Here is a 144,179-nt window from a genome sequence, read left to right as displayed (position 1 = left end):
ATTTGAAGGAGGCTATCGCAGATATTTTGGTCGTTTTTACTCTTACAGTTTGAAACATGACTTATGAATGCGGGTTTATCTGCTTTAATAAGATGATTCAAAAGCCAAAATATGTGTTTCGCCCAATGAGAAAACCAGAGGATCGAGCAAGGCAAACAGGGAAAGGTCGTTACTCACAGCTGAAAGACTAAATTTACTGTCAGAAAATGAAAAAGGACAAAAACTGGGAGTCAGTGACTATTTCTAATCTGTCGACTGGCTGCGGAAACAAAACAAAACATCGAGCAGAGGAGGAACCTCAATCAATCAAACTTTATTTATAGAGCAGTTTTCACACAGATAAGCGCAACACAAGGTGGAGGTTAAAAAGAGACACATCAGAAATGATCAAACGAAGTAAACAAACAAAAATACACACACAACAAAAGCTAAAACGGATAAAAATGCTGAGAATTTAAGAAACCAAGATCTGAGGAGAGCTACTACCATGTAGTTAAGAGATGAAACACTGTAGATTAATACAGAATCAAACAGATGATATAACGCTTGTTGTTGTAATAATTGTTAATGGTAAAACTCCAATAAATTTAAACAGTTGGAAACTTCAGCTTTTAAAACCAACGAAGCTCTCAGCAGGAAGTCGTGGTGTTTCTCTTTAAGGCTCAGAGAAACACAATGGTACCAGAACCACTGTTGGTCTTCTCTACCATCCAAATCTAATGTTCCATCTGATGAAGGTGCATAAAGAGGACTTCAGCTTTTATCACAGCATCATCCTCTATGCGGGGATATGAAAATTTGTTTATAACAACAATTATTGACAACCTTAAAAATCTTTATGGAGAATGAAAATAAAACAGTTCTCAATTTAGTGTTTGGAAATGTTCATTAGGAGTTAATGGCTTCTTTCAGTCCTTCTTCAAAACAGGAAAAACAATAGAACATGACATTAAAGTAAGGCAGATCTGTGTTGTGTTGGGAATTGGTTACAGGATAATATGGACTGGCCTAAACTGGCCAAGATCTACAGTCAGAGAAATACGGAAACAGTGTAAAACAACTCAAACGTCTATCTTCCACCGTGCACAGTGAGGAAGATGGTAGGTGAAACATCTCCAGAGTTCACTGTTCCACCAACGAGTGGCATCCTGGGGTTCACCTAGTCTCCATGACCATCGTTTTCACCAGGAAAAAAGCTTTTCTGTCCCACCATCCCTTTCGGAGTTTGCAAAACTACTGAGACTTTAATCGGCACCTTGGTTCTGACCGGCACTTTTGGCTCAGATCTCTGGCTCACATCTTTACAGGGGTGCCACCAGGAGTGGTAGGCTCTGTACCTCCACCTCCACTCATAAACTGGATTCGGCACTAAACGGATCAACAGTTTCTGATCATCATGGCTTTTTAAATAACTTCATCACTTTATTGTTTATCCAAAAACACGGAGATAAATCCTGGTTGCTGCAGGATTCTCTAGAAGCTTTGGTCTGTAATCTGTTGCTTAGTTTTTGAGATACAACCACTGATGGATGGATGTGTGTCCTGCAAACAAGAAATAAACTATTGAGGAGCAGCAGCTTAAATGAAGATTAGGATCTGTTTCTGACTCACCTGGGCTGGGGTCTGCCTTGTGCTATTGTTGTTCTGCTTCCTCCAGCTAAACCATTGACTCCTGCTGTAAAATTGCTTCCATCTCAGCACCAACCCTTATAGGGTCATAGGAAGGAATCGCTGGAGCTGGATGTTAGGTGATAAATCCAAACCAACCCTGGTAAGAGGAGATGTTTTCAGTGATGTAAAGATGCGGCTCCATGCCGACTCGCTGGCCAGTTAAAATTAATCCGGGGGAGATCTGATAGTTAGGTAGTTAGTTTGGAAATAAAAAATAACAGCTGAATTATAATGGTTTAGGTCGGTCTCTCTGCACTCTGGGCTCAATCTGGTACAAAACTGTAAGCTCTGCAGCAGAGGGAGACACACCGCAGGAAGGAGACAAAAATAGCTATGTTTCGATGTAAAACTGTAGGTGTGAAAGTTTATTAAACTAAACTGTTTCTGAGAATTACTCAGTATTATAATCTGTAATGTGTGACATCATCACACTTTAATCTAAAAACATCATAAACCTTCAGCTGTGACTGGCAAAAAGTTAGTTAGATGATTTTAATGTATGTGTCTCTAGTGATTTTATGTCTGCCCTGATTTTATTCTCTGTAGAGAGCTGTATGGAAAGTGCTCTATAAATAAAGTTTGATCGATTGATCGATAAACATCCCCTGTGGCGCTGAAACATGACCTACATTAGAGCCTGCAGAGACTCAGCTTTCAGTCTCAGTATCAGATGATGACCCTCTGTGGAGATTCAACCACCAAACAATTCCCTGAAAACTGAGAAAAGCCAAAGGAAGTTCACACATTTTCTGTCAGATGCTAAAATGATCCACATGGGCAAGGTTGGCACTTTAATGTTTAACTCTCAGCTGAAGATCAATAAGGCAAATCAGGTTAAACAACCTTCTCGGTTAATATGTGGAGGCCAAAACAGCAGTAAACTCCAGCACTGAGATGAGACTTTTCTGTTTTATTTAAATTAGTTTCACAGTAAAAGCTACAGTGATGTGTTTGTTTCCATATCAGATCTGATGAGTCCCATTTGGGCTGGAAGGTCAAATCAGGCGTATCAGTAATGATTAGGTGATACTGAAAGGACTCTAAAAACAAGGACTGAGCTGCTCCCAAGACCTTCCATCCACTCAGATTATTTCATTGGTCTTTGCTGGATTAAAATATTTGAATGCAAGGATTTATACATGAATAATGCCATTTTGTGAATCTTAGTCATGTTCAGGAAGAACCAGAGCTCTCAGCAGTCAGTAATCTGAGGAGCATCTCCAGCAGCGCCAGCAGGGGTCCATCATGCTTCTCTAAGAGCCACTGAGGCCACAGTGAGAGGAATTTAAACCATGAGGTGTCACTCCCCCTATCAGCTGGCCCGCAGCCATGTCAGCTCGCAGCCGATTGGCCAGTGAGGAATTCCTCTGGTTTTTCCATTGGCTGTCTAAGGAACCAGATGACTGCATATGCAAATCGCCTCTCTGTGGCAGTTGAAATCCCAGAGTGCTGAGCAAAGCCCTGCACTGAGAGGGGAGTGAAGAGAAGGGGGAGTGACTGCAGCATGTGCTTTTAGAAAAAGCTTCTCTGCAGACCTTAAACAGCAAAGGGACTGAAAAGTTTCTACCGTTTTCTCTTTGGGCTGGCTGGTTCTGTGTTCTATGAGTGCTGCAAGGTAAGTAACATTCAAAGAGTTTGGTCAACCTCTTTTAGAAGTAACTTAGATGAAAAGTTAAAAGTTGTGTGAATGACTTTGTAGAAACAGTTTTCATTTGATCTTGTTGTAAAATGGGAAGGTTTTACTCTCTTTCCTCCCTGTTCCCCACCGGGTCCGTTTCTCTCCAGTTCCGAGACCCAACCAGTAAAACCAGCAAAGTATTTACCTTGTGAAATAATGAGAAATGGTTAAATATAAAATCAAGATTTGATCCCAAAATGATCAGTGTACAGAGTACACAACAGATACAGAGTGACATTCACCTTCGGTACCGGGCCCCCCTCAGCCCATCTTAGGGATGAACTGAGAGGAGCCCGGTACCGAAAGTTTTACTGGTTGGGTCTCGGAACTGGAGAGAAATAGACCCGGTGATGCACAGGGAGGAAAGAGAGTAAAACCTTCCCATTTTACAACAGTGGGGGCTTGTTTGGGATTTTATTGCTTTTAATTCCATTAATTAAATCAACTGTGTCATTTAATGCAACTACCACTTTTGGTGAAAACCAAGGTTTAAATGTAGGACATTCATTTTAATCTTGTCAGAAGGCAATGGTAGGTTTATTCTTTTTAAATTATAGAGTTAACAGCATTTTTCCTCCTGCTGTAAGTCTTAAATGAGTGAAAGTTTTTCCAAGTTTAATCACTGCAATTATTTGTTTTGAAGGTTTTTAAAAAATGATCTTTTGGAGTCGGATAAAATCTAACTGGTCGAGCTAAAATCCTAAATTTATTATTGTTTGGAAGCCTGTTGCCTCAAAATTGTCATATTATCGTTCTGTGGAACGTTTTTCCCTTCCAGCTCGTGAAAGAGTTTTCACACAACTGGTGCTGCCAATCCTAGAACACGCAGATGTTATTTATGGCCATGCCACAGAAACTAATCTTCATCACCTCAAACTTTGAAATATTCAATATTTAGAAATACTTAATCCAATTTAATTCACAATCTAAAGGTTCTTTTTCATTTGTATTAAACTTCTCATCATGTTGAATTTGAATAAGTTTAAGAACTAAAGAAGTGAAGTTTGATTCTCTCTAGGTTCTAATCCTTCTCGAACTTTCTGTTTCCTGCCTCTTTTGATTCCTCCCTCAGCGTGCTCACGTCCTTCAGTGCATCTGCGATGCCTGGCCCAGTAATGACAGACGTGGCAATGAGGTTCTACATCAGCCACTCTCCACCTCCCCTCCAAAGCTTCATCAGCTCCTACGGGGACCTGCAGAGGGCCAAGAATAGGGTCAACCAGTCCAGCACCCGCAGCCGCAGCAGCAACCAGCAGCTCTATGAACCCCTCCGGCCCTGCCTCAGCAGCCAGCACAGATCGGCGGGTGATGGCAGCCATGTGGGCTGGTCCAAAAAGAAGCCCACCAAGAAGAGAGTGGTGTTCGCTGACACCAAGGGTCTGTCACTTACCGCCATCCATGTCTTCTCCAAGTTTGACGACGAGCCGTACCAGAACAAGTCGGTCGATGGAATCATGGAGGAGCTGCAGTTTGAGATGGCGGACCTGGAAACCGCCACAATGGATCTAAAGATCAGCTCGGTGCGCAGCCTGGCGCTTGACTTCAAACAGCCCTCAACTGACTACCTGGACTTCCGGAACCGCCTGATTCAGAACTGTGTCTCCTTGGAGAACTGCTCGCTGCAGGAGCACTCGCTGACCGGCACCATCAAGGTCAGAAACGTTGGTTACGAGAAGTCAGTGCAAGTGCGTGTCACCTATGACTCATGGGCCACCTTCACTGATGTAGACTGCACCTTCCTGAACAATGTCTACAGCTGCCAGGACACTGACACCTTTGCCTTTGAGCTGGATCTTCCAGCATACACCCCACCACAGAACCGAATTGAGTTCTGCATCTGCTTCAAGATCCAGGGCCAGACCTACTGGGACAACAATGAGGGCAAGAACTACCCTCTGAAACATGTCAGTTGGAACGGGGTGGCCCACAAAACGTCTACTCCACAGGAGAATGCCTCAGAGCACAAAACTGAGGGTGGGAAGGTCCATGAGCTCGAGTTCGATCAGTTTGGCAGCCCACGCATGTCCAGTGGACTGTTTCCCGGCTGGCAGAGCTGGGGTCCGATTGACAACATGGTGCCTTATTGGTAAAAGCATCAGGATGTTTGCTGAGCTGACCCTGGCAGATGATTACAGACTTTCTCTCCAAAGCCAGCTGCAGGTCTGAGCTGGACTGACTCAAAGTAAACTGAAGCGATCAGCCCATACTCTTTTTTTAGCACAGAAGATATACAAACCAGACAAAAACCCGAGTGTAATTGGCTCAACTGACCTGCTTTCTGCTGTAACTGGTCACTGGGCCTAATAAATTATTAAACTGGAGGTGGCTGGAGGAGCAGGAGGGAAGAATAGATCATTTTGTAAAATATTAATGTGCCTTCTCTTTGTGCCTGCCCACTAAAATAAAGACTAATAGTGCATAATAATATGAGGACGGTTGGCCCCCTTTTGAGGGCTGGATGCATTAGCTAAACATGCACTGATTGAGATGTCCTTCTCAATGTGACATCTGTAAGCTGAGCGACACTAAATCTGAATTAATCCTTCATATTGAAGGGAAAGCTTTGGGAGTGCATGACCACAGGATGCTTCTCTACTACATAAAACAAAGCACACTGAACCTTCTGCACCTCTCTGTATAAAGTAGAAAGTATGTGCACATGATTCAGAATGAAACAGGAGTCATGCAGCCCTTTCTTTCCCTCCATGTAAATTGCACATGTTTGAGTGGTAAATATTTCTGAGTGATGTAATTCTGAGGAGAGGAACTGAGCTGGTGTTAAGATGATCTGTCACAATGAATGACAATGAATGTGATTGGTTCACTATGAGTGAGGAAGTTTGGAAATGTGTGAGGTTCTGGTATGTGCAGAAAGAAGTGATGTAAAGTCTGAATGTGCTGTTTCTTTTTGTTGTTTTAAGTACACTTGTTGATCACATGTGTACAGAACATATGGATGCAATGGAAATGTTTGTTCACTGAAGCTTTTTCTGTTTCTTCTCAGTTTGAAGAAAGGTCTAAGCCATGTAATTTTGAGTCTCACTTGAAGGTGTGTGTTGCTGATGCGCGCCATGTTGGTTATTTGTTTCCTTTTTCAAAATAAATTTCTATTTTTGTGCTAACAAATCAATGCCATCAGCGTCTTTATTAAAATAAATATCAAGGTATTTTTCCACACTTTGTTTATAAGTAAACCTAATAAATAATGTGATAAAAACCAGATAAAAGCCTTTTTTTCTTCCTCACTTTAGTTTTCAGTCTTGACTCTTCTGTCCCTAAACAGTTAAAACGTTCTGAATTAAGGTAAAATCAAGTTTTTTTAACAGGTATAATATTCCATAGCAGAAGTTCAACCAGTTTTAGGCTCTTTGTTGGCAGCACAGATGATTCAGTTTTAGTTTCTGATGCTCTGAAGCTTGATTACATAATTAATGTTTGTAAACATTGGAGTAAACTCTTGTGTTTACAAACATAAAGACATTAATGGATGATTTATGACAGAACCCAAATATCCACCAGCCTCGGTCATGTATGTACCGTGTACCACACGGAGTCTCTGAGAAAATAACTAATTTACTCCAAAATTAATCCAGATCCATTTCCAGAAAGTCCAAGACCATTTTCCATCGGCTCCTGGACACGAGCCAATGCGTTGGTGGCAGGTTGATGTCGTTTCCTGCGTGGGACCACAGCAAGGCCCGTTTGAGATCCAGGCTCGGTTACACTCAAGTGGCAGCCATGGTGGTCAGAGTGGAAAAAAGCTGCAGTGAAGACAAGACAACCCATCACAGCTCTTCAATCAGGCTGGGGTCTGGACTATGACTAGGCCATTGTAGCACCTTGTTTCTATTCCTTTTCAGCCGTTCTGTTGTAAATTTGGGATCGTTCTCCTGCTGATAGCCCATTTTGAAACAAGCTTCAGCTGCCGGACAAATTGACTCTCCTTTGACTCTAGATGATTGATTGCAAGTTGATCCGTCTCTAAAACAAGCCCAAATCATCATCCCTCCACCGCCGTGGAGCTGCCAGCTTGTATGATATGTTTTATCTGGTTTCTTCCTGTACATAACAGACAAACATCTCCACTTTGGTCTCATCTGTCTAAAGGACAGGAAGCCCTGTGGTTCAGTCAGATTCAGATGCTTCTTCTATCCTGATTCCTGCTGCCAGATTGTTTTTAGAAAGAAGAGCCTTTCATCCTTCATCCCTACCTGACAACTAATACTTGTTCGGTGTTTTCCTAATTGTCCTGGCATGACCTTTAACCTTTAACCTGCTAACTGAGGCCTGTAGAGTCTGAGATGGAGCTGGTGGGTCTTTCGTCATTTCTCTGAGATTCACGCTCTGACCTTGGGCTGAACCTGCTGTGACGTCCACTCCTCGTGACTGGAAGCGCTCTGAATTGTTTTCCACTTAGGGATAATCTTCCTTTCTGCAGAATGATGGACTTCAAATAGTTTGGAAATGATCTGATCTGACTCTTCCCAACATCTGCTTCTGTAAAATTATTGCTGGTGTCTTTCCACCTTGACATTGTGCTCCAGAGCAGTAAACTGCAGACATTCTTGGTCTTGAGGAGGAGATGGTGATCAGTTTATCAGGTCATTAAACCATTTTGTTACATGAAAGCCTTATCTTTGTTTAATAACTGATGGAATTGTCTGATCTGTTGTGTTTTGTGGACTTGAGGTTAGCTTTAAATAATTGTAGAAGCTGGTAAAGACCAGATGATTTTAACAATGACCTGTGTTAGCAGAAGTAGGGTGTACTTTCATTTTGCATCCAACATTAACCACTTTATTCAGGAGAGATGCAACACTGTGAAGCTTTGTGTCAATTTTCACTGAATTACATTTTTTATTGACTCTGTGGAGAAATGAGCATTATTACCACATTTGAACGCCTACCATTCAAAGCAGGTCTCTCTCAGAAGACAGAGCTGTTGTTGTAGAGGAACTGCTGCTGTCTTATCAGATTATGATCCTCTCGGTGTCTGTGATGTCAGAGCAAATCCCCATCAAGTCAGATAGAGAGATTACTTTCATTGCATGTTGATCACTTGTGACTGGATCAGCAGAGAAGTGAACGCATGTCGACTTTAAAATATTACAACCTACCTGCAAATGATATCTTGAGTAGGTTTGTGTTTAAAAAGGTGATAAAATGTGCATATTGTTCTAATTTCCTGCAGCAGGTTCCCTTAATTTTGTCAAATCACTTTAAAAATTCATATAATTAAAGATGCCAATGAAAAGCCTTGGTGTAGCAGACTTTATTTCTCAGCATTGGTCTGTTTATGTTGGCCCGTATGCAGCTCACTCATATATGTAAAGATCAGTTTCAAATACTATCTATCTCTCTCATGCATCAAGACCTTATGACTGATCTTGCTGAATTTGCAAGACTCTTATATAAATAATTAAAAGTTGAGCCCCACCAGCTCCAGATCTCATTTAACGTCTACTAGGACTCTGGATTAAAAACCATAAAAGCCTCGGTTGCCTGCAGGACTTGTCTCTCGGCCGCTGTTCTAGTGGATTCATATTGAGCAGGAGGAATGCTGACTGCCTCTGTTTGGCATGCACAAAGGAAAGGCTTCAGGCTGGACCAGAATGACCATATGAAGCCTGAAAATTCCTGCTTTATCATAGCTTGAAGTCCTTAATGCAGCCTTTCTTTGCTTTCATGGGTATTTCTCTTGAATAGGAAAAAAAAACCTCTACATCTCTTGGCTCTTGAGGTATTTTAACCTGTACCCAAATCAGCATCTTATCTACCCAGTTTTAATAAATAGATCAATTAAATGTGGATTTAATTTTTCTACCAGCTTCTATAAGTTTCTTTTAATTCACAGAAATGTCAACTACAAGAAGAAAGGACCCCTGAGGGGACATTTTTGGCTTTATTTAGTAGTGAAAGAGGAGAGGCTAGTCGTGTTTGGGAGAGTTTCCCAAAGATTCATGAAAGGAGGGGGACGGGGCATTCCTGCTTTGATAGCAGTTGGTGGCCCAATCAACCGTTGTGTAACCATAATGGCAATGTCTTCAGGCTTACATTAACAACATTGTACACATGTGCTATAGGATGTAAAGAGTTGACATTGTGGGTCATTCTGGTTTATTGTAGTGTTACTAGTGTCCCAGGTGGAGGCTGGTGGCTGTGTATCGATGCCATGGGGTCATCTTGGTCCAGTGTGGCATTGTCATAGAAAATCTGCAGCAGGGGTGATCATGCTGTCCTCATTCCTAAGCCAAATCAATTATGTGGTGGTAGTTTTATGCTAGTGTTGCATCGTCTGCTTGCATAAATAGTGGCAACCAAATGCTTACTGAGAAAGTAATGCTAGCCCGGCGGGATCATGGATGGTCTCTGCAGGGTCTTGCTAACGTCCTCAGGGTTGTATTAGGAATCTATCACATGTGTGATACGTTGTGAAGGGCTTGGAGTATGCACAAACATTTGCAGCAAGGTGGTGGTGGATTATCAAGGTCATGGAGCAGTGGCAGCATATATATGACGGGGGCCTGTTTGCACTGGTGTGGTTTAGTCATTGAGGAGGCTGAGTTGGTCATTCTGGCCTCATGCTTGGGATACATGACAAACAGGGCAGTAATGTTGGCCCTCTGGTGTGCATGGGGGTTGAGAACTGGAAGACCAAGCCACAATAGCCCTATGTCAACAACATACCTGTGATGGTGGTGTGGTCCGGTCATTATGCGATCTTCTAGCATGTGGTGCATTTATGGTGCGATTGTTGGTTATGTGGTAGGATCACCATGGGATGGTGCTGTGGACATAAAGAGTACTGTGAGGTTGCAGAAGAACATCTTAGGGAGATGGAAAATGGACAGGACTACTGTTACTAACACTGAGAGTGACAATCACTACTAACTTTGGTGCAAGATCCTTTAGAGGTTTCTCCTCTAAAGGATCTTGAAACCTTATTAAAATTCTTGGATTTAGAGCCCATTGTGAGAAAACTGACAATGTGTTGTCTTTGGGTTTTTAACAGGATAATGTTTCAAAATATATAACTACTGTATCTCAACACACATGGTTCACCAGACACATGATCTACTGGTAGGGTTTAAGTCCATTTAGTGGCTAGTCAAGGTAAGACATTACTCCACCCTACAGGAGGAACAGAGGCATGCTGGGTACAAGGCAGATACCTTGCTGCTGTAAAGGGCATTAAAGTGTGATCAAGACACAGATGCTTCTGTCAGAGAAGGTGAACAATCATAGATTTTTGGTAAATGAGTTCATGGTAACTTTTTCATTACCTGCAGAAAATAAACATTTCTATTTTACATAATAGAAGACATAAAACACCAGAGCTTTGAACCAGTCAAGTCCAGTTTTATTCGGTAAGACCCCACACAGGACAATAAAAAGACATAAACATTAAATAAATACAGGTTTAAATTAGACAAAGCATAAAACCAAGAAGAATATGTAATATAACAATAAACACATGATATAAAAATTGCCACATTCTGAAAGGAGGCTGACCTACAGTAGAAGTTGAACTACTGCAAACACTGTAAATGCTACTGTAAGATACTCAGGATCATTTGACTCAGCAGCAGGTTGTGGACTCTGTTCAGAGGAGGTTCTGAACGGGATAACTCCTTAAATATTCCCATCCAGATCCTGCAGCTCGCTGGGAGGATTTATGTTGTGAAATTGAAAAGCTTCTTCCACATCAGGTGGAAAAACACAGTTTGATCCTAAACTCAACTTCTAGTTTCAGGTTTTCTCCACCTGCTAGCTGATGGAGCCACATTCCTTGAAAACCTGTAATTTCCTGATGGATCATTATGAACAACATCCCTAGATGTCCGTTGTTCTGCTCTTTATTCCATCTGCGAACGTCGGCCATTCACTGCCTTCCCATATGTTGCACAGTCTCCTCTCATTTCCTTTTCTGCATTTGGTTTCCTGTTTACATGTTTCTCTCTCCTCTCTGTCTCCTTCTCAGTGGTAAAACCAAGAGTTATGTGAAGAAAGAATGAGGAAACATGTCTGCACTCTAATATTTCTCCACTTGTAACGCTAAACCAGCCCAATGTCACGGCATCAGGAAACAACGCTGAAAAAAAGAACCTTTACTTTTGTGCAGCCAGACGTTTTCCTCCTTGCTGACAACCATAGATTTTAAACGGAGGTTGTTGTTTTATGATGATTTGACCTTTTTTATGAGAAGACAGATCGCAATTTGTAGACATAAAAACCGGCTCAAGCACTGGCACTGCTGCAGCACCAGAGCATCACTCAAAAAAGAAACATTAAAAGGAAATGTAAAGCAAAAATCAAGTTAAGACATGAGAAACTGATACAATAATCCAGTTGTGTCTGAAAATTTTGCCACCTGGGCCAAAATCATAAAGGTTAAAGTATGTGAGCCACAAGAATGATTCTTTAACAAGTAAAAACATGCATAAATGTCTTGCACATTTATTTTATTCAAAGAAATGCATACAAATCTTTTTGGGTCAATTGTTTTTCAATTTTCTTGGTCTACAGAGTATTTTCTCCAATCTCAGCAACAGGAATGCGATATGGGTCGCTCTTTCTTTAGAAACACCTGATGCATTTAGCAAAATGGTTGCTCTCAAGTCTGGTTTGGAGTAATATAGGAGTCAATAAAAAAATGAATAATAATAATTTGGTTGATAAATGATAAGTACTTTGTGTTTTACCAAGGCCTATAAGGTCTTACATCAAGGAAAATCTCACCTTAATATTTGTATAAAAGTGTTGATCTGCATCAGCCACTCAGACTGGGTTTGGGCAATTCTTATAATTTGATTATGGACCCAACCAAATCCCAACGAGGGCCACAAATGGCCTGCAGGCCACACTTTGGACAAATAAATACAACAGAAATAAAATCCTTTTTGAAGTTAAAGTTTCTTGTACACAGTTTTATTATCTGTTGATGTCTGTCTCAACATCCTTCACAAACAAACTTCTTGATTGAATGAAAATCATTTTCAAAGTAAATCTTCAAGAGGTATGAACAGTTTTGGGCTTTACTGTAAGCCTGGATATGGACGTGTTGCCCGTTGAGTTGAGTTGAGTTGAGTAAGGAACTCTAGAGAAGAGGTTGAGTTCGACTCACCATTGTCAGGACTCGGTTTGGGCTCTCTGTGAATAGGTGTGAGGTGGGGGGAGGCTCAGGAACGGCCTCCAACTCCAATTTATATCATGACTACTTTACCATCCTGGCTGGGATACAATGGTACTTAATAAGAAAATACACAAAAAATTCCTTTCACAACATAATCTTACTAACAAAGCTTATTTCCTTGAAGGAATATGATTTTATATCTAGAAATGTCTCACAAACTTGTTTCTTTAGATAATTCTGCTTGGGTTATCAGAATGATCATGACCACTGATCCTGAGAGTATCACTTCAAACTAAACAACAGTGACATGGATTCCTTGGAAAAGACTTGGAGGAAAAACCAAGGCTTACGTGTTGTCGCTTGGAAGCAACATTCTTACTGCCTCAGTGTGATTTGTTTAAAGACCACAGCAGCATGGTGGGTGGAAGTCATCAAGCAGCTCCTAAACCTTTGAAAGCAGAGTTGGGAAGTAGGTGTAAAATGGAGGTACATCCTTGAATCCTCTCTGACAACAGAGATGTTGTCATACGGTGATCCCATGGACCTAGCTCTCTCAGTGATAGCACCCAGGCTCGTGTAGTCGACCAGACAGAAGCTACTGGAGCCATGAAGGTCTCTGGCATGAGTGACCTGGTGCAGTAATGATTGTTAAATTAATGCACCAGAATGTGGGAAATGAATTAGTCTGTTTATTAAGACTAAACAAGAGAAATCTGGTAGGTAAAGAAACAATATAAATGGTTCTGAATGAAACCACTTAGGGCGAACTAAAGGTCGTTGATCAAAACCACCTGATCAAGTCCAACATAAGTCCACTACAAACAGAAAAAGAGGAAAATCCAAAGGGGATAATAGGGGCAAAGCAGAGGGTGGAGCAAGAAGAACAACTCTACTGAGCATTCAGGTGAGCCTGGGCTTTAGCCTCAGGTAAAATAAACAAGGAAGGGTAATCAGGAAACTGCATGGTGGTCAAAGTGGGGGCAGGGAAGGAGATGACCATCTCTTCTAGAGGTAAGGGTGAAGTGGCTAGAGAAGATTGAGTATATGCTGGTCAACCAAAGCACCAGCAAACCCCTAAACAGACACAGGCCTCCAGTAACGTTAATAAAGTCATCAGCAAAGTTTAGACATTACATCAATTCTTAGAAGGTGTGGCAATAAACTAGACTCACCCAGGACGAGAAAAGCCAATCCACTTTGACTCAGATGGACAGATTGTCTCCAAACCAAAAGAGAACGACATAAATCCTTCCGTGTGCTGAACATCTGCAGTGAGGCAGATGTCTGCTCAGACCACTTTTTCTTCGATAGGACACCCTAGATATTAACATTTGATGAAGGATCTGAGGGAGAACTGGCTGGAAGGTTTGACTCTTTGGCCAACTCTAAAACCAGTTAAGCAGAAGCAAAGGAAAGGAGCTGAATCATATGTGTTGCACGGAGCTGTAGGATGCATCAAGTAGCATGAAGTTTCTTAGGGATGGGTCAGGACTCTTGGGGTGTTAGCTTGCTTCCCACTGTGCACCTTAGATATTTACTTATAATAGACTCTTCTGCATAGCAACACAAATGTTAGAAAAGGTAGAAGCCTATGTGCCTAAACCTGGATATAAACCTACACAAGACACACAAGAGAACAACCAAATGATTAGATAAAGGAAATCTTTATACAGTTAACACGCGACAGCAGTGATACACCCCAGATAACTAAGTAGACTCAGTTAGGAGCATTAAACAAGGATTTGGAAAGCAATAACCCATCTGGAGTTCATTTTATTTTAAAACCTCATCAGATTAAGTACAAAAATGCGTTTTCTTTCAGATCTTTGGTTTAATTTTTTTAAACTATTGTTGCAGGTTTTCTCACCAAATTCTTTCTAATATCTGCCTGTATGACATTTTGACCTTAGCAACACTTAACTTTGACACAAATACATGACTTCAATCTGGGAATAATTATAATAATGAAGAACATTATGGAGAACCCTGAGCATCCTCTTCATGAGACTGTCCTACAACAACAGAGTGTCTTCAGTCAGAGGCTTCTTCAGATCTGCTGTAAGACGGAGCGCTACAGGAGATCCTTCTTGCTCACAGCCATCAGCATCTATAACGGCTCTTTGAGGAACCCTTCAGAATGAGCTACAACAACATTTAATTTCCATTTGGGATTAATAAAGTATTTTTGAATTTGTATTGAATTGAACTGAAGATGGATTCTAGGCTTGATTTTACAAATCCCTTGAAAATCCATCTGGTTTGTAAGCTCATGGTTCTCGCTACCAGCCCTCAGTGCAGTTACTCTTTGCTGCTTTCATTTAAAGCATTAATATTAGCCGTGATTTCTTGTCTCATCTTGCTAGCTGCTGCATCAAATGTCACATTGTTTTCATTCTGTAGCCCATCAAACATCAGTGTTGCTGGGGCAACCATGTTTGCATTAAATGGACCTATAGTTTCATGGTCAGCCTAAAATGTGCAGCTGAAGTCACGTTTCGCTTACAGTTCAGAAGTGGTCAAACATTAACAGAGGTTGCATCGTATCGAGGGGTTGACTGGACCAAAGTGGTGCAATGAAGATACAAAGACAGAAACCTCCCATCTGGTAACAGAACGGACGGAAAAACAAGCCAAATTCTGTGAGATCCAACAAGTCATGACAGTCTTTCTTTTTCTGGAAAATCCTGGTGTTTGTTGAAAACACTCAAAGGGTTAAATATAAGGTCAAAAATACATTTTTGCAGTAACTGCAACAGGAATACCCCTCAAGATACAAAACTCATTTCTTCTTGAAATAAAGGTAAAAAAAAGACATTTATGTGACTTTGAAGTGTTAATTTATCACGATAGTTTGTAATGAAATGGGAAAAACTTTCATACAGGAGTCAGGCTAATGGACAATCAGACTGTTGAACAAGAGAGTAGACATTTCAAGACTCAAGTCTTTGAGGGGCAAGTCCAAATCAAGTCTCAAGTCTTCAATGATTGAAATTAATATTTTACATGTAATGCCTGCTGTATAGTGTATCTATAACATTGTGTTGGTTTAGTTTAGGAATTTAAATCCTTATCCTTAATCCTAATTTACCACAAGAACTTTCAACATCTTTTCTTTCACAACATTTAATTCAACATCAGTTAATAAGTATGCTGAATAATATTTACACCTGTACAAGTATAAACATGTATTTATGTCCAAAGACAAATAGTAGAAATAGGATTTCTACTTTCTGAATGAATCAAACAGGAAGTGCTTTTATTTTGTTGAAGCAGAAGGCTCTTTGCAATTTTATCATTGACAGATTAAGTAGAAGGAGGTAAGTTCAGTTTCAGAGACTGTGGGGTCATTATGTTACAACTAATAAGAACAGGTTTTACAAGGCTTGCAATTAAAATGAAATCATCCATAGAAACTTGGTTCAAAACGTCAGGCGTTATTTGAAATAATGCTACAAGACATCAGCTTAGTTTAGGCGATGATGGACACTGAAGCTTTGCACTCTTTCCCATGTAGCACATTCCTCTTTGAAGGCGGATTGGAGGCGAACATCTCACCCTGAAGAAGCTGGGAAAACTCGAAGCTCAGAACTTGAGATGAGAACCAGTCATGGCCACCCTGCTCATCCGTACATGAAAGAAAATTAGCGTTGGAGACATTCACGTACATCACTATCTGAGAAAGATTGTATTCAGCATTTAGAGGTTTCACTGTACATTGTTGAGGGTATTTTCAAAATGCATTTGCTATGACAAAGTGAGCAGGCACACACCCCAGCCTCATAATTAGCTCTGCTCTGATGGGAGTTTGTCCATATCTCATTCAAAGACGTCCACATGGGGCTGGAGAAGAGATTTTTATCCAACCACGTTGACCCAAAGCTTCCAGATGCTTTTGATAACTTCTTCAGGAAAACAAACTCTGAACTCTGGTTATGCATTTAACTGCAGTATGACCGTTCACAAATAATAAGCTAAATCTTTCTCCTGAATTTGGCATATTCATACGTTAGCGCCGATGAACTGGAAAACAACAAGCCCACAAAAATAGATTAACATAAAATATATAATAATAAAAGAGAGAGAGGGAAAACAACTTTAAATGCACAGAGTCTGAAACTACTGAGGAAGCAGCAGCACGTGAGCTCTCAGAGCAGAAACAATCTATAAACAATAAAAATAAAATGTGTTATTGTTTGGTTCTTTTTACCACTAAGACTGTTTTTATCAGCAGAACCTAAAGCCCTTAATGATCTAGCTCCATCATACATCAGAGATCTGATTGTTCCATATGTTCCTAACAGAGCACTTCATTCTCAGACTGCAGGTTTACTGGTGGTTCCTAGAGTCTCTAGAAGTAGAATGGGGGGGGGGTACGCTGCTGACCTCAACACGGGACGTTGCGGATCGGTGGGCAGAGTACTTCGAAGACCTCCTCAAACCCGCCAGCACATCTTCCACTGAAGAAGCCGAGTCTGGGGACCTTGGGACGGGCTCTCCAATCTCTGATGCTGAGGTCACCGAGGTGATTAAAAAGCTCCTCAGTGGTAAGGCCCCAGGGGTGGATGAGATTCGCCTGGAGTTCCTTAAGGCTCTGGATGTTGCAGGGTTGTGTTGGTTAATGCGACTCTGCAGCATCACATGGACATCGGGGGCAGTTCCACTGGATTGGCAGAGAGGGGTGGTGGTCCCCCTATTCAAAAAGGGTTAGTAGAGTGTGTTATAGGGGTGTGACATTCTTAAGCCTCCCCAGTAAGGTCTCTTCGGGGGTTCTGGAGAGGAGGGTCCTTTGGATAGTTGAACCTCGGATTCAGGAAGAGCAGTGTGGTTTTTGTCCTGGCTGTGGAACACCGGACCAACTCCAAACCCTCAGCAGGGTCCCGGAGGGTTCATGGGAGTTCGCTCAACCAGTCTACATGTGCTTTGTGGACTTGGAGAAGACGTTCGACCTTGTCCCTCAAGGAGTCCTGTGGCGGGTGCTCCGGGAGTATAGGGTACCAGGCTCTTTGATACGGGCTGTTAGGTCCCTTTACGACCAATATCAGAGCTTGGTCCGCAGTGCCGGCAGTAAGTTGGACTCATTTCCGATGAGGGTTGGACTCCACCAAAGTTGCCCTTTGTCACCGATTCTGTTCATAACTTTTATGGACAAAATTTCTAGCCGCAGCCAAGGTGTTGAATGGATCTGTTTTGGTGGCCGTAGGATTGCGTCTCTGCTTTTTGCGGATGATGTGGTCCTACTGGCTTCATCAGCTCCAGCTCTCACTGGAGCAGTTTGCAGCCGAGTGTGAAGCGGCCAGGATGAGAATCAGTGCCTCCAAGTCTGAGGCCATCTTGGGGTCTTGTTTACAAATAAGGGAAAAATGGAGCGGGAGATTGATAAAGCTGAGTCAAAAAGCGAAGCTCTTGATTTACCAGTCGATCTACGTTCCTACCCTCATCTATGCTCATGAGCTTTGGGTCATGACCGAAAGAACGAGATCCCGGATACAAAAGTTTCCTCTGCAGGGTGTCTGGGCTCTCCCTTAGAGATAGGGTGAGAAGCACGGTCATCCAGGAGGGACACAGAGTAGAGCCGTTGCTTCTCCACGTTGAGAGAAGCCAGTTGAGGTGGCTGGGGCATCTGGTAAGGATGCCTCCTGGACGCCTCCCTGGTGAGGTGTTCTGGGGAAGGCCCAGAGGAAGACCAAGGACATGCTGGAGGGACTATGTTTCTCGACTGGCCTGGTAACGCCTTGGGATTCCCCCATAAGAGCTGGGTGGGGAGAGGGAAGTATGGGTCTCTCTGCTTAGGCTGCTCCCCCTGTGACCCGACCCTGGATAAGTAGAAGACAGTGGATGGATGGATGGATGGATGGATGGATGGATGGATGGATGGATGGATGGATAAATGGATGGATGGATGGATGGATGGATGGATGGATGGATGGATGGAACTCTCATACATTTAATAAAACCCAATAAACAATCCTTTATTTATTGCTTTATTTAACTTTAATTATTTAATTTTGTAAAGGCTGGATAATTATTGATTAATAGGTTTTTAGTTGGGTAGAGATTTGAATTCATCAACTGGAAGCTGGGTTCTCTTCTTTTTCTCAGGTATTTATGAGGACATAAACATTGATGTGCATATAACAGGGAAGATAAGACCTCCCTCTTACTGAATATTTCCATTAACAGCTTGTACCTGATAACCTGCCATAAATAGATTTCCTGCCACTTTAACAGATAAAAAAACTTCAGGTTAAAGTTTAGGTTGTTGTAACTAATACACAGTGATAAGGCCAAGGACCCTGCAGCCTGCTGAATGACATACAGCAGATATGATGTCTGAAAACCCACCAGCATGTTGGAAATGACCTGAAGAGCAACTCTAACAGCAGCATGGAGATTACCTGCTGGATTCCAAGCAATGTACTGGAGAAGAAACAAGTAAAGATGACTGAACTCTGGTCTAGAGATGCTTTTGATACTACGTGTGTTTTAGAGCATCAGCAGGTCTGGCAGCAGCTGAATGAACAAGTCGATGCCTGTAATAAAGCATCTCTATGTCTGTAATTATAGCTTAGTTCTGTGAAAACATGCAGGCTGGGATAAAAACCTGACTTTATAATGTCTGGATAAACCCAAAGAAACAGCTGAGTCATGCCTCTACAGAAAGACATCACAATAAACTGTGGAACCGTTCTTTAGGCAAATTCAGCGTAATGAAATCAAGATATCTATCTGACTTTGAACTGTTTGAGCTTTCCACAGAGCTAATACAATCAACTGACTATTCCAGCTCACGGAAAAAAACTCACATGTTTCCTCAGCCATCAACAGTACAGAAAATTATTAAACCTTTTGAGGAATCTAATTTCAGTTCGCAAGCCCAAAGTGATGAGCTTGGAAACCGTCAGACGGCTCTGGGATGTTACGTGATGGTTTCTAGAGTTTAGAGCAACATCTGCTCCCTTAAAGATTTTCCATCAGTTTCTGCTGTTGTGATGTAGATGGAAACACATTTTAATATTTTGCGTTTCACTGTTGAGCCAAGAAAAGTCATTCAATTAAAGCAGCTATTATTTTTAATAAAAACTACATGACAAACAATAATACTGACATTAAATATAAACTGAATTTATTTTAATGTTTATATGTTTAGGACCTGTCTTTTATCTTCACATTTATTCATTTTTTTAAATTATCTTTATATTTCCAGGTGCACTTATTTATGTCCTATTTGTGGGCATAAATAAGTGTTCAGACGGTTGCTGTTTTATCAGAGCTGTTTGACCCAGATGGAGTCTGAACAAGATAACCTGCTGTCCTTGCACATGTACCCCTCGTCCACGTGTTCTACGGTACATCTTGCTACAACAGAACCACTCGACCCGCTGTCCTCATATGAACTTTCAAACTTAAAAAAACAAAACAAAAGAGAATCTAAAGAAAAAAATGATTCCACAAAATCTGAAACCAGGGATCAAAACAGACATGAAGTCTCTGCGTTTAGAGATTTTTACGCTTCTTAGTAGAAACGTAAAAGTTGCAGAAGTTGATCAGGTGAAATTTTACTTGGAGTAAAAAGTTTTTATCCTCTTAAACCTGTTTCAACACAAAGAGTTAGAACCCTAACCCCCCAAAGTAAAGGAGCTAAATGCTAAAATAAAAAGACTTGGAGGAATGAAGACCAGATTGGTACATTTAACCTAACTTTGAAAGGATTTTAAATTTGATGTTTTGAGCTTAAAAAAGCCTTATTAAAAGCCCGACTTAGACGTCATTTAAATCTAAGCTCCTCCTTCCTCACAGTAAAGACCCCTCAACTCTTTCCATAACCTGTTAGAACCTGTTAGAACCTGAACCCGGAACACTGTCTGCAGTCTAACTAAAAACATAGCAAGTAAACCTCGGGGCTTGAAGAGGGACACCTCCACATCCACTGATGCTCTAAACTAATTTAGAGTTGCAGTGGCAGCAGAGTCAGGAGGAAACGTTACTGATGACAGAGGATTCTCCAACCATTACCATCAGCATCATCTAAAGCTTCCACATCATCTGAGAAGATAATCCCTTAAGACTGAGATTATCTCCTTCTGAGGTGACCTTGGAGCCTTCATCCAGTGACCTGCTCTGATTATCTCTGTTGGGACTGGATCTCCATACCTCACCTCACTGTGAGAAAGCTCCTGGTGACTTCAGGTTCCTGCTGAAGTTTCAGGTCTTAAAGAAATCTCAGAGAAAATTACTTGTTCTTCTTTAGCTTCATTTGCTTAATCGCCAACAGAAGATAAAGTGAGGACCCCCAACTAATCAGCTACCTTCCAGTCAGTGTAGTCCTGTCATCAGCACAGGTGAAGCTGAGAGAGTCCAGCTAAAATCACTCCATCAACGTGATGAGGAGACTGATTGCTATGAAAGAGGAGCAGATGTGTTGAAATTGTTGTTGCTTTGCATCAGAACGTCCTCATGTACAGAAACCTGCTGTTGAGAATATTACACCTGACAGGCCAGTGTTCAGCTTCATCAACAACTTCAAACTGAGAGGTTCAACTACAGAGAAGAAGGCTTCTGGAGCTCCAAGACGATCCAGTCAGGTTCATGAGGAATGCACCAGTGCAGAGCTTGCTCAGCATTGGCAGCAGGTAGGTGTGAGGAGAAGACCGCAAAGAAGCCACATCTGTACAAGCATGAAGGACGAATAACAGAGGACTGGAACTAACTTCTGATTGTTTGGCTTGAAGATCAGAACTCTTGAACTTTGGGCCTTTGGTTAGAAAACTCACCAGATCTTGAACCCAATTAAGAATCTTTGGTCAGTTATCAAAACGCAGCTGAAGAAACAGAGTGAGATAAACTTCAAGCCCTCAGACAACATGGATGGGTCACCATCAGTCAGGATCTGGTACACAAGTTTATGTTCACCATGTCAGGCAAAATTACAGAAGTTAAGGAGAAAACACCAGATGGTCACATCTGCTACTACAATCTTTCTTCATCTTACAGTAGAAACGTGTTAAAGAACTAAAGCTGTAAAAGTCACCAAACACAACAAATCACGTCACGTCTTTCCAACTGGGCTGACTGATCCAGACGGTTCAGTCATCCAGGATGTGACCAAAAACAAACAATCTTGTATTTCTGCAGCTTCTCGTACTCATACTCGTCGTCTTCCACTTATCCGGGACCGGGTCGCAGGGGCAGCAGACTCAGCAGAGACACCCAGACGTCCCTCTCCCCAGACACCTCCTCCAGCTCTTCCGGGGGGAGCCCAAGGCGTTCCCAGGCCAGCCGAGAGACATAGTCCCTCCAGTGTGTCCTGGGCCGTCCCCTGGGCCTCCTCCCGGTGGGATGTGCCTGGAACACCTCCCGAGGAAGGCGTCCAGGAGCGCCTGCAGCTTATTAAACGTAAACTGACTCTAAAAGTATGGAGACTCATGTGTGTTTCTAGGTTTAGGTGAGTGTGAGGAGAAAAAATGAACAAAGACCTGGTTGTTTCCATTCTCTGGCTGGTAACTGAAGCAAACAGCTTGTAGGAGTGTTTCTGGAGTGATTGGTCATAACATGAGCCCAATGTCTGCAGGGACCGGGCAATAAAATAACCTTTAAAGTTCTGAGAAGGCGTGAGGCCAAATCAGAAGACCAAGTGACTTGTCTTGTGGTCCACTTCACCAAATATGGAAACAAAGTGTTGTTTTGTCAACTCTGCAGCTGAAGTCAAAGATAGAATAGTGTAAAATTAACTGGTCCACTGCTGCCTTTTACAAGAACTAGAGACAACCCACTTTAATGCCTTTATTTCCTTTTGTGGAAACTGAAAACAGAGGCTGATTTATGATGAGAAGAGCATGAAAACGTTCTTACTTTAGCTTCTCAAGCTTCAGTCAGACCTAAAAGCGGAGCTCAGGGTTGCTGCCAGCAGCTAACTACACCTCAAAGAGCTTTTTTTATATAAATGCTGTTGCATAATGCAGTAAAAAGAATGTGCCGTGGCATCCCGCGTTTAATAAATGTGCAGACGTCAGCAGGAGTTTTCAGAGCGAATAAACACACAAAAGCGGTTTGGAAGACTGGAGGCTTCTGCGTCTCCAGAGAGAAGAAATATGCACACAGTTGTTACTTTGTTCACATGAGCAGGCAGTTTGCTTCATAAGGTCTGAGGTCAACACAAGTATCTTAAACTGTGTTTGAACACACTCTACATGCCAGCATTCATGGTTGGTACCAAAACAAGCTTCGCGTCATCCTTCACCACCAATAAAAGATCTTTGTTTGGTTGGTCCAGGTTTTTATTCTGACGGGGATTAATATCCATGTCTGCTGTTCCATCATCATGTTTACAATCTGACCCATAACTATTTAACTCCATAAACAAGTTTTTATCTCCATCTTTAAGATAATGAACATTCATCTGGTGCTCTGTATGCAGATCTTTTCTCCACAAACGCTCACTCTTCTCTGATTGGTCAGCTCCTTCAGAGGATGTAAATGTGTGCAGATGAAACCAGATATTTACATACACTGTATAAAATCACTCATACCTATCACTGTCTGACATAAAACTAGACTAAACTTTTAGATTTTACTAGATGTCAGAATAATGAATGATTTTTTAACAACTTTTAACTTCAAATGTAGAGGTTTACACACACTTCCTGTTTGGTCAAACATTTTGGGTTTTCTTCCACAAGCATCTCATAATAGTTTGCTGGAATTTTGGCCCATTCATCCTGACAGAACTGGGTCACGTTTGCAGGTCGCCTTGCTCAAACCCACCTTTTCAGCTCTGAACACAAGCTCTCTCTGGGACTGAGATCAGGGATTAGTGATGGTCACCCTAAAACAACAACTTTATTGTCTTTTAGCCACTTTGTAACCAATGGGGCGGTATGCTGAGGGACATTGTCCACCTGGAAGACCCATTTATGTCCAAGCCTCACCTTCCTGGCTGATGCGTTGAGATGTTGGTTCAATATTTCCTCATAATGTTCTTTCCTCATGATGCTATCCACTTTTTGAAGTGCACCAATCTCTCCCACAGAAAAGTCCCCCCACAGCATGACACTGCCACCACCTTACTTCACAGTTGGGATTTGTGTTCTCAGGTTTACACCCTTCCTTCTCTTTCCTCCAGAAGTAACAACAATTTAATTATAGTTTCAGAAGACCACAGTACTTTTGTCCATAGCTGAAGCTATCTGAGTGCTTTTGTAAACTGTAATATATCTGTTGCTTTCGGAAGTAAGGACTTCTTCCTCCTTCCTCAGATATAGTGAATTAACCACAACCTTTTTAATCAGAGGTTTAAAAAGCCATGACATCATCATTTTGTCATAATGTTAAGCAGTTTTTTGACGCACAAGCAGAATCAGGGCAGGACTCAAAATAGTAGTTTAAAGGTTTATTCACAAAATGTACAAAAGATGTGAGAGATGGGCTTCATGGGAACTCGTTCATTAGCGTCAGAGAAAAGGAGAGGATTAGTGAAGGTGGTTGAATCTTGCCAGTATTGTGAATCAGCAGGTTGCCCACCGAGCTCAGCTGGCAGGCTAGTGCAGAAAGAGGGGTTTGATCCTGGTGGCAGACGGTGATTTATATGGTCTGGAAGTGTGCGGTCCAGGTTGGTCCGAGTTTTGGAGGAAATTCTAGGAGGAAATTCCACAGAGTTGGTGTTGAGAGTGGAGAGGCAGGTTTCGGCTGGAGTAAAAAGCGATTTGTTTGGTGAGGTAGATTCCTGACAGATCCATGTTTCTTGCAGAAGGGGGGTTATGGCAGGCAAGGCAGCAACCAAAACTTCAACCAGCAGGGTTGACCATCAAGTTTAATTTAACCGAGTACTCTACACCTGAAAGAAAATTACAGTATAGTAGATCTTTATCAGACGATGCTGTAACAACCTTTAAAGAATTTGTTCCACTTTTAATTTCCTCATTATCACAGAAAAACACAGTGGAGGGCAATCATTTTGTTTCTTCCCCTTCACAAATTGATTCTCTTGTTCATAGTGTTACTTCATCATTGTGTGATGCATTAGACAATGCAGCCCCCTTGAAAAAGAAGGTAATCATTCATAGGAGGCAGGCTCCCTGGTTTAACTTAGAGCTACGTACAGGGGTTGGACAATGAAACTGAAACACCTGCCATTTTAGTGTGGGAGGTTTCATGGCTAAATTGGACCAGCCTGGTAGCCAGTCTTCATTGATTGCACATTGCACCAGTAAGAGCAGAGTGTGAAGGTTCAATTAGCAGGGTAAGAGCACAGTTTTGCTCAAAATATTGAAATACACACAACCTTATGGGTGACATACCAGAGTTCAAAAGAGGACAAATTGTTGGTGCACGTCTTGCTGGCGCATCTGTGACCAAGACAGCAAGTCTTTGTGATGTATCAAGAGCCACGGTATCCAGGGTAATGTCAGCATACCACCAAGAAGGACGAACCACATCCAACAGGATTAACTGTGGACGCAAGAGGAAGCTGTCTGAAAGGGATGTTCGGGTGCTAACCCGGATTGGATCCAAAAAACATAAAACCACGGCTACCCAAATCACGGCAGAATTAAATGTGCACCTCGACTCTCCTGTTTCCACCAGAACTGTCCATCGGGAGCTCCACAGGGTCAATATACACGGCCGGGCTGCTATAGCCAAACCTTTGGTCACTCATGCCAATGTCAAACGTCGGTTTCAATGGTACAAGGAGCGCAAATCTTGGGCTGTGGACAATGTGAAACATGTATTGTTCTCTGATGACTCCACCTTTACTGTTTTCCCCACATCCGGGAGAGTTACGGTGTGGAGAAGCCCCAAAGAAGCATACCACCCAGACTGTTGCATGCCCAGAGTGAAGCATGGGGGTGGATCAGTGATGGTTTGGGCTGCCATATCATGGCATTACCTTGGCCCAATACTTGTGCTAGATGGGCGCGTCACTGCCAAGGACTACCGAACCATTCTTGAGGACCATGTGCATCCAATGGTTCAAACATTGTATCCTGAAGGCGGTGCTGTGTATCAGGATGACAATGCACCAATACACACAGCAAGACTGGTGAAAGATTGGTTTGATAAACATGAAAGTGAAGTTGAACATCTCCCATGGCCTGCACAGTCACCAGATCTAAATATTATTGAGCCACTTTGGGGTCTTTTGGAGGAGCGGGTCAGGAAACGTTTTCCTCCACCAGTATCACGTAGTGACCTGGCCACTATCCTGCAAGAAGAATGGCTTAAAATCCCTCTGACCACTGTGTAGGACCTGTATATGTCATTCCCAAGACGAATTGATGCTGTATTGGCCGCAAAAGGAGGCCCTACACCATACTAATAAATTATTGTGGTCCAAAACCAGGTGTTTCAGTTTCATTGTCCAACCCCTGTACTTTAAAGCACAATGTTAGAAAATCGGAGAGAAAATGGCGCTCTACAAACCTAGAGGATTCCTACTTAATCTGGAAAAATACCCTACTGTTTTATAAAAAGACATTTCACAAGCTAGAACAACTTATTTCTCATCATTAATAGAAGAGAACAAGAATAATCCAAGGTTTCTCTTTAGTACAGTTGCTAAACTTACACAGAGTCATAGCTCTGTTGAGCCATCCATTCCCTTAGCTCTTAGCAGTCATGACTTTATGGGATTCTTCTTAAATAAAATTGATTCTATTAAAAATAAAATCTTTGACATACTCCCGAAGATGATTACTTCATCCTCAGCAAGTGAGACAACATTGGAAGTAACTGTAGAACCTGATCTGTGTTTGGACTGTTTTGATCCTGTGGAGCTTCCTGAGTTATCAGAAATATTAGCTTCATCTAAACCTTCAACTTGTATGTTAGACCCAATCCCAACCAAAATATTTAAGGAAGTGTTCCCTCTGATTACCAGACCCATTTTAGATATGATTAACCTATTCTTAGTAAATGGATCAGAACCACAGGCTTTTAAGGTAGCTGTAATTAAACCTTTACTTAAGAAACCTTCGCTTGATCGAGAAGACTTAATAAATTACAGACCTATATCCAATCTACCATTCTTATCTAAAATTCTTGAGAAAATAGTTGCTAATCAAATGTGTGAACATTTATACAGCAATGACCTGTTTGAAGAGTTTCAGTAAGGTTTCAGAGCTCATCATAGCACTGAAACAGCTCTGCTGAAAGTCACTAATGATATTCTTATGGCCTCAGATAATGGACTTGTGTCTGTTCTGGTTCTGTTAGATCTCAGTGCTGCATTTGATCCAGTCGACCATAATATTCTCTTAAAAAGGCTGGAATATGCTGTAGGGATCAGGGGAACAGCGCTAGGCTGGTTTAAATCTTATTTGTCTGACAGATTCCAGTTTGTTCGTGTAAATGATAAATCATCTTTAAACTCCAGGGTTAATTGTGGAGTACCACAGGGTTCAGTACTTGGGCCAATTCTCTTTACTATATATATGCTTCCAATAGGTCAAATTATCAAGCAGCATAGGATAAATTTTCACTGTTACGCTGATGATACTCAGCTTTACTTATCCATAAATCCTGATGAACCCAACCAGTTAGACAGACTACAAGCATGTCTTGAAGACATAAAAACTTGGATGACTTTAAATTTCCTGCTTCTAAATTCAGACAAGACAGAAGTTGTCGTCTTTGGACCGGAGTCTTTAAAAAAGAAACTGCTTAGTCAATCACTTAACCTGGATGGCATTAAATCGACCTCCAATAATAAAGTAAAAAACCTTGGTGTTACTTTTGACCAGGACATGTCATTTAAATCCCATATTAAACAGGTTTCTAGGATTTCCTTCTTTCATCTCCAGAACATTGCCAAAATTAGAAATATCCTGTCCAGGAGTGACGTTGAAAAACTAGTCCATGCATTTGTTACTTCAAGGCTGGACTATTGTAATTCTTTACTATCAGGATGTCCACAAAATGCAGTTAAAAGCCTTCAGCTGATTCAAAATGCTGCAGCAAGAGTTCTGATGAAAATTAAAAAGAGAGATCATATTTCTCATACTTTAGCTTCCCTTCATTGGCTCCCTGTTAAATCCAGAATAGAATTAAAAATTCTCCTCCTCACATATAAAGCCCTTAATGATCTAGCTCCATCATACATCAGAGATCTGATTGGTCCATATGTTCCTAACAGAGCACTTCGTTCTCAGACTGCAGGTTTACTGGTGGTTCCTTTTTGTAGCTTTGGAGGCGAGGGTGTCAGAATTGGAGGCCCGGCTCCGCGCTGTTGGAAAACCAGCAGATAGCCGAGGCACCTTAGGCAGCGCAGAGCCACCGAGGGTAGCTCCCCGTAGCAGTCCACCAGCAGAGCCCGCGCAGCCGGGGCCTCAGGCCGGCTGGGTGACGGTACGTAGAAAGCATAGTCCTAGATCCCAGCCCACAGGTCACCACCAACCCATATGAGTTTCTAACAGATTTTCCCCGCTCAGTGACACACCCGCTGAGAAGCCAACTCTGGTAATTGGCAGCTCCATAGTCAGACAGTAGAGACACCAGCGACCATAGTCAAATGTCTGCCAGGGGCCAGAACGGGCGACATCAAATCATACCTGAAACTGCTGGCTAAGGATCAGCGTAAATACAGTAAGATTGTTATTCACGCTGGTGGTAATGACACCCAGTTACGTCAAGCGGAGGTCACCAAAGTTAGTGCTGCTTCGGTGTGTAAGTTTGCCCAAACAATGTCGGACTCCGTAATTTTCTCTGGTCCCCTCCCCGATCTGACCAGTGACGACATGTTTAGCCGCATGCTGTCATTCAACCGCTGGCTGTCTAGGTGGTATCCAGAAAACAATGTGGGTTACATTGATAACTGGCGAACATTTTGGGGAAAACCTGGTCTGATCCGGAGAGACGGCACCCATCCCACTTTGGATGGAGCAGCTCTTCTTTCTAGGAATCTGGACGAATTTATTAGTTCTCCAAACCTCTGACAACCCAGGGTACAGACCAGGAAGCAGGGTTGTAACACTCCTCTCTGCAGCTTCTGTACTGCTACCCACCCATTACCCTATTAAGACTGTTGGGACCCACAGCCATGGGTTACAACAGGAAATGCGGTACGGATTTTTCTGGAACTTTCAAATTAAATTGCATTAACCTACTTCCGGCACAACTCAGGAATTGGGTTGTAATGGCGTACTTCCCGTGATGCCACTGGCCGTATAAAACTCCCACCTCTCCAATGGTCCGATCTCTCCCACTGCTCCTCTGCGGAACCGGGATACGGGAGGAACAGCGCTCTAATGTCTCTTTGCTGGCAAAAAGACATATGATCACGTGATCATATGCACAAGTTAAGTACGAGTGAATCACCGTTTGTGTACCCGGTATTCATTCATAAAAAGGGGAAATTAAGGTACAAGCATTGCTTTACTTTCTCTCTGAGGCCAGCAGAAGCAAACTGTGTTCCAGAGAATTCCCTGCAGAGACGCTGTCTCTACAAGCCGAGTCTGAAGGAAGGACAACGGCCCCACATCACCATGGTTACGGTGATGTGCAGTTGCGAGCCGTCTTTCATTCACAGCTACGGAGGTTGGAAGCTGGAAGCTAACACTTTGTTCATGAAGCTTTCTTCAAACTTCGTCGTCGCCCGGACAATTCCTCCTCAACACAATTCAAACTAGGATAGAGTTTGGGCATAGAGATACTTAGGATGAAATGATCTAAACGTTTTTCATTTCATGAAGTTTGATTTTGTTTGTGTTGAACTGAGCTATCTTGGTGCTAGCAGAATATCTGCAGCACACGTGCTCAGCTTTGTGTTCTGTGTTTGTGTGTTTTTGAAAGTTAAGACAAACTTTACTTGAAGGGTGATTTTAACACAGAAGAATGATCATAACGCGCCGTCTGCACTTATGCATTTTAACCATTTTATTAACCCTGGTATTTTAAAGGTGTGTGTTTGATTCTGGTGCGAAGCTATCAGCCTCTTTTGTTAGCCCTAAACTGCTAACAGCTTAGGACACGTGATAGCTGCTAATGAATATTTACCCAGAAAGGTTGTTAGTTTTCAATCCATTAAATAATAGTTCCCTAAACATTATTTTACGAAACCTGATAACTAAATCAACACCATTAAACCCCATTTTTCCAGAAAGGTTTGGCTCTTTTCCAAAATATTTCTTTAAATATTTTACTATTTCCTTTAATAATATTTCTTTAAATATTATGTTAATAAATAAAGGCAGCTAATTAAACAATGTTGAGAATTAGTCATCCAGAAGGTTGGTTCTATTCAGCAGATCATTATTTAAAACATTATTTAAATAAAATAATACTTTATCTGATCTTGCATTGTGAATGGTTGTCTAAACGTTGCTGATTATTGTCTAAGTTGGTTCCAAGACTAACTTAACTTCATTTCCAGATTCTTCAAGATAATCCTTGGTTCTCAAACATAAACATTGCATGGTAATGTTGCATCACTCTTTTGGTCATGATTTTCAATCATCTTTAATCAACTTGTTTATATTGTACACAGTCCATTAGTTGTCATTATTCTTTAATTCTGCTTGGTAGTTTAGTTGGATTGTTTTAGCAAAGTAAAGAGTTTGTTAATTGAAATACGTTTGACTTTGAGTTGACTTATTTTTGTTAATAAATTCTTGTATTTTAAGAAATTGTGTGAATTCATTCCATATATGTGCAGAGTTTATGCTGTTCAATAATGTCAGAGCTCGTCTCACACCTTTCTATTCTGTCCTAATACCATCGCCTTACTGGGCTGGTATCCACAGGACAACCCTTAACAGACCGAAATATTATTTGATAAAATATTAATATTAAATATTAAATAATATTCTCAGATTAATAATCACAACAATACAGTGTTCACAAAGTCTGCAAAAATGGGAAATATTCTATTGTTTATGTTAGGTTATTTTAGTAAAAGCGGTAAGAAAACCCAGTCCTCTTTAGAGATCCACAGCTCAGCCGTAATTTCATGCAGAAACAGCTGCGGACGAAATTGGCTTTTTCATACCTTGTCCAGGTTTTATACAATCACAGTGAAAATGTTAGGATTTAATTAAACCAGAAAACAAAATCTGGTTTAATTAAAGCAGAGAGGAGGATTCTAGGTCCAGACTAGGACTCGAGTCATGTTGCAACAGCAAAGACTCCAGACTAGATTTAGACTTGTGAAATGAGACCACCTCAGAGTGGAGCGAGTGCACCCCAGACTCTAATACAATATCATATTTTAGCTCAGTTCTTTGTCTTTTAAACCTAAACCTCAAATCTTTTACATAAAAAACTTAGATTCCTGTTTGCATTTCTACCTGCTTGGAAGTTTCTACTGTAAATTATTCCTCAAAAGTCAGTAAAACTGAAAAATTGGAAAATTTAAGGAATATGTCCAAACTAGTCATGACAACTTAACTATTAAACACCTTTCAGTGTTGCATAAAAATCAATACAAATACCAAATGAAACAGAATTTCAGCCTTTAAATGTGAAATCCTAAAACTATTAATAATAAGGGACAATAAAGGATTTATTCCTCTTTTCTTTTTGGTGCCAGGTTACCTAAACTTTGCCTTCCTTTGTGGGGTTACTTTGCTTTTCCCCCTTTGCTTTGTTTGCATTCGACCTGTGCACGGACCATTGTGTGATTTTAAAGTCCATGTCAGAGCCGTGCACTGTGCTGTTCACACACAAACACAACACTCGCAACCCTTTTCTCACTGCCAGTTCAGTTTTGCAACATGCTGATTTGTGCAACTCTGCCTTATTATTGCAAAAATAAACAGAACCTGGCAGGATATGATCATGTCAAATCTTGACCCTGCACAGGGTTACCACACACCTAATTCAGTTTATTTAGGTTATATTAGGTTTAGATTTATTTAGGTTAGAAACTACCTTTATTCTATCTGTATGCATGTGCATGTATTATATTTGTTCAGTTTAATCATTGTTAAGATATATTTTATTTAGCTAATTTTGACGTAGTTAAACCAACCTTAGCTTGGCTCATTTAGCTTAGTTTAGCTAATCTACCTCATTTTATTTCATGTTAGTTTCAAAAAATCCTACATGACCTTAATTTAGCCTCCATTAGCCTAGTTTTCTTTGTCCTAGTTTAGCCAACTTAGCAAACTTTAGTTTAGCTCAACATAAAACCAGAAAAATGTGAATCTTTAGTAACTCTTTCTGAAGATAATCTTTTCCTTCTATTGTTTTTATCTGTAGAACTATTTTTACCAGTTTTTGTGTTAAATTAGTTTGAGATTTTAAATATGAATGCAACATGAGACATTTTATGTTCAAGATTTACAATTGACAATTGATCGGACTGCAGTTGGTAGCAAGAGGTCCTGGGTTCGACTCCTGGCTCCATCTTTCTGCATGGAGTTTTAAACATCAATTAAAACTATGTCATGATGCATAGATGCTTCAGACATAAAGACAGAGCTGACCCGTTTGCAGAAAGATTGGAAATGTTCTGTTTGACACACGTAGTACCGTCTGTTGTTTATCTTCAGAGTGATTATATGCTACATGTTTCAGTGCTGCAGCCATGTAATGATATGTTCACTGAGACATTTAAACTGGCATGGCATCATTCTTGAATGAGGCAAGACTAAGAAAAGTTAGGATTGTTTTAGTATAGTAAAGAGTTTGTTGATTGAAATATGTTTGACTTTGTGTTGACTTAATTTTGTTAATAAATTCTTGTATTTTAAGAAATTGTGTGAATTCATTCCATATACAGTATAGACCAAAGGTTTGAACACACCTTCTCATTCAAAGAGTTTTCTTTATTTTCATGACTATGAATATTGTAGCTTCACATTGAAGGCATCAAAACTATGAATTAACACATGTGGAATTATATACTGAACAAAAAAGTGTGAAACAACTGAAAATATGTCTTATATTCTAGGTTCTTCAAAGTAGACACCTTTTGCTTTGATTACTGCTCCACACACTCTTGGTATTCTGTTGATGAGCTTCAAGAGGTAGTCACCTGAAATGGTTTTCATTTCACAGGTGTGCCCTGTCAGGTTTAATAAGTGGGATTTCAAGCCTTATAAATGGGGTTGGCACCATCAGTTGTGTTGTGCAGGAGGTGGATACAGTACACAGCTGATAGTCCTACTGAATAGACTGTTAGAATTTGTATTATGGCAAGAAAAAAGCAGCTAAGTAAAGAAAAACGATTGGCCATCATTACTTTAAGAAATGAAGGTCAGTCAGTCCGAACAATTGGGAAAACTTTGAAAGTGTCCTCAAGTGCAGTCGCAAAAACCATCAAGCGCTACAATAAACTGGCTCACATGAGGACCGCCCCAGGAAAGGAAGACCAAGAGTCACCTCTGCTGCGGACGATAAGTTCATCCGAGTCACCAGCCTCAGAAATCGCAGGTTAACAGCAGCTCAGATTAGAGAACAGGTCAATGCCACACAGAGTTCTAGCAGCAGACACATCTCTAGAACAACTGTTAAGAGGAGACTGTGTGAATCAGGCCTTCATGGTAAAATTGCTGCTAGGAAACCACTGCTGAGGACAGGCAACAAGCAGAAGAGACTTGTTTGGGCTAAAGAACACAAGGAATGGACATTAGACCAGTGGAAATCTGTGCTTTGGTCTGATGAGTCTAAGTTTGAGATCTTTGGTTCCAACCACCGTGTGTTTGTGCGGCACAGAAGAGGTGAACAGATGGACTCTACATGCCTGGTTCCCACCGTGAAGCATGGAGGAGGAGGTGTGATGGTGTGGGGGTGCTTTGCTGGTGACACTGTTGGGGATTTATTCAAAATTGAAGGCATACTGAACCAGCATGGCTACCACAGCATCTTGCAGCGGCATGCTATTCCATCCGGTTTGCATTTAGTTGGACCATCATTTATTTTTCAACAGGACAATGACCCCAAACACACCTCCAGGCTGTGTAAGGACTATTTAACCAAGAAGGAGAGTGATGGGGTGCTGCGCCAGATGACCTGGCCTCCACAGTCACCGGACCTGAATCCAATCGAGATGGTTTGGGGTGAGCTGGACCGCAGAGTGAAGGCAAAAGGGCCAACAAGTGCTAAGCATCTCTGGGAACTCCTTCAAGACTGTTGGAAAACCATTTCAGGTGACTACCTCTTGAAGCTCATCAACAGAATAACAAGAGTGTGTGGAGCAGTAATCAAAGCAAAAGGTGGCTACTTTGAACAACCTAGAATATAAGACATATTTTCAGTTGTTTCATACTTTTTTGTTCAGTATATAATTCCACATGTGTTAATTCATAGTTTTGATGCCTTCAGTGTGAAGCTACAATATTCATAGTCATGAAAATAAAGAAAACTCTTTGAATGAGAAGGTGTCCAAACCTTTGGTCTGTACTGTATGTGCAGAGTTTATGCTGTTCAATAATGTCAGAGCTCGTCTCACACCTTTCTATTTTGTCCTAAAACCATCGCCTTACTGGGCTGGTATTCACAGGACAACCCTTAACAGACCCAAATATTTTTTGATAAAATATTAAAATATTAATATTAAATAATATTCTCAGATTCCTAATCACAACAAGACAGTGTCTCGCCCACGGCCAAAACTGAATAGATTAAAAAATAATCTAAAAGGAGGAAATCAGGAAAATCTCATAAAGATAAACACAACTCAGACTAAAAAGAAAAATAAAACTATTAAATGTGTCTTACTGAACATAAGATCTCTCTCTTCAAAGACATTGTTAGTTAGTGACCTGATTTGTGACAATCAGATTGATTTATTTTGCCTCACAGAAACCTGGCTGCAGCAAGAGGATTATGTTACTATAAATGAGTCAACTCCTACTAATTATTTAAATTTTCACATTCCTGGAAATACTGGGAGAGGAGGAGGAGTAGCAACCATCTTTCAGTCCGATTTATTGATTAGTCCCAAACCAATCAATAGCTACAACTCTTTTGAATATTTAATCCTTAGTTTTCCTCATCCAAATTGCAAAGCACTAAAACCTTTGTTGTTTTGTACCGTCCATCAGGCCCTTATTCTCAATTTTTAGATCAGTTTTCAGAACTTCTATCTGATTTAGTGTTAAATACAGATAAGGTTATTATAGTGGGGGATTTTAACATTCATGTTGACACTGAAAGTGATAGCCTAAATATAGCGTTTAATGCTATCTTAGACTCAATTGGCTTTGCTCAAAAAATTAACAAACCTACCCACCTTTGTCTTCATTCTCTGGATCTTGTGCTGACATACGGCATTGAGTGTAAAGACATGACAATATTTTCTCTGTTTGAAGAGTTTCAGTCAGGCTTCCGAGCTCAGGGGTCAGCAACTGTAGTCTTTGAGGGCCAGTGTCTTGCAGGTTTGAGATGGTTCCTTGTTGAAATGAGAGGATTATTAGCAGAACCTGCAGAACTTGGTGACTGGTTGAGACGGTAATTCAATCCATTGATTCAGATGTTGCGTCAGAACCATCTAAGACTTGCAGGACACTTAAGGACCAGTTGCCCACCTCTGATACGGACCATTTATTTCTTCTCCTGGTTCCAGCTGGAAACAGTCCTTGTCCTGCTGCTACAATCTGACATCCCTGTTCTTGTTATATCGAACTTGACATGAGTAACAACCTCTGCTCTTTGGGGTTAGAAAATGTCAAAGACTCTGCTGGAGTTAAAAAGAGTTGAAGAAGCTGGGGCTTGAGTGGTGATGATGAAATTCTGAGATAACTTATCAGCCACACTGGATTATCTGAATCTTTTCAAGAAGTTTGTGCTGTGGCTTTATCTACATTTAAACCAGTTCAGAGCTGCAGCGGGTCATATTCCATGCAGTGTTTTATACACCACCTCATCCTGGTGCATCTCACAGATACAAGGCAGGAGCGATTTCTGTGACCTTTCACAGAGAAATGCTCAATGGTTCAAGGACATTCATTCATCGATGGATCCTAGTCAGCACTTTGCTGCACCTCCTCCGGTGTTTCTGAGGGCTTGAAAGAACGTCATCAACGAAAATCTCTCTCTCATCTCTCTCTTTATTATTTATATATATATTATATATATACATATATATATATATATATATATATATATATATATATATACATATATATATATATATATAATATTATATATATTACATATATATATACATATATACATATATATGTATATATATATATACATTATATATACATATATTATATATGTATATAATGTAGATATATTGTAGATTATATAACTATATTTACATATATAAATAATATACTATATATAAATAATAAATAAAGAATATACATATATACTATATATATATAATATATATATATTATATATATCTGTATAATCTGATAATATATAATAATATATACTATATACATATATATATATATATTATATATAGTTATAATATATTACTCTTTATTTATTTATTTATTATATTTATATATACTGTATATATATATACATATATATACTATATATATATATATATATATATATGTATATATATATATATATATGTATATATGTATGTACCTCAGGTTTTAGGCTGCAGCAGTCTAACCATGAGCTGACTCCCCCCCCCATCCTGCGTTATCTGTTACCTAATTATAGATCTAAACCGTGAAGCGAGCATTCTCTTGTCATAATAAACCATAATCAACACCAGCTGCTGCCTCCAAGTGTTTTCCATTTCCCCACGTGTCGAAACCATTAAGCGGTTTTTGGCATGTTTGAGGGACTGCCCTCACAGCTCGCCACGCAGAGCTGCTGTTCCCGTCATTCCTGTATCCCTGCTGCAGCAGGGAGGATCCTTCTGCAGCTGTAATGTGACGCCGCTTGTTCCGTCATGCCTGGTCCACGCTGTGGCAGCGTGATCAGCTGGAGAAGTTCCAGCAGAGTGGTGAAAGATGGTGGAGAGACGACAGGCTGATAGTGAGATGGTGCGGCAGTGTTGCAGAGATATTCAGAGCTCTGGCCTCAGCACGACCTTGCTCACATCCAGCCGTGCATACCAGCATGTTCAACTAGGCCTCACAGCTTATTTATACCACTGACCAACCTAAATGTAAGCGGAGAAACACTCAGAGCTTTTGTTTTCTGCCCCTACTCATGTCATTTTAAATCTGTCGACACCAAATGAAGAACAAAATGATTACAATCAAACCAGATAAAAGAGAAATCACATTAAAAATTAGATTTAAATTGATTCCAATAGACTGCTTCAATATATTACATAACATCCAAACACAGCTACCAGATGGACAAATAATCTGCATTTTCCTCCTATTTTCCCATCAAGATGTTGGCTGATAGGTTCTATAGCCTTCATTTAAACACCCAGAACATGCAAACTTTTGAAAGGCCAAACCTGTATGAACTGGTCCTGAGATGCTGGTTTTCTTTCTGACTGTGGTTCTAGTTACTGGGATGATGGTGCTGCCATTATGAATCTGCCAACAGTCAGGTTGTTTCTCTGATTCTGAGCAGAGCCTGCTGCTAAGCTAAATGTCTGAAGGTCAGCTGAACTCTGGGGTCAAGTTTCTATTGTCCATATGGATAAAAACAGCAGCAACAACAAACTCCTGCTGAAACAAAACTGAAGGTCAAAAACCAGAGAGCAGATCTAAGTAGAGGCAAAAGTAAAATTCAAGTCAAAATTTAAAGCTGAAATTTGAAGACTTTTGCTTTAATTTTTTATTTATTTATTGTTTTTTATTTTTTATTTGCACAATTTAAAATGTAGTTTAAATTGTTTTTAATGTTTTCTCATTTATATATATTATTATTTTCTGACTTTTTAGATTTAATTAATTAATTAAGTGCTATATTTATTTATTTATTTGCATTTATAGTTATTAATTTATGCATTCACTCAGTTTGCATCATTTTTTATCTTTCTTCTTGTTTATGAACTATTTTTAAAATATTGCATGGTGGCACAGTTGGTAGCACTGTTGCCTTGCAGCAAGAAGGTCCTAGGTTCAATTCCCAGCTGAATGTTCTCCCCGTGCATGCGTGGGTTCTCACCGGGTACTCCGGCTTCCTCCCACAGTCCAAAAACATGCCTGTTAGGTTAATTGGTCTCTCTAAATTGCCCTTAGGTGTATGAATGAGTGTGTGCTTGGTTGTTTGTGTGTTGCCCTGCGATGGACTGGTGACCTGTCCAGGGTGTACTCTGCCTCTCGCCCATAGACTGCTGGAGATAGGCACCAGTTCCCCTGCGACCCACTATGGAATAAGCGGTAGAAAATGACTGACTATTTTTAGTTGGTTTATTTTTATTCAAGTTATTTTAATTTGTAATTATTTATTATTATGTTCTATGTATTTTCCTTTATTTATAGTTATCCTTTTAACTTTTTTACTACTCATGTTCAGGTTTTAATTTTTTATTTAATTATTTAGCATCAGGCACCATTACAACAATATTTAAATTCATTTTATATGCCGTGTTTTATATTTTAAAATTCAATAATGGATTTCTTTAACCACAGGAGAAACAAAATGTGAAATTCTGCAGTTTGCTTCACAAACAGAATGGAAATCATTGCTGGTGTGATGCAGTAAATAGAAAACGTAAAATGCTCCCAGACTGGAGAGCCTCTAGTTCATTCATGCCTGAACAGCGCTGCTGTTTTTCTGCTTATTTCTCTGGCAGGAAAAATAAACGAGGCCTTGTTGTGTCGACTGTGACGCAAACTAACTGTCTGCAAATGATCCACGTGAGTCGGACCGACACAGGTCGTCTTTCTGAAGAGACATAGAGGAGAAACAGGTCACCTGCAGCCAAATTCAAACATGAATTATGAATTCTTTCAGTGTGAATTAAAACTTTCTTTCATTTCAGACACACAGGGAACAGTTTTTTTTTCCAGGGAAGTTTATCCATAACAGAAACGTAAATGTTCCTGAAACACAGACATGTGAAGAAATCTTCTCCCTTTGCAGGCACAGCTCAGTATCCATGATCTGGAGGAATGCTGCTGAAACAGTGTTCCTGTCCACACAGCTCTAGTCCCTGCAGCATCAGCAGCAGCTCCATCATCATCATCATCAGCATCAGCAGTTACCCAGCCCTCAGTCCTCTCAGAAACACAACGCAACCAAAGATCAACACCTTTACCCGATTAACTGCTGTGACACTGAAGGTGTGTTCGCTCACAGGCCTGACCCTCTGCAGGTTTCGCAATCAAATGGAGATCTTTTAGAAGCTAAGCTACTTCCCTGAGGTGATCTGTCTGAACTTGTGACAAAATAATGTGAAGGAAGAGTTCCCAGCAGCACTCATTTCATCAGACAGAAACACAGAGAAGACTTTAAGCCTCAGCGAAAATGACATGAGTAATCAAAAAGTCATGTACATTTTATGTGTCTGCAGGTTTTTCTGTAGAAGATCTGACGGGTTAAACAGATACTTCAGGTCCAGTTTGGAAAGAAAAATTCAGACCTGAAATATAATGGGAGTCTGGGTGTCTGTCTGCACGCTGGACTGATTTAACTGAACAATGTAGGTCTTACAGCAGTAAGAGACACACCGGATGAAAAAATACATTTTAATGTATAAACTGTAGATGTGGAGATAAAACTGTGGGGATGAAAGGAGTTGAATTCCAAAGGGTATTTCACAGGGTCAGGATCTGTCGTGGTACATCAGACTCTGAGCTGAACGGTCTGTGGGAAACATTAAACTGTTATTGTATTAAAACATTGCACTGGAGGCCTGATAATCAGCCTCTGGGGTCCTTGAGTCTAAAATATTCCAGATTAGTGACGTCCAAAGTCAGTCCTCATGGGCTGATGTCCAGCATGTTTTAGATGTCCAGCAGCATGCTCTTCAGAGCATGGTGACATGATATTACATCACATCTAGAACCTGTTGGACACGTGTCTTTGAACTGGAGCTGGACACCCTTGTACTAGATGTTTTGCCCTGATTGTGTCATTTAGATGTTTCGTTATTTTGTTCTTGTAAAAAAAATCACACTGTCCTGTTATGTTTGGCTCTCCAGCTTTATTCCGTGTCCTATTTAAGTGTCTCCTCATTGTGTCAGGGTCCCACATGTGCTGGTTTTCCTTTTCTATTTTTGGTTCAGCTGACTTGTTCAGGTTGTGTGTTTCCTGCAGAAAATCAGCATGGACTGCAGCAGACGTGGGGCACTGTCCTTATTATACCTGCTATGCTGCTGCTGGGTTGTTTCCTATCCCAGTCGTTGCTTGACTCGTCTGCCGCTTCGCAGTTGAAGATACAGGATCCAACATCTTTTTCCTACACTGTTCTAGATAAAGTGATCCTCACATAGTACTGGGAAGAAAACTGAAGGACTTTCTCTTCTATCCTGAGGAGGACATGTCTGAGGCGTATGAAGGATGCTCGGATGAGAAAATGTCTCCTTGAACACGTAAGATATATCTCGGTCATATCAGAGATTCTGTCTCAAGGTCAAATACTTGGTCTGAGCTCGGGGTTAACTGGTGGGATCCTCAGGCCTTGTCTGACTGAAGCAGCTCACGAATAGAAAGTAATACAATGAGAATTATTTTTTAAAATACGCATGCAGTTACTCACTGAATTTGGAATTAAAATGGGAGCACTGTCATTCCTAATTAGTTTGAATAATAAATGAAAACAGCAAGAAGTGTTTTTGCATGAGCTCTCTGTGCATCTGAACACCTCAACAAGTCCCTGATCCAGTGGGTGGAAATGAGTCTGAACTGTTTTCTGCTGGTTGATGTAGTTTGGAGTGAAACTTTCTGACTTGATAACTGAGTTCTCTGGCCAGATGTAGATCAAATCTACATGTCAGTAAATCAAGAAGCGTTGTTCAAATGTAATGCTGCGTTCCATTTGCACTTGGAATTTGGAATTTCCGAGGAACGCCCCCGAATTACAGAATTATAAGTTAGAAAGTCGGGGCAACATGACCATACCCGACGTCTCTATTCAATAGCATCTCGCATCAATAGCAGTAAAACCTTCTTATTTTGACTGTTTTTACCAGTTCTTTATTACTGATGTAACACTCGTACACGTTCTACTTTTCAGTGTTTATTAGACGAAATGTTTCAACATTATTTATATGCATGAAATACTGCATAGTTGAGTGTTTATTGTCATTGTTATAGTTGTGACACTGCTGTTACAGCTGCTAGCAATATGAACGAAAACAAGCAGGAAACTGGAACGCTGCAACTAGCAGACGACGTCAAAAATTTTTTTGTGAAATCTTTATTTGTTTCTTTGAAGAATTACATTTCGTTAGCCTGATAGCAAAATTGCCTAAATCATATTTTGGCTTATATGACTGAATAATGCCATGAGGCTAACGATTAGTTGTGTTGGTCATGCTTTTATTTGTGAGGCTTCACCTGTGAAGAGGTGCACCTGAGGCAAACCTGCTGAAGTTTATGGTTATTTTATCCAAATAACATATTTATTAAATGACCGACCAATTTATATACGGTCTCCTGTACAGCTGGTTGTAGCTGCAGCTCTTTGAAAGCTTAATGTAAATGTAGCCCTGGAACGAAGCACACAGACCACTTTGTGGCTGCAGGAGGGTTTTATTGTTCAGGCCCAGCAGCTGCAGAATGAGGTGGACCTGATTACACGCTGCTGAAAGTCACACAACAGGTTGATGACATACAAGTCATAGACAAAATGTGACAGGAAGCCAAACACACTGGAGCTGTTCTAGAACCCAAACCTCAGATGAAACGAGATCTGATTGTTTTAATGAGGCTCGTCCAATAAAAATAATTCGGCTGATTTAAAGATGTCAGTTATGCTTCTAGTTTAATCTGCAACATCTTACAGGGAATCCTCATGTTTACAAACATCATGTTCTGAAATCTTTCTGTTTCTTTCTTGTGAAACAGTAAATATTCATGTGCTTTCAGGAATATGCATGCTGGTGCTGTGAAGAGCTGATAAATTTGGCAGCCTTTGGGAGAGCCTCAGACAGATGAATGATAGAAACTTCGAGCATGTGAGCAGGTGGTAAAGGTCAGCTTCTGGATTTAGAGGGGCTGACAACGAACGAGGCGAAAGAGCAGAGAGGGGGAGCGCAACTGGAGGCACTGCCATTAAAAGACAGTGAATAAAAGAGAAAATATGAAAAAAAAAAATTACAAATTAAAACGAATTGGAAAGAGGTGTCCAAGATGATCAATATACAAGAAACTGAATTAGTATTCGTGTTTATTAAGCTAACATTAATTCCTCACTCAAACTTCCAGATTCCATTTATATCTACGGATGGATGGATGGATGGATGGATGGATGGATGGATAGAAGATATCAGTGTATCAGTTCTGACTGGTCAGATACAAAGTTATTTCAATTAAAGCTTTAAACTAACCTTTCAATCGCGTTCTTTATCTTTTTATTGTAAAAAATTCCTTCAGAAACCATGGGAAGAGATGATAAATGGAGCAAAATAAAGCAGAATGACTCAGAAAATCCACATTTGGCTTCTTCAGCTCGCTTGTACCTTTAATTTGGTGTTTAGATGCCATCTCTCATCACAATAGCAGGATTTTCGCAGGAAGAGTTCCCACAGCCAATATTCTCATGTGAAGTGTCAAATTCTGACAGCTAGTAAAAGTGGTTCTGCAGCACAGAAACCCTTGATTGATGGGCTGCATTCAACACGCTAAGATAACTGCCTACAGGCCTGATTTTTGCTGCAGATCCAACATGTCCAGGGTTTCTCTAGGTGAACTTGTTTCTCCAATCCTAACATCGATGGTTCTTTGTGTTGCTACAGTCATGGTAAAATGCTGTTTCCCAAACCTTGCAGTTTTTATGCTGGTAGTTCGGCTCAATCATCAAGAAACTTTAAGCTGAGCGGATCAGTTGGAGTAAAGAAAGCTCCAGCACAACCAAGAGCTTCCATAAAGCAATGGGGTTGTCACCTCCTGAGGAGAAACATGGCGGGTGTGAGTTGATGATGGAAGAGCAACAAAAAAAGACACTTCTGTCCATGAAACCCACCAAGGACAGACTGAAGCTCTCCGGGAAGAACAAGGATGGACAGCAGATGACTGATGCAAAGTAATTTTCTCTGAATAATCGTCCTTGTTGGTGACATCCAGAGAACAGAAGATGTACCACAAGCCCAAAGGTAAATGATCCTGATCCAAACCATGTATTTAGAGTTGCTTCTACTCCAAGGAAGTGGGTGTCCTCTTATTTCTGCTCGGGAACACCTGCCATGGATAAAGAGTGGCCAAAATGTCCTCCAAGAGCAACTTCTTCCAACAATCCAGGAACAGTTGGGTGATGATCTTCTAACATGAAGGAGAACTGTGTGAAAAGTGTGAAGTGATGAAGATGATGAAGATGATGATATCTTGGACCTGTGGTCAGGAAACGCCTTAGATCTGAACTCCAAAGAGAAACCTTTGTTCATTTCTCAAAAAGCAGCTGGAGAAGCAGAAGCCAACAAACTGTGATCAGTTCTCAGCACCAAGAAGACAAGAATGTGTCATCGTCAGTCAGGATTTATGCCAAAAATTATATATAAATCAAAACGTTGATGTCAGAGAAAATTACAGAAATTAGGAAGAATATGACTCAACACTGGAATCATTCATTCTTCATATTAATTTGATGGATCTGCTAATGAAAACCTGTGAAGCTCATAAAACGTATGTTTATGTTCCTCAGTCCACTGTAAAATGTATGAAAGGAGGCAGCCTCAGAGAGGCAAACCAAGTCTTTGATTGTGACTAGTTTGATGCCCTGTGAATGTAACTTGTAACTGGACCTCCTCCACATTAATCAGGACTCACTGTGACAACATCAAACTGAGACATCTAACTCTCTGTGATACATCCAGGTCAGGCCCAGGCTTTTATCAAACTCTCCGTTGCCCAACACAGAGATGTACTCACCTCCCTTGTGGCCACACACAGATTACCTGACTGATGGGAAGCGGGAGGGAATCCGGTTTACTCACCTCAACCAACCTGCAACAACGTAAACCCCAGAAGGAGTGGGAGATTAACCATCTGTTTCTGTTCTTAGTCTTGCCTCATTCAAGAATGATGCCATGCCAGTTTAAATGTCTCAGTGAACATATCATTACATGGCTGCAGCACTGAAACATGTAGCATATAATCACTCTGAAGATAAACAACAGATGGTACTACGTGTGTCAAACAGAACATTTCCAATCTTTCTGCAAACGGGTCAGCTCTGTCTTTATGTCTGAAGCATCTATGCATCATGACATAGTTTTAATTGATGTTTAAAACTCCATGCAGAAAGATGGAGCCAGGAGTCGAACCCAGGACCTCTTGCTACCAACTGCAGTCCGATCAATTGTCAATTGTAAATCTTGAACATAAAATGTCTCATGTTGCATTCATATTTAAAATCTCAAACTAATTTAACACAAAAACTGGTAAAAATAGTTCTACAGATAAAAACAATAGAAGGAAAAGATTATCTTCAGAAAGAGTTACTAAAGATTCACAGTTTTCTGGTTTTATGTTGAGCTAAACTAAAGTTTGCTAAGTTGGCTAAACTAGGACAAAGAAAACTAGGCTAATGGAGGCTAAATTAAGGTCATGTAGGATTTTTTGAAACTAACATGAAATAAAATGAGGTAGATTAGCTAAACTAAGCTAAATGAGCCAAGCTAAGGTTGGTTTAACTACATCAAAATTAGCTAAATAAAATATATCTTAACAATGATTAAACTGAACAAATATAATACATGCACATGCATACAGATAGAATAAAGGTAGTTTCTAACCTAAATAAATCTAAACCTAATATAACCTAAATAAACTGAATTAGGTGTGTGGTAACCCTGTGCAGGGTCAAGATTTGACATGATCATATCCTGCCAGGTTCTGTTTATCTTTGCAATAATAAGGCAGAGTTGCACAAATCAGCATGTTGCAAAACTGAACTGGCAGTGAGAAAAGGGTTGCGAGTGTTGTGTTTGTGTGTGAACAGCACAGTGCACGGCTCTGTCATGGACTTTAAAATCACAGAATGGTCCGTGCACAGGTCGAATGCAAACAAAGCAAAGGGGGAAAAGCAAAGTAACCCCACAAAGGAAGGCAAAGTTTAGGTAACCTGGCACCAAAAAGAAAAGAGGAATAAATCTTTTATTGTCCCTTATTATTAATAGTTTTAGGATTTCACATTTAAAGGCTGAAATTCTGTTTCAGTTGGTATTTGTATTGATTTTTATGCAACACTGAAAGGTGTTTAATAGTTAAGTTGTCATGACTTGTTTGGATATATTCCTTAAATTTTCCAATTTTTCAGTTTTACTGACTTTTAAGGAATAATTTACAGTAGAAACTTCCAAGCAGGTAGAAATGCAAACAGGAATCTAAGTTTTTTATGTAAAAGATTTGAGGTTTAGGTTTAAAAGACAAAGAACTGAGCTAAAATATGATATTGTATTAGAGTCTGGGGTGCACTCGCTCCACTCTGAGGTGGTCTCATTTCACAAGTCTAAATCTAGTCTGGAGTCTTTGCTGTTGCAACATGACTCGAGTCCTAGTCTGGACCTAGAATCCTCCTCTCTGCTTTAATTAAACCAGATTTTGTTTTCTGGTTTAATTAAATCCTAACATTTTCACTGTGATTGTATAAAACCTGGACAAGGTATGAAAAAGCCAATTTCGTCCGCTGAAATCAACTTCCTGTGAGCTGTTTCTGCATGAAATTACGGCTGAGCTGTGGATCTCTAAAGAGGACTGGGTTTTCTTACCGCTTTTACTAAAATAACCTAACATAAACAATAGAATATTTCCCAGTTTTGCAGACTTTGTGAACACTGTATTGTTGTGATTATTAATCTGAGAATATTATTTAATATTAATATTCTAATATTTTATCAAATAATATTTGGGTCTGTTAAGGGTTGTCCTGTGAATACCAGCCCAGTAAGGTGATGGTATTAGGACAGAATAGAAAGGTGTGAGACGAGCTCTGACATTATTGAACAGCATAAACTCTGCACATATATGGAATGAATTCACACAATTTCTTAAAATACAAGAATTTATTAAGAAAAATAAGTCAACTCAAAGTCAAACATATTTCAATTAACAAACTCTTTACTTTGCTAAAACAATCCAACTAAACTACCAAGCAGAATTAAAGAATAATGAAGACTAATGGACTATGTACAATATAAACAAGTTGATTAAAGATGATTGAAAATCATGACCAAAAGAGTGATGCAACATTACCATGCAATGTTTATGTTTGAGAACCAAGGATTATCTTGAAGAATCTGGAAGTGAAGTTGTTGGGACCACACAGCCATGGGTGTTCAACACTAAAACTCCGGTACATACTTTCCTGGAACCTTTCAAAATAAAGTGCATTAACCTTCTTCCAGCACAGCCAGGAAATGGGGTAACTGCGGACTTCCTGTGGCGCCAATACCCAAATAAAAGCCCCACCTTTCCACAAGTCTTTCTCTTCCACACCGATGACCATCGGGTCAGGAGGGAACACAGCGCGCTGAATGTCTTTTGCTGGCAAAAGGACATAAATTCAACTGGATCCAAGGACCGATCATTTGCAAAAGTTAAGTAGAATGAAATACTGTCTGTGTATCCGGTATTTTCATTCATGAACGGAGAAATTAAGGTGTAAGAGTTGCTTACATTTTCTCTTCGAGGCCCCACAGAAGCAAACGGTGTTCCGAGAGAAGCTGTTTCGACAAGCCGAGTCTGGAGGAAAGACGACGGCCGCAACCGTGTTTACGGTAACGAACAGCTGGTCACCTTCTGATCGGGAGAAACGGAGGAAGTTAGCGGGAAGCCAACCTTTGTTCACAGAACGAACGCACCTTTTGATCGGAGGAAACTGAAGCAGTTAGCGGGAAGCTAACTCTTTGTTCACGACGGATATCTTCTTCAAACTTCGCCTTGGGACGACATTCCCTTAACAGCTTCAGAGGTTGGGTTTTGGGCAGATTAACAGATTGGTTTAGGATGAAATGATCTAAACGTTTTCATGTTATGAAGTTTGTTTTGTGGAACTCGGCTATCTTGGTGCTAGCATGCTACCTGTAGCACCCAGGCCGGTTCGGGTTCTTTGTATGTTTTAAAGCTAAGATAAACTTTATTTAAAGGGTGGTTTTAACCAGAACATTGCTCATAACGCGCCGTCAGCGCTTATGCATTTTAACCCTGGTATTTTAAAGGTATGTGTTGATTCTGGCGCTAAGCTATCTCTAGCTTAGCACTTTAGCTAGCTTCTTATTGTATTGTTTTAGCTTAGTAAAGAGTTTGTTGATTGAAATATGTTTGACTTTGAGTTGACTTATTTTTGTTAATAAATTCTTGTATTTTAAGAAATTGTGTGAATTCATTCCATATGTGTGCAGAGTTTATGCTGTTCAATAATGCCTGAGCTCGTCTCACACCTTTCTATTCTGTTCTAATACCATCGCCTTGATGGGGCTGGTATTCACAGGACAATCCTTAACAGACCGGAATATTATTTTGTAAAATATTAATATTAAAATATTAAATAATATTCTCAGATTCATATTTACAACAAAGTTAAGTTAGTTTTGGAACCAACTTAGGAAATAATCAGCAAACGTTTAGACAACTATTCACAATGCAAGATCAGATAAAATATTATTTTAATAAAATAATATTTTAAAGAATGATCTGCTGGATAAAACCAACCTTCTGGATGACTAATTCTCAACAATGTCTAATTAGCTGCCTTTAGTTATTGAAATAATATTTGAAGAAATATTAAGGAAATATTTTGGAAAAGAGCCAAATCTTTCTGGAGAAATGGGGCTTAATGGTGTTTACTTAGTTATCAAATCCAGTAAATGATGTTCAGGGACTATTATTTACTGGATTGAAACTAACAACCTTTCTGTTAAATACTCTTTAGTAGCAAGCACGTGTTCTTACCAGTTAGCTGTTGAGCTAACAAAGAAGCTAATAGCTTAGCACCAGAATCAAACACATACCTTTAAAATACCAGGTTAATAAAACGGTTAAAATGCATAACTGCAGTCGGCACGTTATGATCAATGTTCTGTTTAAAATCACCCTTTAAATAAAGTTTGTCTTAACCTTAAAACATACAAAGAACACAAACCAGCACGTGTGCTGCAGATAGCCTGCTAGCACTAAGGTAGCCGAGTTTCACACAAACAAAACTTTATAAATGAAAACGTTCAGATCATTTCATCCTAACTGTTGTTCTGCCCAAACCTAACCTCATGAACTGTGGTGAGGAATGTTGTCTAAAAAACGATGAAGTTTGAAGAAGGTATCCACAGTGAACAAAGGGTTAGCTTTCCGCTAACCTCCAGCTATGGATGAAGAATGGCTCATTGTCCGCCAACGCCACTGCACGGTGATGGGGTCTCTGTTGTCTTCCTTCCAGACTGGGAGACCGCTCTGGTAGGGAACTTCTCTGGGACAATTTGCTTCTGCAGGCCTCAGAGGAAAAAGTAAGCAACTCTTACACCTTAATTCCCCCGTTCATGAATGAAAATACCCGATACACAGACATAATTTCATTCGTACTTAACTTTGCATATGATCGATGATCGTATGACATCCTTGGATCCAGTTGAAGAGTTTATGTCTGTTTGCCAGCAAAGAGACATCAGCGCGCTTGTCTCCCCTATCCCGATGATCACCGGTGGAAGAGGGCAGATGTAGCAACGCTGTGTTTTTAATTTGGGTAGTGGCGTCACAAGAAGTCTGCAGTTATCCGGTTTCCTGGCTGTGCCGGAAGAAGGTTAATGCACTTTATTTTGAAAGTTCCAGAAAAGTCCGTACCAGAGTTTAATGTTGAAATCCATGGCTGTGGGTCCCAACAGTATGATAAACCAAAGGTCACAGTATAGCTTTGTTTTCATGGGTTTTTGTACGGGTTTTTCTCCAACACTGTGGGAGGAGTGTTGAACTAAAAAGGCACAAATGGAAGAAAAATGTTAAAACCAAAGTAAAAAAAAGAGTTACGTTTAATCTTACTTCAGACCAGAATATCGGTGTGTCGGAGGGTGGGGAGGTTGGGTAGGGCGACCAACCTTTGAAACCTATGAACATACCTGTTCACTTAACGTCAGCGGTACTGAAGGTTTTGACCCTGATGGTGGCGTAACCTTCACCTGTTTCATGACAACCTTAACAGCAGAAAACATTTGGGAACAAGCTAAGATTTTAATCTAATGACACATGTGCTACATAGGCTCTTTCTTGTCAAACGTGTTCAGTAAGTTTTTTTTTTCCCCTTTTCAAGGTGACCCAACCTGGCTGTGATGTAATGTAGAGAATGCAAGAACCTGCTGACCCCTGAGAAACACATTCCAACGGGTGACCAATAAAATAAGTGAGAATTGTCACCATGACTCACGTCCATGTGCCATTTCTTACATGAGTAGCTTCAAAGTAGCAGGAAGACCATTATGCAATCAAAACAATCTTCATTGTTGGATTATTTTTTACTCTCTAAATGATTCATGAGGCAAGAGAGATACATATGATCAGAACTTTAAATATTCTGATTCCTATCACTCATCTCATTCTGTTTTCTACTTTTTAAACGTTATATTATTAAACATAAAACTAAATAAAAACTAGAGTAAACTCGAACCAAGAAATATGCATATATACGTAGATCCAGAACTACGGTGTTACAATCATTTAAATTAAATCTCCTGTTCTGCCCACATGACCACATGGTCCACAATATACATGCTATGTGTATCTGCAGGTTCAGTGAGTTATTTTAGCTCACAGCTCACTGCTTAAGAGGTTGTCCAAAAATGGTTGAGGTCAAAAGGTTTAAATGCTGCAAGTGACTCATCTGCCGTCTAGTTCAGGCACAAGACTAAAGCAGGAGGATTTTCATATACACATTCTTGAAATGGTTTCTAATGGCGTTTTTATCTATTTTGGTCCAACTTAGTGGATGAGTTTAACTTGTAACTTTTTTCAGTTTTTTCGGTTTCTTTTCACTCAGAGAAAACTCCAAACAAACCAGAACTTGTGTATAAAAACCACTCTAGAAAGTTTAGTCTGTTTATGGTCTGATGCGTCAGGAGTGGGAGAACCAAATGTAAATACAGGAAGCAGATGCTGTGTTCTGAGCTTGTAGAAAACATGGAGAATTTAATCATATATCTTTTTGTTTCTGGGTTATATTAAATTATCTGATTAGTATACTGAATGACTTTGAGAAGATGTCTTCAAAGTAGCATATGGCTTTATGCCTTATGAAAAGGGGGGGATCCGATAATGCAATGCAAACCTGGCTTCAGGAAGGAGTTTGGTCCAAGCTTGCAGCAAACACATGGTAGCTGTGTCGAAAGGAGGTCAGATTACATTCACACCATAAACGACCCACTCTAGAGTTCTTTTGGTTGTGTGGGTCCGTATCCAAGAGCGAAACCTGTGTTCACATTTCCATAAACGAACCGTACTGAGAGGGTAAGGGGGGGAGAAACCAGAGTCCCAGAGGTTCTGAGGTCTCAGTGAACCCCGTCATAACTGCAGAACGTCCGGGGAAATGAAGGAGATTTGTAATGTTTTATTTCTCTGCAATTTCACATGCTGATGGGAAATGATACAACTCTAAAAGGAACTCCTTTTCTGGCTTTGGCAAAACAAAGACTAAACAAAACAGAATAAACTTAACAACATTAGCAGATTTAGATTAGTATTTAATCCCAGAACCATAACACCAGGGATTGGCTCTGTGTCAGGTTCTTACCTCACATTTTTGCAGATGATGTGGTTCTGTTACTGGGTTCGAGTCCTAAACTTTAGAATGCACCAAAGCAGTTTGTAGCTACAAGTGAAGCAGCCTGGGTCAGAGTCAGCTGACCCAGAGTCTGTGTCGCATGTTTTTACTGTGGTTAGAAAATCAGCACTGACTCCACACAACCTGTAGAAAGTATTGGTATCTCAGCCAAACTGGAAAAGCTCCAAGTTTGAAGGCAAACATGAACACTGCAGCATTCTCAGTCCTCCCAGTGAGACTTTTCTTGCACAACACTTTGCTTTTTATCCCAACAGGAAATAAAGTTCTAAAGGCATAAATGGGTCTGATTTCTGCCGTTGTCTCTGCAGTACCTGGATACAGAATAAAACATGTGAGGAAAACATGCATAACCATTTGCTCCAGTAAATTAATAAAAAGAGGCAGACGTTTCACAAAGTATAAACCTCTGAAAGATCTAATGGCTGATTTTGGTCTTACTGGTCACAAGGAATAAAATTAACATGAGCAGATATCAGTGAGGAACATGGCGTCCCTGTGGGAGAACAAAAAGTCTGTTCGATCTGCATAACCCTGGAAAGAAAATCCAATCACAGCCTGATCTGGGGTCAGTCACCAGGGTATGAAAATAGATCAGTGTCAAGGTGCAAGGTGCAACTATCTATGATACAGTAAATATCTTACAGTGTGAAACTTGCATGATGGTTTGACACGAGAACAGGCCAGAGATGTTTACAAGTCATTTTTTGAAGTCCAAGTCAAGTCTCTCCATCGCTGTAGGTTAGGAATCCAGACTGGGACTGTTAGTCCTGGGGCCTAAATTACAACATGAACATTTAATGATTTTCTTTCAATCTTTTAATATTTATTAACAATTATCATTTTAGCATTTAACATTTATTTACTATTCAAAACTCTGCTATTTATATAAATAAAAAATAAAAAAAGTGTAGCAAGTAAATAAATGCGTGTTAAACGTGCTGAGTTCATCTCGATGAATGTCACAAAGCTGTTTCTGAAGCCAGCAGAGAGGAGGGCTTGCTTCAGAGGTTGCCTGAGGACAGCAGCCTGCTAACCACAGGGGGAATATACAGGATCAGGAAGCGCTTTTATTGTGATATTCTCAACCTCAAGTTGCCAGCTGTCGCTAAACCACTAAAACCATGAAAAATTAATTAGTGGCTCATTCTACACTAGAACTGTTGCAGAAGGGGAAAAGGATAACATCCAGCCAGGGTGGTCCAGTTTTTAAGGGTCAACGTGGTCCTTTAGCACACTGTGGGACTGACAAAACCCAACATGCAATAATGGGAAGGCTGCATAGATAAGCCTCTACTACGACTCTTTGATGGAGCCTGATATCTCCAGATGAATATATATATATATATATATATATATATATAAGTCTATCAAGGATCTGCTTGTTATTATCTTGAACCCTTTGAGCTTGTTGAGGAGGACCTGATGAAGCGTGCTCCAACTGAAGGTGGTAATCAGTACATACAGGGGTTGGACAATGAAACTGAAACACCTGTCATTTTAGTGTGGGAGGTTTCATGGTTAAATTGGACCAGCCTGGTAACCAGTCTTCATTGATTGCACATTGCACCAGTAAGAGCAGAGTGTGAAGGTTCAATTAGCAGGGTAAGAGCACAGTTTTGCTCAAAATATTGAAATGCACACAACATTATGGGTGACATATCAGAGTTCAAAAGAGGACAAATTGTTGGTGCACGTCTTGCTGGCGCATCTGTGACCAAGACAGCAAGTCTTTGTGATGTATCAAGTGCCACGGTATCCAGGGTAATGTCAGCATACCACCAAGAAGGACGAACCACATCCAACAGGATTAACTGTGGACGCAAGAGGAAGCTGTCTGAAAGGGATGTTCAGGTACTAACCTGGATTGTATCCAAAAAAACATAAAACCACGGCTGCCCAAATCACAGCAGAATTAAATGTGCACCTCGACTCTCCTGTTTCCACCAGAACTGTCCGTCAGGAGCTCCACAGGGTCAATATACACGGCCGGGCTGCTATAGCCAAACCTTTGGTCACTCATGCCAATGCCAAACGTCGGTTTCAATGGTGCAAGGAGCGCACATTTTGGGCTGTGGACAATGTGAAACATGTATTGTTCTCTGATGAGTCCACCTTTACTGTTTTCCCCACATCCGGGAGAGTTACGGTGTGGAGAAGCCCCAAAGAAGCGTACCACCCAGACTGTTGCATGCCCAGAGTGAAGCATGGGGGTGGATCAGTGATGGTTTGGGCTGCCATATCATGGCATTCCCTTGGCCCAATACTTGTGCTAGATGGGCGTGTCACTGCCAAGGACTACCGAACCATTCTTGAGGACCATGTGCATCCAATGGTTCAAACATTGTATCCTGAAGGTGGTGCCGTGTATCAGGATGACAATGCACCAATACACACAGCAAGAGTGGTGAAAGATTGGTTTGATGAACATGAAAGTGAAGTTGAACATCTCCCATGGCCTGCACAGTCACCAGATCTAAATATTATTGAGCCACTTTGGGGTGTTTTGGAGGAGCGAGTCAGGAAACGTTTTCCTCCACCAGTATCACGTAGTGACCTGGCCACTATCCTGCAAGAAGAATGGCTTAAAATCCCTCTGACCACTGTGCAGGACTTGTATATGTCATTCCCAAGATGAATTGATGCTGTATTGGCCGCAAAAGGACGCCCTACACCATACTAATAAATTATTGTGGTCTAAAACCAGGTGTTTCACTTTCATTCTCCAACCCCTGTAGGTTTGTTAAGTTGCATCTGAGTTAGGGGTGGTTAATTATTGTACTGTTTATAGGAATTGTAGAAAACTTATTGTGACAAGAAGTAGTTACCCTATGATAATGAAGATCATATCATATTAGACTAAGAAACAAAACAGAGTTTAGGAGGACGGCCGGGAGGGAACCCTGGAGAACAGAGGTGCAAGAAGCTTGGCCAAGAACCTGTGGCAGAGACAGTCTTGGGGTCGACAGCACGGAGAATGTGGATTTTAGCCTGGGAACTTAGAACCCACAAAGAACCCTTTCTGGAAGTTGACCAGGAGGCATAGAGGACCCTTGGAGAACCCTGTCAGGTGGTCAACTACAGTGACCCTTAGGTGGAGACTTGAACCCATGGAGGAGCTCTGGCCACTCGAACCAATGAAGAAGCTTTTGAGACTTGGAAACACGGTGGAGCTCTGAAGATTTGGGATCATGGTGGAGCTCTCCAGGGTTCCTCCCACAATTATTGTGATCTAAAACCAGGTGTTTCAGTTTCATTGTCCAAACCCTGTACAGGTCCTTCTCAAAATATTAGCATATTGTGATAAAGTTCATTATTTTCCATAATGTCGTGATGAAAATTTAACATTCATATAATTTAGATTCATTGCACACTAACTGAAATATTTCAGGTCTTTTATTGTCTTAATATGGATGATTTTGGCATACAGCTCATGAAAACCCAAAATTCCTATCTCACAAAATTAGCATATTTCATCCGACCAATAAAAGAAAAGTGTTTTTAATACAAAAAACGTCAACCTTCAAATAATCATGTACAGTTATGCACTCAATACTTGGTCGGGAATCCTTTTGCAGAAATGACTGCTTCTAATGCGGCGTGGCATGGAGGCAATCAGCCTGTGGCACTGCTGAGGTCTTATGGAGGCCCAGGATGCTTCGATAGCGGCCTTTAGCTCATCCAGAGTGTTGGGTCTTGAGTCTCTCAACGTTCTCTTCACAATATCCCACAGATTCTCTATGGGGTTCAAGTCAGGAGAGTTGGCAGGTCAATTGAGCACAGTGATACCATGGTCAGTAAACCATTTACCAGTGGTTTTGGCGCTGTGAGCAGGTGCCAGGTCGTGCTGAAAAATGAAATCTTCATCTCCATAAAGCTTTTCAGCAGATGGAAGCATGAAGTGCTCCAAAATCTCCTGGTAGCTAGCTGCATCGACCCTGCCCTTGATAAAACACAGTGGACCAACACCAGCAGCTGACACAGCACCCCAGACCATCACTGACTGTGGGTACTTGACACTGGACTTCTGGCATTTTGGCATTTCCTTCTCCCCAGTCTTCCTCCAGACTCTGGCACCTTGATTTCCGAATGACATGCAGAATTTGCTTTCATCTGAAAAAAGTACTTTGGACCACTGAGCAACAGTCCAGTGCTGCTTCTCTGTAGCCCAGGTCAGGCGCTTCTGCCGCTGTTTCTGGTTCAAAAGTGGCATGACCTGGGGAATGCGGCACCTGTAGCCCATTTCCTGCACACGCCTGTGCACGGTGGCTCTGGATGTTTCTACTCCAGACTCAGTCCACTGCTTCCGCAGGGTCCCCCAAGGTCTGGAATCGGCCCTTCTCCACAATCTTCCTCAGGGTCCGGTCACCTCTTCTCGTTGTGCAGCGTTTTCTGCCACACTTTTTCCTTCCCACAGACTTCCCACTGAGGTGCCTTGATACAGCACTCTGGGAACAGCCTATTCGTTCAGAAATGTCTTTCTGTGTCTTACCCTCTTGCTTGAGGGTGTCAATAGTGGCCTTCTGGACAGCAGTCAGGTCGGCAGTCTTACCCATGATTGGGGTTTTGAGTGATGAACCAGGCTGGGAGTTTTAAAGGCCTCAGGAATCTTTTGCAGGTGTTTAGAGTTAACTCGTTGATTCAGATGATGAGGTTCATAGCTCGTTTAGAGACCCTTTTAATGATATGCTAATTTGTGAGATAGGAATTTTGGGTTTTCATGAGCTGTATGCCAAAATCATCCGTATTAAGACAATAAAAGACCTGAAATATTTCAGTTAGTGTGCAATGAATCTAAAATATATGAATGTTAAATTTTCATCATTACATTATGGAAAATAATTAACTTTATCACAATATGCAAATTTTTTGAGAAGGACCTGTATGTTCTCAGTGGGTTTCAGTGGTTGATCATTTTATAAAGCTGGAAGTCATCTGTTTGTTTACACACTTTGTGCACCTTAGATAATGGATAAATGTAAAACAAAATAAAACAGAGATATGATAAATATGATATGTTATGTACACGTTTAGACTTGCAACTGTTTATTTAAGGTCAACTTGAGGCTCTAAGGTGCTTGGCATGAAAAGAAGCTTCTGCTGTCCAAATCATCCCCAAAAAACCCGTCTGGTGGCAAAACTCAATGTCAGGACAGGACAATCAAGTTAATCTTTCCTTCAGAACAATTAAACCGGGCAGCAAGCTGCCAATGTGCAAATTATACCAGGAAAACAAACTGGACCCAGGTGTGCTGATTAGAAATAGGATCCAGGTGGGAAAATATCCAGTCTTAACACAGAAATCTTGACACTGTGACAGGATGTTGTTTTCTTGTCTAAAATGCAGCATGTTTCAAAATGATGAAACCTTGCATGGGGTTTCTGAAGCCAGGCAGAGAGGCTGATCTTGTTGGAGGGCTTTGAGTTATGTCTGCAAAGTTCTGTTTACAGCTTTATATTTAGGAGCTTGTTGATGAAGTTGCTCAACTAACATGTAGTGGGTCAGATGATTTTACCTCACATACAGAAGATGGTCAGGATCTCAGTGTGTGTGTGGGAGGGGGGGTTATTTGGCTTCACAGTATGATCCAGGAGAGAGGAGCAAGTTCTGCAGCCAGTTTTACATCGGAGACTTTGTTTCTGCCTGAACAGCGTGTCTCAGGTTATAATGGGTCTTTTTAAAGCCACTGCATGTGTCACATCAGTAACTTATTAAACCACTCAGACATGATGCAACATATACATCCTTTTACAATCCAGCATTGCTTCAGATCTTTCCAGGCAAGCCAAATGATTTAAAAATACAAATGAACATCATGGCAAAGTAATGAGCAAGTAAGTTTATTCACTTTTGCAAATCTGCACATTTGAAGCGCAAACATTTCTGTTTGAAAGCTCTGGAAATCTAAATGTGCAATTAATAATGCATTGCTTTCAGAACTCCTTGCATTTTAGAAAGTGTTGGTGGGAATCAGTCCTTTTGTTACTTTAATCCCTGAGAAGGAAAGGTTGCTGACAGGTGGATTATCTGATCATCCCCAGTGTGAGCACCTTTAAAAAGCTGAGAGATCTACAGAGAGAAAGGATATTCATCAAAACATTAAAGACAACTGACAATCCTCCCAGGAGCAAACACCTCAGGAACTAGGGGAAGATTGCTGTTGGGGGGCTGATGATTTGGGCTACCTTTCAGTCATTGAGCGGACTATAAACTCTTCTGCAGATCACTGTACTGTAGGGCTGTTTGAGCGAAGAAAGCTAAGGCATCACCACCAACATGATCCCTGCTGAGATCTTTCTGCCTTGGCATTGGGTTAACATGCTCCAGAGATGATCAGTTAATCAATGCATCTGATCAGCGACACCTGGCAGATGCTTTCACTCTTAAATTAAGTGGATTCAGTTCTTTTCATTTTGAGTTTCATCTTTGTTGAATAAATAATAACTGCGTGGAAACTGTAGTGTGTTTGTGTGCCCTTGAGCTAAAGATGGAATAACCTTTGCAGCAGATAATATTTTTTACGCCCTGAGATATCATTATTTTTCTATTATTATACATTTATTTACTTTTTTATTTTCTCTCTGGAGTTTAAAGGTAAGGTCACTGAGGTTTGCTAAGTTTATCTGACCAAGAGCTCCTTCAGACAAACCAAAAGCAGAACATCAAACCCTTCAAAACAGCTGTTTCTACAAAAACTCATAACATGCATCTAAATTTCTCAAAGTGGTTTTGATATAACATACAAGACTGCAGTATTGTCTCGGTTTGGCACCTCTGTGGTGTGATTTTCCTTCAGTGAGGAGAAGAAGCTGTAAAGAAGCTGAAATAGCTGCTTGTGTAACCACTCCTGCTCCTGGCCAACTCCTGTTTATTTTTCCTCCAAACCAGCTTGTTAAATACCATAAATCTGTTGAGTCAAACTCTGAAAGCTGTCCAGCCTGCTGAGAGGCTGAGTGGTTCTGCTCAACACAAACAGGAGTTTGTGGCTCTCTGGGTGGAGGTGTTTGCAAAGATTTAATGCCAAACAGAACTTCATAAATTTCTCTGTTTCCGCTTTCAGTGCTTTTAAAGTGAATCAGCGTGTTTTCATGCATGTCTACCTGTGCTGCAGATAGACTCTAAGCGAGAGCTCATGACAGAGACTCTGTGTTTTTCTTGATGAACGTCAGTGGTATTATTCTGGCTCTCACACCTGTTTCTGAAGCCAGCAGAGAGGAGGGCTTGCCTCAGAGTTCGGCTGAGGACAGTAGCCTGCAGCAGCCTGATACCCGCAGGGGGAATATACAGGATCAGATGTGAACTGCTTCAGTGTGTTTTTGTGGATTTTAATATGGCCACTGGTTGAATTTTAGGTCTTCAACCACAGATTCTTGCACAACTTTCTGTAGTTGTTCTGAAATTGTCTCAGTTTAAAACCCAACAACCATCACTGAAAGCAACAGATAAATCAAGCTTGACCAAACGTGCTTCATTTGCAACAATGTTGCATTAAAATACAGGATCACCCGCACGGATAAGCACAGATTAATTCAAATATCTTTGTTCATAGAGGACAGTGCTGCATGGGAAAGTGATTAAATCTAACCGTAACTCGACCACGCACCAACCACATGTTTGTCTGGGCAAATTTAACATAATTACAGTTGCTAGTGCTAAATAATTTAATTACACTTTTATTTCTTTATTTGGTGTGTTTTTGTCTTGTTGGTCGTCCATTTCCAGCACATTTTTGATTTGCTGATTCTTCGGCAGCAATGAAAATAACCCAAACATCAAAACATCTGGCGCAGCCGAGTTCAGGGGACTTTTGAAATTGAAACATAATGCAAACATTTCCCCCATCCACAATAGGCTCGTGTTGCATTTTGTGCTTAATGGTATTAAAATATATTTTTCAGTGTTTTATGGTGCAAACTGATCATAACAGACCTGCAGAAGGTCTCTGCCGTCCCTTTCTGAGGAGCTGGGTTTTTCCACTGGATTTAATGTTTCTTTAATGGGCAACACTGCTTTTCTCTGCAGATCTGTAAAATATTGTAAAATACATATATTATTCATGCTTGCATAATACATGCATGCTTCCAGGACAGCATTAAAAGCAGATTGATTCTCATAAAAGAAAAACCATTTATGTCAGCCTGATTTCAGATCTGCAGACATGATGGACTGGAGGCGTCTCCCTGCATATTTTACCTGCTGGTTATTTTTCATTTGATGCTCAGGACACTGATACAGTAACAGACATTAACAGTCACATTCCAGAAAACCAGCTCAGTATAAACATGATGAGTAAATTACATGTCAGCAACAGACCTCTCCAGTCTCTGCAGGGCTGAGCTTGGAGGTGGAGCTGCTCTCACCGGCCACTTTCTTAGGTTCACCTTGCTAGCACTGGATTGGAGCACCTTTTACATTCAAAAATGCCTTAATTGTTTGTAAAGAGATTCAACAGGATGCCCGAGGCCTTCTTCAGAGATAGTGGTCCATATTGTTTTGGTAGCTTCACAGAGTTGCTTCTTATTTGTAGATTGAACATCCATATTGACAGTTTCCTGTTTCACCACATCCCAGAACAAACCAGTTTGAGACATCGAGCATTGACTCCATGGACCAGTTTTGTAGCCTCAGTTTCCTGTTCTTAGCTGACCAGAGTAGCACCTGGTGTGGTCTTCTGCTGCTGTAGCTCATCTGCTTCAAGGTTCCACTTGTAGTGCCTTCAGATATGCTATTCTGAATACCCTGGGAGGAACCTGTGGTTATTTCAGCTACTGTTACTTTTCTTATCTGGATCTGCCTATTCTCCTCTGACATCAACAAGAGCTCTTCATTCATACTGCTACTGCTCACTGGATAGCTTTGTCTTTTTCACTGTAAACCTGAGAGAGGGTTGCGGGTCAAAAATCCAGGTGGATCCGCATTTTGTGAAATACTGAGTCCTGTCCGCCTGGCACCACCAACCGTGCCAATTTCTTCCCCGTTCTGATGCTCAGAATGAACTTTAGCAGGTTGTCTTCATTGCGTTTAGATGAATAAATGCATCGAGATGCTGCCATGTTATTGGCTGATTCACTATTACTATTAGCAAGCAATAGAAAAAGTGTGCCTAACAATCTGGCCAGCAAGAGTAAATATGTTTCAGAACATAACAAGAACAAGCATTTACATCCCTCACTCCATCTCCACTGTATCTTGCTTATTTAAGGTCCTGTTGAATAGGGAACAGGTCCAGAATGGGAAACCAAACCGCCTCCCACAGTATTCCCAGTCCAAACCTTCAGAAGGAGGCACCCAGGAGAGATCCTGATCAATGCACAAACCACCTCAGTTAACTCCTTTTTATGAGGAGCAGCAGCTCTACTAAGAGCTCATCCTGGATCTTCTTACTTTCTTTACGACAGAGCCTGGCCACCCTGGGCGGGAAACTGATTTCTGGTTCTTACTATTATTATTCATGTCTCATGATCAAATGTGCAGCTGGAACTAGAACAGACTCATTTATGCAACATAAGATGGACCCATATTATGACTCCTGTGTGTTATCCAGACGAAACATACAAAAGACCAAATCTCAAATATTCCAGGGAGGAAAACCTTCACAGCTTTTGGTTTGTTTTTTCAGTAAAACTACGTTTTTTTCTGGTATAAAAATGTCTAAAGTCAAAACTGAAAGCAGTAACTCTAATTTTAAATGTAACATGACAGACAGAGAGAGGAAAATGTTTTAATTCCTGGTGTGAGTGAACCAGAATGAGATTAAATAACATGGACGGAAAAACTTCATCCAGACTCTATGGGTCAGTGGGCCTCAACATGTCTCACTTATGTAACAGCATTGACTTTTCTCCTGCTACCAGGACCAACATCTGGTATCAGTATATGAACAAAGAGTGACCGAACTCACATATCAGGAGTGGGTCAACGGCCAGCAGAAGACAACAGGTCATGTTTTCAAAATGTGGAAGATTTTCCTGATTTCACCCTGTTGATATTGTTTGTGTTTGGTCTCATTTGAACAAAGTTTAATGATTTGTAGGTAACAGGTGACGTTACCTCAGATGAATGGTGAAAAACTGCTTCCTGGTTGGGATTTGTGTCTGTCCTTTCTGATGTTTTTATCCATATTGTGTATTCTGTGTTCTGCAGTTTTTCAACTAAAGGTTGTACAAGCTGAATCACTGATCATCTGCAGCTCAAGGTTCATTCAGAGTAATGATTAAATATAGATTTGTTTATTTCAGGTCGAGTATCAGTACAGCTGCAGCGAACCTCAGAAGACTTAAGAATTTGCATCACTGATTAATTGGTGCTACAGGCAGTTACCAAAGCATCCAACAGTGAGGGCCAAATTCAGGGTTCCCATGAGGCCAGGTGATCACATTGTGTATTCCAGTCAAATCAGAATCAGAATCAGAATCAGCTTTATTGCCAAGTTCGTACATACAAACAAGGAATTTGACTCCGGTACACTTTGCTCTTTGGTTTTGTTTTTGTATTACAGAATATACAAATTTACAATATACAATATACACATATATAATAAAAAGGTACATTTGCAACATCTGTATGATGTTGTTTTGTACTCTATTAAATGTTCAACAGAGAAACATCCTGGGGGAAAAAACTGTCTCTGTGGCGGCTGGTTTTAGTGAACAGTGCTCTGTAGCGCCACCTGAAGGTAAAACTCTAAACAGTTTATGTGCAGGGTGTGTGGGGTCTGCAGAGATTTTAGCAGCTCTTTTCTTGACCCTAGACCTGTATAAGTCCTGGATGGAGGGAAGGTCAGCTCTGATTATTCTCTCTGCAGTCCTGATTATTCGTTGCAGTCTGGACCTGTCCTGTTTCGTGGATGATCCAAACCACACTGAGATGGATGAAGACAGGACAGACTGAATGATGGCAGTGTAGAAGATGACCAGCAGCTCCTGTGGAAGGTTGAACTTCTTGAGTTGCCTCAGGAAGTACAGTCTCTGCTGGGCCTTCTTTCGAACAGTGTCTATGTGTGAAGACCATCTCAGGTCCTCAGAGATGGTGGTTCCTAAGAACCTGAAGTGGTCCACGGCTGATACAGTGTTGTTGAGGATGGTGAGGGGGGTGTATGGGGGTGGTGTTCTCCGAACGTCCACCACCATTTCCACAGTCTTGAGTGGGTTGAGTTCAAGGTAGTTCTGACCGCACCAGTGTACCAGCCGATCCACCTGCTGTCTGTATGCAGACTCATCACCGTCCTGGATCAGTCCAATGACAGTGGTGTCATCTACAAACTTAAGGAGTTTCACGGACGAGTCCGATGGGGTGCAGTCATTTGTGTACAGAGAGAAGAGGAGTGGGGATAGAACACAGCCCTGGGGGGCACCAGTACTTATTGATCTGGATCGGGAGAAGATGCTCCCCAGTCTCACCTGCTGCTGTCGGTCTGTCAGGAAGCTGTTGATCCACTGACAGGTGGAGGCTGGGACGTTGAGCTGGGTGAGCTTCTGGTGGAGGATGTCTGGTATGATGGTGTTGAAGGCCGAGCTGAAGTCTACAAACAGGATCCTGGCGTACGTCCCTGGATGGTCGAGGTGTTGCAGGATGAAGTATAGGCCCAAGTTAACGGCATCATCTGCCGACTTGTTTGCTTGGTAAGCAAACTGCAGGGGGTCCAGCAGGGGGCCTGTGATGTCTTTCAGGTGCTTCAACACCAGCCGCTCAAAGGATTTCATGACCACAGACGTCAGGACTACAGGCCTGTAGTCATTTAATCCTAGGATGGTGGGTTTCTTGGGAACCGGGATGATGGTGGATCGTTTGAGGCAGGAGGGGACCTCACATTTCTCCAGTGACTTGTTGAAGATCCTTGTGAAGATCAGAGCGAGTTGATTTGCACAGGCTTTCAGACATGATGGGGAGACTTTATCAGGTCCTCCAGCTTTCTTTGTTTTTATGCACTGAAAGAGCCTATTTACATCTTCCTCAGAGATCTTTAGTGCAGGCAGAGGATCTGATGGTGGGGGGTTGGTAGCTTTGTGGGAAGAACTTGTTCCTGAATGGGATGTGGAGGAGATGATTTGAGGTGTGAATGGCTTCTTGTCATGTCTGCAGTAGAAGCCATTCAGACGGTTGGCCAGGAGACGACTCTGTTCAGGATGGGTGGAGGGGCTCCTATAGGCAGTCAGGTTTCTCAGACCAGTCCATACAGCTGAAGTGTCACCAGTAGAAAGGCTGTTCTTAAGCTTCTCACTGTAGCTTCTCTTAGCTGCTTTGATCTCCTTTGTTAGTCTGTTCCTGGCCTGCCTGTACTGCGCCCAATCTCCACTGCTGTGAGCTTCTTCCTTTTCCCTGCGCAGATTCTTGAGGTGTGGAGTAAACCATGGCTTGTTGTTCCCAAAGGTGCAGAAGGTCTTGGTCTGCACACACATGTCCTCACAGAAACTGATGTATGATGTCACCACATCAGTTAGTTGGTTTAAGTCAGTGGCTGAGGTTTCAAAAACAGTCCAGTCTGTGCATTCAAAGCAGGCCTGTAGCATCTGCTTTGATTCCTCAGTCCACTTCTTAACAGTGTGAACCTTGGGTTTGGAAGCTCTTAGTCTCTGTCTGTAGGTTGGGATGAGGTGGATTAGATAATGATCTGAAAAACCCAGAGCAGCCCTGGTAACAGCATGATATGAGTCCTTTAAAGCTGTGTAACAATGGTCCAGTGTGTTTTTATCTCTGGTGGGACACTTAATATGCTGTCTGTATTTGAGGAGTTCATTTGAGAGGTTTGTTCTGTTAAAATCTCCCAGTATTATGATGAAAGAGTCCATGTATTTTTTCTCCACGTCTGTAATCAGCTCAGCAAGATGTTTTCCAGCAGCAGAAGTGCAGCCATGCGGTGGAAAATATGAGCTGATTATTATAAACGAGGAAAACTCTCTCGGTGAATAAAACGGTTTACAGATTATGGAAAATGACTCCAGATCAGGTCTACATGTTTTTCCAGCACTTTTACGTCTCTGCACCAACTTTCATTTATATAAAAGCAGATTCTGCCTCCTCGCCTCTTCCCCGATAGCTCCACGCTACGATCCGCTCTGAGTAGCTGGAAGTCCGGCAACAGCAGTGCTCGGTCCGGGTTGTTTTCACTCAGCCATGTCTCGGTAAAGCAGAGAACCACTGATCCACGGAGGTCTGAGTTTTTACCGGTGAGAAGAAGCAGCTCGTCCATCTTGTTGTTTAGAGAGCGGACATTTGCCAGGTGGATTGAAGGCAGTGGTGTACGAAGTCCTCTTTGGCGGAGTTTTACCAGCGCGCCAGCACGTTTTCCCCTTCTACGCTTTCGGCGCAGGATCCCGTATAGAGCCACAGCTCCGCTTGCCAGGAGCTCAGTGAACCTCGGATCGATGAAAGATGGTGAAAAAATCCCAAGAGAGGACTCTCTGATGTTGAGAAGTTCCTCTCTACTGAATGAGACCACAGGATTGTGGCTCGAAAAACATAAAAACACACAAAATACAAAAACAAAGAGAGAGCGAAGCTCCGAGGCTGCCATCGTCGGCGCCATCTTGGTTGATAAAATCATAAAGGTGAAATGTTTCTGTTTGGCTTTGGCAGGATGCAAACTGCAACATTATCTCCTCTTTCCGATATTCCAACAGAAATGTTGACCACAGACTGCTGTTGTTTTCTCTTACAGCTGGAGATTATCTGCATGAAAACATGCTGACTGCAAGCATAAGCATCAGGTTCAACGATTAACCAAACTCCTGCAAGACTTGGATTGTTCTGATGCTTTATCTGACACAGGGACCAGACCATGTCTATGAACCTGACAGGCGAGATAAAACAGATCTATTTATGTTTTGTTTACGTTGTTTCTGTGTTAACGGGTGAAAATAGGAGGAATATAGAAGGGAATCATTCGTTCTGACTTGGAGAAACGAGAAAAAATAAAACTGTTCAGGAAATTTCCACCAATAAGTTAGAAGATATTTCTGAAAGAAGCCTCAGATGACTGTCTGAAGTTAGATATGGCAGCTCAATAAAAGAAAGGCCTGTTGTCATGAATGAAAGACCTCTGTGTTGCTCAGCAGTGCCAGCATTCAAACAGGGCCAACCTGAGGTCTCTGTCCCAACACTTGGCAACTATTGTGTGATTATTTTTGAAAATGAATAGCCTGAATTTGCTGAGTCAGCCTGTCTGCACCCTGATTAAAGAAATAATGGATGATTGTTGGTGGGTTACTGATTGACAACAGGCTTCTGCTGGCCATGGCCTACATTTTTCTGTTTGTTTATGAGGTGATAAGATCTTCCCTTCCTGCCCTAAATGTAAGGCACCTCCAGAGAGACCAATAGAAGGCAAAAAGAAAGCTTGAAGGTAAAAAGTTCAGCATTAACAGAAACATTTTATCAGAACAGTTAATAGGGAGCAAAGCAGCGACTGTCCAACATAGTTCTGCTTCCTTCTACGAAGCCCACCAGGAATGAGGAACCTTCTTTTAAAAAAGCTAATTTTAAAGATCAACCCTTGCTTTGAAATCCTAAGAAAAAACCTCTTAACACAACAGCTGAAATTTCTGAAGCAACTGCATTAGACTCAGCAAGACAAAGGTACTGAGTCAGGTTATGGTTCAGTGTATGGTTCCATACACCTACTGCACCGCAGTATTTTACCTGTGATTTACTATTGGACCCTGATACTATCCTGACATAAAAATATACATTTTAAATTAGGGATGCACCATAGACTTGCAGTAACATTGGCATCGGCTGATCTTGAAACTGACCTTTAACCCTTCACAGATTGATGGGCATTGCTGATGTCTTTCCATCCTGGTATTTTGGTAACATGTTTACTAGGGATGCACGATATGTCTGGATTAATGGTACCATCCATTGTTAACTGGACAGTGGACTTTACAGTAAACTCCTTAAGCACAAGGTCAGAAAATGCTTAGTTGCCATGGAGATTCCTTGTTTTCCTGGGAAGCAGGAGAGACCACGCCATCAGGCATAAACACAGACAACTAATTAGTTCTCAAACAAACAGATTAAGGCTCTGTGGGAGGAGTCGTCTTGACCAGACGTTGCGGGTTAGATTCCAGCTTCCTCCTGCCACAGGCAAACTATTTCTGCACACTACACTGTCTTATAGAGGAGATACCTTCTACATTCTTGATTAGACTGGGGGTTTGACCTTTCAGGTTGAATGTGACTTCTATCAGTCTCCATTAAGCACTGACACAATGCAAACAGTTAATGAGGCATTAATCAGTCTGGTGACCTTCACCCAGTAATTTGTTGGATGCTCCAGTACCTGCCAGTAACACAACCTTAGTGGTGGTACCAACACTTAGGCCCTCTGGTGTCCATTCCAGATGGGCCAACACACCCTCCTGTAGCTTTACTAAAGAGCTTCAGGTGAAAATAGTTCATCCTGACAAATGAGCTCATCTTTTTATCTAAAACACCAGGGTGGCAGTATGAATTTAGCCAGTGATATTTTTAAGCCTTTTAAGAGACTAAAACAGAGAACTAAAATAACAACTTTAAAAATAAGAGTCAATTTTGAAAGATGCCAATGTAGGCAAGCCCAGGATGTTTTTGGTATCCTGATCAAGAATCTGTAACTTATTTGATGAGATTATGAAAAGAAACATGGCCGACGCTGAGTAAGATGGTGGTTTCCGTTTCAAGGTAGCAGGGGGAGGCAGAGCAACACTCGTTTCATTAGAAACAGACAAGAAGCTTTAAGCAGTCTGTGAGAACATGACGTCCTATCAAAAACGTTTATGAAAGCTGAGTAGCAGAACTTTCTTGTGGACGGACATTTCTTTGTGTGTACAATGTTTTATGTAGGATTAGTTCCAATTATCCATGCAGGGTCATGGGTGGACTGGTGTCTATCTCCAGAGGTCATAGGGTGAATGGCAGGGTCCACCCTGGACAGGTCAACAGTCCATCACAGGACAACACAGAGACACAGGAAAAACAACCATGCACACACAACCTCTCTAAAGGCAATTATAGAGAGACCAGTTTACCCAACAGACATGTCTTTGAACTGTAGGAGGAAGCTGGAACCACTCATGACAGGGAGAACATGCAAAAATCATCAAACTTAAACTAAGATTGTGTAAAAAAGCCGAAATGGATGAAATTCAGTAAAATTCAGCTTTCTGTGAACAGAGGTATCTTTCAATCTCAATGCTATAATTTATTGACAGCCTCAGCAAGGCTTTCAGAATAAAACGTCTCAGTGACACGTTTCTCACCTTTATTTATCTGACATTTCACCACCGATTCAAACAAAAAAGACCGGTTCAGCAAGAGTTTTATCAGGAGGGGCGTGACCCCTCGTTAAGGTTTATTGCAAATATCTGTGGAGTCACATCATTGTACAATATATAGCAACAACAGCCACAACGGATTTACAAACTGGGTCATGGAAGGGTCAGCTTACATCAGACATTTAACAATGCTCATTTACCTGAAAACAGATAAGGGTACCTCCTCAGGTCCATCTGCACCGCTGCTTAATTTAAACACCTCACAAGTGAAAATAATTACATCTCAACTAATCCTGGAAAACAGTCTGAACTATTTTCAAACAGATCTTCTACAAGGTCTGCACACTTCCACTGTATAACCTGACACAGTTTGGTCCATTTGAGGTACAACAGAACCGAGTCAAACTCAAAGCACAAATTTCTGACATTCTGACACTGAATTATCCCAAAATCCAACAGTTCCTGTAATTTAAACAGCATCCTGGTGCTTCATCAGCTAATTCTGTCATTTTGCTCCAGCTGAGGTTCTGTCCGGCCCGCCACAGAGTGGATGTAACATGTAGGCCATCTCAAAGTAAAGAGCAACTTGTGGTTCTGCCCAGAGCTGCTGCTGTTCTGGGTCCGTCATTACATAATATAAAGGATCCATTGTTGGGTTTTTTCAGAGAGGCTGAGTGAATGAGTGACCCAGATTAAAGCCATGTAAATTTCGACAGTGCAGCCAGAGACGTTTCTGGGCTGTTGCTTGGTTACTTGAGTTTGTTATGTGGAACTAGACAGCGCCGGAGTATTAAAACCAGCACTCGCAGCCAGGTTGAGAAAAAGCAGGAATAGTAGCTGAACGTTAGATGCTTGCAGTTAAATCATCTGAATGCTCTGGGCTGTAGAAGAGTGAAGCAGCATCTTTCTAAACGCACCGAGTATCTGGACTGTTGGTAAGACTGAATTCGTTGAGCCAGGAGCTTTCTGGACCGCGGCCTCGCAGGGGGGCTGAGTGAATGAGGGGCCCAGACGTAAATTTAGACAGTTGTAGAAATAGCTCAACTGCTGCTTGGTTACTTGGATTTATCCTGTAGGACTTGACACATTTAGCCACGGCTAACAACAGGAAGACAGACTTGTTTAATGGTTAGTTAGTGGCTAACTGCTAACAAGGACCAAGTCAGAGACCAGGTTATCGTTACCTCATGTCGAGCCAATGATTAGTTTTTGTTAAAAGCCAAATTATTGGGTAATTTTTTACTGATTGTTATTGAACGGAGCATTAACTATCATTACCAAAAATAAATTATTACATTTTTAAACAGCCAATGGTTACTTAATGGTCAGTTTATAGTTAATAATACCTAATAATTCATATTTGACCATTTTTAAAAGCCCAATGATAGGTTTATTAGTTAACAGCCAGTTGAATGTTACCCAATGATAAACTATTTATCACTGTTGTTTAAGAGGTAATGATTAAATAATCATTAATTAAGCATTATATAGTAATCACTTTTTGTTCACAATTATCATCTAAATAGTCAATATTTAACATTTTCAAATAATGAACTACAGATCACCTTCTGTTATGGGCCAAATTAATTGTTATTGGCCATTATCTAATATAATAATAATAATCTGTGGTCATTTTTTAAAGAAAAATTGGTAAGTTCAATAATAACTAGTTAACAATCACTCAGTAAGCAGTTAAAGGGTATTTTATGATTAGTTAATGCCCTACTAACCATTATCTAATGATGAATACCCATCACTTTAAGAACTCAATAATTGGTTATTATGGTTAGTTAATAGGTAGTTAGCTATGACCAAATCAGGAGCCAAAAATCTCAGTGATAAAATAAGCAGCGATAAGTTAATGGTTTGTTACTGGTTAGTTAAACACGAAACCAGCAAAGAACAAATCAGAGACCAACTGGTAGTTAACATTAACCAATCACATTCTACTGATTTCCAAACTGCCTTTAATTGTTAATCATCAACTAATCATTAACCAATAATCTGGCTGTTTATGTGTCCTGACTTTCATCTTCTACTGAAACCTAAACTTGGCATCAGAAATAATAGGTTTTGCAGAAATGATAATGAAGATGTGGAGATGTGGGTCCAGATGGATCGGTTTCTTTTCTTTAACTAGCGTTTTGGACCTTCCTCTGTCTCCTCCTGCCATAGTTTGGAGTTTTAAATGTGTTAAGACGGTTCCCAGTTAGTCCAGGTCCTGAATGAGGAGAAGGAAACAGACCGAAGGTACAACGAGTTTTATTAGACTGGGTTTAGGAGACCCTGGGATCCTATTGTGGTTCTGCTGGTGTCACTAACCACCCTCAGCTAAGAAAGACCTTCCCAAGTTTGGGTAACCAGAAGACGTGGTTTAAATGTGTAGTCAAAGCTCAGGATCTTTTAAGGTTAGGAATCAAATGTTCAATTTCTCCATCAGAAAAGACAACCTCCAACCTTAAGATTTCTTACCAGTACTGACCTCTAAATCCAATATGGCTGCTTCACACACACACACACACACACACACACACACACACACACACACACACACACACAGGTTCAGCTGTGGTATTAAACTGGTTATCTATAGTTTTTACCACATTAATTCAACGGCACACATAGTGCTGTAAAAGATCTTTTTAGGGAGAGAAAAGCAACAGTGTTTAAAGGCATAAAATACCAGTTATCTGCTGTTATGAGTTTGTACTGATAAAAGTCGTTTTGTTTCTGCTGACTGTAAAACAATTCTCCCTGGTTTCCCAACTTGCAACTAGGAGATGAATACTTTCTAGATCCATGTTTTTGACCTCCGAGGTAAACTGAACCCAAGATTAGACTAACAGGGTAAGTCTGGAAATGGGTCAACAGGTCAAGTAGTTGAGTGTAGTACTGTAGGCAGAACATCAAGCAGAGGGAGTGTGAGAATAACTGGAAGGTATTGCTGGCAAATGTTGAGTATTTAGACAGAAAATTAAAGACCAAGGAGGATTTAGTCAGGCTTAGTAACTAATATTACTAGGTTAGGTTTGGGCAGTTTGGTCTGGAAATCTGTACATGATAGTTTGACAGGAGAATATTTTCCTTTCCCCAGGACCCTGACTAAACAGACGACCTTTAACAGGGTGTAATAATTTAAAAACATGTAACATACAAACATAACAGCATATCTGGAAGATGGTTTCTTTCAGCACTCACCCAGCATTTAGCAGTGCCTGTCTGCAGGCTCCTAAATGTCTCTCAGACCGACAGCAGCCAAGAAAAAAACGCCACAAAGTAACACGTCTGCTGCAGCTGCTGTTTCTATAAAACAGGCCGCAATGTCAAACTAAATATGCCAGAAGCTACATTTCGTATCATACAAAAGCATTTTTCTCAGAGTAAAGCCTTCTGTCGTAACAGTGTGCTGCAAACAAAGCAAACACGTAAAAACATTACAGGTAATCAACTCATAACGTGTCAGAAGCCGGGACTAATGCCTAACAGAGAACATTACAACCTTATATGTCCAACCAGCTAGCTCACTTACACTGAGAATAAACCTCATCCGTATTACCCAGTTCACCATCAAGTGTGTGAATAAACAGGATCATTTATGGTCAGAAATAAGTCTTCTTGATTATAATGAATACCTGAGAAACAATGTAGTTAATGTTTTAGTTGAAGCCAAACATGTTGAATGATGGCACTAACTATGATAGATGTTGGTCGTGTCAAACTTTACATCAGATGTCCATCGTGTTGGCTTTAAGATGGAAACCATTTTCACTCCAGTTTTATGTTACTTAGACAATACCAAAGGAAAATATGTAGAGAACTGTAAAGTTTCGCTAAAGAATGAGGCCAGCCTACATTTCTAAGTTCTTCTGATGGAGTTTTCTGACAGAAGATACAGATCCAGGTCCAAGGCAGTGGTTTCTGATCATCAGTTTTCGTCCCAGCCTTAATACCGTTCAACTCTTTGGATTTTGGTTCTTACATTTGGTCACCAGAAGCATTTCTCCTTTTATTTACAGGGTTCCTTTAAGCTGAGAGTGGAACGTTTAGAAAACAGTTAACTTTATAATTTAATCAGCAACATTTCAACCATTTTTCCCAGACTTAACAATAGCTTCAATGTTTATTGTACATCAAGTTATAAATCCTAAAAAAAATGGTTGCCATCTTAAAATCCAAGATGACGAGCAAATGATTTGTGCTGACAGCACCAACATGTTGGCCAACACTGAAAACAACAGAACAATGGTTCTGAAAAACTGAAGCACCAGCTTCAGGCTGCCTGTCTGTTGTTTGCAACAAATCTAGCAAGGTTCAATGAACTGATCAAACTTCCTGTCAAGTTCAAGTTCTGATCCATGACGACGTGTTTGAAACCAATATGGCAGCTCTAAACGTTGGGGTTAGGGTTAGTAATGACCCAAACAAACCCAATAAGAATCAAGGAGTCCGTTAAGCTTTACAGAGGAGCACATCTGCAGTAGTTCATAATGGTCTTAGTATTGTTCTGAAAAGCTGACTGGGAATTGTAAAAATAGAGCAATAAATGTTGACCTTGTGAAATCTAAATGAGCAGAGAAAACTTCTTTGACAACTTTAAAATCACAGGTATAGACACCTTTATCGATATTTGATTAGTTGAACAGGAGTTATGATTAAAAACAATACTTAAATCCAATATGGCAGCCTTTACAGTAGGCTACTGTTTGGGGTGTTTCATGGCCCATTAGTTTAGTCTTTACAATATTTCTGCCAAATATTAAACTATCTGACCTTAGTGGCTCCACTGTTATCACCCACTGATGATCGGACCTTTCTGAGTTAAACTGCACTTCTAGACAGATTTCAATATGTTAAAAACTATAACTGGGAATCATTAAACTTATTTTCATTGATCAGAGACTAGAATTTGGTTTTCTGAAGGACTTATATTCCAGATACCATCAGCAATACTGTGCAAAAGGTTTACCTACAGAATAAAGCAGCTGTTTTCCATGGGAACGTCTCATAAACAGCTAACAAACAGCAACAGATTTCTGCTGTTTAAGGCACTTGGCAGAATGTTTTCCAGACAGTTGTCCTGACTGAGCTCGGCATTAACATAAATATTTTTGCACAGTGTTGTAGATTCATCTTCATTTAGTTTCCTTCTATCAGGGTTGTTTGAAAGCAGAACCAACAGAGTTCAAATGAAGGGATTTATAGAGCTGTTATTCAGCTGTTGTTGAATTAAACTCAGGTCTTATCTGCCTAACATGAGGGACCTTTTTATTCAACCACTTATTTCCTCTGCAGTCTGATCTCCATAGATCCATGGCAGACTCAACGTAAACAGTCTCTGTTAGTGTTTCTGTGTTGGCAGACTGATCACTCTAGACCGAAGCCTTCAGCGTTGGAGATGGCGATGGTCAGTTTGTGTTTGAGCTCCTTCCGGGTTCGATAGGGAGGCAAGCAGATCTGATTGAAGCAGGTGTGAGAGATCGGCAGCCTGAGCAGACAAAAACAGAGAGAGGACATTTCATGTTCTTGAGCTTTAAATAAGGAGCACAGACAGATCGACACAACCCACAACTCAAGGAGTCAGCTGGTTACTTTGGCAAACAATACGGCGTCACACACATGCAACTTTAAACCATACAGACAAGAAGCCTTATGTTAACCTTGTCCAGAAGTGGAGGCCGCTTTTCTCGGCCCTGGAGCATCTGGGATGAAGCATCATCACACAGTGGGAATGTGGACTGTAGTCAAGATGGATCGGTACCCCAGGTGTTTGTTGGAGGAATTAGAGCAAAAAGGAAAAGGAGCATCTAGCCTGTTGGCAGCAACCAGTCCCTGCAGCCAGGCTCTGTGATAGTGGGAGTAGTTTCATGGTATGGGGTTGTTTGAGGTTCATCTGCAGTACTGAGGACACTGCTCCAGTGTATCTATGTTCTAGCCCCTATCTATGAGTCCTGAACAAAAAAACAAGGTCCTGGAAAAAACAGTTGAAATGAGCTTCTTATGTAGAACAAGTCATATAAACAGGGCGAGGAGCTTGGAGAAGACCCTCTTTGTATGTTTTAATGGGCCTCCCACGTGGAGGAGACCACAGGGCAGACCCAAGACTTGTTGGATAGACTATATGTCTCTTCTAGGCTGGGATTGCTTTAGGGTAGATAGGGAGGAACTGGAAAATGCCACTAAGGACTGGGATGACAGGTTGCCATCTTGGATTTATTTCCTCTGAGACCCAGGCTTAAATAAGCAGACCAAAATGGAGTGTTTGAGGTTAAATATGAACTCTAACCCCAGCAACATTGACTTGGGAATATTTAGCAGTCAGAGGAATCCAGAAGAATCTTAAAATGGAGATTAGAAAGGGTTGAGAGGAAAAACAGTAAAAGGCTCGAGTTGAAAATCCAACAACATGAAGGAGGCATTTATATAAGTGGATTCAAGGCAGCATATTCTGGCTAAAGGGCTTGTTCTGTTTTTCTGTAGCTCTGACACCAAGGTCCCCAGTCTGTAAACCCAACCTACACCAGTGAGTGTGAATGTGTTTTGAACAGACCAAAGACCAAAGTAGGGATGTTTGTCTGTAATGCACAGCACCAAGTTTAGAGAAAACCAAACACAGCATATCAGCACAAAGAACCCATGCCATCTGTCAAGCACAGTAGGGTAGGGGTGATGATCTGGGCTTGCTGTGTGGCTATAGGACCTGAAAATGTAAAAGCTAGCCAGCTGTACAGACATGTGATCAAAGCACTTCAGCCAAAAACAATCAGACTCTTGAAGCTTTTCAGGGGGATCTGTGAAGATGAGGAAGGCTGAAGAGAAAAACAGGAAGAGGCTGAAATCTCCAGCAAAACAACACGGGATGTGGTGGCAGGCGGGTGATGGAGTTCAAGACCGCCCACTTTGGACTTGAACTCAGTGAACGTAGTTTCTTTAGATTTGACACAATGGCCTCAGCCCATCCCCCCACTGCTTCCCAAACACAACCTACTCCACTGGCCCCCATTCTGGGATCATGTTATCTGGGAGCCCCGTGAGAGCCTGGCTCATACATGTGTGCTGGGGGGGGGGGGGGAGAGTAGTAAGAGGAGTCCTTTAACCTCTTCCCTGAGTAACAGAGCTGTATATACATCTATAGAAACAGGAATGTGTTGTCATAAAACTATCCGCCCTGTCATTTGACTCTATATAGAAGCCTGGTTTGTCTTGTTGAATGTGTGTGAAAGGAGAGCTGTTGTTTGTCAGAGCCGCGTGGTTTCTCTCACACAAACACACCCACCCTGACATTGGTTGTTTCAGAGACCACCGCACAGCTGAGAATATAGCTCCAACCCTGGGCCCCTGATCATTCACTTTGCTTCATACAAAGGAAAGTTTGGCCCTGGGCAACATGCAGGGCCATCGCCACATAAAAAACATAATAAACAAGTGGATTACCTTTATATGTTTTAATAAAAACAGGTATGCAGAGCAGTTAAAGTTCTAAACGTCATCATTTCCACAACACAACGATTAATAGATGCACTGAGGCAGATTTTAGGTGTCACTTTACTGTGAATGTGTTTTAAAGGGTCCAAACATAGGGGGTTGTCAATGTGCCATTTGATGTGTCCTCCTCTCCCCAATAGAGATGTGTCCATCTCTATTGGGGAGAGGAGGGGTACATCCTGGACAGATCAGCAGCCCATCACAGGGCAACACAGAACAAACAGCCATGCACAACACTCATACCTAAAGCCAAGTTAGAGAGACCAGTCAACCTAATATCCATGTTTCTGGATTATTTGGAGGTTATCCAAGCATCTCTTACTGGGAGGAGACCTTGGGACAGACCCACAAATAACTGGAAGGACAAACTATACCTTCTGATCTGCGAACATGTTGGGACCCCCTCAGAAAGAACTGGAGAGTGTTAGTGGGGAGAGGGATGCTATGGTTTTCTTCCTAGGGGATGGATGGACAGACGGACGGACGGACCTTACACCGTTCAGTCTTGTAAACCTACCAGTCAGCCGGAACATCAATCTTGGAGATCTTGAAGTTCAGGTCGGCCATTCCTCCAACGGGAACACGGTCGCTTCCGGTGGCGAAGTGCAGGAGCTTCTTCTGAAGCTCCAGAGGGAAGGCCAGCACCACATCCCAGAAACACCTGGAAAACACAGTGATGAAGACAACAGAAAACAATGAACCTGCAGGAACCAAAGCTTAATGGAAGAACTACGAACCCAGACTCTGCTCAGAGAAGGTAATAATGATCCTGCTGAAGTGTTGGTTCTGAAAGTGCTGACTAATCAGATCAATGTTTCTCTGAGACAGACAGATGGCCGTCAGACAGACAGTGCTGGGATTGTGTAACATCACCAGCAGCTGCTCATCCTTAGCTGTCAGCAGCGTTCTGACCTCCATTATCTGCAGCTGATGAGTGTCGGCTTGTTTCCCTATCTGACGGCTAGAAATAGAAATAAACTCCGGGTCGGAACAGCTTCAGGACTTTGACTTTCCCACATTTCTTGTCTCCATCGTACAGCAACCCAACAAATCAACACAGCTGATTTTTTGTGACTTTCCTTCTGTCTGAAATCAACAAATGATATCAACTGAGCATGGACGTTTCTGGGTCAACCTCTGAAGTGGAATGCTTAGAGTCTGATTGTTAACGGTCCAGTTTAGAGGATGTTCTGCAGAACTTAATGAACAGGGAAAAGGAGGCTTTTACCTCATGGTGGTATCCATCTTGCTGTATCCTTCATATTGAGCAGCTTTCTGCAGAGCACTCATGTCAAGCTCTGGACTCCCACACACCAACATCTCCACCTCCTCCGGCCTCAACAACTGCAACAACGAACAACAACAAACATTTACTGGCAGTGAATCAGAGTTAGGGTGTCTCTCTACACTTTGGACTGGTCAGAAAACTGTAAGTCGCAAAGCAGTGGTAGACACACTGGGTGACAGGAGACAGAAATACCAACGTTTAGACGTATAAACTCTTCATCTGGACTTAAGCCATGACAGGAGTGTAAATGAAAAATCATCATCTGAAGATTCGGTGGAAAATTGTAACAAAATATTATCAAACTTAAAGTGACATTGTGTAAAAACTGTTTAAAATGCCAGTTAAGTCAATTCAATTCAATTCAGTTTTATTCATATAGCGCCAATTCACAACACGTCATCTGAAGGCTCTTCACAAAAGTCAGGTTCATACATTCCAATTAATCCTAACCATTGAACAGTGCAGTCAGATAAAGTCAGATAAAGAGGGTCAGATAAAGTCCAATTTTCTGTGACCCATTTAGACTCTGAATGATGTTTCTGTTAGAAAGTTCGTCTGAGCTTTGAGCCGGGTTCTCTGCTACCTTCGCCTGTGTTTAGCTGTGTTTACAGTACAGTTTATCACTACCAAATGTTGCAGCTTATTATTCCTGGTAAAGCTGTATGTTTAGATACATTTCTGTGCTTCTTGCTGTGTGAAGAGTGGAGAACTGAAAAACAGAGGAAACCAAAAAAATATCAATAGCAAAATGTACATTAAACAGTGTTTTAATGTCTGGACACCGTGAGAAAAGATAAATGGACTGAACTTATATAGCGCTTTTCCAGTCATACAGACCGCTCAAAGCGCTTTACACTAGAGCCACATTCACCCAATCGCACTCACTAACACTCACACATTCAGACACCGATACGCAGATCGGTAGGCAACTTGAGGCTAAGTGCCTTGCCCAGGGGCACATTGACATATGGCAGGAGGAAGCTGGAATTGAACCCACAACCTTCTGATTGCAAGACAACTACTCTTCCTACTGAGCCACAGTCGCCTCTAGATGTTCAGGGTGGATCTGTTGAAAGACTGTTTTCATGAAAATCTGAAGGGCAGCAATTTCAACCGGCATGTGCAACACTTTCTTCATCAGCAGGATTTGAACTTGTAACCCTGACCTGCCTTTTACTCCACCACAGTGACAATAAGCTGCAACGTCATCCGCTACGCTAAAGTTTCCAACAAAGCCCAACTCTGTTTAGGTGTAGCAATCGCTTCTGCCGCTCGGATGTTATAAGAGACCCACGGCCAGTAAACGAGAAGGAGGAACAGGAAGTACAGTAGCATTACAGCTGAGAAGGTTACTCAAACCTCACCGGAACGCAGTGAAGGTTTATAAGTTTGGCCAAAACTGTGTCAAACTGAAACTTCATTTACATAATCAGAGAATATTGGTCAGAGATGTGGATCAATACCAGAAAATTACAGGGAATCAAGAAGAGGAAGGTAGTCTTGATGACACCATGATGATTTAACAGTCTAACTCAATCTATATGCGCACTCCCACTCTGACATGGCTGCATGCCCATAGATCACCCACAACCCTGCCTCATCACGTCCTGGAATGGCAGGACGTGACTGATGGAAGCACTGCAGACTGAAAACACAACAGTAAAGGTGTGTCAAACACACTGAACCTGAACTTCCAGAACGTGAGTCAGAGTACGGCTGAATGATGGACCGTGGGCTGTTTGGTCCACCAACATCTCTGGTGTATTTCTATTCAGTTTTTATTGAGTTTAATCGTTTAAAATAAAAGATTTAACTGATTCCAGTCATTAGCCACAGATTTTGGTTTGTATTTTCAACTAAAACCTGAGGGCTTTATGTTGTTAACATCAACATGATTCCTGCCAAAAACTGAATAATTCTGAATATAACAGCCATGCATTACCAGCTCTAACCAGCAGGGAGCGCATTGAAAAATAATTTTTCTGTTCCTAAACAATCAGTATTTCAATTGAGTTCAGATTTATTTATATAAACACATGTCGTCTCAAGGCACTTTACGAAGTCAATTCAATCAAATTTCTCCTAATTCATTAAGAATCAACAAAAAGATTAGTCAAACTTCAACTAAGAGCTAAAGATTGTCAAGAGCTAATCACTTCCACATTCAATAATCAGTAATGAATAATAGAGTCACTGAATAAATGTATTGATTAATGATTGTTAACCAGCTAATGACTAAACATTAAGCAAAAAAACACAAACAAATATAAACACCAACGAAAAAAGATGAACATTGTAAAATAATCTACAAACTACTCGATAAATATGACACTTTTATAACAAGCTAATTAAAACCTAAAACATAGGTTCTGTCAGTTGCTCAGAGGCCAAAAGAAAGGAGTTTTATGGACTGGATCTAAGTTCTAATATTTAACTATATCAGGAAATATGAGACAAAGGATGCTTTCAGTGTTCAGAACCATTTTAGTATGATCCAACTTTCAGCTTAATAGGTAGGAAAGAACAGAGTCACTTTTAATGGTCCGAATCAGAATCGTCTGGATTTTGGTGAGTTCTGAACCACCTTTGTCTCAGCTCTAAGATATCACCTTAATACTATCCATAAAAGCTACTGTATCTCATGTTCACATTCACTGGTTTCAAACATGTAGACGTTTCGCTGAATAGAGGACAGGTTCGCATTGAAAGTTTGACACATTAATAGTCAAATTTAGACTTATGAATTATTATGGATTGTTTTAAAGCTTTCTGGTTTTTTTAATTATGCAAAATAAGATAATTCAAATAAAAAGGACTTTAATGTGTGTCGATCTGCGGTTTTAGAAGCTTGCTTTGACTTGATCTACCATGGAGCAAGGCCTTTCAAAGTGATCTAGGAAAAAAGAGCTCTAACCTAGTCACATCCCAAACTTTGATCATCTTTATTTCAATTTGACCCTTCTGGACTTCAGGTGTTTTGAACAGATAGAACACATGAACAACTGTTTATGGTGATTTTAAACGAACATGAAAGTATTTATTTCCTGTGTTGATGCACAGGAAGTGATCAGTTCTGACGTGATGGATGTGATGAAGCAGGAAACAGTTACTCAGTCTATGGTAAAACAGTCAGAAGGAAACAGCTGAAGGAAGTGTGTCGAGTCAGATTAATTTCTCAAGAATGTTATTGAGTTTAGAAAGTGAGTTTGATTCCACCAGTATGATTCACTCCACTTTCTTTACTGTTAATTTCACAGTATTTAGGTCAGGGAAAATAACTAGAAACATCTTTACATCTTCATGAAAAGAGCTATATGCATCACCCAGCAGACAGAATAAAGATTTAAATTCAGGGTCAAGTGAAATACACATGGCCCTGTCTTTCAGTGTTTAACCCTTTCTCTCTCCTAGACATGGCTACTGACTGAGCTTCTACTGTGACTAACTCTATGTGATCTCTTTCAGACTCTAACCTTGAAAACTGGCTCAGAGTTTATCTGTTCTTTCTTTCTAGGTGAAACGACTAAAGGAGCTACATCCATTAACATTTACTTTTCCTTCCCATAGAAAGTACTCCTAGATCAGTGCTTCTTTGTTCTCTTTGTGTCTCTGCTCTGTTCTCTCAAACCTCCAGTCGGTCGTGGCAGATGGCCGCTCATACTGAGCCTGGTTCTGGTTCTGCTGGAGGTTTCTTCCTGTTAAAAGGGAGTTTTTCCTCTCCACTGTCGCTACATGCATGCTCAGTATGAGGGATTGCTGCAAAGTCAACGCCAGTGACTGTCCACTGTCTCTACATGCTCATCCAGGAGGAGTGAATGCTGCAAGTCACTGACTGGATGCAATCTGCTGGGTTTCCTTAGATAGAAAAACTTTTTAATCAATCTGAATAATAAAATGAATTCAACCGTTTGATAGTTAGGATTAATTGGAATGTATGAACCTGACTTGAAATCTGTACGATTAGACTGAGTTGACTTTGTTAAGTGCCTTGAGATGACATATGTTGAGAATTGGAGCTATATAAATAAAACTGAATTGAACAGAATTAAATTGTATAGTTGAAAGGATTTTTTCAGGGCTCTGTGATAGATTTATAAATGATGCTGATTTCTCCCCCAAACAGAACAGATCTATGATTTAAATCCTGAAATTCTAACGGGAATGCTATGAGTTCATTTAGTATAAAGTACTTCCTCCAAACAGAAATACTTTACATAAAAGTCCAATGCAAATGTGACAGCCGATATTTACTGATATTATATATATATATTTCCCTACTCTTTTGATACAGTGAAAAAACAACCTAACCGCTGACATTGCTTCTCTGCTTCAGTTGAAAACCCAACAATCCCGCGTTGCATCGCTGTCACATGACTAAACGAATACCACATGGCCACACCCCTCCGTGTGTCAACCCAACGTCAGCGCGTGAAGCCCAGAGAAATGAGAAAGAAAACAGACTCAGACTCCACAGGCCTCAATTAGCATGTACAAATTGCAACAATTGTATTGGATAATAATTGTATAATAATCCAACATGTAACCTGAATTGGTTTAAAAAGTGAGCCCTGCAGTAATCAGGACATGGCAGGAAAGATGTGCACCCAGCTGATCCTCAGCACATGTACACACACACACACACACACACCCTAAACTCACCATGAGGGCGTCAGAGGCACACACACTGTGGAAGCCATGGTAGAAGGCTGCAAACTGTTTATAGATGGACTTATTCAGCAGGAAGTCAATGTAGAGCTGGACATACTCTGTGGAAAAAGAAACAGAGTGATTTTCATTATTCCATTACCAAGTTTTACCCATTAACCCTCCAGCCTTGGCTTCTCGGATCAACGCAGGGATTCTGGCAGAGTGGGATCTGAACACCAACAAAAGCTACTGGATGGAAAATTAGTTTATGGAATTTGGTTGTAAACAATAAAGGCTTTGACAGCAGCCAGGTTTGTGTTTATCTGCCGATGAGAAGAAAAAAGGAGAGCTGGACGTGGTAAAACATGAAGATCTAACTCATACTTTTAATATTCTCTGGAACATAAAACATTTCTTCATTACTTGATGCAGAATAAAGGAAGATCTCAGCGATATTTAGCAAAGCATTTGGTTTCAAGCTGCAGCCTAGGTGTAATGGTACTGGTCTATTCTGGGTAAAATCATCAACACCTTCAACAGAGCACTGAAATGACTTGTTTTAGTGTAGGGAAAGACTGTGTGTCCTCGGAATAACATGTTGACAGCTGCATGACTATACTGCCATTAAAACGTCACGAGTAAAACATGAAGAAAGGTGAGGCTTGTACATCCCTGTACACATCCCTGGTATAAAGTGTTCTGTTCACACAGAATGGGAGTGCTTCTAAGCACCAGAGTAACAATGCTGGTCAGAACCGGAGCAGAAACTGCTAAGTCTAATCTGAATGCTGCCAGAAGTTTAGTGCTTTAATTTACATTTTTCTCACAGGCAATCATTCCCCAACTGGAGCATGGTACTCCAGTCACAAAAAGGGCTTTAATTAATAACAAACCATACCATCAGGGTCTTTCCACTGCTGCTGCTCCTTTTTAAAGATCTAAAGCCTATGATAAAAACACGCCTGAAATCTTCTAGTGCAGAGCTTCCCTTTGTGAGTTAATAGAGAAGACTGAAGAGTCTTCTGAGTGTTCCCAGTGTGAATTCATCCTAATCCTCTGGAGATGATTTGCCACCCTTGTTATCACCATGGGGATAAGCAGCAGTGCTGTGTTGTGCACCTCTCATCTGCACTTCTTGTTGCTTTGGATGGTTGGTCTCACAAATTCAACTGCTCCATGTCAGGACAAGACATCCCAGTGGAGTTGTTCGGGGACATTTTCTTCAGTTAGCTGTAGTTGCCAATGCTAGCATGCTAACATTATTATTAATATTTTAACATCAATAAATGTGGTATAAATCCCTAAGCTCCTTCCAGCTCAAACTCTCAGGAAGATGCTGCACTTAATATTTGATAAGTCAGTGGAATTATTGTGTTTGAATATTTCTGACCTGAAATTCACAATAATTAGCCGTGGACATTAGCATGCCAACATTAGCAATATTAATTAACATTTTCCCATTGAACCCTCAAATTCTACAGCTCAGATTGACAAAGAAATGGGTCGCTTAAAATGTGATAAATGTGGGGAATTACTGTGTTTATTTTTTAAGTTTGGAGACTCAACATTTATCTCAAGATGTTGGCATTAGCTTGATAATGCTAGAGCTCATCTGTTGGTTCAGGCTACAGGGCATAACGGTTAATTTTGACCAATGTGGTGAACAAATTCTGAAAGCTACTTTAACTCTACCATGTGAGGACTTTATAGTGGAATATATAATGGATGAAAAATTAAATTGAGAAGATGAACACCTCTATAAATGGCTGACCCATTCAAGCCTTGTTGTTCTGAAACAATTAACAAAAACGGTCAGGTTCCATAGACCAGGGTACCATAATCTGTGGGTAGTAGCAAACAAAGCAGAGGATTCTGGAAGCTAAAAACTAAAACTCCAGCAAATCTGTGAAGAATGTACATTTTAAAGAACTCTATGATATATAAAAAGATTCAAACATTGTTACACATTTGGTGCCAAGACGTTTGTCCTAAAAATAATTTCTTTATTACACATTAATTACTCCATTGGATCCAGGATCCTGGGGTAGAAACATGGTTTGTCTCTGAGTGTGTTGCCTTCAGCAGAGGATAATTAAGACTGAACTGCGATGTTCTTGCTTGGACTCACCCTTCCTGTTCTGTTTGTTGACAGGGATTTTGTCTCCTCCAGGTTTCAGGTTGTAGGACTTGACAACACCCATCTCCTCCTGGAACACCTGAAAACCATTAAATACAATTCAACTAAAAGAGTAATTGAATCCATATTGAATGAAAGTTTGGCTCCTCAGGCTAAAAGTTAGAACAGCATGTTAGAAATTTTGGTTTTGATAAACTTTGCAATGTTTATGAAATGAGCTTTTTTTCCGATAGAATGACATCATTTTGATGAAAGCAGACTGGAAACTTAGCCCTCCATGGGAGCTCCACAGTTGAGCCCTACTTTAAAGCAGAAACATCTTTCGAAGTTTTAACACTTCATAGAAAGTCTGTTGTTTTCTTAATGTGGGCCGGCACGCTGATGTAGTTTGTAGCACTGTTGCCTTGCAGCAGGAAGGTCTTGGGTTCGAATCCCAGCCTGGGGTCTTTCTACACAAAGTTTGCACATTCTCCCCGCGCATGGATGGGTTCTCTCCAGGTACTCCGGCTTCCTCCCATGTTAATTTGTCTATCTAAGTTGCCCTTAGGTATGAATGTGTGCATGGTTGGTTGTCCTGTGTGTCTCTGCGTTGCTCTGTGAAGGACCGGCAACCTGTCCAAGGTGTACCCCACCTCTCGCACAATGACCGCTGGACAGGCACCTGTACCCTGTACCCTGCAAGCACAGGCAGGTATAGAGGGAGGATGGATGGATGTTTGTTTAACAATCATAGTTTATTATTATGATTTATTTTTCTAGATTTTCCCTGTTCAGCTTAGAGTGTGATGATTTAAAATATTCTGAAACACTTTAGACTCCATAGATGCCCACAGTTTCTGCTCCACAAGTACAGTTTATACATCAAATTGTAAGAGAGAAAAAAGGGGAAGGAGTTTAAATGCTGACACATAAATGAAAGAACCAGACCCACATACAGACTCAAGAGTTCTGCAGGTTGGTGGAAACAGTACCACAGTGGTGTGACTGTTAGTAGCCTGTAGATCACACTGGGGATTAAAATAAGAGCTCCGCTAAGGTCTTTACATATTCTGTTTTCCAACATGTGCTCTATATTAATCCCCCAGTGCAACATGAATGACTTCATTATACGTGGTTATGATGCTCAGTAGCAGGTCTTGTTCTCAACGCATGCTGTCATGATTTAGGGGACTTGTGCGGTGAAGTTGTTACCCAGTTAGCTTAAGACGCTGGCTTGAAACCATGCTGTTGCAAACCACATAGAAACATGGTTTTGGTCTGGTGTATTTCAGTAATTTTCAATGCAGAAATGGGGAAGGATGTGTTTGGATTATGGGGTAGGGGGGAGGTTCTGCAGCCCAGGAGGGACAGGGATCAGACCTCAGACCTGGCAGGAATATGCATCCTGCAGAACAGAGATCAATGTTTAATGATCATTTTGTTGAGATAACATTGATCAGGGGTTGATCAGCTCACCTTCTGAAGGACTTACAGATGCCACACAGTGAAGACATGAGTTTACAAAATGCTTGACGTCAGTAGAAGTGCCTTTCATTGGTACCTAGAGCCAGGCTTGAATAGATTTAAATCACTAAAGATTAAAATTTTAAGTTTGTCTCTGACAGGAAATGACAGGCACCTCTCAAAAGATAAACCATGTAATTTAATTATTTGTGTTCGTTAATTATTTAATTACCTTTATGCTAATGTAATGTACTTTTCCTATTATGTCTCTTTCTCTGTTTTTCATGTACAGCACTTTGAATTGTTTTGCTAGTGAGATGTGTTGTAAATAAACTTGCCTTGCCTTGTAAAAGTGTCAACAATGAAAATATAATTTCTCTGTTTTTATTTGCTTTGAGGAAAAATGCCATGTTTAAAATTACATCTTCTGATTAATCAAAGATCAATTTTCATTGGCATTACAGCAATCCAGTCCTTTTTATAACTTCTGAGCAGCTTTTTGCATGTTTCCACTGGTTTTTTAACAATTTATCTTTGGTGATGAGCTGCAGCTCTGTGACGTCTTCTTTGCCATTACCTTAATGTTTAGCTCCCTTCATGGATTCTCTATCAGATTCAAGTCAGGACTCAGGACTAGGCTGCTGTAAAACGATTATATTACTTCCAGTCAGAAGAAAAGCTTTGGTCAAATTAAAAGATTACTTGAAATAAATCTGCCAGGAAAATAGATCATTTCGGACTTAGCAGTGACATGAGCTTCCATTGTTACGTACAGGTGACATGAGCACATTTAAAAAGAATCAAAGTTTTAAAAAGTCAATTTTGAATGTTCTAAGAGCTTCACAATAAATGTGAAATTAAAGAGTCTTTTAAAGGTTTTACTTTAAGTTATAAACCGACCCGATTCAGTTTTGACACCTAAGTCAAGTTATTGTCATTTTTGGCATTTTCCAACTGCTACTATAAGCAGTAATGGTTTATATTTGTGGGAAGGTGAAGAAGCTCACCTGGAAGTTGAGGTAGAAGTCCTCCTCTATGTTTCCCTCATAGCTCAGCAGCTCTGATAACCCATGAGCCAGATCCTACAGACAGATGGACAGATGGTCAAAGTTCGCTCTTTTTTCATTATTAATGGAAAAACTAAACATTCCTCACTTCTCTTCTCAGGTATGTAAAGAAGAACATTCTTTAAGTGACAAAGAGCCTGAGACACTTTAGCATTACCTCAGCTCTCACCTGATGTTAGTGTCACAGTTAGTGTCATAGTGCCCTAAAGCAAGGCATTAAAGCTGTCCAGGAATGTTTCCTGCAGATCTAGAGGAAACGTAAGTTTCAGAAATTCATTTTACCTCTTTTTATTTTGAAGTCTTTATTTTACAAATTTAAGACTTTTTGATGAAACATAACCACATTTTAGAGCTGATGAAAGGCGTCTGATTTAATCTTCTTTACAGAATCAGCAGACGTTTGGAGCTGAGAGGCACCTTCAGTTCATAAAACTGATACCCTCCAGTTTTACAACTACTTGGTCTGATACAGCTTTTGTGTGTGTGTATGTGTGTGTCTGTGTGTTAGACAAGCAGAGTTTTGACCTTTGTAGTTGAAAAGGATTTGGATCCGATGCAGCCTGTGGATCGGGTAATAACTATGAGCGACTGTTTGGAGACACTTCACGATCTTTCTCTCACTGAATTTTTACATCAGTCACTATGTGTTCTTTATGGGACTTCAGGACTCTCCCAACCTCTCTGCTGCAGAACAAATGAGGAAGCTGCTTCTAGTCTGCTCAGAGTTCAGTCGTCAGCATTAAAGACCAGACATATTACAATGTTCATATTTCAACAATTGATGGTGTTTAAAATGTGTCTGCTGCAGAAGGCTACTTTTTAAAATGCTCTCAGGGAAGCACTAAATGATTGGCTGATAACTAAAATCAGATGGTTTCCTGGCTGACGCCAGCCAGGAGACCTAATAAATCTGACCAAAGCTAACCATGCTATTTGTGCTGAAGTAACCATACTAAGAGTACTGGCAGAGCAAATCAAAGTAACAAAGCTACTGAATTAAAATTGCTAACTGTGCTAGCAGAGCCTACTATAATTACAGAGCTAATTGGCTAAAATAAGTCACTGTGTTAAAACAGTGAACTAGGCTAAGCGAGCTAACTGTGATAAAAAGTTAATCATGCTAACAAAGCTAGCAGTTCTAACCAATAGCCACTCTTATAGAGCTAACTGAAAAAATATAACTGTATATAACAGGGCCAACCATGTTAACAAGGTGAACTGTGCTGTCAGAGCTAGCTATAGTAACTGCACAAACTGCTCGTGGAGCTAACTATGCTAACAGGCTAAAGTGTTTAAAGAGTTAAAGCCCGATGTAAAAGCCTAACCCATCTCCCAGATAAATTTTGAAAAATACCACAAAAGTGGGCGGTGCCAAGACACACTGAGGGGCGTTGCCAGGTGTGAGGACGAGCGGAGGGGGTGTGGTCAGGAGGACAAAGGAAAGTGGCAGCTAGCTCCATTTGACATATTGAAATATGGAAAGTGAGCAGAGTGGCGCTGGTAGTTTCGACAAGGAGAGATCTTTAGAGTTGGAGGATTTTTCACCCCTCTCGTCACCAGAGGTTAAGGGAGCCCATCTGGCCTGAGCCTTATTAGTCCAAGCCGCTGGCTCAAGGCGCTGACTCAGCGATGCCCGAAGCTGCCGCTGAAGAGACAGTGGAGTGGTTTTATACCCGAACTAGGGCAGAGACATAGACATTTACCAAGCTGTACCGTTTGAACCAATAGGAAAATTCAACTGTTGTATCCACCGTTTAGCCAAAAGAGGGCAGCACTGAGATGTTTTTAGGACAAATATTGCAGAATTAAACAAGTTTACACAAAAATATAAAAAATTGCACAGGAAAATAAAGAACGCAACGTTAAGGTCCAATTAATACAGTTTATCTGCAAAAAATATTGATTTGGGGTTGTAGTTACTCTTTAACCGTGTTAACAAAGCTACCTGTGATAACAGTGCTAAATATGTTAACAAAGCTAACCATTCTTGCCATTGAAACCACCCTAACAGAACTAACTGCGAAAAGAACAAAAGTGTCAGTGTAAACCTTACTAACGTTGCTAACTTTCCTGGTCTTGCTGGTTTTCCAATAATATTGAGGTGTTTATTATTTATAATATATTCAGTGAATGAAAAAGAGAGAAATGTTACTGTTATGTAGGTGTGTGTGTTTATGTGTAGTCATAGTGGTTTTTTTTTGCATATTATTCCAAAGTAGAGACCATGTCATAATAGACTGTGCATGTCCACAGTCAAGCAAACCCAAAACAAACAGTTCTGGTGACCCATGTTTGTTCAGTCACACTTTGATGAAGAATAACAGACCATTTTCTCATTTTCTGTTTTTTTGTTTTACCTTTCGACCTATAAACTACAAATAATCAATAAAGAAACTTTATTTCTTTCAGCAGATATTTGACTATTTTAAGCTTGACAGCGTTTTATATGCACGTGCAACAGAAACACAGAGAAACAGAAGGAAAAACGTGGATCCGAACTTCTGTTTAATCAGCAACATGAAGTAAAACAGAGTCCAACAGGATGGACTCAAACGTTTGACTCTGTCCCCCTCTGGTGGCCACCTAGAAGAACAGATCTGCAACTTTTATTCTGATCCAACTTTGACTAGAGCTGGCTGTTAATTATCTTAAATATTTAGAGCCACAACTTGACAGAAGCCGAATTTAAACACAATATTTTCCTCTCAACAAAACAGGCTTATTTGTTCTTCACAGAGATACTTACGGGCATGACCTGCTGCAGGTCATCCAAAGTGGCTGTTGCCATGCCAACAAATGCATTAGGATCAGATGGGACAGTGGGTGGAGTAAGGAGCTTCCTGTAGGAAAAAAGAGGAATGTTAATGAAACGGCAGATGGCGCAAGTAATGAGATGAAAATACAAAAAATGGGAAAGGTTTTAACCTGTAACAGTAGAGAGGAAAGTGGATGTCCAGAGCAATGCTGTTGTAAACTGCTAAGCCCATCAGCTGGTAACACAGCAGGTTAAAGATGGAAACATAGTGTGTATGTGCAAGCATGTGTTAAATAAGCTGTCTATCACATGAAGATGGTCTAACATATTCACCTACACAGAGGAGAAAGTGCTAAATTAAAACCCCCCGTTTTCAACAGAAACTATATTTAATGTTTTTTAGAAAAGTTGAAAGTTGAAGTTTTAGAAAAAGCACCAGACCCCTAGCAACCCTGCACAGATAAGAGGGTATAGACCATGGATGGACGGACAATATTCTTCATGTTCCTGTGTTTTATGTCAACGGAGATATTAAAGGGACTCCAGTATATAAATGTTGCTCTGTGGGAGTCGTTACAGCTCTGCCTGTGGAGCTGAGCTCTTTCCGCGGTGGTCCACAGTGGAAGAAGCAGTGATGCAGACAAATGATTCGTCCACCTGCAGTTTTGTTCTCTTGTTTCAGTCTGAAGGTAGCGGCCCAAAACACACACTCATAAAGTGCTCCCAGCTGCCACATGTGGTCACCATATGTGCTGAAATTCTTTGTGTAGGCTCAGGTTCTGTCTGGTTAAACTGACCGGCGCTGATTGCAGGTAGGTGACACACACACACACACAAACACACACACACACACACAAACACACACACACACACACAGGGGCAGCAATGTAAAAATAAACACACTGTAGAATTACAGCAACAATTAAGGTCGTTGCAGAGTCAGATGTGGATCGGACAGAATGAACATCTACTAGAACCTCTCCTCAAACATCTACTAGAACCTCTTATCAAACATCTACTAGAACCTCTCCTCAAACATCTACTAGAACCTCTCCTCAAACATCTACTAGAACCTCTTATCAAACATCTACTAGAACCTCTCCTCAAACATCTACTAGAACCTCTCCTCAAACATCTACTAGAACCTCTCCTCAAACATCTACTAGAACCTCTCCTCAAACATCTACTAGAACCTCGGCTCAAACATCTACTAGAACCTCTCCTCAAACATCTACTAGAACCTCTTATCAAACATCTACTAGAACCTCGGCTCAAACATCTACTAGAACCTCTCAAACATCTACTAGAACCTCTCCTCAAACATCTACTAGAATCTCTCCTCAAACATCTACTAGAACCTCAGCTCAAACATCTACTAGAACCTCTCCTCAAACATCTACTAGAACCTCTCCTCAAACATCTACTAGAACCTCTCCTCAAACATCTACTAGAACCTCTCCTCAAACATCTACTAGAACCTCTTATCAAACATCTACTAGAACCTCGGCTCAAACATCTACTAGAACCTCTCAAACATCTACTAGAACCTCTCCTCAAACATCTACTAGAATCTCTCCTCAAACATCTACTAGAACCTCAGCTCAAACATCTACTAGAACCTCTCCTCAAACATCTACTAGAACCTCTCCTCAAACATCTACTAGAACCTTGGGTCAAACATCTACTAGAACCTCTCCTCAAACATCTACTAGAACCTCTCCTCAAACATCTACTAGAACCTCGGCTCAAACATATACTAGAACCTCTCAAACATCTACTAGAACCTCTCCTCAAACATCTACTAGAACCTCTCCTCAAACATCTACTAGAACCTCTGCTCAAACATCTACTAGAACCTATGCTCAAACATCTACTAGAACCTCAGCTCAAACATCTACTAGAACCTCAGCTCAAACATCTACGAGAACCTCTGCTCAAACATCTACTAGAACCTCTGCTCAAACATCTACTAGAACCTCAGCTCAAACATCTACTAGAACCTCAGCTCAAACATCTACTAGAACCTCTGCTCAAACATCTACTAGAACCTCAGCTCAAACATCTACTAGAACCTCAGCTCAAACATCTACTAGAACCTCTGCTCAAACATCTACTAGAACCTCAGCTCAAACATCTACGAGAACCTCTGCTCAAACATCTACGAGAACCTCTGCTCAAACATCTACTAGAACCTCTGCTCAAACATCTACTAGAACCTCAGCTCAAACATCTACTAGAACCTCTGCTCAAACATCTACTAGAACCTCTGCTCAAACATCTACTAGAACCTCTCCTCAAACATCTACTAGAACCTCAGCTCAAACATCTACTAGAACCTCTGCTCAAACATCTACTAGAACCTCTGCTCAAACATCTACTAGAACCTCTGCTCAAACATCTACTAGAACCTCTGCTCAAACATCTACTAGAACCTCTGCTCAAACATCTACTAGAACCTCTGCTCAAACATCTACTAGAACCTCAGCTCAAACATCTACTAGAACCTCTCCTCAAACATCTACTAGAACCTCAGCTCAAACATCTACTAGAACCTCTGCTCAAACATCTACTAGAACCTCTCCTCAAACATCTACTAGAACCTCAGCTCAAACATCTACTAGAACCTCAGCTCAAACATCTACTAGAACCTCTGCTCAAACATCTACTAGAACCTCTGCTCAAACATCTACTAGAACCTCTGCTCAAACATCTACTAGAACCTCTGCTCAAACATCTACTAGAACCTCTGCTCAAACATCTACTAGAACCTCTGCTCAAACATCTACTAGAACCTCTGCTCAAACATCTACTAGAACCTTAGCTCAAACATCTACGAGAACCTCTGCTCAAACATCTACGAGAACCTCTGCTCAAACATCTACTAGAACCTCAGCTCAAACATCTACTAGAACCTCTGCTCAAACATCTACTAGAACCTCAGCTCAAACATCTACTAGAACCTCAGCTCAAACATCTACTAGAACCTCTGCTCAAACATCTACTAGAACCTCAGCTCAAACATCTACGAGAACCTCTGCTCAAACATCTACGAGAACCTCTGCTCAAACATCTACTAGAACCTCTGCTCAAACATCTACTAGAACCTCAGCTCAAACATCTACTAGAACCTCTCCTCAAACATCTACTAGAACCTCTCCTCAAACATCTACTAGAACCTCTCCTCAAACATCTACTAGAACCTCTCCTCAAACATCTACTAGAACCTCTTATCAAACATCTACTAGAACCTCGGCTCAAACATCTACTAGAACCTCTCAAACATCTACTAGAACCTCTCCTCAAACATCTACTAGAATCTCTCCTCAAACATCTACTAGAACCTCAGCTCAAACATCTACTAGAACCTCTCCTCAAACATCTACTAGAATCTCTCCTCAAACATCTACTAGAACCTTGGGTCAAACATCTACTAGAACCTCTCCTCAAACATCTACTAGAACCTCTCCTCAAACATCTACTAGAACCTCGGCTCAAACATATACTAGAACCTCTCAAACATCTACTAGAACCTCTCCTCAAACATCTACTAGAACCTCTCCTCAAACATCTACTAGAACCTCTGCTCAAACATCTACTAGAACCTATGCTCAAACATCTACTAGAACCTCAGCTCAAACATCTACTAGAACCTCAGCTCAAACATCTACGAGAACCTCTGCTCAAACATCTACTAGAACCTCTGCTCAAACATCTACTAGAACCTCAGCTCAAACATCTACTAGAACCTATGCTCAAACATCTACTAGAACCTCAGCTCAAACATCTACTAGAACCTCAGCTCAAACATCTACTAGAACCTCTGCTCAAACATCTACTAGAACCTCTGCTCAAACATCTACTAGAACCTCAGCTCAAACATCTACTAGAACCTCTGCTCAAACATCTACTAGAACCTCTGCTCAAACATCTACTAGAACCTTAGCTCAAACATCTACGAGAACCTCAGCTCAAACATCTACTAGAACCTCAGCTCAAACATCTACTAGAACCTCTGCTCAAACATCTACTAGAACCTCTGCTCAAACATCTACTAGAACCTCAGCTCAAACATCTACTAGAACCTATGCTCAAACATCTACTAGAACCTCAGCTCAAACATCTACTAGAACCTCAGCTCAAACATCTACGAGAACCTCTGCTCAAACATCTACTAGAACCTCTGCTCAAACATCTACTAGAACCTCAGCTCAAACATCTACTAGAACCTCTGCTCAAACATCTACTAGAACCTCTGCTCAAACATCTACTAGAACCTCTCCTCAAACATCTACTAGAACCTCAGCTCAAACATCTACTAGAACCTCTGCTCAAACATCTACTAGAACCTCTGCTCAAACATCTACTAGAACCTCTGCTCAAACATCTACTAGAACCTCTGCTCAAACATCTACTAGAACCTCTGCTCAAACATCTACTAGAACCTCTGCTCAAACATCTACTAGAACCTCAGCTCAAACATCTACTAGAACCTCTCCTCAAACATCTACTAGAACCTCAGCTCAAACATCTACTAGAACCTCTGCTCAAACATCTACTAGAACCTCTCCTCAAACATCTACTAGAACCTCAGCTCAAACATCTACTAGAACCTCAGCTCAAACATCTACTAGAACCTCTGCTCAAACATCTACTAGAACCTCAGCTCAAACATCTACTAGAACCTCTGCTCAAACATCTACTAGAACCTCAGCTCAAACATCTACGAGAACCTCTGCTCAAACATCTACGAGAACCTCTGCTCAAACATCTACTAGAACCTCAGCTCAAACATCTACTAGAACCTCTGCTCAAACATCTACTAGAACCTCAGCTCAAACATCTACTAGAACCTCAGCTCAAACATCTACTAGAACCTCTGCTCAAACATCTACTAGAACCTCAGCTCAAACATCTACGAGAACCTCTGCTCAAACATCTACGAGAACCTCTGCTCAAACATCTACTAGAACCTCTGCTCAAACATCTACTAGAACCTCAGCTCAAACATCTACTAGAACCTCTGCTCAAACATCTACTAGAACCTCTGCTCAAACATCTACTAGAACCTCTCCTCAAACATCTACTAGAACCTCAGCTCAAACATCTACTAGAACCTCTGCTCAAACATCTACTAGAACCTCTGCTCAAACATCTACTAGAACCTCTGCTCAACATCTACTAGAACCTCTGCTCAAACATCTACTAGAACCTCTGCTCAAACATCTACTAGAACCTCTGCTCAAACATCTACTAGAACCTCAGCTCAAACATCTACTAGAACCTCTCCTCAAACATCTACTAGAACCTCAGCTCAAACATCTACTAGAACCTCTGCTCAAACATCTACTAGAACCTCTCCTCAAACATCTACTAGAACCTCAGCTCAAACATCTACTAGAACCTCAGCTCAAACATCTACTAGAACCTCTGCTCAAACATCTACTAGAACCTCTGCTCAAACATCTACTAGAACCTCTGCTCAAACATCTACTAGAACCTCAGCTCAAACATCTACTAGAACCTCTGCTCAAACATCTACTAGAACCTCTGCTCAAACATCTACTAGAACCTCAGCTCAAACATCTACTAGAACCTCAGCTCAAACATCTACTAGAACCTCTGCTCAAACATCTACTAGAACCTCTGCTCAAACATCTACTAGAACCTCTGCTCAAACATCTACTAGAACCTCAGCTCAAACATCTACTAGAACCTCTCCTCAAACATCTACTAGAACCTCAGCTCAAACATCTACTAGAACCTCAGCTCAAACATCTACTAGAACCTCAGCTCAAACATCTACTAGAACCTCAGCTCAAACATCTACTAGAACCTCAGCTCAAACATCTACTAGAACCTCTGCTCAAACATCTACTAGAACCTCAGCTCAAACATCTACTAGAACCTCAGCTCAAACATCTACTAGAACCTCTGCTCAAACATCTACTAGAACCTCAGCTCAAACATCTACGAGAACCTCAGCTCAAACATCTACTAGAACCTCTGCTCAAACATCTACTAGAACCTCAGCTCAAACATCTACGAGAACCTCTGCTCAAACATCTACTAGAACCTCTGCTCAAACATCTACTAGAACCTCAGCTCAAACATCTACTAGAACCTCAGCTCAAACATCTACTAGAACCTCTGCTCAAACATCTACTAGAACCTCAGCTCAAACATCTACTAGAACCTCAGCTCAAACATCTACTAGAACCTCAGCTCAAACATCTACTAGAACCTCAGCTCAAACATAATCTCTGTCCCTCTTTCTAAATTCCTTGATCTTCCTCCTTTAATCACTCCATGTTTAGTTTTTATTTGACCTTTATGCAGTGACTTCCTGTTTGAGGCCGAAACTCTTTGTTCAGCTTGAACCTTCAAAACCTTCAGAGTTCTGTCTAGATTGTTACTGAAGCAGGTTCCTTGTTCCTAATCAGTCTGACAGAAGTTGGATGAGATACGCTGGATTTTCAGACAGTATCTGCACTTTCACTGTATAATCTGCAGTTCATTTAAACGTTCTGTCCTATCTATATGCACCACTTTCTCCTCAACATCTTTGTTCCATCTGTTTGTCCTTCACCTTCTATTACACCATCAGATCACTTTCTCTCCTCACCAGTGCTTGCTTCAGGAGATACTGTCAGAAATGCTCTTTCTTCTCTCAGCTCAGCTCTGCAGAGCCTCTGTAATGACTGCACAGGAACAAAGAGTGATAAATTAGCCTTTTGAACAGGCACACATGTGGACCATGCAGGAACACCCAGAAGCAAACACAGCCCCTCCTCTCTTCCTCCCAGACTTAAACCAAACACCCAGTCTGGTCTGGGTCCCTTCAGAGGACTTTGCATTGAGTCTCAGTCCTGCATCTTCAGACTAAAACCAAACCAATCACCTTCAAGTTTGAATCTTTCACACAATGAGGGTCCAATACCAAAACTATGAAGGTGTTAACAGTTTTATGTGCACAACCATGAGTGATTTAACTGTGCACACACAGAGCTGGGCAGGACCAGGCAGCTATTAGGTTCTATAACCTTTTGACAGGTCCCAGCTGGCCTTTAACTGCGCCTGAAGAACTGGAAAATTCTGGATCATTCTGGTTTCCTACACACAGAAAGGCAACAACGCAGCTGCACACATGCATGTCCTCCATGCTGTTGTATTATACTGGTCCTTCTCAAAATATTAGCATATTGTGATAAAGTTCATTATTTTCCATAATGTAATGATGAAAATTTAACATTCATATACTTTAGATTCATTGCACACTAACTGAAATATTTCAGGTCTTTTATTGTCTTAATATGGATGATTGTGGCATACAGCTCATGAAAACCCAAAATTCCTATCTCACAAAATTAGCATATTTCATCAGACCAATAAAAGAAAAGTGTTTTTAATACAAAAAACGTCAACCTTCAAATAATCATGTACAGTTATGCACTCAATACTTGGTCAGCAATCCTTTGGCAGAAATGACTGCTTCAATGCGGCGTGGCATGGAGGCAATCAGCCTGTGGCACTGCTGAGGTCTTATGGAGGCCCAGGATGCTTCGATAGCGGCCTTTAGCTCATCCAGAGTGTTGGGTCTTGAGTCTCTCAATGTTCTCTTCACAATATCCCACAGATTCTCTATGGGGTACAGGTCAGGAGAGTTGGCAGGCCAATTGAGCACAGTGATACCATGGTCAGTAAACCATTTACCAGTGGTTTTGGCACTGTGAGCAGGTGCCAGGTCGTGCTGAAAAATGAAATCTTCATCTCCATAAAGCTTTCAGCAGATGGAAGCATGAAGTGCTCCAAAATCTCCTGATAGCTAGCTGCATTGACCCTGCCCTTGAAATAAAACACAGTGGATCAACACCAGCAGCTGACACGGCACCCCAGACCATCACTGACTGTGGGTACTTGACACTGGACTTCTGGCATTTCCTTCTCCCCAGTCTTCCTCCAGACTCTGGCACCTTGATTTCCGAATGACATGCAGAATTTGCTTTCATCCGAAAAAAGTACTTTGGACCACTGAGCAACAGTCCAGTGCTGCTTCTCTGTAGCCCAGGTCAGGCGCTTCTGCCGCTGTTTCTGCTTCAAAAGTGCCTTGACCTGGGGAATGCGGCACCTGTAGCCCATTTCCTGCACACGCCTGTGCACGGTGGCTCTGGATGTTTCTACTCCAGACTCAGTCCACTTCTTCCGCAGGTCCCCCAAGGTCTGGAATCGGCCCTTCTCCACAATCTTCCTCAGGGTCCGGTCACCTCTTCTCGTTGTGCAGCGTTTTCTGCCACACTTTTTCCTTCCCACAGACTTCCCACTGAGGTGCCTTGATACAGCACTCCGGGAACAGCCTATTCGTTCAGAAATTTCTTTGTGTGTCTTACCCTCTTGCTTGAGGGTGTCAATAGTGGCCTTCTGGACAGCAGTCAGGTCGGCAGTCTTACCCATGATTGGGGTTTTGAGTGATGAACCAGGCTGGGAGTTTTAAAGGCCTCAGGAATCTTTTGCAGGTGTTTAGAGTTAACTCGATGATTCAGATGATTAGGTTCATAGCTCGTTTAGAGACCCTTTTAATGATATGCTAATTTTGTGAGATAGGAATTTTGGGTTTCATGAGCTGTATGCCACAATCATCTGTATTAAGACAATAAAAGACCTGAAATATTTCAGTTAGTGTGCAATGAATCTAAAATATATGAATGTTAAATTTTCATCATGACATTATGGAAAATAATGAACTTTATCACAATATGCTAATATTCTGAGAAGGACCTGTATATATATATAAAGCACATCGGTTTTACCCAAGTAGGGGCTGCTGCAGTAAATAGGGGGAGGTTCTTAGGTGTGGGCGGAGTTTGGGACAACCGTGATTGGCTGGATTGACTTGTTGTGGGTGGAGTTTATAAAAGCACAGTGACCCTGTTCCATGCTTACACTCACACATCTTATAGTATAACTACTATAACTAACCAATCGAACTAGATCTCACACTTGTTTAGTGGCTTATCACCTCGCTGTGTGATGGTGGCAGAGAAGAAGTATCTAGCATAGATTTATGTAGCATGGAGGCTAACAGCTAAGCCTGTAATTTACTGGGAGTAGGAGGAGAGTAATGAAATCCAACCAGCATGGCTTCTTCCAACCCCACTCATAAGAATCCATCTGACCAATCACGGCTTTCAGAAACTCCTCCCACAAAAAGTTGATCCAACCAATTATGTCTTTTCCACACCCAAGAACCTCCCACTTACTCACTGCAGTGACCCCCTTCTCATCTTATCTCATCTTATCTCTGACAGGATATGTTTCCAAAACACACCAAGGTAACGCAGGTAAGCAGAGAACCATGCTCCCATCAAAAGTGTTCTGGTCCATGGATCCACCTTGGTCCTGAGCAGCATTTACATGATTAGTCAGAGGCCTGAATTAGTCAGTCTGCGCTGTATTTTCATTTGTTTTCAGCAGAATGCACCAGTTGCAATCTGGACCTAACCTGGATTTCAATAGGAAACAATATTAACCAAAAAACCCAGATTTTCTTTGTTGGAAAAGGATACAGTCCCAACCATCTGGAACTCTGAATAGTTGTCACACTTCCAGCTGCTGAACCAGTGGCAGCGTGAGTCCTTCATGAAGGAGAACATCCCTGGAAAATAAAGAATTCCCGTTAGATCCCAGGAAACAGGATGGATGGATGAATCTACTAGTTTCTGATTGGCTGTGACTGTTGCTGCTGTTTCAGAGTCACTAATATCTTCCTGCACTTAATTTCTTCTTAGCTGAGATGTTCAGTGAGACCTTCCAGAAAAGGATTAGTTAGGAGGTTCTTGAGTCGGATAAACTGTAAGAGCCTCTGGACAGCAGCAGTCTGTGCCGAGTAGAGGCAAACATCTGGATCTGAGGTTCGCTGAACACCAGGAACTGAAGCGGCTCCATGCATAGAAGAGCCTGTGTGTGAAGGTGTGTGTGTTTGCACACACCTGTCTGTGTGGCTGGGTGTGTGTGAGGCAGAGTCGGGCTTCCCCTGCTCGGCTAATGAGGGGAACACAGCTTTCATTGACTATCTCCACTCTGGGCTGACGTCTCCTTGGTAGCAAAAACACAGACAACCGCAGAGAGACGGAGCGATGATGAAAAGAACACTTTGAGCAGCGGAGAGAGAAATAACACGAGGAAGGAGTGAAACGCACAGATGTGTCACAAACGTTGGTTTAAACTGAGAAAAGATTTACAAAACAGAAAGATCTGGTTGAAAATCCACAGGAATTCTCAGAAATATGAAGTTGGATCCTTTACACAGAAAACCTTCAGGTTTATCTAAACCTGCTTTTCCAGGATGAAAGACTCTAAATGAGACGTTAAGTGGGGCCTTGATTCTAGGAACTATCTAGATGCTCCACAGTCCTGGGTCCTCTCTGGTGCTCTCTACTCAGCCCACAGATGTTGGAAGAAGGTTAACTTGTTAAAGTGTGAAGCATGAACGCTGCCTGACCTGTAGATTCAGTGAATCCCTTAAATAGAACCTGTCTGACAACATGAAGTAGGCTAAACAATCTCATCATATCCTTATCTACAGAAAACCAAGAACAGATGAGAAACAAATTCTCTGGCATCTATCTGGCATCTAAGAAATACATTTCTAAGTCTTTAGCATCTATGGTTCTGGGTCAAAAACACCTGACCCAAAAGAACACAAAGACCAGTATTAGTTGAAAAACATTGAGGATCATCAAGACCTTTGGGAACATTTTCGATGATCTAAGGAGACAAAAATGGAAAATTGTTGTCCTTACAAAGAGAATCAAGAAAATCTTTCATTTTTTTCATTCTCCATCTAATGAATCAGACTAAGGTCTGCAGGAGCATTATTAGCTTATTTATGTCCTCATGGGAGGAGACATTTCAGTTTTAAGGATGTAAAGTTAAAGGTTGGTCTACAAAGCTGAATAATCGTACCCTGAGCTGATACCACCACATGAAGGAGGTCCAAACTGAGTGACATGGCTCTGTTCTGTCCCAGAATCACCTCTGGGTATGAATGACAGAGTGACAGAAAGACAAAAGGAAAGACGTGACAAACGATGACCCAGAGAGGAGGTGTGAAAGGAAAAGAGGAGAAAGCTAATCTGTAAGAACCAAAGGAGCCGGAGATCAGAGTTTATTTTCCAAGTTTCCAAAACCAACACTGACTGCTCTCCTCAACGTTCTGACACTTATTCCTCCGACCTGAAAACTTACAGCTCAAATCCACCGAGGCCTCCGGCTAATAAACGTGTTCTTTCCATTTTTAGCCAATAGAAATATTATTTTCTTTCTGCTTGCTTTCATTAAAGAGAGGCTTCTCTTTCTGTTGACTTTGCATCAGAAAGGTTTTACCTTCTAGACTCCAAGCTGCTCCCAAATAACTACTTTTCCTCCCAGCAGCTTCATCACGCAGGCCTTCAGTCAGGGTAGAAAGTTTCAGCAGTGACCTGCATGAGTCAGAACATTATGTTTCTATACTTATAGCTGGTTCTGGTTCTGTGAACAGTGAATATCTCCTGTGTGGATCCTTCTTTCTGGGTATCAACTTGTGGGCTCAGTCTTCACTGATGGTGACCCATTCTTATCCTAGTACTTGGAGTTGATCTCAGTTTGTTGGCTTCTGTTTCTCCAGCTGACCTCAGGTTCTCAGTGGGGCTCACATCTGGGGATTTTCCAGACCACAGGTCCAAAATGTTCTGATCTTTGTGACACTTTGTTACCTCTTTAGCTTCAGGAGACAGTGCTCCAGCATTCTGGAAGATGCACATCACCAAACTATTCCTGGATTGTTGGAAGAACATGTTTTTTGGAGAAAGCAGCCCCATACCTTTTCTTCTCCAGATGGTCCAAACAATCAGAAGGGGAATCATCAGAGGAAAGTGGATTGTTCCAGTCTTCTGCTGTCCATCCTTATCCTTCCTGCAGAATCTTGCAGTCCTTCCTTTCCAAAGGTCCTCACTGTACATCCAGATGCACTCAAATCCAACTTGCTGCTGATGCTGAGCATCCTCTGCACTGGTGGCAGTATCACACGGTAGTCCAATCCTCCTAGGGCTTGCAGGACCTTCTAGGACCTCCTGAAGCTTCCTTCTCTGCAGCTGAACCTCTCAGCCTGATGAAGGCTCTTTGTTCAGCTGTAATATTCTCAGCAGCAGTTTCCTGCATCTGCTTCTATTAGGAGATAACCATCACAAGGAGACAATGAATCCAGAACATGGGTTCCCAGTCTTCTGAGTAGATGGACTTCTTCACAGACTGGACTGTACTGGCATGAGGTTAAATTATCATTTTGCACCAAGACTGTAGTTTAAAGCTAACCCTCAGAAATGTAATGGCTGCTGCCCTGTGGGGAATCTCACCGTAGTCAGTGTGGAAGATCTGACGAACCAGCAGCAGGAACCACTCCTTCGTCAGGCCACCCATGTCGAGCCCCGCCTCCCCGACAAATGTCACCCGCAGCTTCTTCTTCAGGTCGCACCGTTTCCTTGTCAGCTGCAGCGAGACACAAATAAAGCGTAAGAAATAATGTTTTTCATGGTGCTTCTGTTAGATCTGCACTTTAAACGCAGAGCTGTCTGAGAAGCAGACATGTTGAGAACAACAGAGAAATGTGGGCCGAATATGAAGGATTACAGATGTTTGGTGAGAATTTCACAGGAAGAAGAAAAGACTTCAGATTTATGATCAGCTTGGATGGAGCTCTGAAGACATTCCTGCTAATCTTCAGGCTCTTTATATTCACAGACCTCTCCCACCCAGTGTTCCCACAACATTAATTAGCCTTTCCCCTCATCGGTACATCATAAAAACAGCCTTTTCCACTGATCTTCTCACTCCCAAACATCCTAAAACTCCAGCCAACATCATCTGCATCAGGGAGGTTCCCTCCTGCTGTCTGAGGATTATTTATTTGAAGTTCAGGACTGTTTGCTGTGATCAAACCTCGAACCACCTTCTAAACACTCAGTGTGTGACTCAGTGTGTAAATGTTAGATGAAGCTGAGATTTGAAGGTTCCTGAAAGATAGTACAGTTTTCATTGATTTCTGACGAATGTATATCCATCCATCCATCCATCCATCCATCCATCCATCCATCAGGTCACAGGGGTTATGGTTCCAGTAGAGAAAAATCCCTCTGCCCAGTAAAACTAACCAGCTCTTTTGGAGGGAACCTGAGGCTTTCCCAGATCTGAAGGGATATCTTTTCCATCCTCCAAGTTCTGGGTCTGTTCTTGGGTCCCCTTTCAGGGTGAGATCCCTGGAAAACCAAGAGCTGTCTAGATGGAATCCTTGGCAGCTGAACCATCTCATCTGTCTCCTTTCTTTTCAGAGGAGCAGGAGCTCCTCACCTTCTCTCTAAGGATTCCCAACAGATGAACAGATTTTAGCAACTTGAACCTAGGATCTAGTTCCTTCGGTCACGACCCAGATCTTATGACCATAGATTAATGTTGGAACCTAAACAGACAGATAAAACAAGCTTTAGTTTCAAGCTCAGCTCTTTCTTCACCTGAATGGGAAGCTGTGGTGGAAGACGAGCTTCAGAACATGAACTCTTGCAATTGTTTGTAAACCCAACCCCTATCGGACCGATTCTGGTTGGCAGCCAACACTCAGAGGTGCAAAGGCCTTCAAATACTGAGAGAAATTAGATGAGAAATATTGTCATGTTTCACATCATGATATCTCCAATACATCCATCTATCTTCTGCATATCTGAGATTGGGTTCTGGGTGTGGCTCCTCAAGGAGGATTCAGAACTTTTTCGTGTCTAGCAAGTATAAACTGTGTAGTCCCTTCAGTCAGTTCTGGGTCTGAAAACCACCAAAGGCAGGCATCTGGGATGCATCCTGGTCTGATGATCCAACTCAGCTGACTCGTTTCAATAAGAAGTAGCAGCAGTTCTGGACAACGGAGCTCCTCACCTTCTCTTTAATGCAGAACCCAACCAAACAACGGTTCATTTGCTTATATCCAAGATCTGCATCTTTCTGTCATGATCCATGCGAGATTTGGAACGTAGTGGAACCAGTAAATCCAGATCTGACAGACAGACCTGGAATAAGACCTTGATTAGTGCAGCTGCAGCCCTGATCTTTCCATCCATCTCCAACCAGCCTGCCTTCAGTGAGGAAGAACACTGAGACACCTGAACTCCTCCACAATCAGTCCAAACCAAATAAAAATTGAGAACTTCAACTCCTATTTCCTGTTTCAGTGTGATCCTTCTCAGTGTCGGGTTTGTGTTCTGACCTCATCCAGCGAGTCACTGAGGAGTTGTGCTCGTCGAACTTTAATGTTGAGGAACAGAAGGTTCATGTCCACCCTCTGCCTCCTGGAAACTTTGCTCACCAGGCTTTGCTGTGAAGCACAAACAGACATATCTTATTCCGTGTAGACTTTCAACCTCTGTTTGATTCTTTGAAGCATTGTTTTAAATCCTCACCCTGGCCTGACTGATCATCTGCTGCTCCGAGTCCTTCTGGATGATGGCTTTCTTCACCACAGTCGAAAGGATGAAAGGAAACTGACAAAAAGAAAACCTGACAGAGAGAGAAGAGGAAATGAGGAGAGTCTATCACTTTGGAAACATTTCTTTAAGCCAACAGAGCAGAAACATTTCATTCCTGACCCTCTGGTGTTTGTCCAAACCTAACCCATCCCATCCCTCATGACCTGGATCCCCTGACACTCCAACCTGGGAGTTATTTCCTTATGAAATGGCCCTGCAGCTCCCTGGGGGTTCTGCACTGTGGCTGCTGGGTGGTTCCCCTAGGACTCTCCACTGCTCTTCTCTGGGGGGGTTGCGGTAGTCCCGGCGGTGGTTCTCTTTGGATGTCTGTGGCTTAGATCTCCTCCGTATCTGTCTCAGGTCCAGGGGGGCAGGTCTGTGGCTCCTCACACTTACTAGTGGATATTTTTATGGAGAAACCTTGTATGTACAAGTGTGCTCACACTCAGACCCACAGGTGTTTAGATTCAGGTGTTAACAGATACACAAATGTTCTATATTGAGCAGCATTTACCACTAAACACATCTTGCATTCATAAGGACCGTGCACTTTTCAGTAAAAAAGCTGGTAATATGAACGTTTCTGCAGGTGTAGAAGCAAGCAGGGTGTTATCTTGTATTCTCTTCATGCTTCTTTCTCTCCTCCATTCTTTTCTCATTCTCTCCCTTTTTCCTTTTTGTCCCACCTCTCTCTCTTTCGTGCTTCTTTTTTTTCCTTTTTGTTTCTGTCTCTGTGTCCGTAACAACTGAAATAATCCCAAAGCAGTTTCTATTAAAGTTTCTTTTATAAATATCAAGCAGAGCTTTAAAGCGTTAGCTAGAATGCTCCACTTGTGAAAGTAAAGCTGTAGGGCTTTTTCTTGGCACTCAGACAACAATTCTGAGCTGCTCTGCCAGACAGGACACGGTAAAAAAAATAAAAAAAGAAGGAGCTGAGCGAAGCCTCGGTCATGTTAGCCCAAAATCTGACCTCTTTCTGGAGGCAAACTGGACTTCATCTCCTCAGTTTGAGGAGTGAGTCCCTGCAGGCTGTCTGGGGTTTAACAGACAGATGTAAAATCAAGCAATCTGACCCAAACATGCTGTCATGGACAGAGAAAGTACCCCTGTTTACTTTTTCTAGGGTTTTACCTCTGAAACATAATAAAAAAGATCTGGTCTTCATTGTTCTTACCTTCTCTAAAACTAAGTACACTCCAAACTTCAGTAGTTTGTATGCAGCTCTCTAAGATTCCTGTAGAAGAATTATGGTCCATTCTTCTCTCTGAAGCGCTTTAGATCATTGAGGTTTCTGAAAAGTTTTCTGAACGTCCCACCACAGTGTTCCAGTGGGGTTGAGGTCCGGACTTTGACTAGGCCATTTTTATACCTTGATTCTTTTCTTTTTAAACAATTCTGCTAAAGATCTGCTTCTGTGTTTGGGACCATGGGTCTTGCTGATGACCCAGTTTGAACCAAGCTTTGACAGTTGGACTGATGGACTCACATGTATCTGCTAAACAAGCCCAAATCATCACACCTCCACCACTGTGCTTGACAGCTGGTATGAGGGGTTTGTGCCGATATGCTGTGTTTGAGTTTCTCCAATCATGGTTCTGTTATGGTCAAACATTTTTACTTTCGTCTCATCTGTCCAAAAGACATTGTCCCAAATGTCTTGTGGTACATTCAGATAAGGAAGGGTTGATACGTTGTATTTTGAAGCAATAGTGATAAAAATTATGTAAAAATTCTTCACAGTCCTTTGAGCATAAATCCTTCACTGCATACAGTCAGAGCCTCATCCAAACTTACTGCTCAAAACATGCCCCTTTATTTAAAAGGTTCCTTAATCAGAAAACTTTCATTTATTAGTGCCATTGAACCGCTGAGCAGAACATGCTAACTGCATTCAATCTTATTTTAAGTCTAACAGCATTTATTTTGGAGAGGAGAGTCCGGCCGATAGTCGAACCCCAGCTTCAGGAGGAGCAGTGTGGTTTTTGTCCCGGCCGTGGGACACTGGACCAGCTCTATACCCTCTACAGGGTGCTCGAGGGTTCATGGGAGTTTGCCCAACCGGTCCACATGTGTTTTGTGGACCTGGAGAAAGCATTCGACTGTGTCCCTCGTGATGCCCTGTGGGGGGTGCTCCAGGAGTATGGAATCGGGGCCCCTTTACTAGGGGCCATCTGGTCTCCGTAAGAGCGGAGCAGGAGTTTGGTTCGCATTGCCAGCACTAAGTCGGACCTGTTCCCGGTGCATGTTGGATTCCGGCAGGGCTGCTCTTTGTCACCGGTTTCTAGGCACAGCCAAGGGCCGGAGGGGGTCTGATTTGGGGACCAGAGGATTTCGTCTCTTCTTTTTGCAGATGACGTGGTCCTGCTGGCCCCCTCTAGCCAAGACCTACAGCATGCACTGTGGCAGTTCGCAGCAGAGTGTGAAGCGGCTGGGATGAAGATCAGCTCCTCCAAGTCCGAGGCCATGGTTCTCGACTGGAAAAGGGTGACTTGTCCTCTTCAGGTTGGAGGGGAGTTCCTGCCTCAAGTGGAGGAGTTTAAGTATCTCGGGGTCTTGTTCATGAGTGAGGGAAAAATGGAGCGGGAGATCGACAGACGGATCAGTGCGGCTGCCACAGTAATGGGGGAGCTGTGCCGGTCCGTTGTGGTTAAGAGAGAGCTGAGCCGAAAAGCAAAGCTCTCGATTTACCAGTCGGTCTACATTCCTACCCTCACCTATGGCCATGAACTTTGGGTCATGACCGAAAGAACAAGATCCCGGATACAAGCGGCTGAAATGAGCTTCCTCCGTAGGGTGGCCGGGCACTCCCTTAGAGATAGGGTGAGGAGCTCGGCCATCTGGGAGGGGCCCGGAGTACAGCCGCTGCTCCTCCATATTGAGAGGAGCCAGTTGAGGTGGCTTAGGGAGGTGGCTCCAGGAGGCATCTATGCCGGATGCCTCCTGGACGCCTTCCAGGCGCGTCCCACCAGGAGGAGGCCCAGGAGACGCTGGAGGGAATATGTCTCTCGGCTGGCCTGGGAACGCCTTGGGCTCCACCCAGAGGAGCTGGAGGAGGTGTCTGGGGAGAGGGACGTCTGGGTGTCTCTGCTGTGTGCTGCCCCCGCGACCCGGTCCCGGATAAAGATGACGAGTACGAGTACAAGCATTTATTCATGCTTTTATTGAGCTAACAAGTGAAACATATCCCACATCTTACTTTCAGGTTTCAGTTTCCAAACATCAACAGAGTTTATCTGTCATGATTTAGCTGTTAGGTGTTTGAGCTCCATGTTCCTGTTCCAGAGGGGTTCAAGGACGAACCACCATCTGTTCCTACTCTCCAGGACCAGGTTGTCCAGGTAGACCCACCTCTATCTATGTCTCAACAACCCCTTTGAGGGTTCTCCTGGCTGTCAAGCCTATTCTCAAAGCTTCGTCAATGATTCCAGGGGGGCTCTCCAAGGTACCTGAGTGGGATGAACCCTGGAGAGCTCCACCATGATCCCAAATCTTCAGAGCTCCACCGTATTTCCAAGTCTCAAAAGCTTCTTCGTTGGTTCGTGTGGCCAGAGCTCCTCCGTGGGTTCAAGTCTCCACCTAAGGGTCACTGTAGTTGACCACCTGACAGGGTTCTCCAAGGGTCCTCTATGCCTCCTGGTCAACTTCCAGAAAGGGTTCTTTGTGGGTTCTAAGTTCCCAGGCTAAAATCCACATTCTCAGTGCTGTCGACCCCAAGACTGTCTCAGCCACAGGTTCTTGGCCAAGCTTCTTGCACCTCTGTTCTCCAGGGCTACCTCCAGCCGTCCTCCTAAACTCTGTTTTGTTTCTAAGTCTAATATGATATGATCTTCATTATCATAGGGTAACTACTTCCTATCACAATAATGTTTCTACAATTCCTATAAACAGTACAATAATTAACCACCCCTAACTCAGATGCAACTTAACAAACCTACAGGGGTTGGAGAATGAAAGTGAAACACCTGGTTTTAGACCACAATAATTTATTAGTATGGTGTAGGGCCTCCTTTTGCAGCCAATACAGCATCAATTCATCTTGGGAATGACATATACAAGTCCTGCACAGTGGTCAGAGGGATTTTAAGCCATTCTTCTTGCAGGATAGTGACCAGGTCACTACGTGATACTGGTGGAGGAAAACGTTTCCTGACTCGCTCCTCCAAAACAACCCAAAGTGGCTCAATAATATTTAGATCTGGTGACTGTGCAGGCCATGGGAGATGTTCAACTTCACTTTCATGTTCATCAAACCAATCTTTCACCAGTCTTGCTGTGTGTATTGGTGCATTGTCATCCTGATACACGGCACCACCTTCAGGATACAATGTCTGAACCATTGGATGCACATGGTCCTCAAGAATGGTTCGGTAGTCATTGGCAGTGATGCGCTCATCTAGCACAAGTATTGGGCCAAGGGAATGCCATGATATGGCAGCCCAAACCATCACTGATCCACCCCCATGCTTCACTCTGGGCATGCAACAGTCTGGGTGGTACGCATGTTTAACATTGTCCACAGCCCAAGATTTGCGCTCCTTGCACCATTGAAACCAACATTTGGCATTGGCATGAGTGACCAAAGGTTTGGCTATAGCAGCCCGGCCGTATATATTGACCCTGTGGAGCTCCTGACGGACAGTTCTGGTGGAAACAGGAGAGTTGAGGTGCACATTTAATTCTGCCGTGATTTTGGCAGCCGTGGTTTTATGTTTTTTGGATACAATCCAGGTTAGTACCCGAACATCCCTTTCAGACAGCTTCCTCTTGCGTCCACAGTTAATCCTGTTGGATGTGGTTCGTCCTTCTTGGTGGTATGCTGACATTACCCTGGATACCGTGGCTCTTGATACATCACAAAGACTTGCTGTCTTGGTCACAGATGCGCCAGCAAGACGTGCACCAACAATTTGTCCTCTTTTGAACTCTGGTATGTCACCCATAATGTTGTGTGCATTTCAATATTTTGAGCAAAACTGTGCTCTTACCCTGCTAATTGAACCTTCACACTCTGCTCTTACTGGTGCAATGTGCAATCAATGAAGACTGGCTACCAGGTTGGTCCAATTTAGCCATGAAACCTCCCACACTAAAATGACAGGTGTTTCAGTTTCATTGTCCAACCCCACTAAGTCTAGCTCCCATCTTGTTTTTAGAGAGAAGAGGCTTTTTCCTTTAACCCTTCCTAAAAGCCATACTGGTTCAGTGTTTTTGACTTGTCCTGAACTTTGACCTTCAACCTGCTAACTGAGGAAGTGGAGTCTGAGATGGAGCTCTGACCTATTTGAGTTGCCGTAGTTCTGCCAGGTTCTGTAATCCTCCATGAAGTCTATGTGCTCCAGAGCGATGTTGTAGAAGTCGGTGAAGGGCATGATGGGAGGAGAGGAGATGCTGTTGGCCGCATCTGGCAGGAAGACAAACATCAGTAATGTGCAGCTTAAACACATGGTGTGGTGTTTGGGAGACCTACTGAACAGGCTGAGAACTTTGGTGGCAGAGGGGATCCACCAGGAACATTTGGCTGAAGGAGGAAGCTCGTCTGGTTCTGCAGGAAACAGGCGTGTGGAGATGAACTGCAGGAGGCGCTCCACCAGCTGCCGGAAACGCCTGGCTGACAGCCTGAAGGACAAGAAGAGACTGATGTCATGAAGGAGTTAAATGTGAACATACAAGAGCACCAAAAATAGACACTTCACAGAAAAATTGGAAAGAGGGAAAGAAAATCAGCGTCGGCTGGAAAAAAGTGGCTTTCTGGATCTGAGCAGAACTAAACAGAACCTCTAATTTGAAGCAGCTTGCTCTTAAATCATCACCACAAAGAACATGTTTGCAAATGCCCCTGAGTCATGCTGAGGGAGACAAATACAGAAGCTGGCTAACATTGTCCTCTTAGGCTCTGAGTCAACCCGAAAAGCTCAGATGAAACCATCTGTGCGAGGTTAGAATGTTATAAAGCGAAGAAAGTTTCTCATGAATAAAACGGGGACATTTTAAAAGCAGAAATTATAAACAGATTTATCCTCTGGAGATTTGAGTTGGATCAAATCAAATTACATGAACTGCCTAGATATGGTTACTCTGAGTGTACTCTCATCTTCTCTTCTCCTGTGCAACGCTCGTTGGTTCTCTCCAGAGCATACCTCCACCTCCTCCTGCTGCTCCCTGCTCTCTCATCACAATGGTGTCTGCAAACACATAAAACTCATGGAGACCCCTCCCTGGCCACCTGTGACAACCTGTCCATCATCACTGCAAACAAGGAGGGGCTCAGAAACCTGATTTAACCCTGACCCCTGCTTTAACCCGTCTGCCACCCCCACCATACACCTCACTGCTGTCTTACTGCCACCACTGTCATACTCTCATTTCTCCACCACACCTGACTTCCTCCTAGCTGTATTGAATGAAACTGTTTGTGGAGATGCAGAATAAAACGTTCATGGTCAGGTAAAGCTTTGTGATAACTGACAGTCTCAAATAATTTGTTGTTAGTTTTCTCTGTGAAAACACATCTACAAACCTGGTTGGAAACCATTTAATCTGACTGAGCCATGTGCCAAACACACAGATAAAAAACAGGTTGGTTGCTAAATTAAAAAGTCTGACAAAGTATGTTTTTCTGGAGCTCTTTAGATATATGTTCCCATTTTAAAGTACTTTACTTAATGTGACAAGGCCAGTTCTTCAGAGCACTGAAAATTACATCTTTTCTACAAAATATCTTGCATTCTGTTCAAAAAACTCCCTAGAGCTTAAAAGTTTTGAATTGGTTAAAATACCATAATCTGTTCACTGTGGTAAACAATGATAAACAGACTCACCTCTTTAGCCAGTGAACCAGGAAGTGGTGGTCGGCCTCGGACAATGCTGCGATCTGCCTCAGCAAGTGAGCGAAGATCACGTAGGTGCTGATACTTGAATACTGGGGGTTCTGCACAAAACAGTGTCACAAGGTCACAATGATTGAACCAGTCCATCAAAACATGTTGACCAACCTGGGAACAGAAGGTGAGGATCACTGGTGCTGAGTAAAATTGATTCAAGTCTTATTTGGCAGTCTGGGACTATTTCCTGTCATTTAGCAAAATAATGTGAGTAAACCAAATCAGATGTGGGGTTCCTCAAGGTTACATCCTTGGGACCCTTTTATTTAATATCTGTATGCACCCCCTGGGCCAGGTTAAAGAGTACCATTTCATTTATTACCATACATTTGTTTATGACACGCAACATTATATCTCTGTCACATCCTCAGTCCCATACAGTCACTGGGTGTGTTCATCATGTCATGTCATGTCAACGAGAACTGATCCTGCTCAACTTTCACCAAAAATCCAACTGGATTGTTGATTAAAGGAAATAGATCAGCATTTGTTGAATTGCGGTAACATTTGGCAAAAATGTACACCGTGTTTTAAACCTTTCCTGAAAATGTTTCAGTTGTTTCTGGGGAACACAAGCTAGAGGTTTTTCACTCCAGTTCTGTAATGTTTCCCTTTTTTTGACCCGAACACAAGTTTAATGAATATTTTTGGGACTTTGGGGAAAACTTTGAAATTGCTCTCTGAATTAGCATCAAAGATATAAATAAAACTCTAACAGAAGAGATCTAAAGACACCGAATACAGTAATACAGAATTTAGTTTAGACAGCTGAAGCACAGGGGATGCTAGCTTCATGAAATAAACAATTCTGCTTCCTTCATCATATAATCCCTAACAGTGGGTATAAACAGGAAAAAGCTGAGACATTAGATTAACTATCATAAACTGACTTGATGATGACCCATTAATAAAAAGAAAAAGTTCCAGAGTAAAATAAGAACCAGATACAACAAGTCACTGCTTCCTATGGTGATTTATCCCTTTTCTTGAGAGCCAAACAGTTCAGCTATTTTAATTGTACAGTCAGACAGAAACATGGATGAGAAATTGGAATTTATATGCAGGCAAAAAGACGAAAACTATATATATGGGGATGAAACGAGCCAGAAAGCTTCTAAATATTTCACTGGGTTAGAATCTACGCTATAAACGGTTTAAAATAGCAATCCAGTCAGATAAAGTCCAGCTTTCTGTGAACTGTTTAAACCCAACGGTGTCTGGCTGAGCCGTGGAGTGGGCTGGGTTTACTCACAGATATTTGACAGAACCTAGCAGATCTGTTGAAATAAAGCTGCCCTGGGCTGAAGAGCTACCGAAAGCCGTTCACTTTTAACTTGCTTGTTTTAGGGTCGTTTTTGAATGTGTTTTTCTAATCCTGAGGAGGAGCAGCAAAATTGACCAATAGAAAGAGGGAAGGTGCTTGAATACTTTTGTATTGGCACCCTTAACTCTAGTTTCCTGTTTTCATGCCACTCCTATATATGGCAGTAAGGCTGCAGTGAAGAAAGAGGCTAAAAAGAGGAAAATAGACCAAGAAAAGAAACAGAAAAGAGCAGAAATAAAAAGAAGCAAAGATAGATGGAGGGGTGAAGAGCAAGAACTTCCTCAGAGATTTCTAGCTGTAGCTTTCTCCAACACAGACATCTGATGAACCACAGCTGGAGATGAGCTGCAGCTTGATTGTTAACAGCATTTATCTACAAGCATCATGAAGTTTCAAGTGCTTTTCCTGTTAACAGCAGAGATGAGCTCTCAGACCTGCTGCCAGCGAATTGGAAAGTCGGTGCTTCAGAATATATACAGCACCCCTGAAGATACAGAACCCCTGATGTGAAAACCTGGGTTTCAGCCTGTTAGACAGAGTGGTCCACACAGAGCAAACAGCAGATGTTCATGACTGACAGAAGCATGTGATCTTAAGGTCTTTGAGCTGTGAGCTGTCTAATGACTGCTGGACTAACCAGACTAACCAGCGCTAATAACCAATGCCGGATCAGAACATAATCCCAGTCCTGTTGTTTGATTAGGTTTAAATTGCTGATATAACTGGACCACATATGCTGGCTAATACGATGGAGGAAGTCAACTGTAACGTCAGACAAAATTCTGCAAACATCTGGTAAGTATTTGGATTTCATGAACTGGGAGGAAAACAGGTGAAGACAGTTTGGAAAGGATGAATCCAAAGTAGGACAGAAAGTCCAAACTTTGGCAAAGTAACTTCTAGTAGCTCCTCTTCACTACTGTATGAACAACCAAACAATCCTTTATTTTCAGAAGCTGTCAGGTGAAGCTAAAGATGCTAACAGAAAAGCACAGATAAATATTCAGCTGGTTTCTTATTCTGCCACTATTTTCATTTCATTGGTACATCTCCAACGATAGAATCCTTTCATTGCTGAATTCTTGTGATTTAGTCTAGATCTCTGGTGAAAATAGTGGTGCTGTGGGCCTCCCCTCATGCCCTGCTCCCCGCTGCTCTCCAGGAAAGGAGGGAATCACCATAGCAACCAATGACTCAGTGTTCTCTGGATCTCTGGTTCTTACATAAGTCAGCAGCTTCTTTGTCCATCATCAGGGATGTTCAAACAGCACCAACAGAAAGAAGTGGAAGTTTTTGCACTGGTTCCTTTAATGCGTCTTTTTTAAATGGGAATATTTAGAGTTTCTGATCCAGTCTTTAATGTATCTCAGTGGCTTTGGGTCTCACCTGAATCAGAATGAAATATGCTCGCAGGTCGTCTTTTGTCCGAGGCCTAATAAAAGAAAACAGATTACATTTGGAAAGAAATCAAAGACAACCAGCTAAAAAGGGAACATTTTTAATAAAACATCCAGGGACCCAGTTGAAACACAAACATCTCATTAATTTGATCTTTCTCTGATTGGAAATGTTTATAATGATGAAAGCTAAGAAGATAAAAACAGTGCAGGCTATGGTCCGGTGGACGAGGTTCTCTCACCCTTTCCACTCTCTCAGCAGGCTGTTGATGATCCCTTTTAAAACAGACTTCTGGATGTCCTGAGGCTGAAACAAAGCACACGCTTCAGTCCACGAGTCCGAGTCTCAGTGAGTCACACAAACATCTGCACTCTATGGTCAGGTTTATCCATCTTTAAATTTCAACATTCAAGATTTCTATGAAATCATTTGAAACCCAGACTGAAACAGGACCCAATACTTTTTTATAAAAGTCCAAATACTTGTAAATACTGCGACTACAGATTTGATCCCTTGAACATTATTTCAGCTTAAATATTTTTCCAGTCACAGCTAATTTAACATATCAAACCAAATTTAGACATCTACTATAAACTAAACCAAAATAAACGCCAGAATTAACTTAATAAACTCAGTTTTAGATCAGACAGGTATGGGTGTAATTAAATATGACACACAGCTGTTGCAGTTATGTACAGTACAGACCAAATGTTTGTGCACACCTTCTCATTCAAAGAGTTTTCTTTATTTTCATGACTATGAATATTGTAGCTTCACACTGAAGGCATCAAAACTATGAATTAACACATGTGGAATTATATACTGAACAAAAAAGTGTGAAACAACCGAAAATATGCCTTATATTCTAGGTTCTTCAAAGCAGCCACCTTTTGCTTTCATTACTGCTCCGCACACTCTTGGCTTTCTGTTGATGAGCTTCAAGAGGTAGTCACCTGAAATGGTTTTCACTTCACAGGTGTCCGAACAATTGGGAAAACTTTGAAAGTGTCCCCAAGTGCAGTCACACAAACCATCAAGCGCTATAAAGAAACTGGCTCCCATGAGGACCGCCCCAGGAAAGGAAGACCAAGAGTCACTTCTACTGCGGAAGATAAGTTCATCCGAGTCTCCAGCCTCAGAAATCGCAGGTTAACAGCAGCTCTGATTAGAGAACAGGTCAATGCCACACAGAGTTCTAGCAGCAGACACATCTCTAGAACAACTGTTAAGAGGAGACTGTGTGAATCAGGCCTTCATGGTAAAATAGCTGCTAGGAAACCACTGCTGAGGACAGGCAACAAGCAGAAGAGACGTGTTTGGGCTAGAGAACACAAGGAATGGACATTAGACCAGTAGAAATCTGTGCTTTGGTCTGATGAGTCCAAGTTTGAGATCTTTGGTTCCAACCACCGTGTCTTTGTGCGGCACAGAAGAGGTGAACGGATGGACTCTACATACCTGGTTCCCACCGTGAAGCATGGAGGAGGAGGCGTGATGGTGTGGGGGAGCTTTGCTGATGACACTGTTGGGGATTTATTCAAAATTGAAGTCATACTGAACCAGCATGGCTACCACAGCATCTTGCAGCAGCATGCTATTCCATCCGGTTTACGTTTAGTTGGACCATCATTAATTTTTCAACAGGACAATGACCCCAAACACACCTCCAGGCTGTGTAAGGACTATTTGACCAAGAAGGAGAGGGATGGGGTGCTGCGCCAGATGACCTGGCCTCTACAGTCACCGGACCTGAACCCAATCGAGATGGTTTGGGTTGAGCTGGACCGCAGAGTGAAGGCAAAAGGGCCAACAAGTGCTCAGCATCTCTGGGAACTCCTTCAAGACTGTTGGAAAACCATTTCAGGTGACTACCTCTTGAAGCTCATCAACAGAAAGCCAAGAGTGTGCGGAGCAGTAATCAAAGCAAAAGGTGGCTACTTTGAAGAACCTAGAATATAAGACATATTTTCAGTTGTTTTACACTTTTTTGTTCAGTATATAATTCCACATGTGTTAATTCATAGTTTTGATGCCTTCAGTGTGAAGCTACAATATTCATAGTCATGAAAATAAAGAAAACTCTTTGAATGAGAAGGTGTGTACAAACGTTTGGTCTGTACTGTATGTATAGCCAAAAATCCTCATACAATTAGCTGAGATAAAGCTCACACACAAAGTGCGCCCCTAGTGGTCAGGGTAAGCTAATGTCTTTTTTCAGATATAAGAAAACCTTGTTAATATTAAAATAGTGGAAAATGTCGACTTTATGCTGTTTATTCATCACTTTTATGGAATAGGTAGATGAAACTACAGTATAAGAATAGATCAAGAAATAAAAAAACATTTTTAACAGTTATATGAACCTTGGTGCACAGCTTTCCATCTTTACAGTATCGTTGTTGGTTAAATATTCGATTTAGTTTAATCCTTCTATTTCATTTTGCCTAATTTAACCAGAAATGCCAGATAAATAAAAGCAAAGACACAGTTATTTAGAGCGTTGGGTTCTTACAATTCATGGGCAAAATGACCCGAAGGTTGAGTTTTGGATAATTATTATGGGCATAAAACTCAAGTTTAAGCAGTTTTCAAATATAATAATAATAATAATATAAATAGCTTAATTTGTGTCTAATTGAGCAGAAGCTGTCAGGATAACATGTTCCTGAACAGTTCATATTCAGCATGATTTCACTCATAATTCTCTTTTTGTTTTGCCTTAAACAACATAAGGGAGGTTATATTGTGTTATTGTGCTTCTTATTCTTATATCCTTTGTTTGTTTCATGAAATCTTTTTACTATAAATACATTTTGACAAAGGAAGAAGATTTTGACTGGTTCAGTTATGCTGCTGGAGTTTTAATGGAATAAAACCAAAGATTAAATTACTGCCATAAACACAGACTTACAGTTGAGTTATTAATAATAAATCAACTGGAAATAAACATCTTGGATATAAACAGTAAACTAACCATACTTTCAGACATCAGACTCGTTCAGAACTTTATTAAAGTTGAACGGATTTTCAGGCATTTCTGCAAAATAAAACTTATTTTCAAACTCTATGAACTATTTACAGCATTTCCCAGCACGACATTTATTTTATATAAAGTTTTATTAAAATCATGACGAGTCATGAAAAGAAAACAACCTTAAATGAATTGTGGAACAAGGACAGATGAAGTAAATAATGTCCTGAGCCCAGACCTCTAGAACCCTGATGACTGGAGTCTCTGGGTTCTGCAGATGAGAACTGGGTTTTGTCTCACTTACTGTACTGAGGAGCGAGTCGTAAACAACGCTGACAAACTTGGCGTTGACCCCTGAGTCCTCGATGGTGTTAAACAATCCGTTGGCCTCTCGCTGGGACAACATGGAGACATGGTGAGGAAAACTGCAGCACAAACAAGCAGCAGCAGAGATTTCTCCCAGGTTTTTACCTTGAAGGCGGCGTTAATCTCTATGAAGGAGTCGAAGGTTGTCAGGTAAAACTCTCTGACCTCCCTCCAGTCGCCTGATTGGACGGCACGGTCCACGTCCTCCCTGTTATAAACACAGCAGGTGGATGAAATAAAGCTGGACAGTGATGAGTATTTGTGGATGTTTCATCATCTGTAGGAGGAGACTCACTGAAACTCCTTGGTAGTCTTGGTACGGAGGGGGATGATGGGGTCGGAGGGGAAGGGAGCTTTGACTTCTGGAGGCAGAGTGTCGATGGAGAGCCGCTGCCTCTGGCGGACGTTACCGCAGATGGGAGGCAGCTCCCTCACTGCTGCCACACAGGAAACAAGATGAGACCATCACAGCTTCAGTTTGGTGGTCCTTACAACTCACAGTTTCATCTGAATGTCTACAGCTCAGACAAGTCAAAACGTCAGATCTGCCACAGAAAACACATCACAGCTGCACTGGAACCCTGATGAAATGTTCTGGTTTCTGTTTGTTTTTTGACTTTATTTTAGCCCTTTAATTTCCTCAGAACAACACACAGCTGCAACATGCAAATAATAGAACTGCTTCACTTCTATAATAAATGCTTATGATGAAATATGAAAAATGAAGAAAGCTCCATTAATGGAACCAAAGAGCCAAAGTAAATCAGTGAAGGAGGAAAATCAGGGAGATATGATTTGGTGTCACTGCTTTCACCCTAACCAGTAATACCTGGTGATTCATCATAAAGGCCAGTCCTGCACCAGGTGAAAACACATTCATGTGTCCTCCCACACTTCTACCCACCCATCCTTTCTCTTTATAATTGGTCCCTTATTGTCTCTGTCTCCACAGTAACAACCATCAGGAGGAGGCCTGTCCAGGTGCATTGTGGGTGTTCATTCTGCAGGCTTGGACAGATTGTACAAGCAGAAGATAAAAGGAGCAAAGAGGGAGACTGATGGATAACTGCTGCTCTGGGTTTCAGCAGAGAAGGGCCTGGCAGGGCTGGACTAATGTTCCCAGGGTTGAACAAATGAAAAGCTCCTCCTCTGGGGACGGAGCTTGCTCAGAAAAGGTAATCAGAATCCAGATGGGCTTCTTACAGAAAAAAAGCCCAGATTAGAACCAACTCTAGTTTCTGTAAAGGTGTTATGATTGACACGGATCAGGACTAAAGATTACTAAATGAAAAGAGTCTCAACTCTAAATTAAACTGGTATAAACTGCAGTAAATTGTGTTCTGGTTCTGATGATGTGCTGGGTTGCGTCAACCATTGGGAACATTTAAAGGTATTCCCAAACAACTGGAGTTCTACGTATTAAAAACAGACTACGGCCAACATTCCCAGGAGGGGAAACCCAGCAGGTTGCAAGTTGGACCCCAAGGTCAGAGCGTGAAATGCTCTGAAAAATGAGGGAACACCAAAGAGCTCCATCTCAAACTGTGCAGGAATGAGTTACCAGGTTAAAGGTTAAAGTTCATGACAGGACAGTTAGAAAAACTGCGGAAAAAGAAAGCCTCTTTTCTTCTGTTTAGAAATATGGCAGAAGGGCTTAGGGTGGCTGAAGCTGCATCTGAATAAAGGACAATGTTCTCTGGACAGATGAGACCAAAGTGGAGATGTTTGAACATAATGAATAGGACCATGTTCAAAGAAAACCAAAAACAGGAGATCAGCTCAAACACCTCATACCAGCTGTCAAGCATGGTGGTAGAGGAATAATGATGTGGGTTTCTTCTGCAAGCATTGGACTTGAGCACCGTGGAGTGATTGAGTGGACCATGCACTGCTCTGTGGGTCCATCTGCCCGACAGCTGAAACTTGGCCCAAACAGCAGCACCAATAGGACAACGATTCCAAATTCAGCAGCAAATCTATGACAGAATGTCTGAGAAAGTAAATAACCTAGATGGTGCAATGGCCTAGTTAAAGACCAGACCTCAACCTGATTGAAATGTTGTAGTGGGACCTTCAGGGACCCTATGGACGTTGGAGAGAAGAGTGGGCAACCAGAGACAAGCAGGAAGTCATCCTTCCCTCAGTGGTCCCTCAGCTCTTTATGTCCCTCCTCACATTCTTATCCATGATCCATGTTTCCTGACATCGTGCCACAGATTTAAGCATCCAGCACAGTGATGTCTTGTTTCCAGAAAGGCAGCCTGAGGTGTCTCATTGGTGGGTCCTCTTCCTCTTGCATAAATCACTTTGAACCTTCATGAACTCTCATGCAAACACGACAGCTGCACACACAGATGATGTCAGCCAAGGGCTTGTTAGGCCTTAACTGGGTGGAGACTGGGGCTGGACCGGCACACCATCCAGGTCACTCCTCATAGCAACAAGTCCTGGTTGTCATGACAGCCTTTCATCTTCAGAAACACCTTCACGACCCTCGAGGACCAACACGCTTTTTTTCAGCTAAAGGCTTGGGTCATACTTCTCCAGTTTCAGTGCTCTGATGACTCTGATTAAAACTTATCTGGACAGTATTGTAATACGAGCCCTTCTCTTTTTTTAGTGCAGATATCACCTAATGGATTTCTTCCACCATAATCCTTGAAAACTGACAACGTTGTTAGTGTACTTAGTTCTATACCACAGATTTTAACACTTTCATCTCCACAGGTTCAGTTTCTACATCCAAATGTAGGTATTTCTGTCGACTTTGTTTCTCCTTCGGCTGCAGGAGGTAGATGGTTGAACACCTTGAACTGAAGCTTCGTATCTCCTACATAAACACTCTGCAGACCCAGAGAGGTTTATGTTTGTGTCCATCAGAAGGTTTCTCCTTACCAGAAAAAGGCAGTAATCACCATAGCAACTGACTACACAGCATTTTCTGAGTCTCTGGTTGTTTTATTAATTTGCAGCTTTTACTTTCTTACGATAAGAGCTGCATGATTTAAGAAAAATATTTCACAGCGATACTTTTTCTAAAAATTGTAATGACTGGGAGGAAGCTGGAGTACCTGGAGAGAACCCAGACATCCACAAGGAGAACATGCAAACTCCATCCAAAAAAGACATCAGGCCAGGATTCAAACCCAGGACCTTCTTGCTGCAAGGCAGCAGTGCTACCCACTGTTCCAGCAGGCAGCCCTAAGAAGCGATCTGTCCGTGATTTTCCTGCTCTGGGAGATTTTTGCATGCAGCATTGATGCAACAGCTTCCATGATGGGACAGTTCATAGTTTTGTATCCTTTCATGCATCTGGCTCTAAAACCAAAGTGTCAGTGTTTTCTGATTCTGACCCGAAACTCAAGATGAACCTCTGATTAGCTCGGCCTCAGGACACAGAACCATAGTTGAGAAAATGAAAAGGGAAACACAAACCTCCTGAAACTGTGATTATCCAGCAGACTTGACGACTGTAACAGGGTTGAGGAATGCTGCAGCATCCTGTGTACATTAGAGTGTGTGTGTGTTGAGTGTTTTCCTTTCATATGGTTTTCATTTGGGGTGGAGGTTCGCATAATTATTCTGGCATCAGTAGCTGTGGTGACAAAGCTGGCTGATGAGCGCTCCACTGGGTCTCTGTTCTCATGGCAGTCAGAAATAACCTCGCCTTTCACGACAACCAACCAACAACCTCCGAAATGTAAAATAACGCTCGCAATGAATTAGAACCGACGAGACGTTTGCACGATTTTAAAAAAATATCTTCACCAGTAAGAAAATATCTTCACCAGTTCCTCGGCTGCTGATTTCAACCCAGAAACCAACAGTTCAAAAAGGTTTGCAGCAAATCAGTAGAAATCTGAGTTAAAGGTCTTATCCTACGTTAAAATCACACAAAGCCTCTTCCTCCCATGCAAGTTGCAGCCAGAGTGCAGACATCAGGCGTACTGTAAACAGAGGAAGTAACACATCATCACATCCTAGACCCACTTCAGATTGTCTCTGAGAGAACAAAACCAGGCTGAGAACATCTTAAGACTGTAGGCGAGGAGCTGCTTCACTGGGAACATCTGCTGTGAACCTTCTGGAGAAAAATCAGAGGAGGTCAAAGTGTTGTTTTTTAACAGCCGTAAGCAGCAAATACAGCAGAGTTTGCTTCCTTTACAATCAACCATTCACTGGAAAGCTTCAACATGTTCAAGAATATATCAATGGTGCTTAAAGAGGGTTAACGTTAGCTGTGCTTCTGGTCTACTCACACCAAAAAGCATCAGATTTGTGAAAAGTCAGAATGTAGCAGAAAAAAACGTTTCAGCTACAAACAAGATGAATCAAGGGATTGAATTGTTCGTTCGTCGTCTTCCGCTTATCCAGGACCGGGTCGCGGGGGCAGCAGACTCAGCAGAGACGCCCAGACGTCCCTCTCTCCAGACACCTCCTCCAGCTCCTCCAGGGGGAGCCCAAGGCGTTCCCAGGCCAGCCGAGAGACATAGTCCCTCCAGCGTGTCCTGGGCCGTCCCCTGGGCCTCCTCCCGGTGGGACGTGCCTGGAACACCTCCCAAGGAAGGCGTCCAGGAGGCATCCGGTATAGATGCCCAAGCCACCTCAACTGGCTCCTCTCGATGTGGAGGAGCAGCAGTTCTACTCCGAGCTCCTCCCGGATGGCCGAGCTCCTCACCCTATCTCTAAGGGAGTGCCCGGCCACCCTACGGAGGAAGCTCATTTCAGCCGCTTGTATCCGTGATCTCGTTCTTTCGGTCATGACCCAAAGTTCATGGCCATAGGTGAGGGTAGGAACATAGACCGACCAGTAAATTGAGAGCTTTGCTTTTCGGCTCAGCTCTCTCTTCACCACAATGGACCGGCACAGCGCCCCCATTACTGTGGCAGCTGCACCGATCCGTCTGTCGATCTCCCGCTCCATTCTTCCCTCACTCGTGAACAAGACCCCGAGATACTTAAACTCCTCCACGTGAGGCAGGAACTCCCCTCCAACCTGAAGAGGACAAGCCACCCTTTTCCGGTCGAGTACCATGGCCTCGGACTTGGAGGAGCTGATCCTCATCCCAGCCGCTTCACACTTGGCTGCGAACCGCCACAGCGCATGCTGTAGGTCTTGGCTAGAGGGGGCCAGCAGGACCACGTCATCCGCAAAAAGAAGAGACGAAATCCACTGGTCCCCAAACCAGACCCCCTCCGGCCCTTGGCTGCGTCTAGAAATCCTGTCCATAAAAGTTATGAACAGGACCGGCGACAAAGGGCAGCCCTGCCAGAGTCCAACATGCACTGGGAACAGGTCCGACTTAGTGCCGGCAATGCGGACCAAACTCCTGCTCCGCTCGTACAGGGACCGGATGGCCCCTAATAAAGGGCCCCCGATTCCATACTCCTGGAGCACCCCCCACAGGGCATCACGAGGGACACAGTCGAATGCCTTCTCCAGGTCCACAAAACACATGTGAACCGGTTGGGCAAACTCCCATGAACCCTCGAGCACCCTGTAGAGGGTATAGAGCTGGTCCAGTGTTCCACGGCTGGGACGAAAACCACACTGTTCCTCCTGAAGCCGAGGTTCGACTATCGGTCGGACTCTCCTCTCCAATACCCTGGCGTAGGCCTTACCAGGGAGGCTGAGGAGTGTGATCCCCCTGTAGTTGGAACACACCCTCCGGTCCCCTTTCTTATAAAGGGGGACCACCACCCCAGTCTGCCAGTCCAGAGGCACTGTCCCCGACCGCCACGCAATGTTGAAGAGGCGTGTCAACCATGACAGCCCTACAACATCCAGAGACTTGAGGTACTCAGGGCGGATCTCATCCACCCCCGAAGCCTTGCCACCGCGGAGCTTTTTAACCACCTCGGTGACTTCAGCCTGGGTGATGAAAGAGTCCAACCTCGAGTCCCCAGCCTCTGTTTCCACCACGGAATGCGTGATGGCAGGATTGAGGAGATCCTCGAAGTACTCCTTCCACCGCCCGATAATGTCCTCAGTCGAGGTCAGCAGTCTCCCGCCCCCACTATAAACAGTGTTGGCAAAGCACTGTTTCCCCCTCCTGAGGCGCCGGACGGTTTGCCAGAATCGCTTCGAGGCCAACCGGTAGTCCTTCTCCATGGCCTCACCGAACTCTTCCCAGGCCCGGGTTTTTGCCTCTGCCACAGCCCGGGCCACAGCACGCTTGGCCTCACGGTACCCGTCAGCCGCCTCAGGAGTCCCACAAGCCAACCACAGCCGATAGGACTCCTTCTTCAGCTTAACAGCATCCCTTACTGCCGGTGTCCACCACCGGGTTCTGGGATTGCCGCCACGACAGGCACCGCAGACCTTACGGCCGCAGCTATGGGCAGCAGCATCAACAATAGATGCAGAGAACATGGTCCACTCGGACTCTATGTCTCCAACATCCCCCGGGATCTGGTCGAAGCTCTCCCGGAGGTGGGAGTTGAATACATCCCTGGCCGAGGGCTCCGCCAGGCGTTCCCAGCAGACCCTCACTATGCACTTGGGCCTGCCGAGTCTGTCCGGCTTTCTCCTCCTCCAGCGGATCCAACTCACCACCAGGTGATGATCAGTGGACAGCTCAGCCCCTCTCTTCACCCGAGTGTCCAAAACATGCGGCCGAAGGTCTGATGATACGACAACAAAGTCGATCATCGACCTCCTGCCTAGGGTGTCCTGGTGCCAAGTGCACTGATGGACACTCTTATGTTTGAACATGGTGTTCGTTATGGACAATCCGTGACTAGCACAGAAGTTCAATAACAAAACACCACTCGGATTCAGATCGGGGAGGCCATTCCTCCCGATCACGCCTCTCCAGGTGTCACTGTCGTTCCCCACGTGGGCGTTGAAGTCCCCCAGCAGAATAATGGAGTCCCCGGGAGGGGCACTATCCAGCACCCCCGACAGGGACGCCAAGAAGGCAGGGTACTCTGCACTACCACTCGGCCCGTAGGCTGAAATGATAGTCAGAGACCTCTCCCCAACCCGAAGGCGCAGGGATACAACCCTCTCATCCACTGGGGTAAACCCCAACACGAGACGGCTGAGCTGGGGGGCAACAAGCAAACCCACACCAGCCCGCCGCCTCTCCCCGTGGGCCACTCCAGAGTAGAAGAGAGTCCAACCCCTCTCAAGGAGATGGGTTCCAGAGCCCACGCTGTGCGTGGAGGCGAGCCCGACTATTTCTAGTCGATATCTCTCGACCTCCCGCACAAGCTCAGACTCCTTCCCCCCCAGCGAGGTGACATTCCACGTCCCTAGAGCCAGCCTAAGCATCCGTGGATCGGGCCGTTGAGGTCTCCACCTTCATCCGCCACCCAATCCTCTTTGCACCGGTCCCTCATGGTTCCCCCTGCAGGTGGTGGGCCCACTGGAGGATGGCCTCGCGTCTCTCATTCGGGCTTGGCCCGGCCGGGTCCCGCGAGGAGCAACCCGGCCACCAGGCGCTCTCCGACGAGTCCCGACCCCAGGCCTGGCTCCAGGGTGGGACCCCGGCTCCGCCGTACCGGGCGACGTCACGTGCCTCGATATTGTGTTCTTCATGAGGGGTTCTTGAACCATTCTTTGTCTGACCCATCACCTAGAACCTGTTTGCCATGGGAGACCCTACCAGGGGCATTTAGGCCCCAGACAACATAGCCTCTAGGATCATTTGAGCACTCAAACCCCTCCACCACGTTAAGGTGGGATTGAATTGTTGGTTTGGAATCAGGTCCTTCACTTAGAGAGATAAATGATCCTCTGATGGCATCAGAAACAACAGCTGTCCATGAGGTTAGAACTTTCAAACACGGTGGTGCTTTATATGTCTACTTCCTTCCTCTGAACTTGTCCAATCCACCCAGTCCTGCCACTCTAACTGTGTCTCCAGGCCTACGTTGTCCCTGTGATAACCTCTCTGGACCTTCACAATGTTATAAAGCCCTACCTTCTGACTGCTGCTCTCCTTCGCAGGTAAATATGATGCCAGGTTGTTTCTTTTACAGTTTGACAGGTACCTGCTGCATTCTAACTGCAGCCTGAAACAAGCTTCTTCCTTCGATCTCCCAGCAACCAGCACAGCCAAGCAGAGGTGCAGTTTGGAGGTGTGTGCTAGAGACCTCCATTGGGTTCCACGGGATCCAATGCAAATTTCGGGGGAACTGGGCAGCTTAAAATAGACACTGGGTCCCAAGACTGTTCCCTCGCTTCCTGTCTGCCGACTTTCAAAAATGACACAATAAAAGCCACTAGTGCCACAAAACAGATCTTTAAGAAACAAAAAACATTGTTGGAATTAGGGAGAGTACAACTGAGCTTGGTAGTAAAATCAAGACTCGGGATAAATTTGTTCAAGAATATATACATTTAATTAAAAACATTATTAAAATTAAAAACAGAAAAATAACAACTTAGATCTATTTCTGAATGAAAATTTGCCAGATTTCATCCAAAGATGTAAAACAAACCTGATCTTTGAGGTGGTCCCAGCACAGGATGCACCCCCTCCAGCCACAAATAAAAACAGAATAAAAACCCGACCTGTTTGCAGAGTGAGAAGAAGATTCCTCCTTCAATGCAGGCCCAAAGTTTGTTGATGAAGAAATAAATAAAAACATCAGCATCCTACTCTCAGAGAGCTGAATCCCAAACCCAGATGAGGTGTTTCAGGGATGGAAATTTCACAGAGACCTTTTCCCTAATGAAGCTTCCGGGTCCATTCTGAGTGTGAGTCCAGTCCGCCTTCAGAGACAGCATCTGCTGTCTGAGTATTTCAGAAGAAAGCTGCAGTAGCCTGACACCAGTCTCCTAGTAATATAAGCTTCCTGCACTGTAAGCTGTAAGACAGCTTTGCTAGTTTCATTTATCTGTGTATTTTGTGATGCACAGTTATGTTATTTTTGTTTTCACCTTGCAGGAGAATTTGTGATTCAAAACGGAGAGATTTTTGTTCAGTGTCGATACATTTATTGAATCGTAAAGTGTCAGTGGGGGCAGGCGGGAATGGTCAGAAATTCAGCAGGAGCGGGATTGGAAAAATAGTCCCGTGCAGTGATCTAGTGTGCGTCCTTCATACCATCTGTAGCTCGGCCCCAGCAGCAACATAATCACAATTCTTAGAAGGAATACTAGTATCTCAGTGGGATGAAAACTGTGAACTCACTGTGCCTGATCCCCACCGAGCCGGTCATGGTGCCACCGATGCCAACAGCAAAGCCCCGCCCTCCTACATCCCTCCTTTGGCTTAGCGTGGAGATGAAGGTTCCCAGGGTTGGAAACGGCTGCTTGGGTCCCCGTCCCAGAACCTGCCACACAAAGATCAGCATGAAGAAAGATTTCTGTTTAATGATCTTTCATGACAGAACCAACATTACAGAAGTCCAATAAAACCAAGTCAAATATACCATATGAATATATTACTCCCAGTTTTATCACCAGATTTATTTGAATGCATCTCAAACAATAAAAAGGATCTAAAACAGAACAATAATTAAAATACAAGTTTTCATCTCATAAGAATGAAAGCAGGGTCAGTGATTTAAAAACCTTTCAATCTTTGATGTGAAGTTTTTCCCATACAATCCCTCGGGTTGGTGTGTGTGTGTGTGTGTGTGTGTGCATTCAACCCTCTTTACTAGGAGTCTATCAGTGGCCACATGCTAACCTGGTAATATTTGTCCACTCTGCTGAAGTATAAAGGAAACCTCCATCAGATATTGAGAACATCTCCTCTCCACAGCCCCGTTCAGGAGACTCCACAGATTTTCTGTCAGATTTAGTCCTGGACTTTGGGCTTTCTTCAGATTCAGTTATGGTTGAGGTGCAAACACACCCTCCATTTCTGCTACCTGTGTGACCCCTTCTCTTTTCCAATGGTTATAATCAGTCTGACAGAGAGAGGTATCCCAGTCATTGTGGTTTTTAGTATAACAATGACCATCAGTGGGACCCTTTGTGGGGTTCCTTGAGACGATATTGTTGTAAATAAGCGCCGTTTAACTACATAATCTGAACTGAAACTATCTGTGTAGTTATGCTGCTATAGGCTTAGGCTGCTGGAGGACATAACGACCACTTTCACCCTCTTCGCTACATTCTCACACTACTCTCCAATTTTGCATTATTTGCTGTTATTTCAGCTTTTAACCTTGTTCTCTCATTTCTCTTCCTAGAAGCTACACCTGGCCTGGCTCTGTGTCTACCTGTGACACCTTTCTGGAGAGGGGAATCGTCCGAGCTTCTGCTGGCAACAACTTAATGCTCACCTTCTACAGATGATCCACATGGCCCTGTCTTTTAGTGTTTAACCCTTTCTCTCTCCTAGACATGGAAATTGACTGAGCTTCTACTGTGACTAACTCTATGTTCTCTCTTTCAGACTCTAACCTTGAAAACTGGCTCAGAGTTTATCTGTTCTTTCTTTCTAGATGAAACGACTAAAGGAGCTACATCCATTAACATTTACTTTTCCTTCCCATAGAAAGTACTCCTGGATCAGTACTTCTTTGTTCTCTTTGTGTCTCTGCTCTGTTCTCTCAAACCCCCAGTTGGTCGTGGCAGATGGCCGCTCACATTGAGCCTGGTTCTGGTTCTGCTGGAGGTTTCTTCCTGTTAAAAGGGAGTTTTTCCTCTCCACTGTCTCTACATGCTCATCCAGGAGGAGTGAATGCTGCAAGTCACTGACTGGATGCAATCTGCTGGGTTTCCTTAGATAGAAAAACTTTTTAACCAATTTGAATAAATAACTGAATCTGACTGAACTGTTCAATGATTAGGATTAATTGGAATGTATGAACCTGACTGTTGTGAAGTGCCTTGAGACGACATGTGTTGTGAATTGGCGCTATATAAATAAAACTGAATTGAATTCAGATACTTGACCTAAAAGGTGCTTTAATACAGTTCGAGGGTGAGCCCAGTTATGTAACCAGTACACTGCAGCTTTCCTATATTTTATATTAATCCTTTAACCAGCTTAGCTTGTTTTTTTACGACCAGTTTATTATGGAAACAATACGTAAGTGCAGATTTGTAAGACTCTCCTGAAAAATGTTCCATACTAAAGACAAAGTAGCTTTCAAGTCCTTAGTGAACTAATAGTCAGTAAAAAAACTCATTCTAACATGTTGAGGTTTCTCAGCAGAACGACAACTTCCTAAACAAGTCCAGACTCTGGGCCGCATGAACAGACAATGAGAATATAACCAAAACTAAGCACATGACCCCAACAGTTACTGAATCTTCACATCAGATGGGTTTTGGATGTAGAAGAGCCACGAGTGCAGCAAGAAGAGAAGGATGGAAATTACCAGATAAAAAAAGAAGAAACGGAGGATGAACAGGAGACAGAGAGGATAAAGGCGAGGAATACTGAAAATCAGAGGTCAGCAGTGCAGGAAGAGAAGGATATGAGAAAGAAAGAGTAATACAGGAAGCAGGGGGAGAAGTGGAAATTAAAGAAAATATGGAGAGCAGAGAGCAAAGGAGGGATAAAGAGTGGAAGGAAGAAGAAGTTCAGACCCGAACAGATGCAGAACAGGCGCTCCTTAAATCTATAATCCCATACATGTGCAAAAAGAAACACATAAACCTGCATCAGTCAGTCAGTCAGTCTGACTGACTGACTGACTGACTGACTAAACCTGCAGCATTGAGTTTATGGACAGCAGAAAAGATCAGATTCAAAATGAATAAAGTTACCGTGTCCAACAGTGAAATAAACAGCAGACTGGCTGCAGAGGCAGAAAAATGGGGTAATTAAACTAGATTCAGCTCTTTAGAGACAAAGTTGCTTCAGATGAAGCAGTAAAAAGCCACAAAAGAAAACCCAAATGCTCTGAATTCTTTCAAGTAGATAAAAGAGAAAATCAACCAGTCTCTTATAATCAGAGTCAGGTTGTGTTTTCAAACTAATAGCTGGGTTCAGGACCGGTTCTAACCCGTTTTATTTATTTTTTTCACATTTTTAGAATAAACAAAATGTCTGATCATACAGTTCCTGAGGTTCTAATGTGACGATGGCACTCCACCTCCCCCACCCGTTGCTGCACCCTGTCAGTTAGCTGGCTGAAGAAAGGAAGTGGTCCTGAAGCCAAGGTTCTAAAACTGTGGCCCAGGAACCACTGGTGGTAATTTTGTTATTGTTAGTGTTACTAAAAGAAATGTTGCTTTTAATTATTTACAAGGTGGATGCAAAATGAATCTAGACCTAACAAAGGCTGTACACACCTTTGTGTGTGAAAGAGTTAATGAAATACAAGCTTTATTATTGCAGCTGTCACTACGTTTTAAAACCATGGCAGCCATATTGGATTTTGAGGTCAGGATTCCACTTGGAGTTCTGACTTCAGGGGATGTTCCTAATTTTTCCAGCTTGGATCATGGACAGTCTGACCTGTGGAAAAACTGAAGGACATATTTACACCACATAACTAAGTATCCAGTGCCATGGGATGAGAACATCCCTTTATTTTCTCTATTTTGTGGATGACTGGGTTTTACTTCTGTTTGAGTAAAAAAAGTGCTACTCATACTTCCCCTATGAGTTGGATGTCCCTGTTTGGTAACAAACAGACCTACGAGCTACTGAGTAGAATAAACCACCAGCTGCAGGTTTGCTGCTGGCAAAGAGAAAAGCAGCTAATTAACAGAGACAAGGTTCTGTTCAGGTTTCTGGAGCAAAAACAGAGAAACAACCAGCATCACAAAGTTTCTGCTTGGGTTTTAGATTAATAGTCTTTAACAAGTTCCGAATACCAACATACCAAAACGTCCTGTGGGCCTCCTGGTGGAGCGCATTTCCCTCCTACTAACATCTACAGTTACTTATCAGAAGGTAAAACAGTTTAGATCTTCCACCGCTGTCTAAAATCGCCTATATTACCATTAAAGTAATAATTAATGATGAACCAATCAGGGTTTTCTGTGCTATTACAGATTTCTTGTTTTTTCTGTCAAATCTGACCTGCTGATTCAGATTTCTTCTTCTAAGCTCTTTAACACATAAAAGAGAAAAAATGCGCTGAAGTATCTTTAACAGAGGCAGCAGTCATGAAACCAACAGAAAATTAAGATCCTCACCGTTTATGCATCAAATATATAGTTCTAACTTTTATCAGATTTTTTATTAAACTAAAAAAGCACAACACAGTTTATCAAACTGGTTGATGCATTTATGGACTGAAAATAGTGGGAGCTCTTAGATGCACTTAAAGATGTGAAAAAGTCATCAAGCTCCCTCAGCTGGTCCTGCTAACAGAGGCATCAGTAAAAATACTGTCACTGACAGTATAAACGGTCTGTCTGTAAAGCAGCAGAGTACAGGCTAGCTACCTGAGCAGATAGCCTTACTAATAAACAAGATAAGATCAACTTGTTAGATTTCCAGTGCTACTCTAACAGCAGGACAGCAACACATTTCTCCTCAGCATGTTTATTAAAAACTGCTAAAACTTTCAGGTTTGCTCCTACCGTCCCTGACGGTATGAGCAGAACGTCTGTAAAGCAGCACAGTGCAGGCTAACAGAGAGGCATCACAGTGTTAATGGTGTATGGAGAAGTTCTTCCTTCAGTTCAGCTAAAACAAACTGGCAGAGATGAAAAATCTCTGGAGATAAATTGCAGAATGCTGAACATGCATGAACATGAAGCAGGATTTGCAACCATAACTGTAACAAAACAGCCCAGTATGAACAGTTTCTCATGTAATATTCCATCCGAAATTATCATGATCATTGAAAATATGTCTAGAAAATAACAATATTTCTGGAAAATATGTTGAATAGCATTCTTATTGCAATTTAAACGTGTGCAGCATCTCAAAAAACTTGGACGCAATATTTGGTAAGATTTTATATTTCAGCTGAAACATACAGATTATATACTGTATATATGGCCTGTTGACTGGCCCACATTTGATGTATTATAAAGAAAGAAATTGAGATGGAATTCAATATCATCTTCACATTACTCAGCAGCTGTATCCTAATTTTAAATTTCCCTGACACGTTTTCTCTTGCTAGGATCAGCAACTTTTTCCACAAGTGCACTTTAGCTTTTTTAATTCAGAATTTACCTAAAACTGCTTTACTGGAGAGATTTGCAGCAACTGTCAATGTTTCCTCCAGGAGCTTTAATTCTGGAGCCCAATGAGGTCAGGAATGAAAGTCGTTCAGGAAAGAGTGGCTGCAAGCTTCCTTGGAAGATTTGTCCATGCATGCCACAGAATTACACACACAGGTAACATTTACTTGGTTCCCTTTTTCTCTGTGCAGGTTTTAAAAACTGAATCGTCTGCAGCCAGTTAGTTTCTTCCATTTAAAGCGGTGATCTTGTATAACCGTCCCGGACAAGTGATGTGGTTATAATTGCATCCTTACTCAGTGAAGCCACATCACTCTTTCATTATCCATCACACAGACCCACCCACAACTGCCGCGTAGGTGATCTGTGGGAGAAGTAAAACACATACGGCACCGATGCATCAAGAAAAACTGACCCAGAGTACACGTCTGCTTACAGGTTGTTCTGAAGGAACACATCCCGTTCACATGCAAGTAGAATTTGCTGTTTTTCTGTTTTAAGCTGAATATTTCAAACAAATTCAGCTCCAACTAACTCCAAGCAGCTCATGAAAATGGCTCCAAACATCTCCAACATCTGCAACCACAGACCTTCATTAGGTTGGAGTTAGTACAGCTGAGCCCAGCCATGTTTTCGTTGAGTTCTGACACCAAAGAGCAGGTGTGGGCCGACTCGGGTCCGAATGTGATGAGGAAACTGTCTGGCTCTGCAGACCGGGATTCTACAGGACCAAAAATCAGCTCCAGTTCCAGCACATTAGACAGGTTTTGGTCAGAAATGGGTCTTTAAATCTAAGTGGGTCTGAACTGCTTCTGGTGATTCATTCACCGCAAGTCTGGAATTGGTGTGGTACCAGTTCTGACAGAATTAGGCCAACGTTGGTCTGTCTTGGAAGAATAGTAGGCGAGTGCCAAATCACACAGAACCACTGAGAAGACAAAACACAACCCGTTGCAATGAAAATATTGATGTGTTTAAACAGACTAGGAACCAGAACAAACTCCCCTGACAGGTCCAATTAGAAGATGTATTGTTGAGATCAGAAACATGTCATGTGGGTCTGCTGTGTGTTGGTTTATTAACATCATTTATGGCTTTTCAGCCAAGAATCAGCAAAAGTGATTCATTTGTCTGCCTCAGAAACTTCATGAGTTTGTTTTATTTTTATACAACTAAAACCAAAATATCCATCAGTCAGATTTAGTGAATAAATTCAAATTTTATTTTAAACTCTGCATGAAAAGTTGTATTTGAAATGAAATAAATGAATTAATACTATAAACCAACTAATCACCACCAACAATCTAGAGTTTATGCTTTATGGTTTTATGTCTAGTGGGACTGAACAGAACTCTGTTTTTATGTGAGGTGAGATTTAAGGATTGTTTGGTCCAATAGAACCCATCCAGCTTGTAAGACCTCCATGACCTTCAGCACACACAGCGAAATGTGAACCAGTCATGACGAGAACCAGCTCCTCCGGGTCTCTGATGGTATTCAGTCAGACAAATCTAAATGCACTTTTTACATCAGGTGGTCACGCTCTGCTTCAAGAAGTGGGGAAGAACTTTCTTGCCCTGTTCACCAGTAATGGTAAAAATTGGTTTGGACCTGCTACCTTAATGACTAACACATGAATGAATGAAGGACAAGTCAAACCTACAGGACAAGGCTGGTACTCCATGTAGATTTAAAAAAAACATATTTTGTAAAAAAAAATTAAGTCTAAAATTAAGCTCATCATAAACTCTTACAAATGGCCTTTTGTGTCTCAACAAGAGTCCGTCAAATAAAATGCTTAGCTAGCAAAAAAATATACAGAAAACATCTGTGAACAGAGATTAAACGCTGAAACAAGAACATTCTCTGCTGATTAAACCTTTATTCACGGCAGGTATGTCTGTTAATCCATCCATCCATCCATCCATCCATCCATCCATCCATCCATCCATCCATCCATCCATCTCCAGCGGTCAATTAAAAACCCCAGGCATTTAAAAGGGTAAATAAATACTAACTGTCCTCCACAGAAGCCATCAGCTCCCCTACCCTGTTTGATATGAATGGTTTGGTGACTCAGCTACTTTTTCCTCCATCAGATCATGACTTACGCTGTGCAGCCACTTATGGTCTTTCCAGACCCAAACAGAGACTGTTTATGGGTCAGAACCATCCGATCTGCACATTCCAGCTCCCTGACAGAATGGAGATGACTTCAGCCCACTGGCCTGCAGTGCAAACCCACCTCTCTGCTCCAGGGTGAGACAAATGACCATGGAGCGGGCTGATTACATCACACCCTCCATCACAGCTGGAGGGCTGATGTTACGAGGCCTTAGGTAAAACAGAAACTTTTTCTGCTAAACAGCCAGAAAACAACGGTTCTGACCCAGCAGCACAACTTTTCCAACTTTAGTTCCAACCACAACACACAGCTGACATGTCTCCACTGGAAGATGAAACCATGCCTAGAATATGATGAAGAGCAGCTCAAACTGGATGTTGTAGGATCAAATGGAGGATCTGCAGTAAAATCTGTCCCAAAAACATGATAATAACTGTAATTTGCTGTGGTTGGGCTGCACTATAATTATGTGTTGCATAACATGTTGTATTTTGCCTTTAATGGATAATTCTGCAGGGATGTGATGCTTTAAATACATGGCTGCAGGAGGGTTAAACTGGGCTTTATTACAAAATACAAAAATAACAGTTTAAAAGCCTGAAGAATTCACAGGTTAATCAACTTTCTTCTATCATCACCCTGGTCAGGATCTACCCTCTGAAACATCTGTTCAGAGAAATCCCAAAATATTTCTAACATCTGTCTTTAGATGCAGAGCAAAGGAAGCAGTTGCTTACAGCAGGAGGAGAGTTGGTGTAAATAGGTGGGAGCCTCTCTCTTTCCCTCTCAACTCCTGACAGAGCAGAATGTTCTCCATCCATCCTGGAAGAGTGGAAACTTGTTTTTCCTCCGTGGAAAGTCTCACTCCTGTGCTGCGCCTGCGGTCCTGCTCCTCAGCGGGCTGCGCATGTTTTCACCCCCAGATATCCGCCTCTCTGCTCCGCAATCAGGGAAAAAATCAGGGAGATTCACATCCTACTGCAAACGGAGTGAAATCTACCTTCGTCGGACAGGTGAGCTCCCGTTACGCACACAGCCTGACGCACAAACGTCTCCAAACAAACAGGCTGGGCTTAAAGTCTGCGTGGATCCCTGCAAACTGCGTGGGCTGGAGTTACTTTGAAAAGACGTTAAAGGCGAGTTTCTATCCCCTTCTTCTGCGCCTCTTTCTCTGCTTTTCTGCGTCGTCGGTCGGGGAGGCAGCCCAGCAGCGAGCCGACGCCATGTTTGGAGGAGGAGGAGGAGGAGGAGGAGGCGCCTGGATGCACAGCGTCAGAAACAGAGGAGAGAGGGGCTCACGGCCAGTAGGACCTAAGGTTCAAAATAAAAGACCAAGAAAGCTTTAAAGACGAGAAGAACTCCTAAAATCTGTTGAAACATCTGCAGAAATAACAGAGAAATATGCAAACATAAAGGCAGAAACATCTTCATGAAAAAACACGTTTAAACCAACAAAACTGGTGAAATATTGTGGATCTGATTCATCTGAATATATTTTAATTAATCTTTCTCAGCTGTGAGATTAACAGATTAAAAAGTGTTTTAAATGTACCAAGAAAACAACAAATCAGAAATGGTTTGTGATTCAAACATTAAATATTAGAGAGATATTAATAAAAAGTAACAGATCATTTAAATGTTCTGTATGTTCCTAATAAATCCTCCTCTGCTCTGGCAGATTTAGGTTCAAATTAATCTTTTAATTTGACCAACATGTCTGTTTTGACTGGAAGTCAGCCGGAGAATGTGTGGAGGGAACTAAAGATTAGGGTGATGGTAAAGAGGCCTTCCAACCTAAAAGATTTGGAGCTCAAAACCAAAAATAAATCATTAAAATACCAGATTTATATATATTTATTTAAATATATATATATATATTTTAATATTGCTTTCATTAAACAAGAACATTGTTTTTGATGGCAACAGACACGGGCATCTCTCAAAAGTTGATAAATATGTTGGGGCTCATCCAAATGTTTTTAGTAAATGTGAGACGGGCCTTTGTGTTCTTTTGGGTCAGCAGTGGTTCTGGCCTGGAACTCTCCCATGGAGGCCATTTCTGCCCAGTCTCTCTATCTTATTTTTGAATCATGACCCTTGACCTTAACTGAGGCAGTGGGGCCCGCAGAGCTTAAGATGTTGTTCTGGGTTCCTCTGTGACCTCCTGGATGAGCTGATGATGTTCTCCTGGAGTAATTTTGGTAGTTCAGCCTCTCCTGGGAAGGTTCTCCACTGTTCCATGATTTCTCCATTTATGTATAGTGGTTCTTACTGTGGTTCTTTGGAGTCCGAAAGCTTTAGAAATGGCTTTGTGACCCTTCCCAGACTAACAGACATGTGTGACAACATCACTCTGAGCTGAACTCTGTCAGAACATTTATTAAAATATCTGCAAACTCAAACTCTGGCTGTAAAAAACTGCAAAATGAAGAAAGCCAGAAAAAGTCCATCTAGACTTTAAATGATGGTTCTGCTGTGAAGTCCATCTGAGCTGTGGAGCTTCAAAGAGGACTTGGTTTCCTCAAATTTAGGGGAAATCTTTCCTAGTTCTTTGTTTTCATAAAAAAAAAAAAAAAAAAAAAACTGTGATATGTTGGTTAATACGAAGCTTCTGCTCATCAGAGATCGGGTCACTTGGTATCAGGTCCAGCAGGGAAACCCAGACTTCCCTCTCCACATGCAGTGACACCATCCAGCTCATTCTGGAAGATCCCAAGCTGTCTCCATGTCAGGAGGGATATCTTACTCCATCCATCATACCTGGGTGCTTTGTGCGCTGGCACCTTTATTAAATAAAAACTTGAATAGATACAGTCGTTAAAAGTAAAGCTGGTTGGACTCCACAGCAGATCTATCCATGAACTCAGCTGGATGCTCTGCTTATCAGGGAACCCGTTCATACAAACACTTAAACACTTTTCAATCACCCCTCTGAGCTGATTTGTATCTCAGGGCCTTTGTTTTGACAGTTGTCAGAGGAAGTCTGGAACTTTGTTTCCTCCAGCTTTGACTGTTGGTTCTGCAGTCTCTGCGTCACTGTTACAGTTTAACTTCGGTCCATAATTTGTGAGAAACAGGATCCGGGCTGAGGGCCGACTCTCACTGAACATAAAGAAACTGAAAGGCTGCTGTGTGTGTGTGTGTGTGTGTGTGTGTGTGTGTGTGTGTGTGGTTTCGCTGTAATGTTGAGATCATCTGGACTCTCCATCTGGTTTCCCAAAAACAGCTTCAGTATTTCTGTAGATTCCAAAAAGTCTGAATAAACACATGTTAGGTCTTTTATTGTGCAGAAATCTTTGCTATGAAAAACATATTTTATTACATTTTGCCAAACCAAGATGAACTCCAGGTCAGAACCAACTGAACAAGGTTGGAAAGATCTGAATTTTCCTTCGGTTATAACGTGGAGATGTGGCTGATTACAGGAAGAGTTCAATTTAATTGAAATGCGTTGTAAATCAAAGAAAAACAGCTCTAATCCAAACTAATACAGGACAGCCCAGGACTGCAGACAGACCAGTGTCTGTACCATCCTCTTCCTCAGCCAGGATCGTGGTTTCTATACTGTCTGGGGAAAATGTCCCATGAAACATCTTTGGTCTTTACAGCCGACGTGTCTTCGTCCATTTCGCCCCACAAGAATCTGGAACACAGGTCTTTGTGACTGTAATCCATGTCTCCACTGTGTGATGGAGCGTCCCAGATGCCTCCGAGCCTAGAGAGGTGGACACCACCTCTGGACGAGGTCAACATGAGACCTTTTGTTCTGCCTTGCATGCCCATGTCTTCCTTTCAGCAGCTGATGGTTGTTTTACCTTGAAGTGTCCACTGGTTCCAGAGTGTCTGGTTGCAGGGTCGGGGGTCAGCTCCAAGTCTGATGCCATGAGTCAGAAATGAGTCGTTCATTTCCAGTAAAAATGTCTACTGTCTTTTGATGAAACAGTCAAATTGTGGTTTCGGATGAGTAATCTGTTGGAATATAATCCCTTAAAAGCTTGAAGTCAGACTGAATGTGTCATCTCAGGGAGGTGGAGGCATCGCTGGTGGATTGTGCTTTCTGTTACAAACTGTGAGTAAAATCTGATCACTTCAAAGTAAAAGAAGATGTAACAAAAACAATGGGTTACTCATTCCCCAGCAGGACCCTGGGGTCCAGAGAGATTCATATATTGTTTCATCATGATGGAAAGATGCCAGTTTCTGCAGATGTTGGTTCCTTATTGCTGGAAATGTGAATAGTTTCTGATTTGTTACTGTTTCAGCCTACTGGATCCGTTCTGATTTTTATATAAGCCAGAGTGATTTTGGTTCTGATGTATGGGTTCTCCTCGTTGTCTACTAGTACATACTGAAGAGGAGATTCCAGAGAGGTGAAAGGTGAAACTCTGAACAAACTGTTTCCTCCTTGCTTGGTCCAGTCCGGCTGCCGTCGGGTTGAGCTCTGGTTGTTTCTGGAGCTGAGACCCGGTTCAACTGCAGACACGTGGTGTTGTTGTAAACCCAGATGTGTTTTGCATTAGTCCAGAGATTTTTATGGCTTCTGGGGCTCAAACGTTCACTTTTTTCTCTTTTTTACTGTTTTGTTCTCCCAATGAAGCAGCACAAGCCCTGCTGGGAGCCTTCATATGTCGGACCCAACAGAACAGAACCCCGCGTGCTGTCAGGCAGCATTAATGCTGGCTGAACTTGATTTAAACCTGCTTGTTCTTGGTTTCTGGCTGGAGGACTGAAGCATTTCTACATTATGGGCTGTTATGTGAGAGCTCCTGCATTTATAGACAGTGGGCTACTTCTGCAGACAGGATGAAGGACATTAACACGTTCATCACTGGAGCTCATGTTTTTGAGGACTTTGAACTGAAAGATGTTGTTTTATAGGTGAGGAACATTTAATGGCGCTGTGGGGGTGAACAAAAGATTTTCTCTGTTTTCTAGGTGCAAACACAGAGAAATAGCCGAAGCATAATCCCTCAGGATGCACTCTTAGTGTCTGCAGAGATGTTTCACGCTGCCCCGTTTCTCTTGTGTTGTCTGGGTGGGAGATGGAGAAAAGACGTGGAGGTAATCTGTGGTTTAAAACCCATCTCTGACCATCCTCCAGGTCAATAACTGAAAGAACAGAGAAATAATCACGTTTAGCAGCTAATGTGCTTAAACATGATGAGGATTTTTTTATAGAGCAACATCATGGCATGTTGACTCTCTTATGATCAAAATTATATACAGATGACTTGAATTTATTGAGATTTTATAGCTGTAGAATAATCCAAAAATATGCAACAAGAAGCTGTTTTTATAAAAGAAAACATTAAGTTTAAGTTTTTGGCCATTTTTCACTATTACTGAGGAGTTTTTACTGTGCAATATCAGTTTAATGGTGTAAAAAAGCTTCTGGCAGATCCTGTCTATACTGACTTAATGGTAATAAGAGGGTTAAAAGTATACACTTTTTAATCAAAATCTTCTTTTCTGTTCATTTTAAAATATATTAATGACAGCAGCTGTTATGGGAATTTAGCCATATTACAACAGTTTATTTGAGCAAAGACAACAGTTGAGAATAAATAATAATAATCCATATGCTAATTAATAAATGATGTCATGATTTCGATATTTTATAAGCTTCAGACAAATTACGGTAAAGAACAAACTCTGGTTCAGGCAGGAGCTGTAAACCATTTAGGTGGTGAACTATGAACATGAATTAATTCATTTTAATCTGGCTGAACTGAGTTAAGAACTGGTTCATGTTAAGGATAACTTGGATATGAATCATAAAATTCATGAGAAAGAAGGAATGACTGAAAGATGAGTTGATGGAGCATCTAATCCAACATCTCAGCTGTTTAAATGCATTGAAATACTGACAGGTCATTCAGGGGTTAATGCAGAGCCATTGAAGGAGACATTATCATTCATCTCATTTCTTCTTCTGATCATTCACTTTCTGGTCTAAGTTGCAGCTCACCTCTCCTCTCATCATGTTCAACACAGTACAAAAATACAAGAAGCATTTGTACGCGTATGCAGCGTTTAATGTGATGTTTGGTGACGATACATCAGATAGTTTATCCTAAATCACAAAAATGTCACAAATGACATCAGACTGTAGGTTTTAAAGGACCTTTGACTAAAGGAGAATCTTTGGAGCTCTACAGCTCAGCCACACTTTGCTGTAGAAACACAGTTCATAGTTTCAACATGTCTCAGAAAGCTGGTTGAATCTGCATGTTAATCTCTTTAACAGCTTTTATACAATCACACTTTATGTTTAATGATTTCTGGAGATTTTCTCACAGAATTTTAACTCAGAGTCTGATGATGGTTCTGACCCAGTCAGAAGTTCTCTTTTTATTGCCACAGTTTCATCTTCACATATACAGTTTAAAGAAATTAGTGTAGGTTTTTTTGTCTTCTTCCACTCAGTATGTCTCCCACAGCTGTAGGACTCCCAGTTTTCTGTGGAATCAGCCCAGAGCACAGAGAGGCACACCCAGACTCTCATTCACTCCCAGTATATTTTAGCTGAGAATGTTCTTTCCAAACAGGAACTGAAGGCTTTTGTTAACCTGTCAAATCTTCTGCATAAAACGCTGCAGACACAACCAAATGTACTTGTGTGTCAACAAGAAGCTTCTTCCACTCAGCTTTCAACTACATCTTGGTACGACTAATAGTTTACTCACAGTGACTGTTTGTTTGAGGCCCAAAGTCTTGTCTGATGGTGAAAAATGGGGCTGTGAGTTCACCCCCTGCTCCCAGAAAGGAGGGGGTCACCATAGCAACCACTGACTCAGCATTTTTTGGATAAATGGAGTGGTGCCATGGGATTCCTCCTGGACCTTCGGACAGAAATAACTTAGAATCCTCCAGGAGGAGCCAGAAAGTTTCACTGGGAACCGAGGTGTCTAAAATGTCCTCTTCTTCTTCCTCTTCCTCATCTGTTCTGCTCAAGACCCGATCTTGAATAAATGATAGCAAAAGGAATGGATGGGTGCGGAGGATGGCGTAGGGTATAGTAGCTGACCCCACTTATAAGGATCATGGTCCTCCACCTGGCTGTCTGGGCTTCAGTTCCTGACCTTTCAACCCATCCAGCAAGTTCTCCCCACTGTACATTTCCTGCCGGATTGCTGTCGATAAACACCACTGGTTAAACAAATTAATCTGATAGCATGTTCCAGATTGTTCATGTGCAGCTTTTTCCGGCCAAATACTGAATATAGTTATAGCAGAACAGCTGCTCTGTATGATGTAGCCAAATTGATGCAGTGCATTGATGCAGGATCTGAACATGTTTTATTTTTAGAGCAGTGTTTGTGTTTGGAAGGCTCTCACTGAACCAAAAAGATTCTGATGAGTTTTGTACTTTTCATCCTAACTTTGATCATCATTATTATTCTGCAATGAATGTGAGAGAATCTGCGTTGAGGGTCGGCGGTTTGCTGAGTCCATGTGGAAACTTGATCCATGAGACGCTTCCTTCGCTCTCATTAGACAGATTACCACAGACTCTGAATTTACTCTGTAGGCATTTTGTAACGTTGACTGCTGGGCTTTTATATCTAACCCTGACATCCTCTCCTTATTCTTCCTCTAAGACCCTTAAAATCTCTGCAGTTTTCTGCATCTTTATTCGACACGTTTTAAAACAGTTCTGAATGCTCACTGCTTCAATCAAACTATAGATTTCTTTGTATTTCTCTTCATATAAAATGCATTGAATTTCTGATGGATTTTAGGGTTAGAAGTTTTTTTAAAACATCTCATTATTTCAGGAAAAAGTCTGACTGTGGATACATCTGAGCCGCCTGGCTGGCAAAGAGGAAACAGAGTATTTTTAACCCACGTAAGCATCAAAGCTGCTGCTCCTCAAAGCCTTGCCTCTTCTGATGAAGGCCAAAAAAAGAAGAAAGATAAAGAGAACATTAAGAGTTTTTATTCTTTGTAAATAATCAAAAGCATGTAAAGACCCTAATCTGCACTTTATTTAATCTCAATAAATCCAAAACTGATAACTTTATTTGCCTGGTTTGGGTGTTGATCCCTGGGCTGCCTCATCCTCTGTGATCCATTTGTGCTGATGTGAAAACACAGACGAGCTGAGAGGGCGGAGAGGCAGCCGTTGTCAGGAGGAATATTTGGTTTGATTCATAGCAACGTCTCAAACCCGTTGGAGACAGAAAGAAAGCAAGATCAACATCTGGAAGAGCCAGAGAGGTAGGACCCTCTTTTTAGGCCACACACACACACACACACACACACACACACACACACACACACACACACACACACAGGCCTCCCCTCAGAAACAGTGTGGAGCAGGAGAGAGGTTACTGTAGTTCAGCTGAGAGGAGGAGGAGGAGGAGGAGGAGGAGGAGGAGGCTGGACACATTTCCTGCACATGATGATGAGCACCTGGATCAGCACCGAGATGATGAGCGGGGAAGGAAAATGTAGGAAGTTAGAGCTGAACGGGTCACAAGAAGTTTTCATTTTTAAATATTTCACTTCATTTCTGAATAATGTATGTGAGGAATCCATGATGTAAACACTGAGGTTATAAACTCCCCATCATGTTTAGGACTATCAGCAGAGGGCGCTGTTTATCAGCATAAGCTCTGGGTTTAGTTCAGTTTTTATGTACTTATCATTATTATTTGCTTACTTGTTTAAGGACGAGGAGAACCTGAGAATTAAGGAGATGATTCAAATTTTATGTTGTGGGGTTCTGTTGAAAGCTTATGATCAATCATTATCCTACCTGCCGCACAGTAACTCTCTTTGCATCATCACTTTGATGAAGCAGACAGTCCTTCTCCAGTTAGTGACTTGCCTTAAAATCCCTGAAAGTAGTTCCTATTAGAAACATTGTGCTGAGAGTTTATGTTACATGTTGTGAAACCCCCTCAGTTCCCTAAACTTCCTGCTCTCCACACCTGTCTCCTATCTTCAATCCGCACATCTGTCTTCAGTCAGTAACCACACTACCTGATCTTGTCTTCGTGCTTAAATTACCTCCTTCATGCCTGCATTTGGGTTCACTAACCTTCAACCCATGACAGAAGGAACTGACCAGATTATAAACCCAGCAGGTGAGTTCATACATGTTCCTCAAGTTCTCGGCCTGAATGCTGGGTATGAGTAGGAGGAACACCATCGTCTGTTCTCCTGAGAGGGGTGCAAACAAGGTGGGTCTCAGAGAAGGTCGGCAAATGGAGAAATCATGGCTACTGATGCAGGACAATGTTCCCATGGACCATCCTGGCTGAAGATGTGAAGATATAGTCCCCTTTATGTGGCTTCAGCTTTTAAAACACCATTCCCAACAAAGTGTGGGACCCCTCCAAACCTTTCTAGCTTACGTCTGCACCTCCCTGGTCTAAATGTTCCCCTCCACCTTCTCTTCAAATCCTCAACATCCTGGTTCATCTCCTCAGTCTTGGAACACATTCTTTCCTTTAGAACCTTGGCCCTGGACCCTAGTTTGAGTTCTTACATCCACAGATTTTGTTCTCCCTTTCTCATTGTTCTGTTTCTATGCCGTTTTTCCCTATTTGTTTTCTCAGTTCTACATCCGTTCTCCAGGTTCTGTTCTCCTCGGGACTGTTTGATCCTCATCAGTGTTTCTACTGCTTGGTTCTGTGTTTGTGTTCCTGATTAAAAACTGTTGTATTGTTGTTTGCTAGATCTGCTGCACGTTTAGTCTGCTCTATAAACACCCACAGGTCATATTTACCTTCATTCTGTGTGTCATCCAACAATTCACAGCAACGTCCCCTGAAAGCACCAGGAATTTTTTTTTTTTTTTTTTTAGATTAAAATCCTTAAATGACGGCTGACTTTCCAGAACCACATTTTGGTTGTAGAAGTTGCTTTAACTGATGCTATAAACATCAAGCTTCTCTTCACAGTAGTGACACAGATGTTTTCATCTGATACGTTTATTTCTCTCAATGTGGACCCCATTTTTCTGTTGGACAGGTCCAACAAAAGACCTTGGAACCAACATTTTATCAAGTTTTTGCTCATAATAAAAGCCTCGCTGTGTTCTGCTGGGGTTAGGGCTGAGTTCATAGTTCTATTTTGTCAGATGGATGAATAGTCCTCACAGATATAACAGTAAATCGTGGATGAGTGTGTATTTGTTCCCTTGGTGTGGCCCTGTGTGTCTCTCATTTACTGCCCCTCTTTGCCACCTATTTACGGCTCTGTGCTCCCACTGCAGCAGAAAATGATGTAATTAATGGCTCATATTGGAGGTCCAGGCAATGTGTGTGTAAGAGTATGAAAACCTGCTGGGCCATCTGTACATTTAAAATCGATTCAGGGCTGAGTCACACTGTTAGGTAATATTTATAGCTCAGGGAAACAATAAAGGTTCTTCACTGTCATAAACTGTTTCAGTAAAAAACTCGTTCTATGCATTTTCTTGGAAGGGATGAGGGTCATTTCTTCTTAGGCTGAGGCCATGGTTCTCCACAGAGTAGAAGGTTCCCCCAAGGACAGGGTTTAGTCTCTGTTTCAAGTACTTTAGTTAAAAGGTGATGGTAGGATGGATTTGGAGATAAACAAATCAGAGCTTCATCTTCAGTAACACAGGTGTTGCTCTTGTCTGTCATGGTCAGAGATACTGCTGGTCCATCTACAGAGGTTGGACAATGAAACAGAAACACCTGGTTTTAGACCACAACAATTTATTACTATGGTGTAGGGCCTCCTTTTACAATTTGTCTCGGGAATGACATATACAAGTCCTGCACAGTGTTCAGAGGGATTTTAAGCCATTCTTCTTGCAGGATAGTGGCCAGGTCACTACATGATACTGGTGGAGGAAAACGTTTCCTGACTCGCTCCTCCAAAACACTCCAAAGTGGCTCAATAATATTTAGATCTGGTGACTGTGCAGGCCATGGGAGATGTTCAACTTCACTTTCATGTTCATCAAACCAATCTTTCACCAGTCTTGCTGTGTGTATTGGTGCATTGTCATCTTGATACACGGCACCGCCTTCAGGATACAATGTTTGAACCATTGGATGTACATGGTCCTCAAGAATGGTTCGGTAGTCCTTGGCAGTGATGCGCCCATCTAGCACAAGTATTGGGCCAAGGGAATGCCATGATATGGCAGCCCAAACCATCACTGATCCACCCCCATGCTTCACTCTGGGCATGCAACAGTCTGGGTGGTACGCTTCTTTGGGGCTTCTCCACACCGTAACTCTACCAGATGTGGGGAAAACAGTAAAGGTGGACTCATCAGAGAACAATACATGTTTCACATTGTCCACAGCCCAAGATTTGCGCTCCTTGCACCATTGAAACCAGCGTTTGGCATTGGCATGAGTGACCAAAGGTTTGGCTATAGCAGCCCGGCCGTGTATATTGACTCTGTGGAGCTCCCGACGGACAGTTCTGGTGGAAACAGGAGAGTTGAGGTGCATATTTACTTCTGCCGTGATTTGGGCAGCCGTGGTTTTATGTTTTTTGGATACAATCCGGGTTAGCACCTGAACATCCCTTTCAGACAGCTTCCTCTTGCGTCCACAGTTAATCCTGTTGGATGTGGTTCGTCCTTCTTGGTGGTATGCTGACATTACCCTGGATACCGTGGCTCTTGATACATCACAAAGACTTGTTGTCTTGGTCACAGATGCGCCAGTAAGACGTGCACCAACAATTTGTCCTCTTTTGAACTCTGGTATGTCACCCATAATGTTGTGTGCATTTCAATATTTTGAGCAGAACTGTGCTCTTACCCTGCTAATTGAACCTTCACACTCTGCTACTGGTGCAATGTGCAATCAATGAAGACTGGTTACCAGGCTGGTCCAATTTAGTCATGAAACCTCCCACACTAAAATGACAGGTGTTTCAGTTTCATTGTCCAACCCCTGTATGTCCCAACCCTCAGGTATGGATCTTGGCCAAACGAACAAGACTCTGGGTGCAAGAGGCTAAGGGGAGCTTTCCCTGTAGGGAAGGTTTCCACTCTCTTGCTCTCCCACAGCTCCAATCACTCCAGGAGAACCTCAAGGCTCAGAACTCCGATCATTACTCTTCATCATTTACATGATTTAAGTTATTGAACTATCTCCCACTATGGCCTCTAATTTCGTTTATACGCTGATGACATATCTACATCTGTTATGATTTGGGGTTTTTTGGTTTTTGGGTTTCTGGTTTTCCTTATGTTTTTCACAGCTCAAGTCTTGAATCATGCTTCTGTTTATTATTTTCCTGTTTATGCTTTTGTTTCATGTTTTTCTAGTTATATTTCTAGTAGTTTGTTTCCTTGGATTTGCGTTGTGTTCAAGCCATGTTTTGCTCCTGTCACGTTGTGTTCTCTGTTAATCAACTTTATTCGGTTTCCCTGCACCTACTTAATCTGTCTTGCTCCACCTGTACCATGCTCCATTTATACACACCTGTTCAGTTGGTCGTCGCGTCAACATTTCTCATGTTCATGTCATGTTCGCAAACCAAGTCTTGTCTTTTTGATCATGCCATGCCTGTCTTGCCTGCCCGTTTATTTTGTTCCTGCCTCCTGCTGAATGTGAGTTTTTGTGATTAAACCTTTTTTCACTTACCATCACGATGCCTGCTCGTCTGCATTCTGGGGTCCAATAACAAGTAAACCGTAACAAGATCAGGTTCTACAGTTACTTCCAATGTTGTCTCACTTGCTGAGGATGAAGTAATCATCTTTGGGAGTATGTCAAAGATTTTCTTTTTAATAGAATCAATTTTATTTAAGTAGAATCCCATAAAGTCATGGCTGCTAAGAGCTAAGGGAATGGATGGCTCAACAGAGCTATGACTCTGTGTAAGTTTAGCAACTGTACTAAAGAGAAACCTAGGATTATTCTTGTTCTCTTCTATTAATGATGAGAAATAAGCTGTTCTAGCTTGGCGAAGTGTCTTTTTATACAACAGTAGGCTATTATCCAGATTAAGTAGGAATCCTGTAGGTGTGTAGAGTGCCATTTTGTCTCTAATTTTCTAACAATGTGCTTTAATGTACGCAGCTCCGAATTAAACCAAGGAGCCTCCTATGAATGATTACCTTCTTTTTCAAGGGGGCTGCATTGTCTAATGCATCACGCAATGAAGTAATGAAGTAACACTATGAACAAGAGAATCAATTTGTGAAGGGGCAGAAACAGAATTATTGCCCTTCACTGTGTTTTTCAGTGATAATGAGGAAATCAAAAGTGGA

At 41.9% G+C, this 144,179-nt stretch overlaps 2 protein-coding genes across 3 annotated transcripts; one reads left to right on the top strand and one right to left on the bottom strand.

Moving 5' to 3' along the window:
* Window positions 1-3,130: 3,130 nt before the first annotated feature.
* ppp1r3cb (protein phosphatase 1, regulatory subunit 3Cb) lies at window positions 3,131-6,475 on the top strand. The gene is made up of 2 exons (XM_047351246.1): window positions 3,131-3,286; window positions 4,422-6,475. The coding sequence occupies exons 1-2, from the start codon at window positions 3,273-3,275 to the stop codon at window positions 5,437-5,439; spliced, it is 1,032 nt and encodes a 343-aa protein (XP_047207202.1). The 5' UTR covers window positions 3,131-3,272; the 3' UTR covers window positions 5,440-6,475.
* A 60,039-nt stretch (window positions 6,476-66,514) lies between these two features.
* On the bottom strand, window positions 66,515-132,483 carry hectd2 (HECT domain containing 2). 2 transcript variants are annotated; one of them, XM_047351235.1, is made up of 22 exons: window positions 131,695-132,483; window positions 123,914-124,055; window positions 115,066-115,207; window positions 114,876-114,978; window positions 114,709-114,798; window positions 111,675-111,739; window positions 111,422-111,467; window positions 108,649-108,758; window positions 107,298-107,446; window positions 107,108-107,231; window positions 101,765-101,861; window positions 101,572-101,679; window positions 99,677-99,809; window positions 96,851-96,939; window positions 87,461-87,525; window positions 87,282-87,375; window positions 84,476-84,550; window positions 82,017-82,104; window positions 79,901-80,007; window positions 75,182-75,297; window positions 74,471-74,614; window positions 66,515-71,956 (listed from the first exon to the last, which is right to left on the bottom strand). In XM_047351235.1, the coding sequence occupies exons 1-22, from the start codon at window positions 131,776-131,778 to the stop codon at window positions 71,836-71,838; spliced, it is 2,292 nt and encodes a 763-aa protein (XP_047207191.1). In that variant the 5' UTR covers window positions 131,779-132,483; the 3' UTR covers window positions 66,515-71,835. The 2 variants fall into 2 exon arrangements, with proteins under 2 accessions (XP_047207191.1, XP_047207192.1); XM_047351236.1 differs by having other exon boundaries at window positions 115,066-115,204.
* Between the last annotated feature and the right edge of the window lie 11,696 nt (window positions 132,484-144,179).

This window comes from Girardinichthys multiradiatus, chromosome 22 (genome assembly GCF_021462225.1).
Source record: "Girardinichthys multiradiatus isolate DD_20200921_A chromosome 22, DD_fGirMul_XY1, whole genome shotgun sequence".
Taxonomy (NCBI): Eukaryota; Metazoa; Chordata; class Actinopteri; order Cyprinodontiformes; family Goodeidae; genus Girardinichthys; species Girardinichthys multiradiatus.
This window is presented reverse-complemented; position numbering and strand designations above follow the sequence as displayed.

What these genes read in the sequence shown, in the direction of transcription:
- hectd2 (XM_047351235.1), bottom strand. Translation starts at nt 131,778, where the DNA reads ATGGATGGAGAACATTCTGCTCTGTCAGGAGTTGAGAGGGAAAGAGAG. An exon ending in ACACCAACTCTCCTCCTGCT is followed by an intron (nt 124,056 to 131,694) that starts GTAAGCAACTGC and finishes TTTGTGTGGCAG; the next exon opens with GTTCTGGGACGGGGACCCAA. An exon ending in AGATTAACGCCGCCTTCAAG is followed by an intron (nt 114,799 to 114,875) that starts GTAAAAACCTGG and finishes ATGTTGTCCCAG; the next exon opens with CGAGAGGCCAACGGATTGTT.